A 144,179-nucleotide genomic window follows, 5' to 3' on the forward strand; every position below is an offset into this window, starting at 1 on the left:
TTCCATTATCCTTGCCGGGCCTGGTGTACATGTGACTCCAGGTCCACTGCAGTGTGGTTGACTCACTATTAGTTCATTACTTCAAAGGCAATTAGCGATGGACAACGTATGCGGATGTTACCAATGATGCTGACATTCCATGATAGAAAAATAATAAAAGAAATTCTCAGGAATCATTAACCATTGCTGATGCAACTAACCCTGAGATCCAGAAATTGAGGATTACATGCATAGATATCGACGCCAAAATCTGTCTGAAGTATTTGCGGCAGATTTGTGGACACTGACAGTTGAAAAGCACCATAGAAGGATTATGGTGCAGAAACAGACCATTCAGCTCATTCAGCTCATCGTGTCTAAGCCTCCCAAATAAAAGGGAAAAAACAGGCCGTTCATTTTAATCAAATTTTGCAGCACGTTGCCTGGGGATTTGCATGTTTCAGCACTTGAGATACAGACCCAGGAACTTTCTAAATGAGTGAAGCGTTTGAGCCCCAACCACCAACGTAGTGGGCGAATTCCAGACGTCCACCTCCCTCTGGGTCAATAGGATTTTCCTCATATCCCATCTAATCCTTCTACCAATCACCTTAAATCTATGCTCGCTGGTAATTGACCCCTCAGCTGGGGAGAAACAAACCTCTCCTGCCTACCCTATCTAATAATTTTGTACACTTTTGTACAATAAAGGAAAGGTTGAATTTAACCTATTTTTGAAAAGGTTAAAGTAAACCATTGTGTAGCGACACATCGCTACGAAAACCACAGGAACGAATAAGGTAAGGTTTTCTGAAATTAGTCCTCATCAAAAATTCTCAATTTAGGTCGAGAGCCCATGCAGTCTGCAGGCAACGGAATTTCCTGAGGCTGCAATGCATTCCAGATCCATAAAACTCCTGTGGATCTGATTAGAAGATAGGAGCACGAGGAGGCGTTTTGGCCCTTCGAGCAGCGATTCTCCCCTGGCCGATGGGCCGAGTTCCCAGGCCTTTACGGCCGTTTTCACGAACACCAACACACCTGCTCTCACCGTTCGTGAAAACGGCCACAAAGTTCCGTTCTGGGGAACCTTGGCACCAATTGGGACGGCCGCACCACGGCTGGTATTTTAGATCATTTAACTTTCATGTCCCAAATTCATGAATTAGAATTTCTTTTATGCATGGCATGTGGGCGTCACTTGCTGGGCCAGCATATTTTGTCCAACCTTGAGGGATTTGTGGATCAATTACATTGCTGTGTGTCAGGAGACACCTGTAGGCCAGACGAGGCAGATTTCCTTCCCTTAAATGACATTAGCGAACCAAAAGGGCTTATAACGACAATCGACAATGGTTTCATGGTCATCAATAGAATTCTTAATTCTTCTTCAATTCAAATTTCATCATCTGCCATAGGATTCGAATCCGAGTCCCTTCAGCAAAACCCTGGTTCTCTCGATTACTAATCCAGTGACAATATTAATGGGCTGCATTCTCCGGTCTCCTAGCTGCGTGTTTCTCGATGGTGCACCGTTCCCTGGTGTGTGATTGTCTTTTCGTGCCCCTTGGCGGATTTCCCATTGAATCCACCTCACGCCGACAGGAAACCTGCGGGCGGGGCTGCGCTGCCAGCGGGAAAAGAGAACCCAAATGTGAGTCCCAAAAAATGTGGGGCGCGATTCTCCGCAAATGCGGAGAGTCGTGAAGGCTGCCGTGAAACCAGCCGTGTTTTTTATAGAACAGTACAGCACAGAACAGGCCCTTCGGCCCTCGATGTTGTGCCGAGCAATGATCACCCTATTTAAACCCACGTAACCCGTATACCCGTAACCCAACAATTAACCTTACACTACGGGCAATTTAGCATGGCCAATCCACCTAACCCGCACATCTTTGGACTGTGGGAGGAAACCGGAGCACCCGGAGGAAACCCACGCACACACAGGGAGGACATGCAGACTCCACACAGACAGTGACCCAGCCGGGAATCGAACCTGGGACCCTGGAGCTGTGAAGCATTGATGCTAACCACCATGCTACCGTGAGGCCCTCCGCGCCCCCTCCCAGGACCCGATTCTGCTCCCCGGTCGGGGCTAGCAGCGGGGCCCCGTTAACCTCGACATCGCAGGCTTAGCGAACTTCACTAAACCCGTGCGCCAAAGTTAACGGCGGCTGATGCGCACGATGATGTCAGCCACGCATGCGCAGATTGGACGGCTCCAACCCGCGCATGCGCGGGCCATTATGTCCCTCAGCCGCCCCGTGGACTGATCCAGCGGGGCGACGGAGGAACAAAGAGTGCGTGGGGTTCGGACCGTCCCAATTGGTGCCAAGGTTCCCCAGAACGGAACTTTGTGGCCGTTTTCACGAACTGTGAGAGCAGGTGTGTTGATGTTCGCTGCTCGCAGTAAAAAAACGGCGAGCAGCGATTCGTGTCGGGGGCGGCCGTGGGGGGGGGGGGGGGGGGGGGAGAATAGCGGGAGGTCGGGAAAAATGTCGGGAAGGCCCTCCCGCTATTCTTCGACCCCTCGTGGGGGGGGGGGGGGGGGCGGAGAATCGCGCCCTAAATCCTAAATAGAGTTAATCATGTGAATACATATGGAGAAAAATCTGCGTTTGGATTGAAATGACCTGTGTCACAGCAACTGCAATTTTCAAAACAACTATCAATTTCAATATCATTAAAATAATATTCTGCTGTTCAGTTTTCCATTCGCAGTGGTATGCCTGAGTAAAGATCTGCTATTCCCAATGGGCATCCGGGTCAAAACTGATAATTAAATAATTTCCTCAAGTGGCTGCGATGTCAATTATTGGCTGATCCAAAACGCTCGGGGGTTTTGGAAAGCATAAAATGTTCTCATCTCAATGCGACACATGATCGTCCGAAGCAAAGCAAGAGATGTCCTTTACCTCCAGAAAATGGGACTGCATTCTTGCGCAGATAGAAGCAATTTACTATCCTATCCTCGCGTTGGTCGGGGTTCCTGGTAAGTTATCGCGCGGCATGGTGGCACAATGTTTAGTATAGCTGCCTCAGCGCAAGAAACTCGGATTCAAACTACCAACACCAGTTCGCGGTTTTTAAAGGACTCTCTCACTGCGATGTTTGGGCAGGATTCTAACGGACATTCAGTCCTGTGCTTCACGCGAGGTGGAGAATGCCCTTTTTTCGAATTGCACAGCCCAAGCGAAGATTCGCTTCCCTTTCTGTTAATACGTAGCACAGTCATGAATAGAATGCAACCATTTTGCAAATTGTTAACTTGCAGTTCTCGTCAAAATACGTAAAATAACAAATAATTGTGCTATTCCTGACTTTTTTGATTAAAGTATACGAGGAGTGCAAATGGAGCGTGTCTTTACTAAACGAATCTGAAGGTATTCCCCTGATTTGTTGAGATTATTGCGTGAGCATTTCTGAATCACTGGCTGTGGAAGAGCGGGGGTTTTGCAAGGAGTGTAATTTGAGCGACGACTCTCCTACCACGATTTGCATGAAGCAAAGATTTCCGTCATCTTTCGCAAATGCTGGAAACCCATTAAAATGTGTAATTACACTGAAAGCTAGTGGGCCGAGGTGTTCTTTCGGAGGGCCAGTGCAGACTTGATGGGCCGAATGTCCTCCCTTTGCTTACTAGCATTTTTATGAATGTTCCTATCAATTACATTCGCTGTTGATTTCCATCCAATTGAATTTAAAGGATAATCCGGGGAGCAGGATTATGCTGATCCTGTAGCGCCACATCTCCCCTTATTATATTTCCATTGGAGTCACTGGAAATATAAATGGGAGAGGTTTAAAATCGGCTGTCTGCTCAATATTATCCGGTCCGATTATCACAAGAGCTCACATTCTCCCCGCTGATGATCTCAGTTTACTTCATGGGTGCGCCGTTAATTGTAAGAAAAGTGAGAAAAGCATGTCCGGCCCGGTTTACCGGGAAACAGTCACTCCAGTCAACATCAAATATTTGATTTTGACTTAACATATTTTTGTTATAAAATAAAGTAGACGCGCTATGAAAGCGATTGCTCAATCACAATGGACCGGTTTCGTGCCAAAACCGGAACTCAAATTCGTCCCATTGCAAGAACTAAACGGAAAATGAGCTGACCGACTGCCCAGATGATGTGGAGTGAATGTGCACATAACAGACTCTCAGTTGGAGCATTCCACTGATGAGTGTCAGATACGTTTCTCAATTTGTTTTCACCCTCATAGGTAATTTATTGGCGATCGTGATTCTCTCTCGTGGAAAATGCGGACTTTCTCAATGTATAACTCGTTACATGGTGGCCATGGCAACGGCAGATCTACTGGTGATTTTAACCGACGTAATATTGTATGAGATTAATAACATTTATTTTTCATATACATTCTTGGACTACACACTTGTTTGTAGTCTCAATATAGCCCTTACCTTTGCTGCCATTGATAGTTCTGTCTGGTTAACTGTCGCTTTCACCTTTGATCGATTCATCGCCATTTGTTGCCAGAAATTGAGAATTAAGTTTTGCAGTGCGAGAACGGCGGCCATCGTTATAGCTACGATATTTGGAGTGTGTTTTGTAGAAAACATTCCAATCTACTTTGGAAGTGAACCCCTGGAAATTATTAACAATACAGCCTGGTTCTGCCATGTCACATCAGGCTCGGCGAATTTACCTGTATGGGTAACATATTTCTTCTTTGACATCACCTTGACTCCATTTGCACCATTTTTTATCATTGCCCTGCTCAATGCAATGACCATCATTCACACTGTGCGGGCCAATAAACTGAGGAGGAAACTGCATGGAATCAACAATCGTGGCAAACACAATGATGCAGAGATGGAGAACCGAAGGAAATCGATTATCTTGCTGCTGGCCATTTCTGGCTGTTTTATACTATTGTGGATGGTAACATTTGCACATTACATATGCACATACTTTGCCGACATTCCCTTCTGGCTCACAGATTGTAATGACCCTTTCGCCAAAATAGAGCACACTGGATATATGCTTCAGCGTCTGAGTTCATGTACAAACACATTTATCTATGCTGTGGCTCAGGCTAAATTCAGAGGAGAATTGAAGAATATGTTTAAATATCACTCCTCTCTAATTGTTAAGTGAATCGTTGAAGAAAAAGCCCTTCAATGCTATTTCGCCTCAGTAAAGAAATTGGCCACCATACGTTACAATATGTTCTCTGAATCCATTTATAATTTTATACCATTTACCTCTCCATTTCTCTCTTTGACTCGGCTCTTTTTGTCTTACATTTTAATAACTTAGAAAAAAAATTATGTATGAGTATATCAACTGTATGAATCAGGTAATGCACATGCGAAATTTTGTTTGGAACTAGAATCCTAGTTTGGTCGATAGCAAAACGACGGCCCGTTTTACAATTTGCGTGGTGCTTTTTTAAAATTGTGTCATATTGATGTAAATTTGCATTCAGAGTGAGTGTGAAACTAGGGATAAGGGAAGGATAACACTTTCGAAAACGATCTTCCAATGCCTTTTTCATTCATTCTGATCCACCACATTTTTCAGTGTAAATCCCAAATAACTCGGTCACAGGCAATCCCCATATAAGCAGGCATTTTGACAATTGCACATCCAACAATTTTACTTTTCCACAACTTATGAATATTTCCCATCAAATCAGAGTTAGATGCTGAATAATGCAGCATCCAGTTGCTGAAGACATCAGTGGTCAGATTTAATACAGGATGGAAGTATTTCCTATGAGCAACACATCTTAATTGTAGTTTTCTGGTTATGGATTAAGGAGAATTTTTACCAGAAATTGAGAAAACGAACCATCTATCTGAATACAGAGTGAGGACGTTAAGTGGGCCTGAACACAAAGTTAACTCCTGGGTCATTATTTCGCCGCATGAATTATACGTTTATTCAGTATGATTTCGATCTTTGTGCGGTCATTTCGGTGGAAATTTTAAAACATTCGAAGCAGAATGTATTTGTATTTATGAGCAATCCCGCCTTAGAAGCACACATAACCACATATTGGGAGGGGGCGGACACTCCCTTATAATTGTTTGTAAACTTAGGTTATTCTGCACTTGTCATAATAGTTTCAGTTCCAATCCCTTTATTTTAGTCAAATTGACTGTGTAATAAAAACGGATGAAAAACTGTTGAATGGACCCATCTTTTATTTTTTTTCGCAATTTTCCCTCAACAAATCTAAGGTAAAACTGAGTCAGCAGCCGTCGGAAACTAAATGTACAAATTAAACGCCAGCACACAATAAAACTGGTGATTAATTTCATAGTGTGTGTTTTATTATGTCTTGAACCACACGTGAATTTTTAAATTTTAAATAACGTTTAGAGGCAAAAACAATTGGTTTAATTCGGTATTTTCCCAATTCTTTCTATTGCATGTCCTTGTTTGCTCCAATTGCAATTAAATATTCCTGCTTATAGAACACAATTTCAAATTAACTCTGTACTGCAATGTCTTCCAATATAGAAATCAATTCCAGTTCGAAAGTAAAGAAAATACCCAATTTCAACGAGCCGAATTTGCGATTGATTTTTTTTCTTCTGATGCCACAACTGTCCAGATCATTACCATACACCCAATCTCACCCCACTACTTTCACACACCGAAAATCAGATGTTGATCTGGCCGTAAATTACATTACCTCTCAAAAATCTCAGTGGGCAGAAAGATGCAATTTTCAGTCCACTGCTCCAAGGAACTCATAATCTTCAGATGTTGACCCCTCCAATGTACTACAGCCTCGCAGATTATTGCTGCTTTTCCATCATCTGTTAGAAGACAACTGGAAAGAAGTGTAATGAAACAATCATTGTTACTGAGTCTGGAGTGCCTTAAATGATAAGGCATGGCGAGTGCTTTAGGGAATACATTGCACAGATTAGGGTCTCAACCCTGAAGAAACAGCTGCCAATTTGCCAAAGAAATTGGTGTAACGGTCGTGGAGAGTGAGCTGCACAAGAGGCTCGATTCGGAGGAAGTCCGCATTTGATTAAAACAGTAATACATCTTCAATTAATCAAAGCGTTTCTGAGAATGCATGTAATTTATGCAGGCGATGTTAAGGAGTCAACACAGGCGATCTTCGTGATGGAAATATGTAGTTGGAAGTTCAACTCAGGATCAGATAGGATGCCATCTTTATTAAAAATATGGTTCAGTCATTGACCAAGGCCAGTATGTTGTAATTCAGAGAAAGCGAGTCGAGTTTGAGCCAAGCACAGGGTTAAGTATTCTCAGCGTTTACATACAGGAAATTCAGGCACGATCAGGACTTAATGTTAGTTAAGGAGTCTGAAATAACAGAGTGTCAGTGTTGAAAAGATTGGGAAGTGGGACAAAGGTGTCTGTCCTCAGCCGAAATATAAACCCCACATCATATTTTCTGATTATTCAATTGGGGGCCAACCTGTTGATGAGAAAAAAGAAGGGAACAGGAATGATTCTGTCTGGAACTCGGAAGGTAACAGTGTCGGGGAGGTATGAACTAATTGCAGGAGATTCGCTGTCCACAACTCGATTCTTCCGCGGCACTCTCGCTCAGCTGGACAAAGGAGGAGAAGGATTGTGGGAGAATGGGTAGTCAAGCATGCTTAGTCTGTAGGTAGTAAAGTGAGGAGAAATAAAAGAATCAACGGGAAAAGCCCTTACACGATATATTCTACCATCTACATTAGTGTTTCACAACGTTACGCCAATTGATTCATCGATTGATTGACAAATTGATTCTTTGTTTCTGTGTTTCCTGGATTGAATGATTAATTGAGGCAGTTTTTGACTTTATTCGATCGGTAAAACGAGAGACAAATAGCCGTCCACTAATTCTATCTTTCTTTCGATGTTAATTTCCTTTCGATTCATCAGCAAGGGGAAGCTGGGAGAATGATAGATTGAAGCCATTCCGATAGCGTCCGTTTCACAACTCTCCTAATTATAGTACCACTGAATTCACGGGAAAGACAATTCGGGAGCGACGTAACATGGGCAGCCTGCTCAATATTATCCGTTACGTTATCACACAAGGGCAAGATCTATCCGCTGAACGCCGTCAGCTAAATCCATGTGTGCTCCCGTTAAGGGAATGGAAAATTAACTAGTTTTACACACAAGGCCGATTCACCTGCCATCATCACTCCATTCGCCATCAAATATTGAATGTGCAGGTGATTTGTTTTATGTGAAATAAAATGAACGCCTTATGAAATCATCCTCTGAATCACCAGGAGCCGCTTCCATTCTATGACCTGTAACTAATTTCGCCCCATTCCAAGAAGCAAAGGCAAATTGAGTTGAGCGGCTGCACAAATGACTTGGGGGTAATTTGCACATAGCTTATGCTCAACGGGAGTTTTCCAGTGAGCTGAGTTTTAAAAATGTTTTTCACTTTCATTGTCCCACCTCATAGGTGATCTGTTGGCGATTATGGTTCTCTCGCTGAAAGCGTGGACTTTCTAAATGCATCACTCGTTAGATAGTGGCTATGGCGACGGCGATCGACTGTTGATAATATTCGATGTTACATTGTTTGAGATTAATGACATGCATTTCTCATATGCTTTCTTCCATAACGCTCATTTTTGCCGTTTCAATATAGTCCTGAATTTTGCAGTCGTCGATTATTCTTTCTGGTTATATGACGCTTTCACCTTTGATTGATTCATCGCCATTTCTTGCCCGAAATTGAGAGTTAAGTATTGGACTGCGAGAACGGCGGCCATCGTTATAACGATTGTCTTTGGAGTGTGTTTTGGAGAAAACATTCCAATTTACTTTGTCAGTGAATCCGTAGAAATGATTAACAATGGGAATAGTACTATTTTTAAAAATCAAGCTCCGCTGGTGTACCAACATGGGTTGCGTATTTCTTCTGATATGACCTTAACACCACTGGTACCATTTTCGATGATTGTCGTGCTCAATGCTCTAATCACAACGTCTTTACCTTCGACAACAAGTTCTTCATCCAGACACACGGAACAGCCATGCGGACTGAATTCGCACCTCAATATGCCAACATCTTCATGCACAAGTTTGAACAAGACCTCTCAGGGCACAGCACCTTCAACCGATGTTATACACCAGATACATCAATTACATTGCTTTCCTTTGGACCCACGGCGAAGAATCACTGAAACAACTACAGGATGATATCAAAAAGTTCCATCCCACCATCAGACCCACCATGGACTACTCTCCAAAATCGGTTGCATTCTTGGACACACTCATCTCCATCAAAGACGGTCACCTCAGCACTTCACTTTACCACAAGCCCATGGATAACCTCACGATGCTCCACTTCTCCAGCTTCCACCCTAAACACATTAAAGAAGCCATCCCCTATGGACAAGCCCTCCGTATACACAGGATCTGCTCAGACAAGGAGGAGTGTAACAGACATCTACAGACACTGAAAGATGGCCTCATATGAACGGGATAAGGCACTCAACTCATCGATCGACAGTTCCAATGCTCCACAGCAAAATACCACACCAAGCTCCTCAGAAGATAAGCACGGGACACAACCAACAGAGTACCCTTCGTCATCCAGTACTTCCCCAGAGCGTAGAACAACGACATCTTCTTCAAAGCCTTCAAGATGTCATTGATGAAGACGAATACCTTGCCAATGCCATCCCCACACCCCCACTACTAGCCTTCAAACAACTGTGCAACCTCAAACAAACCATTTTTTTGCAGCTAACTACCCAGCCTTCAGAACAACGATCATGACACCACACAACCCTGCCATGGCAATCTCGGCAAGACATGCCAAATCATCGACATGGGTATTACACGTGAGAACACCACCCACCAGGTACACGGTACATACTCGTGCAACTCGACCAATGTTGTCTACCTCAAATGCTGCAGGAAAGGATGTCCCTAAGTGTGGTACATTGGCGAGACTATACAGACACTGCGATAATGGATAAATGGACATTGCGCGAAAATCGCCACGCAGGAATGTTCTTTTCCAGTCGGGGATCACTTCATCAGTCACGGGCATTCAGCCTCTGATCTTCGGGTAAGCATTCTTCAAGGCAGCCTTCAGGACGCGTGACAATGCAAAATCATCAAGCAGAAACCTATTGCCAAGTTCTGCACACATGAGTACAGCCTAAACCGGGACATTGAATTCATGTCACATTATATTGACCCCCCACCATCTGGCCTGAGCTTGCAAAATCCTACCAACTGTCCTGGCTTGAGGCAATTCACACCTCTTTAACCTGGGATTAACCCTCTCTGTATCTGTAAAGACTTAATTAACTGCAAATGCACGCATTCAAAGTATCATCTTTGTCTACCTATAGGTTTCTGGAATCTACCTCATCACTCACCTGAAGAAGGAGCAATGATCTGAAAGCTAGTGATTTGAAACAAACCTGTTAGATTTTAACCTGGTGTTGTAAGGCTTCTTACTGTGATAGGCGCATTGTACGAGCCAATCGAGTGAGGAGGTTATTCTATGGAATCAGAAATCATGAGAATAACAATGACGCAGAGATGGAGAATTGATTAAAATCCATCAACTTGCTGCTGGCTGGCTGTGGCTGTTTCATACTGTTCTGGCAAGAAACATTTGTGCATGTCATATGTTAACACTTTACTGGAGACCGTGACGCTCACTGATTACAATGATCCATTGGTAGTCATGGAGCACATTGGATATATGCTTCAGCGTTTGATTCAATTATCTATGCTGTGGCTCAGATGAGATTCAGAGAAGGATTAAAGAATGTCGCTAAATATTCATTGATTTTGATTAAGAAGTGAGATTCTTCAGAAAATATAATAAGGTCTGAATGTAATTCATACTCAGTGCAAATATTACCCGCCATGTATCATAACGTAATCTCATAATCATAGAATCATAGAAGTTACAGTGCAGTAGGTGGCCATTTGTCCAATCAAGTCTGTATCGGCCCTTGGAAAGAGCACCATACCCATGACCACACTTCCACCCTATCTCCAGAATCCCACCTAACCTTGTATTTTCGACACTAAGAGCAATTTAGCACAGCCAATCCACCTAACCTGCACATTTATGGACTGTGGGAGGAAACCGGTGCACAGGAGAAAATCCACGCACACACGGAAAGAACATACAGACTTCGCACAGAAAGAGGCCCAAGCCGTGAATCAAACTGGTACACTGGAGCTTTGAAGCAACAGCGCTAATTACTGTGCTGCTGTACTGCCCTTGATGGTCCTTTGATAATTACATGCTTTCCCTTCCTTTGTTTCCTTCGTTTCCTTCCTTTCCTTCCTTTACTCCCTCCCTCCCCCTCCTCCTCCCTGGGTTGGTGTTCCTACGCCACTGGATTGCAGCTGTTTAAGTATGCAGCTCACCACAACTGTTTCAAATGACATTTGGGATGGATGATAAATGTTGGTCCAGCCAACGACGACAAATCATGCAAATTAATGAATAAACAAATAAAAACAGTTCCAAGTTCTGGATGTGAACTTACTGGTGGCGGTGCACCATGCTCCTGCTTCCTTTTTCCGTTCAGATGGTTCACACTTTTGGAAGGTGGTCTGCAAGGACGCTTGGGAATTCCAGCAGCTCATCCAATTGGTGGTGCATGCTGCTGCCACAGGGCATCGATGCTGGGAATACTGAATGTATAAGCTAGTGGATAGGGCACCAATGAAGTAGGCTTTCTCCTGGATGGTGTTGATCTTCTGAAGTGTTGTAATGCTGAACTCGTCCAGGCAAGTGGGGAGTATTCCATCACACTCCTGAGTTGTGCCTTATTGATTATGGACAGGCTTTGGGGAGGAAAGACGTGAGTTTCCTTTGGTTGCTCCAGTTTCCTGCCACAAGTCCCGGAAGATGTGCTTGTTAGGTGAATTGGACATTCTGAATTCTCCATCTGTGCACCCGAATAGGTGCCACATTGTGCTGACTAGACGATTTTCATAGTAACTTCATTGCAGTGTTTATGTAAGCCTACTTGTGACAACAATAAAGACTTATTAGTCGCTGCAGAATTCCGAGCTGTTCTTTTTTATTATCGTGCTTTCACAGGGTGTGTGCATCACATTTATTCCCCATCCCTAATTAACCTTGAGAAAGTGGTGGTAAGCAAAGAAGATCCGCATGGGTACTTCCTGAGAAGGTATAAATCCATGGGATCAAGGGCAATATTAGAAGGTGGATACAAAATTGGTTAAGAGGCAGAGGGTGATAGTCAAAGGTTGTCTTTGTGACTGGAAGCCTGTTTTTAGTGGTGTAATGCAGGTATAGATGCTGGGCTTCTTGATGTTGATATGGACAGCATGGTAGTACAGTGGTTAGCACTGTTGCTTCACGGCTACAGGGTTCCAGGTTCGATTCCCAGCTTGGGTTACTGTCCGTGCAGAGTCTGCACATTTTCCCCGTGACTGCGGGCTTCATCTGGGTGCTCTGGTTTCCTCCCAGAATCCAAAGATATGCGGGTTAGGTGGAATGACCATGATAAATTACCCTAAGTGTCAAAAAGAAAGATTAGATGAGGTTGCAGGGATAGGGTGGATGTGTGGCCTTAAGTAGGTGCAGACTTGATGGGGCAAATGGCCTCCTTCTGCACTGTAATTTCTATGATTCTAGTGTACATTAATGCTCTAGACATGAAAGCAAGAAGTATGATCTGTAAATCCGCAGACAAAACTAAAATTGGTGCTGTGGGAAGTAGCGAGGAGGAAAGCCCTAGATTACAGGACAATATAGACAGGCTGGTCAGATGTGCAGAACGGCAGCAAATGGGGGACTAGCAAGGCAAGGGAATACAAAATGAGTGGAAGGACGCTAGGTCGTACAGAGGGCCAGAGGGATATTGGAGTGCATGTCCATAGATTCCTGCAGGCAAAAGAATAGGTAGATCAGGTGGTTAAGAAGTGATATGAGATACTTGCCGGTATTAGCCAAAGTATAGAATATAAAAACAGAGAGAATATGATGGAAGTGCATAAGACTCTCATTCGGGCACAGCTGGAGTACTGTGTGTAATTCTGTTAGCCACATTATAGGAAGGATATAATCACACTGGAAAGGGTGCAGAGGAGATTCACCAGGATGTTGCCCGGGTTGGAGCCTTTCCGATATGGAGTAAGGCTGCTTAGGCAGAGGTTGTTTCCCCTTAAAGCAGGGAAGGCTGAGGTGGGACCTGATGAAGGTGTGAAAAATTATAAGGAGCATCGATAGGAATGAATATTCCCCCTCTGTAGAGGGGTCAGTAAGCAGCGGGCATAGATTTAAGGTAAGGGGCAGGAAATTCAGAGGGAATGTTCGGAAAAGCTTTTTCACCCAGAGGTTTATGGGAATCTGGAACTCACTTCCTGAAAGGGCGGTGGAGGTGGAAACCTTCACAACATTTGAGAAACATTTCAATGTGCACTTGAAACTCCATAGCACACAAGGCTACGGTCCAAGTGCTGGAAAATGGGATTTGAATAGAAAGTTGTTTCTTGGCTGGAGAAGATACGGTGGGGCAAGGGCCTCTTTTTGTGCTGTGAAGCTCCATGAAGTTGCATTCTGGTCATCATCTAGCACATGTGTGGGTGCGAGATTAATTGTAATGAGTGCGTTTTTGGAGGTAGGTGCGTTACAGAGATGGGGAAGTGAGCGTGGGATGGACAGGGCTGGGCTGGTGGGGAGAATTCGGGGTTCAGATATTCAAGTTTGAAGGCAATGCCAGTAATGTTGCAACCATTACATCAATGAAACTTTAACAAAAAATAATCCGTTGGGGGAGCAATGTAGCACAGTAGTTAGCACTTTTGCTTCACAGCTCCAGGGCCCAGGTTCAATTCCCAACTTGTGTCACTGCCTGTGTGGAGGCTACACATTCTCCCTTTGTCTGCATGCGTTTCCTCCGGGTACTCCGGTTTCCTCCCACAAGTCCCGAAAGGTGCGCTATTTGTGAATTGGACATTCTGAATTCTCCCTCAGTGCACCCAAACAGGCGACTAGTGGATTTTCACACTAACGTCATTGCAGTGTTAGTGTAAGTATACTTGTGACAATAAAGATTCTAAAATAAATAATGAATGGCTGATCCACTACCAGCCCATTTTAAGCAGCCACAAAAGTTGGAAGCATGTACCTCTTACACACATGCTTTCAAGCAGTCCCCATTCATGACAAAGATAAATAGAACAGATCTTGTGGGAAACCCAACATCAGGTATTCTAACTGGGAGTCGACTTCCGGTGGGGGAAGAGAGTGATCGCATGTAGAAGAGCTCTTGAGGGGGGAAGACAGTTGCGTCCGGTTCCCCCATGAACAACATGCGCCCGGGTGCGCGAGCGTGGCCGGCTGGGCCCCCACATGGCGAGAGGGGGCGGAGGAAGAGGAGCAACCCGGACTCCGAGGCGGAGCGGGGCCGGAGACCTGACACTCAGGAGCGGAGCGAGCAGCAGAAACACGAGGGGAGAGCCCCCCGGGGAGAAGGAGAGGAGGCCGCAAGGGACCGGAGGGAAACTTTCCCCAACCCACCAGAAATGGACAGATCGCACCGGTCGCTGCGCCCGAAACCCAGTGCGGGGGAAAACCTGAGGGCAGTTATAGCCAAACTGCACCGGTGCAAAGACAGGGAAACAATCCTGCACTGGGCCAGGCAAAACAGAACCTGCAAATGGGAAGGACACCTCATTAGAGTGTACGAGGACATTGGGGCAGACCTCGCCAGGAGACGGGCCAAATTCAACAGTGAAAGCAGCCCTTCACAGGAACAACGTACGCTTTGGTATGCTGTACTGTTGTATCTTCGGATTGTGAAGTTTTATTCAATTTACCGGTTGTTCTTGAGACATTGCTGAAACTCAGTAGAAATTCAAGTTAAAAACTTGTCAGGTGCAAATAAGAATTGTTTTTTTTGAAGTTCATTGGTTACAACTTGAATTTCATTTAAAAGGTAGTTTGTAGACAATTTGATTTTCTTCAAAGAATCACAGGAATTATCTTCTGAGACAATAGCCTGAACACAACTTTAAAAGTCAAAGGCTGAAGTCAAAGTATGAAAATGAAATAGGAATACAGAACTCTTTTCTAATTCTCTTCCTTTACTTTCTCTCTCTCTGTCTCTTTCTGTCTTTCTTCTCTTTGTCTCTTTCCTGTCTCTTTCTCTCTGTCTCTTTCTTCCTTTCTTTCTCTGTCTCTTTCTGTCGTTCTTCTCTTTGTCTCTTTCCTGTCTCTTTCTCTCTATCTCTTTCTTCCTTTCTCTGTCTCTTTCTGTCTTTCTTCTCTTTGTCTCTTTCCTGTCTCTTTCTCTCTGTCTCTTTCTTCCTTTCTTTCTCTGTCTCTTTCTGTCTAAAATGGTGGCCAAATCATCCATGGATATACTATTTCATATCTGTTTTAAGCGATCCGATCACACTTCAATATAATCCTAATTGGTTTAAGCTATATTCAAAACACATTTGATTTGATAACAAGCCGTCCATCCTCACGATGCAACGCCACTTCCAATTGTTGCTTATCTGCAACAATTGAGACGTTATGTCATCTCATCATACTATAATTCCGAAAATATAATTGAAACTGTCTTAACACAGTCTAAAATGTTTCGGCTTGCATACGTTATGGAATGTGGTTCAGGCTGTTATCACAAGTGGCCTGAAATCAGAACAATGGAGCCTTTATAGCTTCCACCTTATTGCCATGGGATACAGCCCATGCCCTTGGAAAAATGTGATGTTTTTATCAGTGGTTCTGTGTTTTCCAAACTCATGTCTGAGTTTGGAAATTGTATGTTTCTTTCATTTTAAAACTGGGATTTAATATTTATGCTTTAAACAGCTTTTTTACCTATATTAAGTGTATTTAAAATACCTGACTTCTACATGTACCCAGTGAAACTCTGGGTCACATGCCAAGAAAGAGAGTACTTCTTTCCAGCCCCCGCCGACGCAAACAAATTTATCGAGGAATGTGTTGTTGGAAAACCTGAGCAAACACAGGGCCCTGGCAAGGGGCAACAACACGCCAGCAGGGGGACAGGGGAGGGGAGCGGCAATGCCAGGCACCCCCGCCCATACCCCCAACATGGCGAGCGCACCCTGAACAAAAAGCAAACCACTACCCAACGAACCGCCAGGCCCCAGCACGGCAAGAGAGAAGTGAAGAAGGGTGAGCAAACAGGGGGGAGTGCAGGGGAGAGAGGGGGAAGAACGAGGAGAAAAACACAAAGGCTGGGCAGGGGAGAAGCAAGTCAGTAACTCCTTAGAGGGAGGTCACTGCACTGGCAAGAAAGCTAGCACCGGGGACATGCAAAAAATGCAGGGCCACAGTGCGCCCCCAACAGGGGGGAACAGCGCCAGGCGGGGGGGGGGGGGGGGGAACCACTCAACAGAGGCGGGAGATCAAACGGGGATAGGAGCAGGGGAAAGAAGGACAAAGGAGAAATATACGGGAGAGGGGGAGAAAAGGGGAGGGAAGGGAGAGACGGGGGCCGCACAGGTGGGGGCGGAACACAGTGACGGACGGAAAAACAAGGCTAGAAAAGGAGCAACAATAGGGCTCGGAACAAGGAATCGGTGCAAGCATCCACCCTGTACGGCCTCTGGATGAAGGGAGAACCCAGTGTGAAGGTGGCTACCTGTGTGGCGGCCGCACAGCGGGCGACCATGGCGGGGGTCCCATGAACGGAGGGAAACCCCAGAGGGCAGTGGCCCGACCGCATGGAGAGAGCAGTGAAAGCAACCATCCTGGAGGCCTCCTAACAAGGGGGAACCCCGGAGGGCAGGGCGCATCCACCAGGTGAATATAGTCAATCCCACAGGAGCGAGGGGACAGAAGCCCCCCGCCAGGATTGTCACCTGGAACGTAAGGGGACTCAACGACCCAGTGAAAAGGTCCAGAGTCCTCAATCACCTAAGAAACATGAAGGTAGACATAATCTTCCTTCAAGAGACGCACCTGAGACAGCATGACCGACTGCAGGTAAAAAAGGGCTGTTGCAGGACGAGGGCCGGGGGGCTGGCAATACTGATCAGTAAATGGACAATGTTTAGGGCGACAAAGATGGTTACAGACCCAAGGGGACAGGACGTCATGGTTAGCGGGACCTTGGATGGGGCACCAGTAATACTAGTTCATGTGTATGCGCCCAACTGGGACGACCCAAGCTTCATCAAGAAGACCATGGCAGAAGCCACTGACATAGCAACACACCTGCTAATCATGGGAGGGGGCGGGGGGGGACAGACACTTCAACTTTGCACAGGACCCAACAACTGACAGATCAAACCCCAAGATGGGGGAAACCTCAAACATGGCAGGGGAACTCGATCACTTTATGGAACAGATGGGAGCAGTTGAATCCTGGAGGTTTACCCACACAGGGGAGAATGAGTTTTCCTTCCAGTCCCCAGCACACAACGTATACACCAGAATTAATTTTTTTGTGGTGGGGAAAATGGTGCTTCCGGAGATAGACAAAGTGGAATACTCAGCAATTATAATATCAGACCACGCTCCACACTATATGGACGTGAGGCTGGAAACGGGCAGGGCCCAACGACCCACATGGAGGTTGAACGTTGCACTACTGGCTGACAAGGCCTTTGTTGAGGAAAAAATACCAGCACTTCAAGTTTTCGCCAAAGGTCCTTTATTTTAACACGAAGTTTGTGGGGGGATTTAGAGTGACCAAAATCCTTCTAATTGTTCCCACTGTACAAAGGCAAGGCAGTACTTTATATTGTTCAATAAGCAATATTTAGAAAAAATAGGCATTCCATTGATAAGCCCAGAGACAGAAAAGCGAGCAATCTTAAACAACAGGCCTTGAATTCGTAGTCTACGATTTCTCTGATTTCTCAGCGCATACATTACTATGGGTATTGCATCTGGCCATGGCAGGCCATTACACACTTTTGTTACTGCGTTTTTAATTATTCCATTCACTCGTTCCACCATCCCTGAGGATTGTGGCTGATATGGTATATGCAATTTCCAGTCAAATCCCATGGCTTTTGCGAGGGCTTTGGTCAATTTGCTAGTGAAATGAGTTCCCCTGTCTACGCATTGGTATTCCAATCCCAGGATATTTGTCCTTCAACACTTCAGTTGTCTGATTTTCCACTGGCTTATCAACCACAGTAGGCATCACTCCCACCTGCGATCCAGGTGTATCCTTACCCAGGATAAACTGTATTCCTGGACAAGATAGTTTCTCTATTACTCCTACTAATACTTCACCACTCTTTGCTGGACTTTCCAACCTTACCTTATATAATGGAACGCTACTCCTCTCACCCTGAATTCCACATATTACCACCTTTTCTGGCAACATTCTTCCCAGACTACATAACTCCTCATCTCTCACCATCAAAGATTGACTAGCTCCCATAGCTCTTAAAATTGTGACTTCATTACCTGCTCCTCCTGATACACATGAGTAAACTTTACCCATACAAGTAAATTCTTTAAAAAGATCTGGTACCTTCTTATCAATCACCTCTTGATCAGGCTGTACAATCTTTTGCACCTCCTTCATTTCCCTTGGGCTTTCCTTTACCACTCTCACAAACCCCACTGTCTTATCCTGTTTTACCACACTGCTTTTCTTCAACCACCAACACTGATTTTACATGGCCTAGTTTATTACAGTGAAAACATTTGAAACTTTTCATTTCTTTTCCACCCTCCTGGATTTCTTTTTAAATCTGAGGTACACTCTCCTTATCATCTCCCATCAGATCACTTTTGCCTTTACCACTTGAGTATTTCTCATGTCCCCAGTCTCTACCCCTCACAGGCTGAAACTGATGGCGGAAACCAAGCTTTGATTTATGAGCTAATTCATAATCATCTGCCATTTCTGCTGTTAATCTCACAGTTTTAACCCTCTGTTCTTCCACATGAGTTCTCACTACATCAGGAATTGAATTTTTAAACTCCTCCAAAAGTATAAATTCTCTGAGAGCTTCATACGTTTGGTCTATTTCCAAAGACCTTATCCACCTATCAGAATTGTCTTGATAGCAACCTGGTTTTAGCCAAGAGCGATGCTCCTGTGGGGAGGCTTGCTCCCGTGCCTCTTTTAACTTTGGTTCTGTTATAGTGGATGGAAGTTCAACTGCAGTCACTTGCAGTTGTGGCTACTGTTTGAGAGCCACTTCCTTTGCTATTTTATCAGCAAATCTATTGCCGCATGAGACTTCATTGTCTGCGGTAGTATGTGCTTCACACTTTTAAAATGGCTATCTTGCTGGAGAGCTGAACTGCATCTAGTAAATTTAAAACCAATTTAGCATGTTTAATAGGTTGGCCTGATGAAGTTATGAATCCCCTGTTTTTCCATAATTGGTCAAAATCATGTACTACCCCAAAAGCAGATCAGGAATCAGTATAAATATTGACTGTTTTAATTTAACTGGAATTAGCTTTAGTAAGGGCAAACTATTCGGCCGCTTGAGCAGACGTTCCCGAAGGCAGAGCAAAAGCTTCCAATATCTCGAATGGAGTTACTATTGCATAGCCGGCCAGGAGGGTCATCTAATTTGGTTGGTTTGCTGACCCATTGGTGAGAAAGATGATGTCTGGATTTTCTCGTGGGTGACTCAATAAATCAGGTCGAGGGGTTGTGGTGGCTTCAACCAATTGTAAACAGTCATGATCATACATATGTTCTGTTTCCAAGGGCGCGGGTAAGAATGTAGCAGGGTTGACAGCTGGCGCTCGCTTGTAGGTAAAGTCAGTTTTAGAGAGGATTACTCCGTACTCAGTATGTCGAGCCGCAGTAAAATGCTACGTTGCGGATTAATTAAGCAGCAGCAAAACTGATAGCCTCCTTTTTCTACTATGGCTGCTGTGGCTGCTACTGCTCTGAAGCAATTTGGCATACCCTTTACCACAGCACATAGGGCCACCGAATAATAGTTAAGGGGTCTTTTCCCTCCTCAATCCTCTTGCACCAGGACCCCTGTTGCAAATCTCCCTGCTTCATTCACATAAAGAGTAAAGGGCTTGCTGAAAGTCCCACGGCAGAGGCGCTAATCATGGCTGGTTTAAATTATGAAATGCTTGCTCCCTCTCTGGTAATAACTGAAGGGGCATCCTGTAGGGTAGCCTTGTGCAATACTGCGTCCATCTCTCCATCGTCCGTTATCCACTGCCTGCAATAGCCCACCATGCCGAGGAAGGTGAGGATTTCCTTTTTTGTACGCGGAGTTGGAACCCTTGCTACAGCCTGTATTCTTTCAGACCCAAGCCTCCACTGTCCTTGCTGAAGCTGAAATCCCAAATACTGAACTGTCTCCTGGCAGAATTGCAGCTTCTCCATGGAGGCCCTATGCCCTCTTTTTGCCAGATGTGATAAGAACAAAAGGGTAGTCTGTTGACAAACTAGCCCTCCCTCTGAGGCTATCAATAAATTGTCATCATATTGAGGGAATGTTGAGCCTGCAGACAACTGGCACTCGTCCAAGTCTCTTTTAATACTGTTAATTCCGACATGTAAAGTCAAATAGATGTTGACTTTCTGGGTTCAATGGAATGGAGAAAAAGGCTGAGAAAGTATCCGTTGTTGGTGGTATAGAAGACAAAATGATATTTGTGTCCGGCACCAATGGAACAATAGTGATAACAGTTTTATTGATGGTTCTAAGATCTTGCACAAACCACCACTCGTTGGGTCTTCCTACTTTTGGAATTGGGAGTATATGGGTGTTACATGGGCTTTGTGTTCTCTTCAGCACCCCTTGCTGTAATAGTGCATTGATCACTCCCCTTATCCCTTTTTCTGCTTCCGGTGCCAACCTGTATAGCTTTAAGCAGGGTGGGCAACGTTTTTCTGTAACTGCTCCAACGTGATTTTTATGTTGGGCCCACAGATGTTGCAGTACCTGGGCCAGGACTGAAGGGAGTAAATGATGGCTCTCTCGGGGAGGTTGTTGTCTTTCAAATGTAGCGGGACATTGCTCCTCTTTCCAGGTCACTTTACCCTCCTTTTTGCCATAAAATTCCATCAGGCAATTTCGTCCGTCCATTTCAATATAAATCCCATGTATTACTTTTTTTCTTTGGCCTCTTTGATCACTTCTCCTATTTGCTTTGCCTTAGCGGGATATCTTACGGCCAATGTTAAATGGGGTTCTGAAATTAAACCCATCCTAAAAAGGTCCCTCTGACTATGAACATTCCTAATCCCACAACACTGAAAAATAAAAAGGAGTGATATGCAATGAGGTTTGCTTTCCTAAGTGACTGTGTTTGTAAATTGTATGCGTGCTCATCCTCACGAGCATACCAAGCCGTGCAAAGAGTCACGAGAATCTCTCGGCTGGATTTATCAGGTGTTTTAATAGCTGTGCCCAAGGGTCATTAATCTTTTGTAAGACTTCCTGCAGTTGTTTAACGATGGTGCTGTAAGGGTTAATGCCCAGCTGCCAGCAATATAACACAGACACAGAGCGATCTGGCTCTTGGTCAGAAGCTATTATATTCAACAACTGATGAGCTCATATCTGAGGCAGTTCTATAAACATGCCCTCCTTAGTGCAATGAATTATTGGCCCCAATTTGCAGAGGGTCTGTCTGCCAAGCAGAGGGAGGGGCGTAGTTTTTGAAATAATCATAGTATCGACCGGGGGATATCGTCAATTTCCAGGTTAGTCGGGCGTGATACTGGCTCAGTCATGGGAATACCGGCTATTCCCACAGTGACAACAGAGGACTCACCGGGGGTTATTTCCACGGAGGGGGGCACAGACGACATAATAGCTCCGGTATCGACCAGAAGGTCCACATAATGATTTCCTATTTTAACCGTTGTCATAGGTTTGTCTCTTACTGAGTTGGACAATCTGATCATAGCCGCTTGTATCACCTTTTCTCCGTGGCACCCCTATTGGCTTTGACTAGGGTTCGGATCAGTGTATGTAAAGGGAGGTGGGGGAGGGGCATGTCTCCGAGTGGGGCGCCTCCTTCCTGGGGGTTAAAGTTACAATCACGAGCCCAATGACCCTTTGCCCCACATCTTCTACATTGATCCTGGGATCTATCCCTCCCTTGCCACTGTCCTCTGCCTCTACCCCTGCCTCTCTGCCCTCTGCTGGCCTGCTGACCCCAACCGTGCCCACTCTTTCCCTGGTAGAATTGCCCTGCAATTCTAGGCTTTTGATCTTTGTGGGCTATAAACAGTCCTTCCCGGTCCATGTTTATAAGACCATAAGACCATAAGACATAGGAGTGGAAGTAAGGCCATTCGGCCCATCGAGTCCACTCCGCCATTCAATCATGGCTGATGGGCATTTCAACTCCACCTCCCAGCATTCTCCCCATAGCCCTTAATTCCTCGCGACATCAAGAATTTATCTATCTCTGCCTTGAAGCCATTTAGCGTCCCGGCCTCCACTGCACTCTGCGGCAATGAATTCCACAGGCCCACCACTCTCTGGCTGAAGAAATGTCTCCGCATTTCTGTTTTGAATTTACCCCCTCTAATTCTAAGGCTGTGCCCACGGGTCCTCGACTCCTCGCCTAACGGAAACAGTTTCTTTGCGTCCATCCTTTCTAAGCCATGTATTATCTTGTAAGTTTCTATTAGATCTCCCCTTAACCTTCTGAACTCCAATGAATACAATCCCAGGAACGCCAGCCGTTCCTCATATGCTAGACCCGCCATTCCAGGGATCATCCGTGTGAATCTCCGCTGGACACGCTCCAGTGCCAGTATGTCCTTCCTGAGATGTGGGGCCCAAAACTGGACACAGTACTCCAAATGGGGCCTAACCAGAGCCTTATAAAGGCTCAGTAGCACATCGCTGCTTTTATATTCAAACCCTCTTGAGATAAATGACAACATAGCATTCGCTTTCTTAATCACGGATTCAACCTGCATGTTTACCTTTAGGGAATCCTCGACTAGCACTCCCAGATCCCTTTGTACTTTGGCATTATGAATTTTCTCACCGTTTAGAAAGTAGTCTATGCTTGGATTCTTTTTTCCAAAGTGCAAGACCTCACATTTTCTCACGTTGAAATGCATCAGCCATTTCCTGCACCACTCTCCCAAACTGTCTAGATCCTTCTGCAGCCTCCCCACTTCCTCAGCACTACCTGCCTGACCACCTAACTTCGTATCATCAGCAAACTTCGCTAGAATGCCCCCAGTCCCTTCATCCAGATCATTAATATATATGGTGAACAGCTGCGGCCCCAACACTGAACCCTGTGGGACACCGCTGGTCACCGGCTGCCATTCCGAAAAAGAACCTTTTATCCCAACTCTCTGCCTTCTGTCAGACAGCCAATCCTCAACCCATGCCAGTAGCTCACCTCGAACACCATGGGCCCTCACCTTACTCAGCAGCCTCCTGTGTGGCACCTTATCAAAGGCCTTTTGGAAATCCAGATAGACCACATCCACTGGGTTTCCCTGGTCTAACCTACTTGTCACCTCCTCAAAGAATTCTAACAGGTTCGTCAGGCACGACCTCCCCTTACTAAATCCATGTTGACTTGTTCTAATCCGACCCTGCTCTTCCAAGAAATTAGAAATCTCATCCTTAACGGTTATCAAGGAGGTAACCACTGCCATCCATGGCTGTGTTTGCCAGGTGAGATTCATCAATTTGTAACTTTTTGCATGCTCTGGTAGCATGCAATTCAACAATGTCTGCACCACTAAAGGTCCATTGTCTTCCAATACAACACCGGCACTTTCTTCCCAACAGTTCTTAAATCTGGCCACAAATTCGGGCAGTCTCTCACCCTTTTCTGCAAACACCGTGTTACCTCGCCTATGTCACTATGCTTCTTGGCCCCTTGCATGATAGCCTCTTTCCCTCTATTTGCTAATCAATGTTCGAGGGACTAATTTCCTTCATTTAAATGATTATCATTATTGGGAACACAGCCCCCATTTATGCCGGGTGGGACCTAATCCCAAAGCTTCAAAGCTGACAAAGATGCACCATAAGAGTATTTTAGAAGCAGCAAAACATCCCCTGGGAGGGGGCTATAAATACTACACATTTAAGTCAATTTCCAATGATTGAATTTATAGGCATTAGCTATTCTTTGAGACATATATTTCTTCTTTGTCAATTCAGAAAAGATCAACTGTCTGCTGAAATGGTTAATGTTTCCTGCAGAATCTAAGGGGCGGAGAACTTGTCATGATGCTATTTACGTCTTTTCACGTAATCTAAACACTTATTCATATTCAATTACTGTTATTCGTAAAGGCACTTTCTTTCTTTTAATCTCATCAAAAATCACTTAAGTTCTAATCTCTGACTCTGAGACACAAAGACAGACGATTAAAAAATAGAACCCACTTCATGCTTTGACTAAAATTGATTGGTTAAACAAAACGCACAGATTTTCACAGCTCACAAATATCACAGTTGACCGTTAGCCTTATCTCACGGCTACAGAAAATCTGAATTCCCTTTCTCTCCAGGAACTCAGCTATTACGTTTTTACCTTAATCTTCTATTTACTTTTACTCACGTTTTTTTTTAAAGGGTCAGCTTCATTAGATTCCTATGCGGGACATATAGGTTGTCCTACCTCATTTTGTTGCTTTACGATTGTTTCTCATCATTTTCTTACTCATTTTGACTCCCATATCTGTCCTCTTAAAGGAGTTCACCTTCTTTCTCGCTCCGGATATCTTTACTGAGGCTTCGGGGCGACCTGTGAGGGGGCGTCGAGTTTATTGCTCATTATTCCTTCTGCAAAATACTTTAGAACATATACATAGCAATAACAACAACCACGGAAATCATTTACAAATACTACAGGGAGCGCACATCGGTGTTTATCCTTTCACGAACCTCGAAGTCTTGTTTTTTTTTTTAATTTTAGTCTCTAAGGCACCTTTTTCTTCCCATGCATTATCATTAATTTATTAACTAAGATATCGCTCCTTGCATGAGTCACTGGCCAGTAATTAAGGCTGCCGAGCCCCAGACCCCTCTTTCAGCTGGAGTCGCACTATGGCTCTCTCCCTTTCAGCTGAGAGAGTCCTGTTTAGAGATTCGTTTTGGGGTTCACCTCCCGTTAAATTAGGGAAACTGCAACGACTACGCCAATTGTTGAGGAAAAAATACCAGCACTTCGAGTTTTCGCCAAAGGTCCTTTATTTTAACACAAAGTTTATGGGGGGATTTAGAGTCACCAAAGTCCTTCTCATTGTAAGAAGTCTTACAACACCAGGTTAAAGTCCAACAGGTTTGTTTCAAACACGAGCTTTCGGAGCGCAGCTCCTTCCTCAGGTGAATCTTCTAATTGTTCCCCACTGTACAAAGGCAAGGCAGTACTTTATATTGTTCAATAAGCAATATTTAGAAAAACAAGGCATTCCATTGATAAGCTCAGAGACAGAAAAGTGAGCAGCCTTAAACAACAGGCCTTGAATTTGTAGTCTACGAGCAATAACAATTGTCTGCTTTCAGCAACAACGTGCAGCTGTGCACTTGTTTACATGGACTGACCTTCTGCTGTTACATGCAGAACTTCTTGACTGAAATAAGGCTAATATATATCCATCATGCTTTGCCAAGTGCCTACTGCCATGAAATATAGTCAAGCAGACGGTTAGAAAGAATACAGGGTATTAAGGCAACTAATCCGCCAAGTAAAGTCCCTTCTACAGCCTTCAACAAAAAGATATTGCGGGCCACAGCAGAATACAAGGAGAACAATCAGAACGGGGAGGTCTCAACCTAAAAGGGGAAATCATCACTTTCAAAGCACAAAGAGATAGGGAGGAAAGGGTGGCCAGGCAGCAGCTGGTCAACTCCAAACTGGAGGTTGACCGTAAATACTCCGAAGCCCCGACCGTAGAGCTCCTGGCGGAGAGGAAAGAGTTACAAAGGAACTTTGATCTGCTCTCCACCAAGAAAACAGTGCTTCAACTCCGCCAAGCATGTAGGACCCTATACGAACACGGAGACAAAGCCAGCCGCCTGCTGGCGCACCAGCTGAGAAAGCAGGCAGCCACCAGAGAAATTGCACAAATGAGGGATACTCGAGGCGCATTACAAACAGAGCCAGAAAAGATCAACAAGGCGTTCAGGGCCTTTTACCAAGGGCTGTACACCTCAGAGCGCCCAATGAGGGACACCGGGATGAAACAGTTCCTTGATGGACTGGACAAACTGGTCATGGAGAGGGCAGAAAACGGGGCCTGGAAGCACCACTAGCACTGGGAGAAATCATGGACAGCATTAGCTCCATGCAGGCGGGGAAGGCACCTGGACCAGACGGATCCCCAGCGGACTTCTACAAAACATTTGCGACAGCACTGGCCCCGCAGCTGCGGGAGATGTTCACAGACTCGCTAGCTAGGGGCACACTGCCATCCACGCTAGCACAGGCCTCAATCTCGCTGATACCTAAGAAAGATAAAGACCCAACACAATGTGGGTCATACAGATCCATCTCACTGCTCAACGCAGATGCCAAAATACTTGCCAAGATTCCAGCCAAAAGGCTAGAAGACTGCGTGCCAGAGGTGGTCGCAGAAGGCTAGACGGGCTTTATCAAAGGTAGACAGCTTAACTCCAACGTCAGGTGCCTGCTGGACGTGATAATGACCCCCTCCGGGGAGAGAACACCGGATGTGATCGTCTCCCTAGACGCAGAAAAGGCCTTCGACAGAGTCGAATGGAAATACCTCATAGAGGAAATGGAGCGGTTCGGGCTTGGAACAGGGTTCACCTGTGTAAAATTCCTATACAACGCTACCATGGCGAGTGTACGGACAAACAACACCAACTCCCGATACTTCCAGCTGCAGAGGGGCACAAGACAAGGATGCCCACTCTCCCCGCTGCTGTCAGCTCTGGCGTTCGAGCCACTAGCAATTGCGCTCAGAGCGGCAAAAAGCTGGAGGGAGATCCAAAGGGACGGCAGAGAGCACAGAATCTCACTCTATGCAGATGAACGGCTCCTCTACATCTCGGACCCACAAAGCAGCATGGACGGAATCACCGTGCACCTGAAAGAGTTTGGCACCTTCTCGGGCTACAAACTCAACATGAGCAAAAGCGAGATCTTCCTGGTACACCCACAAGTAGGTGGGCCAGCACTAACGGGACTGCCATTTAAACAAGCCCGACACAAATTCCGCTACCTGGGGATCCAAATAGCCCATGACTGAAAAGGGATCCACAAATGGAACCTCACCAGTCTTATAGAAGTAAAAAAGGACCTGCAAAGATGGAGCACACTCCCACTCTCCCTTGCGGGAACAGTCCAGAGACTCAAAATGAACGTACTGCCCAGGTTCCTCTTCCTATTCAGATCCATCCCAATCTCCTTCCACAAGGCCTTTTTCAAAGCATTAGACAAAATAATCATGGCGTTCGTATGGGGGGAGGGGGAAAGAATGCTAAGACCCCAAAGTAGGTCTTACAAAAAACAAAATCAAGAAGAGGACTAGCCCTCCCAAACCTACAACTCTACCACTGGGCGGCGACAGCCGAGCGAATAAGCGGATGGATCAAGGAGCCAGGAGCTGAGTAGGTGCGCGCGGAAGAGGCCTCCTATAAGGGGACCTCCCTCCGGGCCTTCGCCACAGCGGCACTCCCATCCCCACCCAGAAAGCACTCCAGCAGCCCGGTGGTGATAGCCACCCTCCAGTCCTGGAACCAACTACGGCAGCAATGTGGCCTGACCAAAATGTCGGACGAAGCTCCCATCTGTAACAACCATAGGTTCACACCAGCACTGAGTGACGCCACCTTCAAAAGGTGGAGACAGTACGAGGGGACACTGACAGTCAGGGACCTATACACCGACGGCAGGGTCACAACATTGGATGAACTGATGGAGAAATTCCAGATAGCCAGGGGAACGAGCTAAGGTACCTGCAACTCAAAAGCTTCCTACGAAAGGAGACAAGGACTTACACACAACCGCCATGACAGACATTACTGGCAGAGTTACTGGATGCAAGCATAATAGAGAGGAAACTGTAGCGACATGTACGACCGACTGGTAGAAGGGGCCAACACCGTACTGGACGCAACAAGAATGAAATGGGAGGACCTGGGGATTGAGATAGGGTGGGGACTCTGGAGCGAAGCACTGCATAGGGTCACCTCCACCTGCGCAAGGCTCAGCCTGGTTCAACTAAAAGTGGTACATAGAGCCCACTTAACAAGAACTCTTATGAGTAGGTTCTTCCCGGAGGTGGAAGATAGATGTGAACGGTGCCAAGGAGGCCCGGCCAACCACATCCACATGTTTTGGTCTTGCCCAGACTTGCAGGGTACTGGACAGCCTTCTTTGAGGCAATGTTCAAAGTGGTGGGGGTGAGAGTGGAGCCATGCCTGAAAGTGGCGGTCTTCGGGGTATCAGACCAGCCAGATCTATTTCTGGGGAGGAGGGCAGACACCCTTGCCTTTGCCTCCCTGATTGCCCTCCGTAAAATCCTGTTCGGCTGGCAGTCAGCAGCACCACCCAAAGCTGCAGACTGGCTGTCCGACCTGTCGGAATCCCTCCAAACGGAGAAAATCAAATTCACCATCCGAGGGTTAGACGACGGCTTCCACAGAACGTGGGAGCCATTCACCCAATTGTTCCGGCACTTGTTTGTGGCCAACAAACAAGCAGAAGAATATCCAGGTAGCCAGGAACCAGGGGAAAGCAGCCAAAGCATGAGAGGGTGAGATAGAACGGGAGAGGGGAGGAACAATGTAATCTAAGAGGAAGGAAAGGCGAGCCACAGGAGGGCAGGGAGGGGGGGAGGAGGGAAGGGACAGGGAATAATAGAGGAAAACCAGGGAGGTAGGTGGGGGGGGGGGGGGGGGGGTGGGGGTGGCGGGGGGCGGGGGGGGGTTGGAGTCAGGGAAACGTTAACCAATTGGACATCCACAGGAACAGAGAAAAAGGAGAATACAGGCGAAAGACTGGAGGGCCAGCTGAAGCGGCAGTGTGCACGAGAAGACAACGGCTGTGAAATCCGTCCGGGAGAAGCGAGGGGCAACAGCAGCACCAGACCCATTCAAGGATTGCCCTCCGGAATTGTCCACCAGCACAAACAGATGCCTACTTATATATTTATATATTATGTCCTTTGTACTTAACGGCAAATATACTCTGTTCAAAAATCCAATAAAAAACATTTATATCAATAAAAAAGGTATTCTAACTGCGGCCTATCCTCAGGGCTCTCTGCCCAGGCTTGCCAGCTTACAGGCCTCGAGGAGATGACCAGCTTCCTAGAATCGTGGAATCATAGAATTTATGGTGCAGAAGGAGGTCATTCGGCCCATCGAGTCCACACCAGTCCTTGGAAAGAGCACCCTACTTAAGCCCATACCTCCACTCTATCCCCATAACGCAATATCCCCACCTGTCCTTTTGGACACAAAGGGGCAATTTAGCATGGCCAATCCACCTAACATGCTCATCTTTGCACTGTGGGATGAACCACGCAGAAACAGGAACTAAGTGCAAACTCCACACAGACAGTCACCCGAGGCCAGAATTGAACCTGTTTCCCTGGAACTGCGATGCAGCAGTACTGACGACTGTGCCACCATGCCGCCCATTCGGACTCTCTGGGACCCTGTTCCGCACACAGCCTCCAGACTGGATGGTAAATCAGCTTGCTGGAGCGCAGCCCTCCAGTTTAGGTTCTCAGTGGTCCGAACCCTAACCTTAATCCCGCAGGATCTAGGCCAAAGTTGTACTTGGGAAACAGTTCATGAATTTCATCTCAAAATCCTATTCCATTGATATTGCGGTGTTATTTCTTTTTTTTAAATTATTTTTACTCAAGCAGGACATTAACAACATGCAAGCAATTATTCAATAACAATATAAATAAAATATAATTCTCCAAATTTGAGATTGTTACTCTTATTTCCATGAAACCTTTTCCCATTTCCCTTCCCCCTCTTCCAACCTTCCCAACCCCAACCTCCACCCCACCCCCACCTCCCACCCCCGGCCCACCAGCCCTTCCCAGTTGGCAACAAACAGATCTGTAAACAGACTCAAGATCAGCTTCCATCTCATTCAGAATCTCCCATCTGAACCGCAAAGAGTAAATTTAATTTTCTCGTTTAAGGAATTCCGCAACATCCCTCAACCATGTTGATACTTTTGGCAGATCTTCTGACATCCATTCAAGTACAATTCACCTCTTATTGCTGTGTTATTTCAACATGGGCCAACTATTCTCAGTGCTTAACGTCATCCTGGTTGCTGGGGTTGGTTTAGCTCACTCGGCTAAATCGCTGGCTTTTCAAGCAGGCCAGCAGCACGGTTTGATTCCCGTACCAGCCTCCCCGAACAGGCGCCGGAATGTGGCGACGAGGGGCTTTTCACAGTAACTTCATTGAAGCCTACTCATGACAATAAGCAATTTTCATTTCATTTCATTTCATCCACCAACAGTGCAGGGCTATCTCTTTGTGATTGCACTCCAGGGTCTGTAATTACAGCCTGCTGCTCTTCATTCACTTGGGCGGGGCAGCCTATGGATTGAATAGGGCCTTGCCAAGTTTGTTACTTTATTTCACAGACAGAATCATAGTTTCCTACCATGTGTAGTGCTGGTCATGACTTGGCACCCTCTTAAACGTCTACTTACATCTGATGGATAAGGTTAAAGTTTTTCAGTGGGATAAGCAATGACATCAAGTAAAAGCAATATACTGCGGATGCTGGAACACGAACACAAAAACAAAAAATCTGGATAAATTCAGCAGGCCTGGCAGCATCTGTACAGTGAGCAACACAGTTAATGTTTCAAGTCCAACTGACCCCTCTGCAGAACTGAACAGGGATAGGGGTGTGATGAATTCTACAGTTGAAGAGCCAAAGGAATTAAAACATTAACTCTGGTTTCTCTTCTTACAGATGGTGCCAGGCCTGCTGAGGTTTGCCAGGATCCTCTGTTCTTTAAGCTATTATTGCATTTGTAATTGCCACTATTGGTGCTGAAGGTTAAAAAAAAGGCATGCAATGGCAAAACATGGACTGCTTCACTGGTTTAGTCCCTTGTCCATTACATCTGAACCCCGTAGTTAAATCAACTTATTCGAATTGTGTCAAAATGTCCTAACGTGTGTGTTAAATGTACGCATTCTGGAAGAAATTAGTAAATTGAGCTCCTCATGCGGGAAGGAATACAGCACAAACCTGATGCCAATTCTTCGACTGTTCCAATGATAACTAGATTTAGAAAAATGAACATATCGGTATACCTGTTTGAAACTTTGTGTGTGGGCGTGTTAGTGAACATGTGTATATTTGTGTTTAAGTGTGTGTATGCACATCTATGTTTGTGTGTTTATTTGTGTGTGTACGTTTACATGTATGTATTTGTGTTTGTGTGTGTCTGTGCACAACACCGTGACCTAGCAGTGTTGTGGGCTGACGATGGGTTCGTGAAATGAGACGTTCATAGACAGCGTCGCCTTCATCGCGTTGTTGATGAAGAAGACAGCATGAAAGCTGCAACATGCGCCTCTGTTAACATGTTCAATATTTGCGGTCAAGGGATGATCACGAATGGAAATGTCATTAAAAACCAGACAAGGTATTCCAGAAAGTACAATTAGGTGCATTATTGTGGAGAAAACTGCGACGTCACAACCAAGGAACAGGAGCAGGCTACTCTACCCCTCACGCCTGCTTCGCCATTTAATAAGATCATAGCTGATCGGATGGTAACCTCGTTTACATTCCGCCTATCACCCCCCCCCCCCCCCCTTGCTCCCAAGAAGCTATCCCACTATGCCTTAAAAATATTCCAAGACTCTGCTTCCACCATCATTTCAGGAAGAGAATTCCAAAGACTTACGACCCTATGAGAGAGGGGGTAAAATTGCGTCATCTCCATTTTAAATGGGCGACCCATTGTTTTTAAATGCTGACCGCTAGTTATGGATTCGCCCACAAGAGGAAACATCCCATCACCATCCACTCTGTCAAGATCTGTCAGGATCTGAGATGTCCCAATCAAGTCGTCGTTTATTCTTCTATGAAACCCAGTTCAGGATGATGCTCTTCACGAGTGTGTTATGTGGCCGTTTTGTTGAAGGAAATCAGGAAATGTGATGTCTCACTCTCAGTTAATTAAAAAGCAAATTACTGCGGATGCTGGATTCTAAAACTAAAAGAGAACATGCTGGAAAATCCCAGCAGGTCTGGCAGCATCTGTAGGGAGGGGAAGGGCTAGCGTTTCGAGTCCAGATGACCCTTTGAGCTTTGACAAAGGATTATCTGGATTTTCTCTCCCTACAGATGCTGCCAGACCTGCTGAGATTTTTCAGTATTTTCTCTTTGGCTCCAGTTAATTTAGGTATGCTTTAACAAGCTTTGAAAGTGACAATGTGGCATTACAGCTGTTTTTATTGTGAGGTTTGCATCTCTCATGGGATGAAAATTATTCCCTACGTAAATTACAATGAAACTTAATTATCACACGAGACTTTCCTTGGATATATAAGAGAGTTTGATCTGGGAACACCACGACAGTGTGTCCAACCACCTTCCTCACTACTCCCAAAAAATGGGAGGTCCAATACTTATACAGGTGCAAGAAATTTACTATCCTGCCCTTGCACTGCTTGGCGTTCCTGGTAAGTTATATTCTCAGTAATTATTACATCTGCTAGTGCTGTACTGTACTATTTTTTCTGCCTATGTAATTATGATATGGCATCAAAGTATGTGTTAAATTTAATGGAACAGAATATGTGCAAAAAGTGCTATCAATTCCTGCTGATCACTACATTACATTAAACAAAGTAGTTTTCGGTAAACTTCCTAAACTTTCTGCCTCGCCGAATTAATTCTGCTGTAAATTTCTGCATGTTGGAGGCGGGGGGGGTGGGGGGAGGGGAGGGAGAGAAGTGTTCCCCCACTGCACCTTCAAAATTAATTTGCTGCCATTTAATCCTGGATATCTAATTTGCGAGAAAATGTTGAGGAGAGATAACGCAGATCCGAATTGTATGTCTGTTCTTCAGAAGCAGCGGTATTTATTGCCAATGCACCGTTTAAAAGGTTGCAACCCATTGAAGGGGGGCAGTTTTGGAGGGCTGTGGCTCAGCGGCCGAACAGCCTTTCGCGACTCAGGTGGATCTGTTGCTGGTTGGAGTTAGGGTCAGAAGAGATTTAATGGAATTCCTCTTCTCACGGGCGTGTTTGTGGTGTGGGGGTTGTTAGTTCACTATCGAGTCAATTTAATGCAAAATGAGTGATAGCACCCATGGCACATCTGGACTGATTTTTCCCCCTATTAATTTGCATTTGATCTAAAAGAGATTGTAGCCTATTTGACGTTTGCCCAGAATACAAACTGAGTGGTGCGGTCCATTACACTCGCCTAATTTTCTTCCTACTGTTTCATATATTGTCGACATAAAATTGTAATCAGACCCACCAAACTGACTCCTATTTTATTATCTCATAACAAAAGAACACCAGGTTCGCATTGGTAACAGAGGTAACATCAGATGAAAAATTACGACCTGAAACGGCAACACTCTTTCTCTCTCTACCCGTTTCGCCAGTCATGTTACTTATTTCCAGAATTCTCTGTTCTTTTTTATTTCGGAAGGTCCAAACCTGTGCAATGTCAGTGCACCCTCTGCACCCACGCCGAATCGGACGTACATTTTGACAAGCCCGTCACCTTCCTGAGTAGATTTGGCTGCAACATTACAGGTGTCGTAAAGGGATTAAAGTGATTAGGCAGGTTGTCTCTGAACACTGTTGTTGCAGGAATTGCGATGTGCTCTGAAGAAACGCAAATCGGATACATAAAGCGGCCAAGGGGGTTGGGAGACCGGGGTGCGTCTTAACTCTCGGGTGCATGGCGGTACCCTACAACCCAGTTCGAAATCATTGAACATGTCGTTAGGCCAAGACATTTAGCTCTTGTTGGACATATACTGGCGTTAATCACCAGAACCTTCCACCAACTCGCTATTTAACTGTATTTGCTTAAACGACAGCATTACATATGAAGTTGTCATTATTGTTGTTACACAATTATATGTCAAAGTGAAAAGACATAAGCCTTTGTCTATGAATTAGCAGTGAAGGTTGGTGAAAGGACTGTAAAGTATGTTGCCTATTTGGATTATGAGGAAATGTTTGACACATAAGAGGCTGATTTACAAAATTGAGGCCTATGGAATAGGAGGGTGGGTTTTCACATTTTTTCATATCCCTGCACCTTGCAATGCAGAAGGAGGCCATTCGGCCCTTGGAGTCTGCGCCGACCCTCTGAAAGAGCACTCCATCCAAGCCCACTTTCCCGCCCTATCCTAATATCCGCGGAACCTGAACTGCAGATCTCATGACATTAATGGGCAATTTAGCTGGCCAATCCACCTAACCTGCGCATCTTTGGATTGTGGGAGGAAACTGGAGCTTCCAGAGGACACCTACGCTGACACGGGACAAAGTGCAAACTCCACACAGTCACCCGAGGCCGGAATCGGAACCAGGTCCCTGGCGCTGTGAGGCAGCAGTGTTAACTATTGTGTCACCTTCCAAATATATAATACATATACATGACTTAGATCGTGGAAGATGAAGACAAATTTCAAAATTTACGGTTGATACCAAACTTATGGGAAGTGCAAACAATGAGAAAGATACGCATCGCCTGACATGTTGCATTGATAGAACTGCAGAATGGACAGCGAGTGCCAGATGTAATTAAATACCGAGAAGTGTGAATGCATTTTGGTGCGAATGCAATGCATTTTGGCAAAGGCGATACAACGAGACAATATAGACATATGGCACAATTCTTAAGAGTGTCCATGAAGCACGGTAGCACAGTGGGTGGCACAGTTTTTGTTTATAAATTTAGATTACCCAATTATTTTTTCCAATTAAGGGGCAATTTAGCGTGGCCAATCCACCTACTTTGCACATTTTTGGGTTGTGGGGGCGAAACCCACGCAGACACGGGGAGAATGTGCAAACTCCACACGAACAGTGACCCAGAGCCGGGATCGAACCTGGGACCTCAGCGCCGTGAGGCGGTTGTGCTAACCACTAGGTCACCGTGCTGCCCTGTGGGTGGCACAGTTGCTTCACAGCTCCAGAGTGCGAGTTCGATTCCTGGCGTGGGTCAATGTCTGTGCGGAATTTGCATGTTCTCCCGGTGTCTTTGTGGGTTTCCTCCGGGTGCTCCGGTTTCCTCCCACAGTCCAAAGATGTGCGGGTTAGGTGGATTGGCCATGCTAAATTGCCCGTAGTGTCCTAATAGAAGTAAGGTTAAAGGGGGGGGGTTGTTGGGTTACGGGTATAGGGTGGATACGTGGGTTTGAGTAGGGTGATCATGGCTCGGCACAACATTGAGGGCCGAAGGGTCTGTTCTGTGCTGTACTGTTCTATGTTCTATGATCTTATCCCTCTCCTCTTCATAATATTGTCTCCATAATCCAATCAACTCTTTGGCCCGCATACTTTGTTTTTTTTCCAGATTTCACCCTGAACTTGTTTAATAATCTCCAGATCTTTAGTGCCCCCTAGTGGCCATTCATCACCCAACGTCTTCCTTAAAGTTGCTGATATTTTTCTCAAATCTCTCCCATTATCTGGATAAATATCACATAATATTTGCAATGAGCTGTTTAGATCACTCGTGTTATCCAGGCAATTCCCCATAATCTCGAACTAGTCCTCAAGACTGCGTTGTTCACCACTACTGTCCAAGGATACAATTTTAGCTTAATCAATTATAGTTTCCAAAACACACGTGGAACTGAACCATCCTTCCGACATCTCATCAATTCCGCAATCAACCCTTAACTGAACTATCAATACTATGATATCACATCAGTCTTTTTCAACCCTCAGTCGCACCTACATCGACTGAATTTTTAAATTTTCTAATCCCCAGACTGACCTTTGATTTAATCGAGGCGATCTTTCCGTACCAACCGCGAGTGACCAGACCAATCAGACCATGAGAAAAGGAGAAAATCAATGTGGTCATTTTCCAGCTGCTCACATTGTGGGCCCATTTCCACTTTCCTTGTCCAACATCAGTCTAATTCTGATTTTGCAGTTGGCCGGTGACCATCTGGAGAAATCCCGGATTTCGGCACCAAATGACAATATTGAGTTCTTTACCCGTCAGTCTGGCCTCAATAAAACTCGAGATGGATTTGTAGGTATAGCATTATTTATTTTTAACCAACTTGCAAGGCTGACTCGCCCCACAGAGGTTCAGAACACACAGGCGGTCTTCTGAAGCCACAGAACAGAGTGAAATCGGAGACAAAGAAATCTCTGCAAATATCATTGAAATGGCATCAGGTTTCACATACAAGATTCCCATAGGTCATCCTATACACCTCCTGACCTGGCCTTATATCCTGATTGGCTCACTTCACATTCCTCAACCCTGTGCCTCTTATTACCCAGCATCCTTTTCCCCATCCTCCACGAGGCTCTCTCCCCCCCTTCCTGGCCATGCTTTCTGAATCCCTTTGTCCTTTGTTTGTGAACTCACTACTATCAGACTGGCTCACATCTACATTATTCCAACTAATAATCCTATTTCATATCACATTCGTTTGTTCAATAACTCACAATGACTGTGTTGAAATCTTCCCCGAGGATCTAATTATGCGAATTATGGTCTGGATCTTAATTAACAGCCACCTCATAAATTTCACATCATCCCAGTTTGGAGCATATATGTTCACAAGTACCACCCGCATCCCCTCAAGCGTCCCACTCAGTATTATGTACCTCCCCCCCCCCCCCCCAATATCTACCACAATTCTCCCTAAATGCCACCTGTTTGTTATTCAGGATCACAACCCCCTGGTCTTAGAGTCCAGCCCTGAGAGGAATACTTGGCCAACCCACCCCTTCCTCAATCCGGTCTGATCTGTAACCTTTAGGTGTGTCTCTTGTAAAATTGCTACATCTGCCTTCAATCTCCTCAGATTCGTGAACACTTGAGCCCTCTTAACCGCCCTGTTTATCCCTCTAACATTCCAAGTAATCAGCTTCGTCGGGTGGTAACCTGCCCCCTCCCTGCCAACTAGCCATTACCCTGCTTAGACCAAACTCTAGCTTGCATCCCCCGCCACCTTGAGCCCGCCCTCGAACATCCGCCGTCCTTGACCTCCCACTTGTCCCCTCGTAACAGTTCCTCCACTGTCAGCAGAGCATCCTCCCTCCCCCCTTGTAACATCACCAAAATCCCAACCCCCCATATCAAACTTATCAGCTGTTTACCCCCCACTGAGCTTCCGTGAGTTAGCTTCCCTCGCTGACCTAGTAGCTCCTGCCCAATGCACCAGACATCCTATCTCCCCATTGCTCTCCCTTCCCCCCCCCCCCCCCCCCCCCCCCCCCCCCCCCCAAGGCAGAAAAGTCCATCCCAACCGGAAACCGGCAGACCAAAAAAACCTAGCGCCCAGCTGAGGCGGGCACAAGCAAATCAAATGAAATAGAACAAGGCCCCAAAGTAATATCTAAAACAGAGGGGCGGGGCTAATGGACAGAGGAAGGGTAGAAGAACTATTCCTATCTAAATAGATGACAATCACATTTTGTAAAATAAGTATTCAAATAAAATATCTGAAGTTAACAAATTGCGGGCATGGGGGCTAAGGAATTGGGGTTATGGGGTGTTAGTTCAAATGTTGTACTGTTATAAATTGTACCGATCCACATAGCTTTATTTATTGTGTAATGTATAAAATGAAAAACTTCAGTAAAAACATTTCCGAAGAAAGGAAAAGAAAAGATCCTGAATAGGTATAATATATTGGCATGAACAAAAGACGGGGATCAGAGGATTGGCATCAATGCATCATTTTCTGGTTGACAAGGTAAAATGTGTGGCGTGCCACAGGAATCAGTACTTCGGCCTCAACGTTTCATAATTTGAATAAATTATTTGGATGAAGGGCCGAGGGTATGGTGGCTAAGTCTGCTGATGACACAAAAATAGTTAGGAGAGTGAGTTTTAAAGAGGACATAGCAGACCACAAAGGCATTTAGGGAGGTTAACAAAGACGAGGCAATTAGAGTGCTATGTGAGAAAACATGTAACTGCCCATTTTGACAGGAAGAATGAAAAAGAAGCAAATTACTTAAATGTTAGGCGATTCTTTGAGATGCAGAGGAATGTGAATGACTTGGTCCATGAATCACAAACGCTTAGCATGCAAGTATTGCAAATAATTCAGAAAGCTAACAGAATGAAGTGGTAAATTGCAAGGGAAATTGATTATAAACCAAAGCAGTCATACAGGAAATTTGTGAGACTGCATCTGGAGAACTATGTGCAGAATTGGTCCCCTTGTTTAAGGAAGGATGTAAATGCATTGGAAGCAGTTCAGGGAAGACTTTCTGGACAAATATCTGGAACGGTCATTTTGCCTTCTGAGGAAAGTTGGACAGGCTCGGCTTTTATCTGTTAAAACTAATCTTAAAATACTACGGGATTAACTGGTTTCCTATCCAGGGAGCCAACATGGACTTGATGGGGATCGTGTATATAAATGCTCCCAGGCTCTACGAGTGTTATTTTTGAAATATTCATAAATACAGATTTCTGTGGGGGTATATTGTGACAAAGTGTAAACAAAATATTAATTAAATTAAGGTGCTACAATAAAATGTGTCCATTGATTTGTGTCTAAAGTTAACTGAAGAAAACAATAGTAAATGAGAGATCAAAAGTTCAGTTTCATCGTATCTTATTAGTTTTTTTAAGACAACTCAGGCGATACACAATGTTTCATGAATGGCTAAATAGTTAAATGTCCTCAGAATTTACATATTCACATAGGCAGAGAGTAAGCGATTAATATTTTGGCAGTTTTCGAGAGCAAATGATTTTTCAAGCCTGTATTCATGATTTATTTCACTACTTTTGCATTTTCAGCCAACCTGTTGACCATTGTGATCCTCTCCCGGGGAAAATGTGGCCTCTCCAAATGCATTACCATTTACCTAGTGTCCATGGCAGCAGCAGATCTACTGGTCCTGATATTTGACGTGATCGTGTATGAGATGAATGAAATCTATTTTCCAGATTCCTTCCTGGACTTCACTCCTGTCTGCAGTTTGAATTTCTTCTTAGTTTTTGCTTCCATTGAATGTTCCGTCTGGTTAACTGTTGCTTTCACGTTTGATCGATTTGTTGCCATATGTTGCCAAAAAATATCGACACAATATTGCACTGCCAAAACTGCGGGAGTCGTTGTAGCGACAATATGGGGGTTCAGTATTCTGGAAAACATCCCGATTTACTTTACCTTTAAACCTCGCATAATAATCAACAATATATTATGGTTCTGCGATATAAAATTTAGCCTATATACTGAACCTATATGGGTTACATTCTTATGGGTGGACATAGCTTTAATGCCATTTATTCCCTTTGTCTTGATTCTAATATTCAATGGCCTGACCATCAGGCATATTGTACTGACGAGCAGGATCAGGAAAGGTCTCCGGAACAGTGACAGTGATCCAGAAATGGAAAACCGAAGGAAGTCCATCGTTTTACTGTTGGCCATATCTGGCAGCTTTATAATGTTATGGCTGGTAACTTTTATTCATTATATATTAGTACAGATTATGGAAATCCAATACCTGCATGGAGACTATAACAATCCTTTCACCATAATGGAGCAAACAGGATATATGCTGCAGCATCTGAGTTCCTGTTCAAACACCATCATTTACGCAGTGTCCCAGACTAAATTCAGAGAGGAGTTAAAGAACCTGTTTAATTATCCAGTGACTCTAATTATTAAGTTAGGGAAATTATGTTAAGCGGTGAGTATAACAATAATTGCTCAATTAAAGAGAGACTCACTTCCATTGTAATTTTGAAAAATAGATAAAAACATGAAGTGGAAGGTGGGGTGGGGTGTGTCATTAGCGACTGATCTGCCAGCCCTGGTCGAGTAGAACATCCGTGTCTGGAACAGGCAAAGTCAATGCAAGCTGAAGTTTACAACTATGCCCCACTTCGATGTTTCACCTTCTCACTAAGATGTTCCCTTCAAACCTTTGCAGCTTCCGGCATTTTAACTTTTACACTTGGCTTCTTGGAGTTGCCAGAAGTTATGCTACACATTTTGTACAAATTACGACTGCGATCGTAGGGTTAGCAGCATCTTTCCCTCTCAGTTACCAGGGTGAATTAGTCTCCAGGTATTGCGGATGAAGCTGACGAACTCTGAGGATGTGGGAAGGATCATGCTCCATTGTAAATTCAGTGATTGAAGAGAATTTTGATATCCACTGTTTTAACACGCAAGAGCTGACTGTGCACATCAGGCCCATGTTCAAGCTTCTGCGAATTAGGAAATCAATATTCACGACTCATATCTTAATTGCCAGAAATGCATTGGTTCCGCAATGTCGTTGTACAATATGTAATATGTTGTGTCATCTGACATACAATTTATGCAACTGTATATCAGAATTAGCAAGTGTCTTTGAAATTAAACAATGGAACAATCTGTTAATAAACCCATTGAAGCATAAAGCATGCGTAATGTATTCGATTTGCTCAAAAAACGATTGATTTTCTATTTTCGATGCGTCTTTGGTTCCAGTTCAAGTCTGGCGTTTAACCCTCTTGCAGGTATGTCTTAAACGATATTGTAATCTAGGGGGTGAAAAATAAGTGTTAGATAACCCAGTGGAAGTAGCGCAGAGCAGTGTGGTGAATGAAGTCACTTGGTCATTTCCATTTCTTGATCTTTCCACTACAAGTAGCTCCTTGGTCAACTGCACCAGTTCAACTACAAATAGCCGATTCCCACTTTATCTGTCAATTCGGCTGCAGTAAATTGGATAATTTAATTTCTAATTTGCATTCAGTGACCATGTGCCGATCGCCATCTCTGATGGAATGACTGGCAATCTTTAACTCACAGCTTCTGCTGAAACGTGATGAATTAGCCTGTCCTGACCTTCACGAATACTTCCCTACAACCTGTCACCTTCTGCCAGTTCGCGCCCGCATTCTAACAAGGGCTTCTAGTCATTGCAAACATTGCAGTGGCATTGATTTTTTTTTTAAATATGAGCGAGAAGAGGATCCAGCCTTACTCCTACTGAGCCATGACATAGAGGGAATGTCTGGGTGCGGTGGTTGACTGCTAGATTGGTTGGCAGGGAGCTGATATTTGATGTGGAGCTTGGGGCTTGAGGGGAACAACTGACTGAGATGCAGTTCCTGATAACCAGTCAGTGATTACTGTGGCCTGATGAGACATGTGGAAAGTCATATCTCCAAGTGTCTGAGGAATTCAATCGGTGATGCACCATTGATAGAACCAGAAGTGCACCACATCCACACCCCTTGCTTTTTTCGCCTTCCCAATCTGATTACATTTGAAATGTAAAGTGCAAGGGGCGTGAGCGGGAGACACAGTAGCACAGTGGTTAGCACAGTTGCTCCACAGCTCCAGGGTCCCACGTTCGATTCCCGGCTTGGGTCACTGTCTGCACATTCTTCTCGTGCCTGTGTGGGTTTCCCCAGGGTGCTCCGGTTTCCTCCCACAGTCCAAAGATGTGCAGATTAGATGAATTGGCCATGCTAAATTGTCCTTAGTGTCCCAAAAAAGAGGTTAGGTTGGATTACGGCTATGGGCTTAAGTGAGGAGCTATTTCCAAGGGCCGTGCAGATTCGGTGGGCCGATTGGCCTCCTTCTGCACTGTACATTCTATGATTCTGCAGAGAGGGAGTTTTGAAAGCCGTCATCAGTTGACAATACTATCCCTTCAACTGGGATAGAAAAGAGCCTCCGTGGAGGAGGTCCTGCATCAGAGCCAAAATAAATCTTACTCTCCAAGTACATTGTCATTTAACAAAAAACCTATTAAAGGTAGCACGGGTGATCTGCACATTTAAAATGCACTTGTAAATACTTCATATTGCACTGGCTTCACCATTCATGTGTTATTTAATGAGAGGAATTTAATGCGCTACTTAATGAGAGGAACCTCGTCAAAGACCTAAATGTGTGTCTCATGGATAGCATGCGTTCATGATGGGTACAGGGAAGTTGACGACATTGCCTCGATTCTGAAAGAAACCATGTTGTATATAGAAGATAGAAAAATACAGCACAGAACAGGTCCTTCGGCACATGATGTTGTGCCGAAATTTTATCCTAGATTAAGAACAAATTAATCTACACTCTATCATTCTACCATAATCCTTGTACCTATCCAATAGCTGCTTGAAGGTCCCTAATGTTTCCGACTCAACTACTTCCACAGGCAGTGCATTCCATGCTCTCTGGGAAAAGAACCTACCTCTGACATTCCCCCTATATCTTCCACCATTCACCTTAAATTTATGCCCCCTTGTAATGGTTTGTTCCACCCGGTGAAAAAGTCTCTGACTGTCTACTCTATCTGTTCCTCTAATCATCTTATAAACCTCTATCAAGTCGCCCCTCATCCTTCTCCGTTCTAAAGAGAAAGGGCCTAGCACCCTCAACCTTTCCTTGTAAGACCTACTCTCCATTCCAGGCAACATCCTGGTAAATTTCCTTTGCACCTTTTCCAAAGCTTCCACATCCTTCCTAAAATGAGGTGACCAGAACTGCACAGAGTACTCCAAAAGTGGCCTTACCAAGGTTTTGTACAGCTGCATCATCACCTCACGGCTCTTAAATTCAATCCCTCTGCTAATGAACGCTAGCATACCATAGGCCTTCTTCACAGCTCTATCCACTTGAGTGGCAACTTTCAAAGATCTATGAACATGGACCCCAAGATCTCTCTGCTCCTCCATATTGCAAAGAACCCTACCATTAATCCTGTATTACGCATTCATATTTGTCCTTCCAAAATGGACAATCTCACACTTTTCAGGGTTAAACTCCACCTGCCACTTCTCAGCCCAGCTCTGCATCCTATCTATGTCTCTTTCCAGCTGACAACAGCCCTCCTCACTATCCACAACTCCACTAATCTTCGTATCATCTGCAAATTTACTGACCCACCCTTCAACTCCCTCATCCAAGTCGTTAATGAAAATCACAAACAGCAGAGGACCCAGAACTGATCCCTCCGGTACGCCACTGGTAACTAGGCTCCAGGCTGAATATTTGCCATCCACCACCACGCTCTGACTTTTATCGGTTAGCCAGTTTGTTATCCAACTGGCCAAATTTCCCACAATCTCATGCCTCCTTACTTTCTGCATAATGTACCATGACAAACCTTATCAAATGCCTTACTAAAATCCATGTACACTACATCCACTGCTTTACCTTCAAGCACATGCTTGGTCACCTCCTCAAAGAATTCAATAAGACTTGTGAGGCAAGATCCACCCTTCACAAATCCATGCTGACTATCCTTAATCAAGCAGTGTCTTTCCAGGTGCTCAGAAATCCTATCCCTCAGAACCCTTTCCATTACTTTGCCGACCACCGAAGTAAGACTAACTGGCCTGTAATTCCCAGGGTTCTCCCTATTCCCTTTTTTGAACAGGGGCATGACATTCGCCACTCTCCAATCCCCTGGTACCACCCTTGTTGACAGTGAGGGCGAAAAGATCATTGCCAACGGCTCAGCAATTTCATCTCTTGCTTCCCATAGAATCCTTGGATATATCCCATCAGGCCCACGGGGCCTTGTCTATCCTCATTTTTCAAAATGACCAACACATCTTCCTTCCTAACAAGCATCTCCTCGAGCTTACCAGACTGTTTCACACTGTCCTCTCCAACAATATGGGCCCTCTCATTCATAAATACTGCAGAAAAGTACTCGTTCAAGACCTCTCCTATCTATTCTGACTCAATACACAATCTCCCGCTACTGTCCATGATCGGACCTACCCTCGCTCTAGTCATTCTCATATTTCTCATGTATGTGTAAAAGGCCTTGGAGTTTTCCTTGATTGTACCCACCAAAGATTTTTCAAAAGAACATAAGAACTAGGAGCAGGAGTAGGCCATCTGGCCCCTCGAGACTGCTCCGCCATTCAATGGGATCATGGCTGATCATTTGTGGACTCAGTTCCACTTTCCGGCCCGAACACCATAACCCTTAATCCCTTTATTCTTCAAAAAACTATCTATCTTTACCTTAAAAACATTTAATGAAGGAGCCTCAACTGCTTCACTGGGCAAAGAATTTCATAGATTCACAACCTTTTGGGTGAAGAAGTTCCTCTTAAACTCAGTCCTAAATCTACTTCCCCTTATTTTGAGGCTATGCCCCTAGTTCTGCTTTCACCCACCAGTGGAAACAACCTGCCCGCATCTATCTTATCTATTCCCTTCAAAATTTTATATGTTTCTGTAAGATCCCTCCTCGTCCTAAATTCCAACGAGTACAGTCCCAGTCTACTCAACCTCTCCTCGTAATCCAACCCCTTCAGCTCTGGGATTAACCTCGTGAATCTCCTCTGCACACCCTCCAGTGCCAGTATGTCCTTTCTCAGGTAAGGAGACCAAAACTGAACACAATACTCCAGATGTGGTCTCACTAACTCCTTATACAATTGCAGCATAACCTCACTAGTCTTAAACTCCATCCCTCTGGCAATGAAGGACAAAATTCTATTTGCCTTCTTAATCACCTGTTGCACCTGTAAACCAACTTTTTGCGACTCGTGCACTAGCACATCCAGGTCTCTCTGCGCAGCAGCATGTCTTAATATTTTGCCATTTAAATAATAATCCCTTTTGCTGTTATTCCTACCAAAATGGATAACCTGACATTTGTCAACATTGTATTCTATCTGCCAGACCCTAGCCCATTCATTTAACCTATCCAAATCCCTCTGCAGACTTCTGGTATCCTCTGCACTTTTTGCTTTACCACTCATCTTAGTGTCATCTGCAAACTTGGACACATTGCCCTTGGTCCCCAACTCCAAATCAGGGGCGGGATTCTCCGACCCCACGCAGGGTCGGAGAATCGGCGGGCAGCGGCGTTATTTCCGCTCCCGCAGGGTTTTTAAATCTCCCACCGGCCAAAAACCGGCGCTGTGCAAATCCCGCCGGCAGCCTCTGAAAACAGTTGGCGCCGGCGGGATTTAATTTTTTTTTTTTTAGTGTCCACAAATCTCCGGCCCGGATGGGCTGAAGTCCCGCCGACGTAGCCACGGGTCACGTCGGCGAAAATCACAGTTGCTTTAAAACGTCGTCAACCATTAATGATGGTTGATGCCGTTCAGTGTCGGGGGGGGTGGGTTGCGGCATCGGGGGGGGTGGGTTGCGGCATCGGGGGTGGGTGGGTTGCGGCATCGGGGGGGGTGGGTTGCGGCATCGGGGGGGTGGGTTGCGGCATCGGGGGGGGTTGCGGCATTGGGGGGGGCTGGGTTGCGGCATCGGGGGGGGTGGGTTGCGGCATCGGGGGGGGTTGCGGCATGGGGGGGTGGGTTGCGGCATGGGGGGGGTGTTGCGGCATCGGGGGGGTGGGTTGCGGCATGGGGGGGTGGGTTGCGACATCGGGGGGGTGGGTTGCGGCATGGGGGGGTGGGTTGCGGCATCGGGGGGGTGGGTTGCGGCTTCGGGGGGGTGGGTTGCGGCATGGGGGGGTGGGTTGCGGCATCGGGGGGGGTTTGGGGGCAGCGGCGTGCAGAGAGGGGGGGCGACGGATGCCCGGGGCCAACGCACCGTCGCCCCCCCCCTCTGTACGCCGCTACCCCCTACCCCAACCACCCCCCCTCACCACCCCTACCCCCCTCCCCACCACCCCTACCCCCCTCCAACGCCGCCCCCCCATCTCTCGCAACGCCGCAACCCCCCACCCGCAACGCCGCAACCCCCCACCCGCAATGACGCAACCCCCCACCCTCAACGCCGCAACCCCCCCTCATCGCAGGGTCCCCCCCCTCAACGACGGTACCCACACACCCCCCCCCCCTCTCTCCTCCTCCCCCCCTTCCTTCCTCCCCCCCCCTTCCTCCTCCCCCCTTCCTTCCTCCTCCCCCCTTCCTTCCTCCGTTATTGGGGGGGGTGCGGCGTTAGTGGGGGGGGTGCGGCGTTAGTGGGGGGGGTGCGGCGTTGGAGTGGGGTAGGGGTGGTGAAGGGGGTAGGGGTGGTGAGGGGAGGGGGTTGGGGTAGGGGCAGCGGCGTGCAGAGGGGGGGCGACGGTGCGTTGGCCCCGGGCATCCATCGCCCCCCCTCTCTGCACGCCGCTGCCCCCAACCCCCCCTTCACCACCCCTACCCCCCTCCAACGCCGCACCCCCCGACCCCCCACTAACGCCGCACCCCCCCCCCCACTAATGAGGAAGAAGGGGGGGAGGAGGAAGGAAGGGGGGAGGAGGAAGGAGGGGGGTGTGGGTATCGGCCTTCAGAGGGAGGGGGACGGGGTGTGGGTACCGGCGTTGAGGGGGGGGGGAGACCCGGCGTTGAGAGGGGGGGGGGGTTGTGGCGTTGCGAGAGATGGGGGGGGTGGCGTTGGAGGGGGGTAGGGGTGGAGGGGGGTAGGGGTGGAGGGGGGTAGGGGTGGTGAGGGGGAGGGAGGTAGGGGTGGTGAGGGGGGGGTGGTTGGGGTAGGGGGTAGCGGCGTACAGAGGGGGGGGGCGACCGTGCGTTGGCCCCGGGCATCCGTCGCCCCCCCTCTCTGCACGCCGCTGCCCCCAAACCCCCCCCCCCGATGCCGCAACCCCCCCCCCGATGCCACAACCCCCTCCCCGATGCCGCAACCCCCCCCCCCCGATGCCGCAACCCCCCCCCCGATGCCGGGTCTGTCTCTCTCCTCCCCCCCCCCCCAAATGCCGGGTCTGTCTCTCTCCTCCTCCCCCCCCCAAATGCCGGGTTTGTCTCTCTCCTCCCCCCCCCCCCAAATGCCGGGTCTGTCTCTCTCCTCCTCCCCCCCCAAATGCCGGGTCTGTCTCTCTCCTCCCCCCCCCCCCCAAATGCCGGGTCTGTCTCTCTCCTCCCCCCCCCAAATGCCGGGTCTGTCTCTCTCCTCCTCCCACCCCCCCAAATGCCGGGTCTGTCTCTCTCCTCCTCCCTCCCCCAAATGCCGGGTCTGTCTCTCTCCTCCTCCCTCCCCCCCAAATGCCGGGTCTGTCTCTCTCCTCCCCCCCCCCAAATGCCGGGTCTGTCTCTCTCCTCCCCCCCCAAATGCCGGGTCTGTCTCTCTCCTCCTCCCCCCCCCCCCCCCAAAATGCCGGTCTGTCTCTCTCCTCCCCCCCCCCCCACCCCCATGCCGGGTCGCTCTTCTCCCCCCCCCCCCCCATGCCGGGTCGCTCTTCTCCCCCCCCAATGCTGGGTCGCTCTTCTCCCCCACCCCCATGCCGGGTCGCTCTTCTGCTCCCCCCCCCCCATGCCGGGTCGCTCTTCTCCCCCCCCCCCATGCCGGGTCGCTCTTCTCCCCCCCCACCCAATGCCGGGTCGCTCTTCTCCTCCCCCCCCCCCCATGCCGGTTCACTCTTCACCCCCCCCCCCCCATGCCGGGTCGCTCTTCTCCTCCCCCCCCCATGCCGGGTCGCTCTTCTCCTCTCCCCCCCCATGCCGGGTCGCTCTTCTCCTCCCCCCCCCCCCCACATGCCGGGTCGCTCTTCTCCTCCCCCCCCCCATGCCGGGTCGCTCTTCTCCTGTCCCCCCCCCCCCCATGCCGGGTCGCTCTTCTCCTCCCCCCCCCCAATCATGCCGGGTCGCTCTTCTCCCCCCACCCCACTGGGTCTCTCTCTCTGCCCACCACACAAACGCCGGGACTCGCCACTTCCGCAGCTGGAGAAACTGACGCCTATCGTGTCAGTCCGCTGCTGGCCCTTCCGGGAACGGAGATTGCCAGCTTAAAAGAAGGCCCAGACGCCGGAGTCATGCACACCGCTTTTTCCCGCCGGAAATGGGCGTCACGTCGGTCCGCGGAGATTTTCGCCCCTGGTGTGTAAATTGTGAACAATTGTGGGCCCAACACTGATCCCTGAGGGACACAACTAGCTACTGATTGCCAACCAGAGAAACATCCATTAATCCCCACTCTTTGCTTTCTATTAATTAACCAATCCTCTATCCATGCTACTACTTTACCCTTAATGCCATGAATCTTTATCTTATGCAGCAACCTTTTGTGTGACACCTTGTCAAAGGCTTTCTGGAAATCCAGATATACCACATCCATTGGCTCCCCGTTATCTACCGCACTGGTAATGTCCTCAAAAAATTCCACTAAATTAGTTAGGCATGACCTGCCCCTTATGAACCCATGATGCGTCTGCCCAATGGGACAATTTCCATCCAGATGCCTCGCTATTTGTTCCTTTATGGTAGATTCCAGCATCTTCCCTACTACCGAAGTTAAGCTCACTGGCCTATAATTACCCGCTTTCTGCCTACCTCCTTTTTAAAACAGTGGTATCACGTTTGCTAATTTCCAATCCACCGGGACCACCCCAGAGTCTAGTGAATTTTCGTAAATTATCACTAGCGCATTTGCAATTTCCCTAGCCATCTCTTTTAGCACTCTGGGATGCATTCCATCAGGGCCAGGAGACTTGTCTATCTTTAGCCCCATTAGCTTGCCCATCACTACCTCCTTAGTGATAAAAATCATCTCAAGGTCCTCACCTGTCATAGCCTCATTTCTATCAGTCACTGGTATGTTATTTGTGTCTTCCACTGTGAAGACTGACCCAAAAAACCTGCTCAGTTCCTCAGCTATTTCCTCATCTCCCATTATTAAGTCTCCCTTCTCATCCTCTAAAGGACCAATATTTACCTTAGCCACTCTTTTTTGTTTATATATTTGTAGAAACTTTTACTATCTGTTTTTATATTCTGAGCAAGTTTACTCTCATAATCTATTTTACTCTTCTATATAACTTTTTTAGTAGCTTTCTGCTGCCCCCTAAAGATTTCCCAGTCCTCTAGTCTCCCACTAATCATTGCCACTTTGTATTCTTTTTCCTTCAATTTGATACACTCCCTTATTTGTTTTTTTATCCATGGTTAATTTTCTCTCTTTCTACTGTCCTTCCTTGTTGTTGGTATAAACCTTTGCTCAGCACTGTGAAAAATCGCTTGCAAGGTTCTCCACTGTTCCTCAACTGTTTCACCATAAAGTATTTGCTCCCAGTCTACCTTAGCTAGTTCTTCTCTCATCCCTTTGTAATCTCCTTTGTTTAAGCACAAAACACTAGTGTTTGATTTTACCTTCTCACCCTCCATCTCTATTTTAAATTCCACCATATTGTGATCGCTCCTTCCGAGAGGGTCCCTAACTATGAGATTATTAATTAATCCTGTCTCATTACACAGGACCAGATCTAGGACCGCTTGTTCCCTCGTAGGTTCCATTACATACTGTTCTAGGAAACTATTGCGGATACATTCTATAAACTCCTCCTCAAGGCTGCCTTGACCAACCTGGTTAAACCAATCAACATGTAGATTAAAATCCCCCATGATAACTGCTGTACCACTTCTACATGCATCAGTTATTTATTTGTTTATTGCCTGCCCCACCATAATGTTACTATTTGGTTGCCTATAGACTGCTCATATCAGTGACTTTTTTGCCATGCTATTCATGATTTCCACCCAAATGGATTAAATCTCATCCTCCATCGCGCCGATGTCATCCCTTACTATTGCCCGGATGTCATCCTTAAATAACAGAGCTACACCACCTCCCTTACCATCCACTCTGTCCTTCCGAATAGTTTGATACCCTCAGATATTTAACTCCCAGTCCTGACCATCCTTTAACCATGTTTCAGTAATGGCCACTAAGTCATAGTCATTCACGATGATTTGCACCATCAACTCATTTACCTTATTCCGAATTCTACGAGCATTCAGGTAAAGTACACTTATGTTGGCTTTTATACCTTTGTTTTGAATCTTAACACCTCGATCAGTAACCTTTCCTAAGTTATATTTCCTCTTCACGTTTCTCCTAATTTTCCTTGCATTTGAACCCATATCTTCATGTAACAACCTCCCGTGTCGCTTACAATTTATGTTTTTAGTTCCAGTTTTATTCCTTTTCGTATTACTGGGCCTAATTCACTGAGCGCCCCTCAGTCACTGTACCTTGCACTGTCGCTTTTTTGATTTTTGACTATGTCTTCTCTGCCTTAAACTTTCCCCCTTACTGCCTTTTGTTTCTGTCCCTGTTTTACTACCTTCCGACTTCCTGCATTGGTTCCCATCCCCCTGCCACATTAGTTTAAACCCTCCCCAACAGCTCTAGCAAACACCCCCCCCCCCCCCCCCCCCAGGACATTGGTTCCAGTCCTTCCCACGTGCAGACCGTCCGGTTTGTACTGGGCACATCTCCCCCAGAACCGGTTCCAATGCCCCAGGATTTGAAGCCCTCTCTCTTGCACCATCTCTCGAGCCACGCATTCATCCTATCTATTCTGGCATTCCTACTCTGACTAACTTGTGGCACTGGTAGTAATCCTGAGATTACTACCTTCTTTGAGGTCCTACTTTTTAGTTCAACTCCTAACCCTAAATTTAGCTTGTAGGACCTCGTCCCATTTTTTAACCTATATCATTGGTGCCTATGTGCACCACAACATCTGCCTGTTCACCTCCCACCCCCAGAATGTCCTGCAGCCACTCCGAGACATCCTTGACCCTTGCACCTGGGAGGCAACATACCATCCTGGAGTCTCGATTGCATCCGCAGAACCGCCTTTCTATTCCCCTTATGATTGAGTCCCCTATCACAATAGCCCGGCCATTCTTCTTCCTGCCCTGCTGCGCAGCAGAGCCAGCCATGGTTACACGAACCTGGCTGCTGCTGCCTTCCCCTGGTGAGTCATCTCCCTCAACAGTATCCAAAGCGGTGTATCTGTTTTGCAGGGAGATGACGGCAAGGGACACCTGCAATGCCTTCCTACTCTTGCTCTGTCTTTTGGTCACCAATTTTCTATCTACCTCAGTAACCTTCACCTGCGGTGTGACCAACTCGCTAAACGTTCTATCCACGACATCCCCAGCATCGCGGATGCTCCAAAGTGAGTCCATTTGCAGCTCCAGAGCCATCAGGCAGTCTAACAGGAGCTGCAACTGGACACACTTCTTGCACGTGAAGGAGCCAGGGACAGCGGACATGTCCCTGAGCTCCCACATCCCACACGAGGAGCATGACATGGGTCTGGGATCTTCTGCCATGTCTTAAACCTTAGGTTAACTTATACAACTACAATTCCAAAAAAAAACAAAAGAAAAAATAAATAAATAAATCAGACAATGAAAAGAAAAACTACTTACCAGTCACTGACCAGGGTTAAAAAGCACCTCCTCCCTCCAAGCTTCGAATTCCCACCTAGCTTCAAATTCCCAAACTCACTCTTTGCTGTGTCTCACTCTGGCTGTGTTTTCTCTTCATGCCCTCTCCTAGCTCTCCTAATCCCTTTCTTCAGTTCCCTCCTGGCTATCTTGTATTCCTCCAGCGCCCTGTCTGAACCTTGTTTCCTCAGCCTTACATGTCTCCCTCTTAACAGGACATTCAACCTTTCTTGTCAACCATGGTTCCCTCACTCGACCATCTCTTCCCTGCCTGACAGGGACATACATATCAAAGACACGTAGTATCTGTTCCTTGAACACGTTCCACATTTCAATTGTGTCCTTCCCTGACAGCCCATGTTCCCAACTTATGCACTTCAATTCTTGTCTGACAGCATCGTATTTACCCTTCCCCCAATTGTAAACCTCGCCCAGTTGCACACACCTATCCCTCTCCATTACTAAAGTGAAAGTCACAGAATTGTGGTCACTATCTCCAAAACGCCCCCCCACTAACAAATCTATCACTTGCCCTGGTTCATTACCAAGTACCAAATCCAATATGGCCTCCCCTCTGGTCGGACAATCTACATACTGTGTTAGAAAAGCTTCCTGGACACACTGCACAAACATCACCCCATCCAAACTATTTGATCTAAAGAATTTCCACTCAATATTTGGGAAGTTGAAGTCACCCATGACTACTACCCTGTGACTTCTGCACCTTTCCAAAATCTGTTTCCCAATCTGTTCCTCCACATCGCTGCTGCTATTGGGGGGCCTATAGAAAACTCCCAACAAGGTGACTGCTCCTTTCCTCTTTCTGACTTCAACCCATACTATCTCAGTAGGCAGATCCTTCTCTAACTGCCTTTCTGCAGCTGTTATACTATCTCTAATTAACAATGCACCACCCCACCTGCCTAATCTTATTGAAACATCTACAACCAGGAACCTCCAACAACCATTTCTGCCCCTCTTCTATCCAAGTTTCCGTGATGGCCACCACATCGTAGTCCCAAGTACCGATCCATGCCTTAAGTTCACCCACCTTATTCCTGATGCTTCTTGTGTTTAAGTATATACACTTCAACCCATTTCCGTGCTTGCAAGCACTCTCCTTTGGCAGTGTTACCTTCCCCACTGCCTCACTACACGCTTTGACGTCCTGAACATCGGCTACTTTAGTTGCTGGACTACAAATCCGGTTCCCATTCCCCTGCCAAATTAGTTTAAACACTCCGAAGACTACTAGAAAACCTCTCTCCCAGGATATTAGTGCCCCTCTGGTTCGGATGCAACCCATCCTGCATGTACAGGTCCTACCTTCCCCAGAATGTACTCCAATAATCCAAATACCTGGAGTCCTCCCTCTACACCATTCCTGCAGCCACATGTTCAACTGCACTCTCTCCCTATTCCTAGCCTCGCTACCTCGTGGCACCGGCAACAAACCAGAGATGTCAACTCTGTCCTGGCTTTTAACTTCCAGCCTAACTCCCGAAACTAGTTTATTACATCCACACCCCTTTTCCTAACTATGTTGTTGGTACCAATGTGCACCACGAGTTCTGGCTATTCACCCTCCCCCTTAAGGATCCTGAATACACAATCTGAGACATCCCTGGCCCTGGCATCCGGGAGGCAACATACCTTCCGAGAGTCTCACTCGCGGCCACAGAATCTCCTATCAATTCTCCTAACCATTGAGTTTCCTATCACTATTACTTTTCTATTCTCCCCCCCCCCCCCTTCCCCTCTAAGCCCCAGAGCCAGACTCAGTGCCAGGGACTTGGCCATGAGGGCCTTCCCCCGGTAGATCAGCCCTCCCAACAGCATCCAAAATGGTTTACTTGTTTTGAAGAGGAACGAGGGATCCCTGCACTGTCTGCCCATTTGTTTTCTTTCCGCTGACTGCAACCCAGCTACTCTTGTCCTGTACCTAGGGTGTGGCTACCTCCCTGTAACTCTTCTCTATTACCCCCTCTGCCTCCCGGATGATCTGAAGTTGCTCCAGTTCCAGTTCCCTAATACGGTCTCTGAGGAGCTGGAGTTGGGTGCACTTCCCACAGGTATAGTCAGCGGGGACACCGGTGGTATCCCTCACCACCCACATCCTAAAGGAGGAGCATGCAACTGCCCTAGCCTGCATCCCCTCTTACCTTACAGAATATAGCTGCACTATGGACCAACTGGAACTCCGCCTTCTGACTTTGCTCCCAGTCAGCTGCAGTCTCTGTAAACTCCGGGCTCCCTTCTCGCTCTTTTGAGACAAAATGAGAGGACGACCTTACGCCGTCCTCACCTAACTCTCTCAGTCACCACTCTCACTATAGCACTCAAATGCACCCAAATTCAGCACTCCCTCAGTTACCAAACTCTCACTATAGCACTCAAATACACCCAAATTCAGGACTCAGTGCAAACAAAGTCAACACTGTAACTACCTCAGATTTATACTGTGACTCGAGCCTCTGAAAACTGGCCTAATCCAATTAACTAATTGACAAGCTCCAGCTGCAAGTAGCTACAAGTAGAACCTTTGTTTAAAGCTGATTGAAAATTAACCTTCTTCTCAACCAAACAGCAACTTTAAAGTTAATTAACGAAATAAAAGACTAGAATTTTGATAAAAATTAAAAATAAACCCTTAATATCCCTCAGTCACCAAACTTTCACTATAGTACTCAAATGTACCCAAATTCAGCACTCATTGTGTTTTTGTTCATTAACTATTGAGTGTTCATGTTTGTGTCCAGTGAAGTATTCGTGACTCATGGGACATGACTAAACTCACAGGTTCAGCTGACCCACCCTTCTATACAGTGTGAGGACTTTGCCTGAGATCTCTCTCATTGGGGATCACGGAGATGTAGGTGGATTCACTAGCCTGTGATGACTCTGCCAGCCACCACCCTGATATAGACCCACATTTGTGAACATCCTGACACCCTATCCTTAGTCCCCGCAATGCTTCACTTCATTGTCCCCACAACAATCCGAGTATCAAGTCCTTCCCTCTTCCCTTGTCCATGCCATCAACCCCATCATCTTGCATCCCTTGGAACAGTTTTCCACTCCGCCATTCACCCGAGCCCCTATCAACCAGCACCCTAACTCATCCTTTCCAATTACATATCTCCATGAACGCTGCAGTTTTACTGATCCTCTCCATGAAAGCTGCAGGTTTACTGCTCCTCTCCATGAAAGCTGGTTTTACTGCTCCTCTCCATTAAAGATGCAGTTTTACTGCTCCCCTCCACACAGTTCAACGAGGAAATCTGCTGACCTCAGACACAATGGCATACATTTGAAGATCACTTGTGTCACCTTTGTTTTATGTCAATAGAAATGGAGTTGGACAGATAAGTTTTGTTTTACTCATGTCAAGGGGCATGCCACATGAAGAGAGGCTGAGCCAGATTCCAAAGGATTCTCATTGGTTCCATATAGGCAGGATGTTTTTTTTTTAAAGCTTCACGCTCATGAATAGTCATGGAATGCAAATCTATTATTAGAGCAAACCCGCCACACGGTGGCATAAGGCCCAACATGTCCGTTTTGACTAAACACCGGCAGCTCACCCCATGGTCAGGAAATTGTAAATCTGCATCCCGCCAAATTCAGTCACCCTATTCCAGCTCTTACAGGATCCATAACATTCGCCTGATGTGTGTCTCCTTCGAATGGATGGATGAAGGTTTCAAGTCCCTGGTAACTAACTATCAGGTTGCCCGGGGAAAATAAGAAAGTGGTCAGAAAAAGCCCGTTCCATGGAATTCACTAATTCTGCTGCTGGTCGAATGGAAGTTTCAGCTCAGTCAGAGACATCTTAGCACCTCACACAGGTTTTCAACTGGCAATGTCCCTTTCGTAGCCCCCATTGTGCGATATTAAAGAAAGTTACTCAAAACGAGCAGCATCACGCAGCAGGGAAATGAAGATTTGATTGGACACGAGTGCATGGCCACAAGGTCGTTCAATAATTTCAAGCTTAATTGAAGCATAATCATTGCGGCTGAGAAATTACTGATTCTAAAATGCTTCGATATTCGAGGCCATCAGGTTAGCCACACCTGTTGACATGGTCCTGGTCCAAGCTCAACATATTGTTAGTATTGGGGCAGAATTGGGCCTGCAACGGCAGAGTTCACGAGACAAATGAAACACCAGCCCAGATTGAGACAGAATTCTGGTAGTATATGGATTTCGAGGCAGAGTTTTCAACACCCCAGTTTGATGTTAGCATCCTTCTAACATAAGACTATAACTATGTAGAGTTGTAAAATCACAGAATGGTTAGAGCGCTGCAGCAGGCGATCAGCTTGTCATGCCATGCTGGCTCTTGTGAGAACAGCTGGGCTATTCATGCTATCCGGCTCTGAATAGTTTTTCTCTGAAGGTGTTTACCTAAATTCGTTTTTGAAAACCACGATTAAATCTGTCTCCACTACATTCTCCACTCCTGCATTCCAAGTCCTAGCCACTTGTGCTGCTGTGTTGCTATTTGATTATTTTTTTAAAAATTGGTGTTTTCTGGTCTTCAACTCTTACACACTGGGGACAGTTTTTCCCGGCCAAACAATCCCAATTCAAACCTTTATTTGAAACATCCACAGTTTTGCCAAGCTAACAATCTTGGAACCGTTCTTGTAAATCGCGATGGAGCTGTGACACCCTTCCTAAGGTGCGGAGACTAGAACTGGATATTCCAGTTGCAGGCAACTGTGTTGCAGGCAACTGTGTTTTTATTAATGTTCGTCATAATTGTTCCAAATATTTTTTCACGTGTTGCACTTGAATTGAGAAGCCATTTAAGATTCAATCACATTGCTGTGGGTCAGGTGTCACGTGCGGGCCAGATTAGATAAAGATGACAGATTTCTAGTGAACCAGATGGGTTTTTATGACAGCCGATTGTTTATGGTCACCATTCACTTGTACTAGACTTTTACTGGATTCATATCGCACCATCGGCCCTGGTGGGATTCAAACCCAGAGTTGAATGACTACCTCACTATGCCACCACCTTGCAGACTTCTTGATTTATACTTTCCTGCCTCGATTTGGAAAGCACAGCATTTTTAAGCTTTTACTTTCTATCTGCCCTGTCAGCTTCAACACCTTTGGCACGTGTTCCAAGGTTCCTGCACCTGCTTCAACATTTAACAAAATAGTTTACATTGCATTTCCAAATCTTTCGACCAACTTCCCGCTTCTCTTCATTAGAATTTCTCCGCCTCTAGTTCACCTATTCCACCAACTTCGCCACGTCCGTTCAAAGTCCATCAGAATGACCATTGCAGTGCGCAATATTTCTGAGTTTTGTGTCAACGGCAAATTCTGAAATAAGAACACACCAGTGACCCCCAGAGAAAGTGGCATGAGCCATTCATCCAGTCTGAACAGACAGGCCAGCTTCTTCCCTCTCCGGTAACTGCCGGTCAGCTAACTCTGCCATCCTGACCTGGTCTGACCTCCATGGGACTCCAGATCCTTATTCATGTGGTTGACTGTTAAATAGCCCAGGACATCACAGTTTAATGGGAATTTGGGATGGGCAATGTGCCGGCTGACATCCTATGAATGTTTCTTTTTAAAACACGACACCACTCACTCTTGCCAACTTTCTGTCCATTGACAGTTGCCCGATTTACTGTTGTGTAACTAATGTCCACATATTTGCCATATCAGGCCTGGCTGCAGACTTGCTGCCAAGTGCACAAAATAAAAAGTTAATGAAATGTGTTAGAGGGCCGGTGGAAAATCGTCCATTTTCCACTGTGACTAAATAGTGAAATTCCCTCATGCGTCCCCCAATCGGCACTATTTACAGATTTCCCGCTCTCGTTTGATTAATGAACTAGATCGACTGAGTCATTAGCTGGCATGTTGCGTTGACAACCAAGATCAATTTCACATCCTGAATCCGTTAATAAAGAATTTAATCGCAAAATCACTGTACAAAGACCACAAAGATTTCAAAATACCCACTTAAACACGGGGCATTCTTCAGCCCCATCAATTCGTACAGCCATGTTTTCTTCAGGTGAGCAAATATTCCTAATCGCATTGACCCCATTCTCATATTCCTTCAACTACTTTTTCCTTCATCATCTGTCCAATCTAATCTTAAATCACAGGATCACAGAACTGTTATGACACAGAAAGAGGTCATTTGGCCCATTGTGTCTGTACCGGCTCTCCGAATGAGCATTATGACTTAGTGTCATTGCCCTGCCTTTTCTCCGTACCTCTGCACATTGTTTCTATTCAAATAATCATCTAATGCCCTATTGAATGCCTTGATTGAACCATTCGCTGTGAAAAAGCTTTTTCTCACATCACATTTTCTGCTTTTGCAAATCAGTTTAAATCTGTGCCCAGTCGTTCTTTATAATTTTAGGAGCGGAAACAGTTTTCCTCTATCTACTCTGTCCAGCCCCCTCATATTTTGAACATCTCTATTAAATCTCCTCTTTGCCTTCTTCTCTCGAAGGAAAATCTTCGCAAAGTCTCCAATCTAAGCTCATAACTGATTTTTTTCATTCCTGGAGCACTTCTTTAAATGTTGGCAGAGGCCCTGGCTGAAGTTCTTTCACTCCTCGTCTCTGTCTAAATAATTTTACCTGTTGTGACTTAAGACAGTGCACACCATTTGGTAGACATTATCTGAGTGAATCCTGTCTGTCACTTTCCTGAAGCTCAATGTGCCCCTGCCATGGGAAGTTCAACACTGCAAACAGTGTTCTTACTGAGCTCATATTAAGCTGACACGCAGGTTCATCATTGCTTCTTGACTTTCATATTCTACATTTCTTTGGATGAAACCCAGGATCCCACCAGGAAACAGTTCCATGATGAAATTGCAGTTCTTACTCAATTTAAGCCATGAGCTAATTGACTGCTATAACTAATATTCACAAATAAAATATAACCATGGGTCCAGGTGAGAAAATATGTTGTGCAGGGTTGCTGTGCAATATTTATTTTTAAATGCCCTCGTCTTACCTCTTTGCCTTCTCCATTTTAGATATATTAGAATAATGATTGCCAATGACACCACTACACCCGCGACAATCAGCCCCACGTGTTCGTCTTTCTTCGTCTTTCCTTCTGCAACATATTGCAAAGAGGGTTTCATTTTAGATTTACAGGTTAGGTGGATTGGCAATGCTAAAATTTGTGTCTTAGTATCCAAAGATATGCAGGTTAATTGGGGTTACAGGAATAGGGTGCAGGAGAGGACCTAGATAGGGTGCTCTTTCAGAGGGTCGGTGCAAATTCGATGGGCCGAATGGCCTCCTTTTGCTCTGTAGATATTCTATGGACATACAGATACGCATTCCTTTATGACACCTAATGCCATACGTTGATACATGGTTTAATGTGAATGGTATTCCATCACTATATGGTGCATTGGGTATTATTGTACCTTATTGTATTTGATGGAAGATCAAATTCAAGAGCGGACTATATGGTCAATGGAAGCGTCCTGGGAAAAATTGATGTACAGAGAGATCTGGGAGTTCAGGTCCATTGTACCCTGAAGGTGGCAACGCAGGTTGATAGGGTGGTCAAGAAGGCATACAGCATGCTTGCCTTCATGGGACGGGGTATTGAGTACAAGAGTCGGCAGGTCATGTTACAGTTGTATCGGACTTTGGTTAGGCCACATTTGGAATACTGTGTGCAGTTCTGGTCGCCACTTTATCAGAAGGATGTGGATGCTTTGGAGAGGGTGCAGAGGAGGTTCACCAGGATGTTGCCTGGTATGGAAGGTGCTAGCTATGAAGAAAGGTTGAGTAGATTAGGATTGTTTTCGTTGGAAAGACGGAGGTTGAGGGGGGACCTGATTGAGGTATACAAAATTATGAGAGGTATGGACAGGGTGGATAGCAACAAGCTTTTTCCAAGAGTGGGGGTGTCAGTTACAAGGGGTCACGATTTCAAGGTGAGAGGGGGAAAGTTTAAGGGAGATGTGCGTGGAAAGTTTTTACACAGAGGGTGGTGGGTGCCTGGAACGCTTTACCAGCGGAGGTGGTAGAGGCGGGCACGATAGCATCATTTAAGAGGCATCTAGACAGGTATATGAACGGGCGGCAACAGAGGGAAGTAGACCTTGGAAAATAGGAGACATGTTTAGATAAAGGATCTGGATCGGCGCAGGCTGGGAGGGCCGAAGGGCCTGTTCCTGTGCTGTAATTTTCTTTGTTCTTTGTTCTTTATTATTGTATTCAGGAAGTAGGATGGAGGGAAGGGAAAACGGGGACATGTGTGGAGAAAAAGGGCCAGCAAAAGAGGAAACAAGTCAGAGAGAGGCAGCAAGATGAGTGGAACATTATAGGAAGGATGCGATTGCACTAGAGAGGGTGCAGAGGAGATTTGCCAGGACGCTGCCTGGGCTGGACGATTTGGGCTATGAGGAAAGATTGGAAAGGCTGGGACTGTTTACCTTCTATCGGCTAAAGTTTAGAGTGAAACTGATAGAGCTGTATGAGATGATGAGGGACATAGATGTGATGGGCAGTAAAGACACTTAGTCCGGGCAGCACGGTGGCACAGTGGTTAGCATTGCTGCCTACGGCGCTGAGGACCCGGGTTCGAATCCCGGCCCTGGGTCACTGTCTGTGTGGAGTTTGCACATTCTCCCCGTGCCTGCGTGGGTTTCACCCCCACAACCCAAAAAGATGTGCAGGTTAGGTGGATTGGCCACGCTAAATTGCCCCTTAATTGGAAAAAAATAATTGGGTACGCTAAATTTATAAAAAAAAAAAGACACTTAGTCCAATAATAGAGGGGCCAGTAACCAGGGGTTTAGATTTAAGGTAAGCGGTAGAAGGCTGACTTCAGGTGGCAGCCACGGAGTGAGTTGTCTCACAATTGATGGCTCCTTTTCGAGGTGGAATTGTTTGGTCCCTTTCACCCGATATAGGGATGTTTGCTGGTGAAAAGTGCATGAACAGTGAGATATAGGATTTCTCCTCCAGTAGGAGAATCATGGCTTTTCGAACGAGAAGTGTATCAAACAAGAGGCAGCAGTCTGGCCAAGAGGACGTTCGAAGTGCGATAGAGGGAAAGATGGCAGAGAGTTATCTTTGCCTGTCCAGTGGTCTACCGAGCAATTGGTGGATTTTTTGATGACAAGTTCCAACAGCAGAGGCAACAGGCTTTGGAGAACCTGGCTAAGGTGACAGAGCCAATCAGGGTGCCTATTGAGAGAGTGGAGCAAAGTTTGGAGGTGCAGAGTTCGGCATTCCAGAAGGTGGAGGAGTTGGTGGTGGATCACGAGGTCCCGTTGGCCTCCCCCAGTGGTACGCGTGGCAGCGGACCCGAAGCGGTTGAGGGAGAAGGAGAAGGACTTGGAGAATCGCTCCAGGAGGCAGAATTTCCAGATTGTGTGGCTGCCTGAAGGGATTGAGGGAATGCAGGCCAGAACATAACATAAGAACTAGGAGCAGGAGTAGGCCATCTGGCCCCTCGAGCCTGCTCCGCCATTCAATGAGATCATGGCTGATCTTTTGTGGACTCAGCTCCACTTTCCGGCCCGAACACCATAACCCTTAATCCCTTTATTCTTCAAAAAACTATCTATCTTTACCTTAAAAACATGTAATGAAGGAGCCTCAACTGCTTCACTGGGCAAGGAATTCCATAGATTCACAACCCTTTGGGTGAAGAAGTTCCTCCTAAACTCAGTTCTAAATCTACTTCCCCTTATTTTGAGGCTATGCCCCTAGTTCTGCTGTCACCCGCCAGTGGAAACAACCTGCCCGCATCTATCCTATCTATTCCCTTCATAATTTTAAATGTTTCTATAAGATCCCCCCTCATCCTTCTAAATTCCAACGAGTACAGTCCCAGTCTACTCAACCTCTCCTCATAATCCAACCCCTTCAGCTCTGGGATTAACCTAGTGAATCTCCTCTGCACACCCTCCAGCGCCAGTACGTCCTTTCTCAAGTAAGGAGACCAAAACTGAACACAATACTCCAGGTGTGGCCGCACTAACACCTTATACAATTGCAACATAACCTCCCTAGTCTTAAACTCCATCCCTCTAGCAATGAAGGACAAAATTCCATTTGCCTTCTTAATCACCTGTTGCACTTGTAAACCAACCTTCTGTGACTCATGCACTAGCACACCCAAGTCTCTCTGAACAGCGGCATGCTTTAATATTTTATCGTTTAAATAATAATCCCGTTTGCTGTTATTCCTACCAAAATGGATAACCTCACATTTGTCAACATTGTATTCCATCTGCCAGACCCGAGCCCATTCACTTAACCTATCCAAATCCCTCTGCAGACTTCCAGTATCCTCTGCACTTTTCGCTTTACCACTCATCTTAGTGTCATCTGCAAACTTGGACACATTGCCCTTGGTCCCCAACTCCAAATCATCAATGTAAATTGTGAACAATTGTGGGCCCAACACGGATCCCTGAGGGACACCACTAGCTACTGATTGCCAACCAGAGAAACACCCATTTATCCCAACTCTTTGCTTTCTATTAATTAACCACTCCTCTATCCATGCTACTACTTTACCCTTAATGCCATGCATCTTTATCTTATGCAGCAACCTTTTGTGTGGCACCTTGTCAAAGGCTTTCTGGAAATCCAGATATACCACATCCATCGGCTCCCCGTTATCTACTGCACTGGTAATGTCCTCAAAAAATTCCACTAAATTAGTTAGGCACGACCTGCCTTTTACGAACCCATGCTGCGTCTGCCCAATGGGACAATTTCTATCCAGATGCCTCGCAATTTCTTCCTTGATGATAGATTCCAGCATCTTCCCTATTACCGAAGTTAAACTCACTGGCCTATAATTTCCTGCTTTCTGCCTACCTCCTTTTTTAAACAGTGGCGTCACGTTTGCTAATTTCCAATCCACCGGGACCACCCCAGAGTCTAGTGAATTTCGGTAAATTATCACTAGTGCATCTGCAATTTCCCTAGCCATCTCTTTTAGCACTCTGGGATGCATTCCATCAGGGCCAGGAGACTTGTCTACCTTTAGCCCCATTAGCTTGCCCATCACTCCCTCCTTAGTGATAACGTCTCAAGGTCCTCACCTGTCATAGCCTCATTTCTATCAGTCACTGGCATGTTATTTGTGTCTTCCACTGTGAAGACCGACCCAAAAAACCTGTTCAGTTCCTCAGCCATTTCCTCATTTCCCATTATTAAAACTCCCTTCTCATCCTCTAAAGGACCAATATTTACCTTAGCCACTCTTTTTTGTCTTATATATTTGTAAAAACTTTTACTGTCTGTTTTTATATTCTGAGCAAGTTTACTCTCATACTCTATCTTACTCTTCTTTATAGCTTTTTTAGTAGCTTTCTGTTGCCCCCTAAAGATTTCCCAGTCCTCTAATCTCCCAGCAATCTTTGCCACTTTATATGCTTTTTCCTTCAATTTGATACTCTCCCTTATTTCCTTAGATATCCACGGTCGATTTTCCCTCTTTCTTCCGTCCTTCCTTTTTGTTGGTATAAAAAGTATGTGACAAATATGTTTGAGAAGTTGGTGGGTGAGGGTGTCTTTGACCATCCTCCTGAGGCAGTTCAAGGACGAGGCCAAAAGCAGGGGAGCAACCGTGGGTGATGGTGGTCTTGTCTGGACAAAGTGGAGATTCTGCGGTAGGTCAAGGAGATTAGAGGCTGTAACTGTGAAGGAAACATGGTGCGTATCTACCAGGACTTGGCTGCGGAGTTCGCCAAGTGGCAGGCTAGGTTCAACAGGGTCAAGGTGGCTTTCAACAAGAAAGGAATGAATTTCGGGGTATTGTATCCTCCTCATCTTTGGGTCACGCACCAGAATCAGGAATTTTATTTGATGCACCAGAGGAGGCGAGTAAAATTATCAGACACCATGGACTGGGAGACTTGAGGACATTGAACTTTGGATCTGCCAGTATGGGGAATGCAGGTGTGTGTGCCACATGGGTTGATGTATATACAGTGTTTGGGTGTGGATTGGGTAACTGGGTTCAACTGTTTTTGGAGAATTGCAGGTGAGGGGTAGTGGGGGAAAGGGTTAGGCGGTTGCCTCCTGTGGGGGTCACCATACTAGCAGGTAGTCTAGTTAATGGGAGTGAAGTGGGGGAATGATCTGTGGAGGGAGTGGGAAGGGTGATGGTGATGGTTAGTTGTCTTTCTCTTTGCTTATGGGGGTATTGATCAGGTGGAACATTCAGGGTTTGAATGGGCCAGATACAGAGGTCTCGCATTTTTGCACATTGAAGTAGTTTGAGGGTGGACTTAGTGTTTCTTCACGTGACGCATTTGAAGGAGGGGGACCAGACGAGATTGAGGAAGGGCTGGGTGGGGCAGGTATTTCATTTGGGGTTGGATATGAAGATGACAGAATGGCTGTGTTGATCAATAAGAGGGTGGCTTTTGAGGTGGGGGGCTACGGGTATATTTGTGGTGGTGAGTGGAGGTTGGAAGGGATACCCATGGGGCTGGTGAATGTGTATGCCCTAAATTGGGATGATGCGGAGCTTGAGGTGGGTTTTGGTAAAAATTCCAGACCTGGACAACTCCGGCTGATTATGAGGGCGGGGTTAATGCGGTGCTAGACCATAGGTTGGACTGGTCATCGACCAAGAAAAGGAGGTGCTTGGGTTTATGGAATGAATGGGAAGGACAGACACATGGCGGTTTGAGAGGCCGAAGGAGAAGGAATTTTTGTACTTCTCATATGTCCACCAGGTGTACTCCTGGGTGACTTCTCTGTCCTGGAGAAGGCGCTGTTGGTGGGGGATTGGATTGGAGTATCTGGCGTTTGTGGTGTCTGACCCTGTGCCGCACTGTGTAGATTTACGAGTCCCCAAAGACCACAGAAGGGGTCAGAAGTGGGGTTATTGGCGTATAAGGAGGTTTGCGAAAAGATAAGGGTGGCTAGCCAGAACCATGGAGCAGCACAATATGAGGGATGTTGTGGGAGAGGCTGAAGGCAGTGGTAAGGAGAGAGTTTATCTCAATCCGGGCTCTCAAGGAGAGGAAAGAGTAGGCTGAGCAATTGAGGCTGGTGGCAGCCATTCTGAGGGTTGACCAGAGGTATGTAGCAGTACCTGAGGAGACACTGTTGAAGAAGAGACAGAAGCTGCAGATGGAGATGGGCTCATGTCCACAGGAAAGAAAGTGGTAACTGTGCAAGGCCAGGGGCAGTATATGAAAATGGGGAGAAAGCCGGCAAGGTGCTTGTGCATCAGCTGAGGAGGCAGGCTGTGGCAGAGGAAATTGGGAGGATGTGAGATGGCGGGGATACTGTGTTAATGGATCTGGAGGAGGTAAATGGGGTGCTCAAGGCTTTTTACTGGGAATTGTATAGTTCAGAGCCTCTGGTGGAGCATGAGGGTATGAGACGGTTTTGGATGGACTGGAGTTCCCAAGGATGGTGGAAGTGAAGGTGCAGAGACTGGGGGCCCCGATCGGGCGTAGGAAGGTAAGGCATTGCATAGAGTTGATGCAGTTGTGGAAGGCCCCAGGTCCAGATGGATTCCTAGCCAAGTTCTGCAAGAAATTTGGGTTGGAACTGAGGCCCGTGCTAGTTGAAATATATACTGAGTTGATGGTGAGGGGAGAGCTCCACCATGCCCGTGTCCCCACACATGTTGTTGCAGCCTTCAATACTGTATCACTCATTTTAAAGAAAGACAATGACCCAGAATAGTATGATTCGTATCACCCAATTTCACTTTTGAATGTGGATGCAAAGCTATTGGCGACATGGAGAGACAATATAGTGTACCGGGGGTGATACGTGAGGACAAGAAAGATTTTGTGAAGGGACGACAGTTGTCAATGATTTTCCTGAGGTTACTGAATGTAATAATGATGCCCTTGGAGGGATGCAAAGTGTAATTGATGGTGGTGATGGAGAGGAGATAGTTTTCATTGAGTGGGCATACTTATTCGAGGTGCTGGGGCAGTTTGCGTTTTGACAGGGATTCGTGGACTGGGTCCGTTGTTGTATTGGGCATCTAAGGCGAGTGTTCGGACTAACAGGTTCAGCTTGGAGTATTTCTTGGTTACACTGGGGGACAAAGACAGGGGTGTCTGCTCTTCCTGCTGCTCTTTGCCCCAGCAATTGGGCCATTGGGAATGGCACTTAGTGTCTCAAGGGGGTGGAGGGGTTTTGAGCGGGGGGAGGGGGGGGGGCAGAGCACCTAGTTTCTTTGTACGGGGATGATTTCCTGTTGTGTAGTTCGGACCCGGTCGGGAGCTTTGACAGGACCAAGGAGATTTTGGAGGAGTTTGGTCTCCTTTCAGGGTATAAGCTCAACATGGGGAAATATTAGATATTCCCAATTAAGGAGCTTGCTGCTTCGGCTGGTAGAGGTGTGGAAAATTTATCCTGGAATAAAAGTGGTGTGTAGTTTGGCCCAGCTACATAGGTTGAATTTTGCGCGGTTGGCAGACTTTTAGATGAGGGATATGCTGCCACTGTCATTGGCTGGTCGGATCCAGACAGTAAAGATGAGATGTTGCTGATGCATTTGTTTGTGTTTCAGAACCTCCTGATCTTTGTGCCCAAGTCATTTTTTAGGAAATTTAATGGGACGATTTTGAGGTTCGCGTGGATGGGTAAGGATCGGTCAGCGGGAGGGTGTTCTTGGAGAGGGATATTTGGGGAGAGGGGGTTAGCATTGCCCAATTTGTAAGACTATTAGTGGGATGCAAACATTGCAATGGTTAGGAAATAGGCAGTGCAGTCGGTGGCACCCCTTCCGTTATCACCAGCCAGGTACTCCATGAGCCCATTGGTGTCAGTGTCGAGGGCGAGGAACCAGTGCAGGTAGTTTTTCAAATGGAAGCATTCGTAACATTTACAAATCATACAAAATCATTTAGATATTCACTTGCACTGCCACAATTTCCAGGGTTGTCGGCCAATCGCTGGAAAATGGGATTAGTGTAGTTGATCTTTGTTGACTGGAGTGGACAGGATGGGCCAAATGGCCTCTTTCTGTGCTGTAACGTCCATGAACCTGTCTATGAATCCGTAGGAGGGAGCAGGGGAAGATGGCTAGAAGGGAGGGAGATAGGAAAGGGAAGATTGAATTGATCAGGAAATATTTCTCTACTCAGTGCTGGGACATGGTCAGCTTAAGTCATCCACAGCTCTGTTCAGTCTGCACAGTATAGTGTCACAGTGGTAGCACTGTTGCCTCACAGCGTTAAGGAGCCGGGTTCAATTCCAGCCCTGGGTGACTGTGTGGAGTTTGCACATTCTCCCTGTACCTGCGTGGGTTTCCTCCATGTGCTCCAGTTTCCTCCCACAGGCCAAGGATGTGAAGATTAGGTGGATTGGCCATGCTAAATTAACCCTTAGTGTCCAAAGATGTGCAGTTTAGGTGAATTGACCATGCTATTTGGCCCTTAGTGTACAAGGTGGGCACCTAATGTTACATCACAGAACAAAGCGACTATTAGTATTATGTTGAATGTCAGTACAATACAGAACAGCAACTCTGACCCGCCTCCTGCATCTATCAGTGTTAAGTGCATTGGCCATACTAAATTGCTCTTTAGTGTCCAATGGTGTGCAGGTTAGGTAAATTGGCCACGCTAAAATTGTTCCATAAGAGTCCAGAGATGTGCAAACCTGCTTGGTGGCTCTGGTTACTTTGGGGACACGGAGGGGTTGGGGTAGGTGCAGGGAGCTAGTCAGTTTTGTGTTGTTCAACGTTGTACTAAAATAGCCATGATGTGGAGATGCCGGCGTTGGACTGGGGTGAGCACAGTAAGAAGTCTTACAACACCAGGTTAAAGTCCAACAGGTTTGTTTCAAACACGAACTCACCTGAAGAAGGAGCCGTGCTCCGAAAGCTCGTGTTTGAAACAAACCTGTTGGACTTTAACCTGGTGTTGTAAGACTTCTTACTGTACTAAAATAGAACATAATGCTAAAAGTCATTTTCTGCTGTGATGCAACATTAGGTGGCCACCTTATCGCAATCTGTCACAATAATGTTATGTTCACTATTTGGTGCAGCAATTATGAAATCGTGACTGCGCTCCCCATTTTTAAGATAGGGTGACAGACATGCGGAAATAAAGATAAAAGTGTGGGGGAAGCAGCTCAATGAGCAGCTCTCATGGGCAGCTCTTTAATGAGCCGGTGAATGGCAGTACTTGATGAAAGGGTTGGGGGCCTGGGAGTGCAGGCATTTTAGCAACTTTCACAAGGAACATTCATCGCGACAGCCTAAAGGCGACCGGAGAACAAGGTTTCCGAGAATCAGAAGATATTCCAGACTGTAAATGGGATGCCAGTGCATTTAGAAAGGTGGCGAGGTGGACAAAGTGCTCCATGTGTTAGTCATGGGCCTCGCTGTTGAGGGTACAGTATTATGTTGTCCAGGAACTTTTCAAAATTGCCTTGCCCAAGAAAGAGTAAGATCAACTCGCAGACATGCCTGACAGTTTGTTTTATTCCATAACCTTATCCAACTGTTCGTGAATTATCAGGGGTGTTGACTGTTCATGGTTTATGGGAAAAGTTGTTTCATATGGGAAAAGTTGCTTATTTGATGATAAAACTTGTATACCCAAGACATAAAGTAATATATCCAACAACAACAACAACAAAGAAACAAGTGAGTCTGGCATATGCTGGACTACAACATTAGGAAATTGCTCTTACCCCAAGGGACAGTCTTCCCATTCGGCAAGCTGCTGTGCTCAATGTGGCAAGAATACTGCTTCCCGTCATACGGGTCAAATTGGAGGACTGTCGTCAGTTGATAGGTCCCATTTTCATTGGGCAGCAAGCCAGTCGATCTGGTCTCAGGAACGTGTTCCCCATTCTTCAGCCAGGTCACATCGATGGACTGTGGGTAAAATCCACGCACGGTGCACTGGAGACACCAACCTGACCCATCCCTGGCACTGACTGAGACCTCGGGAATAACTGGATGGCATAATGACAGTTAGTTTCACGGTCAACGCAAATCATGGTTATAAAGCCATGAGGGAAGCATAGCTTTTTGCCGCAAGTTTATCCCAGGCAGCAACGAATCAGCCCAGTTAAAGGGATTCGAGCACGAAAAGGCCTCCAACAGAATCAGGGCCAATGTATGGAACCATTGCATTCTTTACGACAAGCTTGAAAATAACCTCTACATTGTCCTCAACTTACCTTTCCTGGTGAGGGATGTGTTTCCAATAGCATAGTACGTCCACCATAGATTCACACAGTCATTTTCTAGCAGGCTCTTGAAATAACGGTTCATCTTTGTTTCTCTATTCCACTTCTCTTTCATTTCCTGAGCAATTTGTTGATGTGCAGTCCAAACCAATGTGTTTTTATCAAAGCTCAGAACATAAATCCCATCGTAAGCTAACTTCAGAATCCCGCCGCTAGGTTTGGTACCATTCAGCTCACAGCCAAACAGTCCTTGTACGAAATGGGTACCTGAAATATCAATTTAGTCCATGAAAGTTTTGACATTTACCTCATCTATTCACAGCAAATTTGAGAATTTCTCTTTGCTTCAACCTCCCATTGAATCCATTCATTGCTGTCGGTAGAATTTAAGCAAAGTGCAGAAAACACATCTCAATAAATGGGGAGGTTGAATTTACAGAACAGATCTTACGATCACTGGACCAGACCCCAATAGTGGTTAGGACACTGAACATAAATCCCAAAGTGTAATTTTAATTTAGTTAAGATAAAACGGTAAGTCACCAGAGTCCCAGATGACCATAGGCTGCTTGCATCTTTTACAGGGAGAACTGACTGATGGTGATTTAACCTGAGGTTCACTACCTCAGGAGAGGGGCAAGCTTCATGAATATCCTTAGGCGGTATGGGAATCGAACCGGCGCTCCTGGCCCTGCTTTACATCATGAAACAGCTGTCCAGCCAGCTGAACTAAACTAATCAAAACAGTAGCAAAATAATCCCTCACTGCTGTCTATGTTTCCACTCAAACAACAAAAAAACCATCCTAGCTCTCAATCCACTTTCAAATACAATTAACATTCAGGAATACCCGCTGTAGAGATATCTGGAGATGCGGGCAGGTTGTTTCCACTGGCAGGTGAAAGCAGAACTAGGGGACATAGCCTCAAAATAAGGGGAAGTAGATTTAGGACTGAGTTTAGGAGGAACTTCTTCACCCAAAGGGTTGTGAATCTATGGAATTCCTTGCCCAGTGAAGCAGTTGAGGCTCCTTCATTACATGTTTTTAAGGTAAAGATAGATAGTTTTTTGAAGAATAAAGGGATTAAGGGTTATGGTGTTCGGGCCGGAAAGTGGAGCTGAGTCCACAAAAGATCAGCCATGATCTCATTGAATGGCGGAGCAGGCTCGAGGGGCCAGATGGCCTACTCCTGCTCCTAGTTCTTATGTTCTTATGTTCTACTTCGAGAAACAGATGAAATGAAAAATGAAATGAATGAATGAAGATTTTAAAAATGTAACCATGGAATACCTACTGTGCAGATGGGGACATCTCAGCCCATTGAGTCTGCACCGATCCAATGAAAAAGCACCCTACCTCAGCCCATGTCCCTAACCTATTCCAATAACCGTACCTATTTTTTTAAGGTAATAAGGGAGAATATAGCATGGCCAATCCACCTAAACTGCTCATCTTTGAACTGTGGGGGGAAACTGGAGCACCCGCAGGAAACATACGCAGACAACGGGAGGATGTAAGACTCCCCACAGGCAGTCATCCAAGACTCAAATCGAACCTGGGTCCCGGGCACTGTGAGGCAGAAGTGCTAACCACTGTGCCATTGTGACACTGCTTTAAAGAAAAGACCTGAATCATGTCAGAACCACACTCAAGAGTTAGAAAGGTGGTGCTACAGAGGGGAAGTCAGGCAGGGGGTTTGGGACTTCCGAACCTGATGGGGTTGATTCCCAATGGGTCAGAATGGAGGAGAGTTTGTGCAGGAGGTCGGGATTGAAGGTGCTAGCAACAGCGCCACTCCTGATGGCCCTGGGGAAACACTCAGGGAGTCCGGTAACAATAGCTTACTTGAGAATTTGGAGGCAGTTTCGCCAACACTTCGGGTTGGGGGCAGGGTCAAGGGAAATGCCGATTCAGGGGAACCACAGATTTGAGCCAGGGAAGTGGGACAGAAAGGACTAAAAGATTTGTTTCTTGGGTTTGCAGGATTGAAGGAGCTGGAAGCAACTTATGGGCTGGAGCAGAGGGACATGTTTAGATACATGCATGTTCGAAATTTTGTCAGGGAGGAGTTACAGATCTTCCCGAAGGAGCCGGCCTCCACATTGCTGGAGGAGGTACTGACGACAGGGGGACTGGAGAAGGTGGTAGTGTCAGTGATTTACGGGGCTATTTTAAAGAGGAGAAAGCACCACTGGAAGGGATCAAAACAAAGTGGGAGGAAGAGTTGGGAGAGGGTATGGAGGAGGGGTTCTGGTGTGAGGTGCTCTGAAGAGTGAACGCCTCCACCTCGTGCATGAGGTTGGGGCTGATACAGCTAAAGATGGTATGTGAGCACAACTCACAAGGGCAAAGATGAGCCGATTCTTTGAGGGGGTAGAAGATGTGTGTGAATGTTACGGAGGGCCGCAAATCACGTTCATATGTTTTGGTCCTGTCCAAAGCTAGAGGATTACTGGAAGGTGGTTTTTAGGGTAATCGCTAAAGTGGTGCACGTGAAACTGGACTCGGGCCCTCGGGAGGCCATATTTGGGGTGTCGGACCAGCCGGGGTTGGAAACGGGTGAGGAGACTGATGTATCCTTTGCCTCATTGATCTCCCAAAGGCGGATGCTGTTGGGATGGAGAGCAACCTCTCCACCCTGTACCGTGGCGGGGGGACCTTTTGGAATGCTTGACTCTTGAGAAGGTTAAGTTTGAACTGAGGGGAAGGATGGAGGGGTTCTACAATTCATGGGCATTATTCATTATACAATTTCAAGAATTGGATAACAGCGAACATTAGTTGGAGGGGGATTGGGAGGGTTGGGGTGAGGGGGACTGTGAGTGTTAATGGTTCCCTTTTGTCATTGTTAGCATGCGGCACTTGTTTGGGGGTTGGTGGGAGGATGGGATTGTTGTTATTGATATGGGGATTATATTCGCTACCGCTTATTTTTTATTGCTGGTGGGTGCAAAGTTGGGAGAAAATGTGAAAAAGTAGAATAAAAATATTTTTAAAAGAAAAATGCCAGAACCACACAGTAATTCTGGCTGTATTTTTATCAGAAGCTACTTCACGGCTTGTTTTACCTCACCTTCCAATCACACAATTCTGAACTGTTTATAAAGAAACTGGTCATCCGTCTGCAGACATATCTTTAACCGAACTGATGCGAGCAGATGTTTGACCTCTGCTGACCTCTCAATCTAAAACTCAACTGAAACAGTTTTTCTACAAAGTGCCTGATCTTAGCTCCTCTCAGTAATTACATCATCTTACAAAGCTGAAATCTAGTTACCTCCACAGGGATCCCCTTAATCCAAACAAAATTCCGTTAGCCCACACTGCTTATGATGCTGTCATTGCACCTCTGGCTCCCAAAACCTTTCACACCAGGATTCTTTAAAAACAATTCTGCAGCAGCCATACACACACTAACCCAGGCCTTTAACCCATACTGCACCATGACTGCAGCAGCCATACACACACTAACCCAGGCCTTTAACCCTTACTGCACCATGACTGCAGCAGCCATACACACACTAACCCAGGCCTTTAACCCTTACTGCACCATGACTGCAGCAACCATACACACACTAACCCAGGCCTTTAACCCTTACTGCACCATGACTGCAGCAGCCATACACACACTAACCCAGGCCTTTAACCCTTACTGCACCATGACTGCAGCAGTCATACACACACTAACCCAGGCCTTTAACCCTTACTGCACCATGACTGCAGCAACCATACACACACCAACCCAGGTCTTTTACCCTTACTACACCATGGCTGCAGCAGCCATACACACACTAACCCAGGCCTTTAACCCTTACTGCACCAAGTACCTAGCATACAATATACCCAAAATTCCTACATTTATCACAAGTTAAACTCAAAATCATTGTTGGCTCCAATCATTGTTTCTCTGCTTATGCTCATTTCATTAGATAATCTTACTTAGGGCAGCACGGCAGCATACTGGTTAGCACAATTGTTTCACAGCTCCAGGATCCCAGGTTCAATTCCCGGCTTGGGTCGCTGTCTGTGCGGAGTCTGCACATTCTCCCTGATGTGCGTGGGTTTCCTCCGGGGGCTCCGATTTCCTCCCACAGTCCAAAGATGTGCAGGTTAGGTGGATTGGCCATGCTAAATTGCCCCTTAGTTTCCAAAATTGCCCTTAGTGTTGGGTGGGGTTATGGGGATAGGGTGGGGTGCTCTTGTCAACAGCCGGTGCAGACTCGATGGGCTGAATGGCCTCCTTCTGCACTGTAAATTCTATTACTTCTCATGTATGCATTGAATTCCATTTTAAAATAAACAGTAATAAACGGTCCAAAGGTGTGCAGGTTAGGTGGATTGGCCATGCTAAATTGCTCCTTCATGCCCATAATGTTAGGCGGGGTTACTGGGTAACAGGGATAGAGTGGAGACGCGGACTTAAGTACTGCGCTCATTCCAAGGGCCGGTGCAGACTCGATGGGCCGAATGGCCTCCTCTGCACTGTAAATTCTATGATTCTATAACATCGCGGATTATAATGGGAGAAATCCCAATTTCGACCTTTCATTTTCCTGTCGCTCTGTGCCCCTCATTAACAATTCATGGAAAACATTAATTGCTAACACTCCTTCCCAACTTCAAAAGCCTCTCACGACCTCCATGACCCTTGTCTGTAACTGTAAAAATGTACTATTTTCGAGTCTATTTAATAAATATAAAAGCTCATTCTCGTGCATCGCCTTCCGATGGCTATTGAAACTGTAATGGGAACTCGAAACTATAAGTAACGAACACCATCCCAGCCAATGTCTCTCTTAAGGCACCGCCATATGCAATACCCGTATGTTCGTATGCCCAATTAATGACTGGTGTGTAAAGCAGCGCTCTGTTCAATGGGTGTCTGTATTTCGCTTGCCATCAGTTCTGAAAATTTCTCCTGGAATCAAGCTCCAATTCAGTTGGGTTAAAAAACGACGGGTAGGCGGAAACCCATCAGTTATACCCCCAGGGCCATTATGCCTGAAAGTGAATTTAAATGAAGGTGAGGTACAATGGAAAGAAATGTGAAGTGATTCATTTTCGCAGGAAGAATATGAGGAGACAGTATAAAATAAAGGTAATGACTCTAAAAGGGGACTGGAGAGTCTGGGTGTAGATGTGAAACAGTTCTTTAAAGGTGGCAGGAAAGTTGGAGAACGCAAGCAGTGTCCTAGGCTTTATTAGTGGCGGGGGATAGAATAAAAGAGGTTATGGTGAATATGAATATGAAAATGGAACCAGTTCGGCCTCAGCGAGAGCGTCCAGTTCTGGCACCACACTGTGGGCAGCATTTGATGACATTGGAGAAGGTACAGAAAACATTTACAAGAATAACTTGATGGATGAGGAGCTTCAATTATGAAGGCTGGATGAGTTACAACAGTTCACCCAATGAAAAGGGTCGAGTGTAAACTTGATAGAGATATTCCAATTCATGAAGGGCCTGGATGGAGTAGAATAGGGAGACGCCGTTCCCACTGGGACGAATACCAAAAGGAGCGGGCACAGATTTAAAGTAATTAGGAAAAGGAGCAAAAGTGATAGGAGAAAAACCTTTCTTCTCAGGCAGCAACTGGCTAGGAGTTGGAATGCTCTGCCCAAGAGTGTGGTGGAGGCAGGTTCAATAGAATTGTTCAAAAAGGGAATGAGACTGTCTTTTGAAAAGGAAGCAAGTGCAGGGGAGAAGGCGGGGGATTGGTAATGGATGAGTTGCTCAATCGGAGCGCCAGTGCGGGCAAGATGGCCCAGAGTCTCCTTTCTTACAACAACCATTCTGTGAGAAGCAAATGAGGGTGTCTTAACAGCATGGACATTCAGGCAGGGAGTACAATGGGCGGCCCACTCTCCCCAAAAGTTTTTTTAAAAAACATACACTTGTCGCTCACTCCATTGACTTCAAACTATTTGACTCACTTGCTGTTTGGTTTTCCTTCTGCAGCCATCTATCCAGCTGTCCCTTGATGAGTCCATGGAAACCAGCTGAAGTGATGGTGCACTCGCCCCAGTAGTGCTGGTCAAACGCTTCCGCCATCCATGTTTGCCTTGGAACAGTTATGTTCATATTTTTGTCATAATAGTCTGTCTCGCAGCCATCCAAAACTCCCATGACACTGTACTCTGGGAGATCCGCAACCCCATGGTTCAGGATGTACTGATAGAGGAGCGAATGAGACACTAGGACAAATATATATTTTTTAAAAGGACACAATTATCATTGACAGATCAAACACTAGAAACATCAGCTTGAGGGTCAACTTGGGAAAGAGCTTCAAATGAGTCAAATCTGAATAATTTACACCAAAAAAATGTCTGCACTCGCGTGAAGAGTCAATGTATTAACGGCCCGGATATAGAAAAGTCTACCCACTTTCAATAATATTTACATTTCTGAGATAACAACGATAAATACGATGGTTCGAATAAGTTATGACAGTCCAATTTGTTTACCTCAGATATGGGGAGCTTCTATTGACTTCGAGCGGCAATGCGCCCAGTTTTATCATACTAAGCCATAGAGCAGGAGTTCCAAACTGGGGTACATGAAGGATCTCCAAAGGGGTGGGCGAGGCTGGAGGCCGCCATGTGGACGCCAACGCCGGTTCGAAAGCTCAAAGTTTCAAAATCGGCCGTTCACCTGAGGAAAGAGCTGTGTTCCGAAAGCTGGTGATTCGAAACAACTCTGTTGGACTTTAACCTGGTGTTGTAAGACTTCTTACTGTACTTTAAAAATCAGGGCACTGGATGCCGATAGGCAAGTATTAATCTTCTCCTTCATTCGCCCACAATTGCAATGATTTATTTTTCTGTTCTTTCCTCTGCGCTGTGTTTATTTCCAGCTCAGTCCCCCCAATCACTACACTTACTGGCCCGCTGTTCTGGTTCCCTGTTCACAATGTGGTCTACTCTATATCGGAGAGACCAAATGCAGACTGTGGGTGATCAATCTACATAATTTGCTCAGTCTGCAGAGATAACCTGACCTTCTGGCCCCTTGCCATTTCAGATCATCATCTTGCTCTCATGCTCACATTTCTGTCCTTGACCTGCTCCGTTTCAGCTAAACCGAACACAAACTGTGGGCACAGCACCGCACCTTCCAGTGAAGCATTTTACAGCCTCCCAGATTCAATAGCGAATTTAACAACTTCAGACTGTGAACTCTATCTCCCATTTTTAAATGTGTTGTGGCCCTGCCTTCTGGAGCTGTAGTGCCCAGAATTGATTGCATTACTACAAACCTAATGTACCCAATAGAACTGTGGCATGATAATGACTTGCAAAAGCAAAACACTGAAGACGTTGGAAATCTGAAATTAAAAGAAATTGCTGGAAATAATCAACAGGGAGGCAGCAACAAATCTGAAGAAAGGTTATGGACCTGATAAATTAAACCTGTTCATTTCTCAAGCATTTTAACAATCTCTTTGTTTTCCATGTTTATCATGTTCTTTGTTTATCATGACACAAAGGTCCAGTAACCTCTTTTAATTATTATTTATGTATCATTTATTAGTAATTTATGTACTTCTCATGCTACTTTCTAATTCTCTCTATTGTGCTCAGATACAGCTACTTGCCATTTCACACTGTTCTATGTCCCAGGTGGATAACCACATACTTCCTCGCATTCATAAAATCATAGAATTCTTACAGTGCAGAAGGAGGTCATTTGGCCCATCGAGCCTGCATCAAAAGAGCACCCCCCCAGGCCCAATCCCCCACTCTAGCCTCATAAAGCTGTAATCCCACCCAACCTTTGGGCACTAAGGAGCATTGTTTTTAAACATTGGTCTACCTGCCATAGATCTGCACTTTCGCTTAGTTTATCAATGTCTTTTAATAACTTTATGTTCCTATTTACTAAACAGACCACCCCCAAAATGGAGTAATTGGAAAATGCATTGATGTATAATTCTAGTCATTTAGTTTAAGCTATTAAAGAGTTTAGCTTCCACTCATCATGTCCTTGGCGATTTGTAAGATTTCTCTATTGGCTGATTCCCACCTCCTCACTAATTTGCTGCACAATCCTCCAATTGTTTGCAATCTGCAAGGTTTCGTTTTCTGTTAATGGCCTCCTACATGGAACTATCCTAGCACCTTCTGGAAGTCAGTGTAAGTAACATTCATAGAAAATCCCTTCTTGGCCATGTCAGTAACTTCCTCACATTAATTTTTATGACATTAGTGAGAGTTCTCTGGAGGCTGTTCTCGAAATATCACCAAGAAAGCAATTCACTGCATAAGGATGCGTGTTAATCACAAGAACTACCATCAAACCATACAATCTTCATAAGAAGGTGGCCGTCCACATCATCATTAGATCCAGCAGAGGGCAGCAGAGCAGAGCTACTGATCAGCTGTACTGGGGAAATTTGCATACGTGCAGTGCGGTCAGCCTAAGTTGAAGGTGAATCTGCGAAGGAGACCCGAGGAATTTGAGTGAAGGCAATCATCCAGCAGAGGGCAGCAGAGCAGAGCTACTGATCAGCTGTTCTGGGGAAATTTGCATACGTGCAGTGCGGTCAGCCTAAGTTGAAGGTGGTTTGTGGAGAGGCTGTTGGCAAGTGACAGTTAAACCCGAAACACTTCGTGAGTGTTTCCCACCCCACGGTGGTTGGGAAGCGGGAGCAGGGGCCTGTCGTGAAGGTGAGTGAGTGAGTGCCTTTAAATTTGCTTACCTTTCAGCGGGAGTAGGGTTTGAGGTAATATCAGGTAAGCTCTTCCTTTCTTTTTCTTTTTCTTGTTTTTTTTTTTTAATCTAGAGGTGATGTCAGGGAAGGCAGTACAATGCTCCTCCTGCAGAATGTTTGAGGTGAGGGACGCCGTCAGTGTCCCTGCTGATTTCATCTGTGGGAAGTGCACCCAACTCCAGCTCCTCAAAAACCGTGTTAGGGACCTGGAGCTTGAGCTGGATGAACTTCGGATCATTCGGGAGGCAGAAGGGGTCATAGATAGGAGCTTCAGGGAAGTAGTTACACCAAAGACTGGAGATAGATGGGTAACTGTAAGAGGGACTGGGAAGAAGCAGTCAGTGCAGGGACCCCCTGCGGTCGTTCCCCTGAGTAACAAGTATACCGTTTTGGATACTTGTGGGGGGGGGACTTACCAGGGGTAAGCCATGGGGTACGGGCCTCTGGCACGGAGTCTGTCCCTGTTGCTCAGAAGGGAAGGGGGGAAAGGAGTAGAACATTAGTAATTGGGGACTCAATAGTCAGGGGCACAGATAGGAGATTTTGTGGGAGCGAGAGAGACTCACGTTTGGTATGTTGCCTCCCAGGTGCAAGGGTACGTGATGTCTCGGATCGTGTTTTCCGGGTCCTTAAGGGGGAGGGGGAGCAGCCCCAAGTCGTAGTCCACATTGGCACTAACGACACAGGTAGGAAAGGGTACAAGGATGTCAGGCAGGCCTTTAGGGAGCTAGGATGGAAGCTCAGAGCGAGAACAAACAGAGTTGTTATCTCTGGGTTGTTGCCCGTGCCACGTGATAGTGAGATGAGGAATAGGGAGAGAGCAATTAAACATGTGGCTACAGGGATGGTGCAGGCGGGAGGGATTCAGATTTCTGGATAACTGGGGCTCTTTCTGGGGAAGGTGGGACCTCTATAGACAGGATGGTCTACATCTGAACCTGAGGGGCACCAATATCCTGGGGGGGAGATTTGTTAGTGCTCTTTGGGGGGGTTCAAACTAATTCAGCAGGGGCATGGGAACCTGGATTGTAGTTTTGGGGTACGGGAGATTGAGAGTATAGAGGTCAGGAGCACAGATTTGACTTCGAAGGAGGGTGCCAGTGTTCAGGTAGGTGGTTTGAAGTGTGTCTACTTCAATGCCAGGAGTATACGAAATAAGGTAGGGGAACTGGCAGCATGGGTTGGTACCTGGGACTTCGATGTTGTGGCCATTTCAGAGACATGGATAGAGCAGGGACAGGAATGGTTGTTGCAGGTTCCGGGATTTAGGTGTTTTAGTAAGCTCAGAGAAGGGGGCAAAAGAGGGGCAAGTGTGGCGCTGCTAGTCAAGGACAGTATTACGGTGGCGGAAAGGATGCTAGATGGGGACTCTTCTTCTGAGGTAGTATGGGCGGAGGTTAGAAACAGGAAAGGAGAGGTCACCCTGTTGGGAGTTTTCTATAGGCCACCTAATAGTTCTAGGGATGTAGAGGAAAGGATGGCGAAGATGATTCTGGAAAAGAGCGAAAGTAACAGGGTAGTTGTTATGGGAGACTTTAACTTTCCAAATATTGACTGGAAAAGATATAGTTCGAGTACATTAGATGGGTCGTTCTTTGTACAATGTGTGCAGGAGGGTTTCCTGACACAATATGTTGACAGTCCAACAAGAGGCGAGGCCACATTGGATTTGGTTTTGGGTAATGAACCAGGCCAGGTGTTAGATCTGGAGGTAGGTGAGCACTTTGGAAACAGTGACCACAATTCGGTGACCTTTACGTTAGTGATGGAAAGGGATAAGTATACCCCGCAGGGCAAGAGTTATAGCTGGGGTAAGGGCAATTATGATGCCATTAGACATGACTTAGGATGTGTTGGTTGGAGAAGTAGGCTGCAAGGGTTGGGCACACTGGATATGTGGAGCTTGTTCAAGGAACAGCTATTGCATGTTCTTGATAAGTACGTACCAGTCAGGCAGGGAGGAAGGGGTCGAGCGAGGGAACCATGGTTTACCAAAGAAGTGGAATCTCTTGTTAAGAGGAAGAAGGAGGCCTATGTGAAGATGAGGCGTGAAGTTTCAGTTGGGGCGCTTGATAGTTACAAGGAAGCGAGGAAGGATCTAAAGAGAGAGCTGAGACGAGCAAGGAGGGGGCATGAGAAGTCTTTGGCAGGTAGGATCAAGGAAAACCCAAAAGCTTTCTATAGGTATGTCAGGAATAAAAGAATGACTAGGGTAAGAGTAGGGCCAGTCAAGGACAGTGGTGGGAAGTTGTGTGTAGAGGCTGAGGAGATAAGCGAGATACTAAATGAATACTTTTCGTCAGTATTCACTCAAGAAAAAGATAATATTGTGGAGGAGAATGCTGAGACCCAGGCTATTAGAATAGATGGCATTGAGGTGCGTAGGGAAGAAGTGTTGGCAATTCTGGACAAGGTGAAAATAGATAAGTCCCCGGGGCCGGATGGGATTTATCCTAGGATTCTCTGGGAAGCCAGGGAAGAGATTGCTGAGCCTTTGGCTTTGATTTTTAGGTCATCATTGGCTACAGGAATAGTGCCAGAGGACTGGAGGATAGCAAATGTGGTCCCTTTGTTCAAGAAGGGGAGTAGAGATAACCCCGGTAACTATAGGCCGGTGAGCCTAACGTCTGTGGTGGGTAAAGTCTTGGAGAGGATTATAAAAGATACGATTTATAATCATCTAGATAGGAATAATATGATTAGGGACAGTCAGCATGGTTTTGTGAAGGGTAGGTCATGCCTCACAAACCTTATCGAGTTCTTTGAGAAGGTGACTGAACAGGTAGACGAGGGTAGAGCAGTTGATGTGGTGTATATGGATTTCAGTAAAGCGTTTGATAAGGTTCCCCACGGTCAGCTATTGCAGAAAATACGGAGGCTGGGGATTGAGGGTGATTTAGAGATGTGGATCAGAAATTGGCTAGTTGAAAGAAGACAGAGAGTGGTAGTTGATGGGAAATGTTCAGAATGGAGTTCAGTTACGAGTGGCGTACCACAAGGATCTGTTCTGGGGCCGTTGCTGTTTGTCATTTTTATAAATGACCTAGAGGAGGGCGCAGAAGGATGGGTGAGTAAATTTGCAGACGGCACTAAAGTCGGTGGAGTTGTAGACAGTGCGGAAGGATGTTGCAGGTTACAGAGGGACATAGATAAGCTGCAGAGCTGGGCTGAGAGGTGGCAAATGGAGTTTAATGTGGAGAAGTGTGAGGTGATTCACTTTGGAAAGAATAACAGGAATGCGGAATATTTGGCTAATGGTAAAATTCTTGGTAGTGTGGATGAGCAGAGGGATCTCGGTGTCCATGTACATAGATCCCTGAAAGTTGCCACCCAGGTTGATAGGGTTGTGAAGAAAGCCTATGGTGTGTTGGCCTTTATTGGTAGAGGGATTGAGTTCCGGAGCCATGAGGTCATGTTGCAGTTGTACAAAACTCTAGTACGACCGCATTTGGAGTATTGCGTACAGTTCTGGTCGCCTCATTATAGGAAGGACGTGGAAGCTTTGGAACGGGTGCAGAGGAGATTTACCAGGATGTTGCCTGGTATGGAGGGAAAATCTTATGAGGAAAGGCTGATGGACTTGAGGTTGTTTTCGTTAGAGAGAAGAAGGTTAAGAGGTGACTTAATAGAGGCATACAAAATGATCAGAGGGTTAGATAGGGTGGACAGCGAGAGCCTTCTCCCGCGGATGGAGGTGGCTAGCACGAGGGGACATAGCCTTAAATTGAGGGGTAATAGATATAGGACAGAGGTCAGAGGTGGGTTTTTTACGCAAAGAGTGGTGAGGCCGTGGAATGCCCTACCTGCAACAGTAGTGAACACACCAACATTGAGGGCATTTAAAAATTTATTGGATAAGCATATGGATGATAAGGGCATAGTGTAGGTTAGATGGCCTTTAGATTTTTTCCATGTCGGTGCAACATCGAGGGCCGAAGGGCCTGTACTGCGCTGTATCGTTCTATGTTCTATGTTCTATGTTCTATCTCGACGTTGATTCATTTGCCACCTTGTATTCTTGAACCAGCGCCTGACCATCCATATAGTCTGTGGTGAATGTATAATGCGTATAATTCACACTGTGTATCACTGTGTCCCTGTGGGCCGTTGCATGTGAAGTTAAAACTCACCACTATTCTTAGAATTCCCCCTATACCAAAAGAAAAGGTTGATATTCTAAATGGTGAACAGGGATTCTCACTCCCTGACTCCAATGCTGGCTTCTGTGGGTGCTATTCAGGTCAAACTATCTTTTCAAGTTATCCCCCGGTATAACCCATACCCATAGGGGCTGGTTTAGCTCACAAGGCTAATCGCTGGCTTTTAAAGCAGACCAAGCAGGCCAGCAGCACGGTTCGATTCCCTTACCAGCCTCCCCGGACAGGCGCCGGAATGTGGCGACTAGGGACTTTTCACAGTAACTTCATTGAAGCCTACTCGTGACAATAAGCGATTTTCATTTCATTTTCATACCTTCACCGAAGAATTTTACCTACTTACCCCTTAATAGCATTGATGTCCTGGGTCCTGCGTTATTAAGGAAGTGAAGTAAGCTAATAACCACTTTTTCAGGTTAAGTTATTTTTATTATTATATTTTTTCTTTTAAAAGCTGCAAACACTTTCTTTACAGAAAGGAAAAAAGATCTTGCTTCTGGCTGCTGGTTGCTTCAGGCCCACCTTGGCAATCGATCTTCTTAAAATCTGATCTTCTTGAGTTGTATTCGCTGGTGAACTCGGTTGCTGTGTCCTGTTCTTCCCATGCACCGAGCTGTGAGAGCTGGCTCTGCTAGCTATCTCTAAGCTGACTCTGACTCCTGTTTAAATTCTAGTCTTCCTTAGATGTATAACTGTTTAAACTCGGCTGCTTGCCTTGTCTTTCCCATGACCGAGCTCTCTCTCTCTCTCTGAGTTCTCCTCCCCTCCTCTCCTGTTGCTGGTTGCTGTTGCTCTGTCCTCTGCTCCCTGGGTTTATATTCTCTTTCTGAGAGTTATTAAGTTTTAACGACTTTATTGTAAATGGGCTTGTTTCACTTTGATAGTTTAAAAGTATCTTTGATGTAAGCATCTTACTACAACTAATTATTCATTTTGGGCATATCGTCTCCTCTCAGATCTGATTTAAAAAATGCTTTGGTTTCAATAGTTAACTTTTATTTCTGTGATTTCGAATCGTTTAATTTTCCAATTGTCCCCAGCTCATAACTTTGCCTTTGATTTTGACTTAAATTATGTTTCTCGTAGACAGGTCGTCTCCAATTTTCTTTTAATTGTCTTGATGTTCGTAGAATTTTACACTTTAAAATTGACACCAAATTCGACTGGGCATCTTCCATCCTTTCCAGCTGTTTACTAAGAGAGTTTATTTCAATTAAGGTGTGAAACTTTGCTTTTAGCTGTATGCTAAAATTTAACTTGGTTATGACTTGAAAGACTTGCCTGTTTTAAACATTCGTCACTTAATGCAATTGAAACTCTCATCCATGCTTTTTCAGATGCTTCCTGAGATAGTTACATTCCATGAAGGTGTGAGCCATTGTTTTAGCTTACCACATGAAACCTGTGTGTCTGTGAAACCTGCTTGTGAGCAAGAATCTGCATTTTATAACCCTGCTCTTTGCAGCTGCTGTTATAACCTTTTGTGGGATCTTTCCCTGTACCCTCTCAAACCAGATATTGCCAGACTTCCATGTTTCAAATGACACATTTTTCTGTATTTTCAAGAACAATGGCTCTGCCCACAGGGGGAGATGAGGAGCTCGTACAGGGCTCCACCCTCGGCTCCGCCCATGGCTCCTCCCACTACCGGAAGTATAAAGTGCTGCGGTCTTGTGAGCCTGCCCTCAGTTCTTCTAGTCACAGGCAGGCTCAGTTGTAAGTCGATTAAAGCCACAGTTTACTTCCAATCATGTCTTGAGTGAATTGATGGTCGCATCATAATCCAACAGGTATTACGTACAAATTATGAGCAGGAATATGGCCGATCTGATTATAACTTCAATTAGATCCTGCCGAACCTTCCTCCCTGCTCCCCCACGTAACCTTTTGCTCTGTTGCTAATCAAGAATCTATCTCGCTCTGTCTTAAAAATATTCCAAGACTGTTCCCGCCACTTTTCAGGAACAGAGTTCCAGAGCCTCACTACTCTCGGAGAGAATTTTCTTTTGCCTCAGTCTTACATGAGCATCGCCTTATTTTTAAACAATGAACCCTAGTTCTAGATTCTCTGACAAGAGGAAACATCCTCTCCACATCCACCCTGCCAATACCCCTCAAGATCTGAATGGTTTCCATCGTCATCTTTCTCTTCTGAATTCTCATGAATACAAACCTATCCTCTCCAACCTTTTCTCATTTGACATCCCGCCTATCCCTGTTGTTAGTCTAGCAAATATTCTCTGAACAGTTTCGAATGCCCTTATATCTTTCCATGAACAAGGTGCCTAATATTGCAGACAATACTCCTTTTATGGTCTCATCAATGCCTTGTACGACTGAAACACAACCTCCCTACCTTTGGAATCAAATCTCATCACAATAAGTGATAACATATATTAGCGTTTCTAATTATTTGCTGTATCTGTATACCGCCCTTTAATGATTCATGCACAACTATACCCAGAGTCATCTGCACCTCAGAACACTGCGACTTCACCATTCAGATCATATGCTTCATTTACGAAAAATGAATATATCTCTTTCGTTATGAAACAATTATTGCAGAGGGACATATTATTTCCTGAACATGGTATTGAAGCAGCTGAATGTGGTGCATATGCTCCCAATAGACTGTGTCCCCTGAGGTGGAAGGGTGAAATCGCCATGACCACCACTGGATTAGGGATGACAATTTTGCCAACTTTTAGCCTGAAACGTACTTGCTCTGTGATGTTTTGAGGAATAGGTGTTAATCGGGCCGAACATAGTTTATCGATAGATTGGGGCTCATGCAGTGACAGCAAAGAGACTGTCTTCCCATCAATCTGAACTGGACATCAATGGAACACTGAGGGATGACTGTGTCTTGCAAACACGGATTGGAATTTCATAGCTGCAAGGTATGTCCATCTTGTGCGTTAAAAAAAAATCATAAAATGGCCACGGAAACAAAACCTGTAAAACGACATACTAAATGCCACTTGTAAACAGAACTTTGACCAGTCACGAATCTAGTGAATTGTTTAATGATATAGCTCCGTATGCCAATATATTGCTTTGTTAATCAGCATCCACGTGACGATGTTGATTAGCCTGCTTTGCTTGTTGATCTTGCACCCAGTCAACTTTGCACCAGTATGTTTCCTTGAAAGAAACGGATTTTTACATGCATTTTCTTACTCACTCAACTATGTCCCAAAATTAAATGAAATTGATTTTCATAAATTGAGAATTTTAATCCAGGCCAGTTCAATTTCACTGGAGGAATAGCTTGTTCACACAATGCAATGCGAGAATGTGGAATGATATCTCCCTGTCTCGATGTGTCTTTCATTTATGACAACCCCGGACCAGACCCCCACAGTGGCTAGGATACTGGACAGAAACCCCAATATTTTATTTTAGTTTTGTAAGACTGTGAGGAAGGAATACCTCGCTCCTGGAGTGATTTCACAAAAAATAGGATCAGGGTATAGTAAAACAAACTTTATTACAAACAGAGTTTTAAAATGTCTTTAATATCACACAAGAAAATTGCTTACAATACCTCTTAAACAATGCTAATCAATATAGTGACACAATAACCTTCAACTGCTATCTTTATTTCCACTTAAATAACAAAACCACCTCAGATCTCAGTCCACATTTAAAACACAGTCAGCACTCGGGAATGACTGCTGCACAGACAGGTATTTTGAGAAGGTTTGAACCCTGTCAGAGAAATGCAGGATCCCTGGATGTCTTTATTCAGAAAGTTCCAACCACAACTAACTCTGTAACACCTTAACAACTGACTGATTAAACCCTTGGATCCTCCCATTAACTAGATCATCTCATTAAACTGAACACCGCATTTTTAATTAACTACTCCACAGGAAACCCACTTAAGATAAAAAAAAAATATAAGCCCAATTTTTTACAATGCATTATTTTTACCTCTGGCTCCCAAAAGGCCTAGCTATCTTGCGAAACAGGATTTTTAAAAAACACTCCTGCAACAGTCACACATGCACAAAGAAAATCTTTTAATTCTTACTGCACCAAATAAATATAATACAATATTTCTGAAATTCCTACATTTATCACACATTTCCTTGAAGTTCAGTCACGCAGAATTCAGTGAGGCACTTAAAAATTACAGGGAGCAGGACAGATGTGAGCATGCCAAGGAGGCCCAGCCAACTACGCCCCTCGTGTTGTAGTCTTGCCCCAGACTTGCTGGACAGCCTTCTTTGAGGCAATGTCCCAAGTGGTGGGGGTGAGGGCGGAGCCGTGCCCGAAGTGGCGGTCTTGGGGGTATCAGACCAGCCAGATCTCTTCATGGGGAGGAGGGTGGACACCCTTGCCTTTGCCTCCTTGATCATCTGCCGTGGAATCCTGCTTTGCTGGCGGCAGCAGCAACACCCAAAGCTGCAGACTGGCTGTCCGCCCTATTAGAATTCCTCCAAATGGAGAGAAGCAAATTTGCCATCTGGGAGTCAGATGATGGCTTCCTCAGGACATGGGAGCCATTCCCCCAACTGTTCCTGGATCTGTTTGTGGCCAATGAACGAACAAACAAGTAGCCAAGAGCTAGGGGAAAGTAGCCAAGACATGAGAAAAGAGAGGGAAGGGAGGACACCGGGGGGTGGGGGTAGCCGAACACAGCTGAAAAGAAAGGGGAGCTGCAGAGAGGGAGAGGAGGGGAGGGGTGGAAAGGGGAAGGAGAATAATGGAGGGGAGCGAGAGGGGAGGAAAGACGGGGGAAACAGAAACTGGAAGGAGAGCATGGGAAACGATAATGACCACAACAAACACAGCAAGGCAAAGAGAGTAAGTACAAGAGGAAGGAACGACAGACGTCTGAGCAGAGGCAAACACACAATAACAGCGAAAACTGACCAGGAGAAGCAAGTAACATCAGGGGAGCTGTCCGGGTGCCCCGCTAACCCAGTTGTCCTTTGCTTGTTCTGTACATATATATTTTTTAAAACAGTAAAGAAGGGGGGGGGGGGGGGGGGGGAAGAAAGCGCCCCCCCCCCCCCAATTGGCATGTACAATTACATTTTCTATGTGTTGCTTCTCTGTATATACACTTCCCTTGTTTTACTTTCCCACCCCTTGATTTTTTAGCTTTTGTTATTTCTTTTTGGTTTCTCTGTGTGTACACATGTGAATATACCATGTATAAAACCCAATAAAAACATTCTTTGAAAAAAAGTAGAGAGAACCATTTAATCAAACCTTGTCAGCACGATCCTTGTATTCCTGCATTAAGCATGTACTTGTTTATCTTACCATTTTGTTAAAAATTGATGCTAGAGCCCAGTTGCTCCTCGTGTAATCATATTCCACATTATTCCTCAGTAATACCTTTAACCCCAATTTTATATAATCGGCAAACGTCGAACTTGCCCAAAACTGGGTAGCACGGTGGTGCAGTGGTTAGCGCTGTTGCCTCACCGTCACTGTCCATGTGGAGTCTGCACATTCTCCCCATATTTGCATGGGTCTCACGCTCACAAACCAAAGATGTGCAGGGTAGGTGGGTTGGCCACGCTAAACTGCCCCTTAATTAGACTAAAAAGATTGGGTACTTTAAACTTAAGAAAACAGAATTGCACAAAATGTTTGTTTAGATAGTAAATTGGTAGTGGCCCCAGCACTGATTGCAGTAAAGTACTGCTTCCCAACTTCTAGCAATCAGAATAACCACATTTGAACCCTACTCATTTTCTGTGTTGCAGGCAACGTGCTGTCCATTCTACCACTTATCCCCGACTTCATGTGCTTTGACCTTTCTCTATCCTTGTGTTATTGTCACTTCACCTCTCTTCCTGCATCTTGCATTCACCTTCTGTTCCTTGCACTCTCTCTGTATCTGTATTAATATTTTTAAATTCATGTTTTCAGGATGTGGGCTTCGCCGGTTAGAATTTATTGCCCATCCCCAATCACCCTCGGGAATGTGGTGGTGAGCTGCCTTCTTGAATTGCTGCAGTCCACGTGGTCTAGATACACCCACTATGCGATTAGGGAGGGAGTTCTACAATTGTGACCCAGCGACAGTGAAGGAATTGTGTCAGAGTGGTGAGAGACTTGGAGGGGAACTTCCAAGTGGTGGTGTTCCCATATATCTGCTGGCCTTGTCCTTCTAGATGGGAGCGGCTGTGTGTTTGCAACTTGCTGCCTAAGGAGGCTTGGTGAGTTCCTGCAGAGCATTTTGTCGATGGTTCACAATGCGACTACTGTGCACTGGTGGCGGTGTGAGTAAATGTTTGTGGAAGGGGTGTTTGTAGAAGGGGGGGGGGCAATCGAGTGAGCTGCTTTGGCTGGATGATAGCTTGATCATTTTGCTTTCCCACGGATCTTTTTCTTTCTGCCTATGTGCCTCTTTCTCTGCTGTCTCACTCCTTTAGTCTTGATTGAAAATTACCCTGGTACATTTCACATTTGCAGGATGGGAAATGAGAGTAAAGATGCTGTGAAGACAGAGAGCGGAGGAGAAGGATCGTGGAGGCAGAGTGAGCGGAAGAGAGGGGTGGAGATGAAGGGTAGCGTAAACACAAGAAGACATTGAAATAGAGACGAGAATTAAAAGGTGGAGGAGATGCAAGAGGCACAGCCAAAGGAGAGAGAATAGTGTGAAGAGTGAAGGAGATGAGGAGGAATGGAGTGAATGTGGTGGTTAAGGGGTGAAATGGGAAGAGAGTGGAGGGATGGGGTTGCAAAAAACTGTTCATGAGCAAAGGAAAATGTGAAATTGTTGGGAGGATCAGTGGTAGGAAAGGAATGTGTGTTTGCGTGTGAGGGTGCATGTGGATGTATGTGAGAGTGTGTGCATGAGAGAATGTGTGCATGAAATGAATGAAAATGAAAATCGCTTATTGTCACGAGTAGGCTTCAATGAAGTTACTGTGAAAAGCCCCTAGTCGCCACATTCCGGCGCCTGTCCGGGGAGGCTGGTACGGGAATCGAACCGTGCTGCTGGCCTGCTTGGTCTGCTTTAAAAGCCAGCGATTTAGCCGAGTGAGCTAAACCAGCCCCTCCAGCATGCATGTGTGTGAGCATGTGTGTGTGTGTGCGCAGGTGTTATGACACTCTGGCTAGTGTGCGGTAAATTCCAGCCCCACAAGCCCCAGAGTCCCAATGTCAGTGAATTAACCAGTAATTTGTATATTTTCCTGCGATCTTTGACCCTTGACTGCTCCAATGATTTACAGGCATAAGATTTGTAAGCAAAACATTAAATCTGTATGTTTATAAAAAGGGAAGAGATAAGCAGGCAATGGTAATAATTGAATAACGGTCTGCTAACTAACTATTCCCCTACCTCCGTCCCACCCTCCACCCAGACACACACAAGGCAGACACATGGTGGTGGTAGGGAAGGATGAAAATAACTGGGATTAAACCAGGAATGAGAAATGAGAATCTCCGCTTTTGAGGTTGTGGTCTTTGTAGGCGATGATCTTCTCAGGACATGAAGTGCTGAAACTACCAGTTGGGTTCGAACATATAGCTGGAACCATCAATTAGAACTCTCAATCTATCAGGCTTCATCTGGGAGTCAGCCTCACTTCAACTGACCTGGACATTCGCAGAGAAGATTCCCCTCAGGTCGATGCAGTTTTAATTTGCGTCCTCCAGATGGACTACCACCCCCACCGAGTCAACATTGGGATTATCTACCCGAGAGTTTACAGCAGGTTCCCTGGCCACTCTACCTTTCAACTGCTTGTCCAGCCTTTGTGCAGGATTTCCAGCTGTGTTATGAAGAGGGACAGACAAGGGCTTGGTCTTCAGGACACTTTTAGGGTTCTCAGGAGAGATGTATCAGTCTGGGCTTTTCGCAACCTTTCAAACAGATAATTAAACTTTCCCAGGCTTGGAAACTTCTTGCAGCATTTCAATTAGGAGTTACTTTCATAGGCTGGCTGGAAATATTTAAATTGCCAGGCAGAGCGCTGATAGGGGGAAAGAGTGTTTTAAACCTTCTTATTGCTGCTGTCCAAGGTTGTACAGAATTGAAAGTTAAACTTTGCAAAATGTAGCTTCCAGAACCTATTAAAGGGCTCTACCAACCAAAATCAAGAATTTAATAAATCCCAAATTCGGAACAGCTGATTGGCTGGTAGCGAAGTCCATAAAAATTACATCACAGGACCCTGCCACATTGCACTGAGGGGATGTCCTGGGACAGTCTAAATTGAAACTTAGACCAGGGTGTTTCAGATTAAAACCAAAATCTGCAATATTGAATCAGCCAGCAAGGCAGGAATTAAAAAGGGAAACCAGGATCTCACAAAGATTTAAAAGAGGTTTGTTACACATGTGTGAGAGTGTGTGTGTGTCTATATGTGAGTGTATGTGAGTGTGCATGAGTGTTTGTATGTGTGTCAATGTGTATGTGTGGACATGCATGAATGTGTTTGTGTGAGCGTGTGTTTGAGATAGTGTGTGTGTGTATGCATGAAGTTTAGGTCTATACTCTCGCGAGTTTAGAAGAATGAGGGGAGATCAAATTGAGGTACATTAGATTATTAAAGGTAATGAAATGAAAATCGCTTATTGTCGCAAGTAGGCTTCAAATGAAGTTGCTGTGAAAAGGCCCTAGTCGCCACATTCCGGCGCCTGTTCGGGGAGGCTGGTATGGGAAAGTAGATTTGGGCAGATGTTTCCTCTTGTAGGGCATTCTAGAACAAGAGGTCATAGGCTCATGATAAGGGGGAGAACATTTAGAACAGACGAGGAGAAACTACTTCCCCAAAGGGTCGTGAATCTGTGGAATTTGCTATTGCAGTGTGTAGTGAATGCTGGGACAGTGAGTTAATTTAAGGAGGAGTTAGACACATTTTTAATAGTGATGGGTCGAAGGATTAGGGAGAATGAGCAGGATGGTGGAGTTGAGGTATGGTGAGATCAGCCGTGATCGTACTGAATGGTGGTGCAGGCTCAAGGGGCTAAATTCCTCCTGCTCTTCGTTCTTACTTTCTTATGCTCGACAAAACAATTATTTTGTCCAACTCTTGGTATGTAGCCCTGTAGGTAACAGTACCAGAAGCACAAATCTGGTGCTCTTGATCAACAAGGTGATTTCTTGATTAAAAAGGAGTTCATGGGTTATGGGGAGAAGGCAGAATAATGGGAATGATGTACATATCAGCCATGATCGAATGGTGGAACAGACTACATTCTGCTTCTATATCTTATGGTCTTGTGGCATGAGTGAATGTGAGAGTGTGTCTCTGTGTAAATGTGAGTGTATGTGAGAGTGTGCGTGTGTCTGTATGTTTGGAGTGTTTGTGTATGTGTGTAAGGGAGAATGTGGCATATATGTGTGTGTTTGATCACGTTCACTCTCTCTCTCTTTCTCTATTATTGTGTAGATGGATCTCTGTCATTGTCTAGTTCGATGTCCATCTCTGGCTCTGTAACTCCTTTTACCTCTGACACCATGGGCGGCATTCTCCCCTACCCGGCGTGACGGAGGGTCCCGGAGTAGGGGAGTGGCGCCAACCACTCAGGGGTCGTGCCTCCCCAAAGGTGGGGAATTCTCCCCACCTTTGGGGGCCAGCCCTGCGCCGGAGTGGTTAGCACCAGAAGACTGGCGCAAAAAACCGGCGCCCCCGGTGCGGGACTGGCCGAAAGGCTTTCGCCGGTCCGCGCATGCGCCGGCAGTGACGTCAGCAGCAGCTGGCCGCTGACGTCACTGCCGGCGCATGCGCGATGCGGGGTTCTCTTCCGCTTCCGCCATGGCGGAGGCCGTGGCGGCGCGGAAGGGGAAAGAGTGCAGCCAGGGCACTGGCCCGCAGTCTGAGCGGGGGGCCCCGATCGCGGGCCAGGCCACCGTGGGGGCACCCCCTGGGGTTCGATCGCCCCCCGCCCCCCCAGGACCCCGGGGGCCTGCTCGCGCCGCTGAGCCCGCCGTTCCAGAGGTGGTTTAAACCTCGGCGGCGGGAGAGGCCTCCCAGCGGCGGGACTTCGGCCCATCCGGGCCGGAGAATCGCCGCAGGGGCCTCCACGATCGGCGGGGCGAGATTCCTGCCCCCGCCACTTCCCGGGTGGCGGAGAATCTCTGCCACGGCGGGGGCGGGATTGTAGGCGCCCCCAGGCGAATCTCCGACCCTGCATGGGGTTGGAGAATTTTGCCCCATATCTTCCTGTGCCCCTATTACTCTTCTTTCTCTCTCTCTCTCTCTCTCTTCCCCCCCCCCCCCCATCTCTCTTCCTCTCTCTCTCTCTCTCCCCCACCCCCCTCCCCCCATCTCTCTAGCTCTCCCTTTGCATCTGATTCCTTGCCTCTGCGATACGGAAACAGTCCATACTGTCCAACGGAAACATACACCAAGGCCTGCACAATCTTTAGGATTGGGCTAATAACTGTTGAGTAACATTCACCCTACAGGGCAGCATGGTAGCATTGTGGATAGCACAATCGCTTAACAGCTCCAGGGTCCCAGGTCCGATTCCAGCTTGGGTCACTGTCTGTGCGGAGTCTGCACATCCTCCCCTTGTCTGCGTGGGTTTTTTCCGGGTGCTCCGGTTTCCTCCCACAGTCCAAAGATGTGCAGGTTAGGTGGATTGGCCATGATAAATTGCCCTTAGTGTCCAAAATTGCCCTTAGTGTTTGGTGGGGTTACTGGGTTGAGGATAGGGTGGAGGTGTTAACCTTGGGTAGGGTGCTCTTTCCATGAGCCGGTGCAGACACGATGGGCCGAATGGCCTCCTTCTGCACTGTAAATTCTATGACATCTATGATACATACAAAAGCCAGACAATGGCCCTGTCCAGCAAAAAAGGAATTTACAACCCCACCCTTCACATTCAACGCAATTTTCATTGCTAAATCGCTCACCATCAATAATTAGGTGCTACCAATGATCAGAAACTGGACTAGACTAGCTATACAAGCACTATGGCTAGTACCCTATGGTGAGTAACTCCAGACCACCATCACCAAGGCACACGTCAGGGGTGTGATGGAATATTCTCCATGCCTGGATGAGTGCAGCTCCAACAAGAAGCTCGACACCATCCAGGACAAAGTTTGATTGTACCCTTAATACTCACACTCTCCAGCAGCGATGCAGTGTACACCATATTAAAGATGCACTCCAGCAACTGTCTAACCCCGTGATCCCTCCCATTTATAAAGCAGAAATATTGGAACATCTCTGTCTGAAAGTTTCCCTCCAAACCACGCACCATCCTGATTTGGAAAAATACCACCATTCCTTCACTGTCGCTGGGATAAAATCCTGGAACTCCCTCCATAACAGCAGAGTGGGTGTACCTACAGTTCAGGGAGTGCAGCAGTTCAAGAAGGTTGCTCCCCACCAACTTCTCAAGAGCGGTTAGGGATGGGCAATAAATGCTGGCCGAGTCAGGGACACCCACATCCCGTCAGACAACAAAGAAAATCACCCCATTTCTCTCTCTTGCGATTAGCCCTTTATTACATAGAATTTACAGTGCAGAAGGAGGCCATTCAGCCCATCGAGTCTGCACTGGCTCCTGGAAAGAGCACCCTACCCAAGACCAACACCTCCACCCTATCCCCATAACCCAGTAATCCCACCCAACACTAAGGGCAATTTTGGACACTAAGGGCAATTTATCATGGCCAATCCACCTAACCTGCCATCTTTGGACTGTGGGAGGAAACCGGAGCACCCGGAGGAAACCCATGCAGACACGGGGAGGATGTGCAGACTCCGCACAGACAGTGACCCAAGCCGGAATCGAACCTGGGACCCTGGAGCTGTGAAGTGATTGTGCTATCCACAATGCTACCATGCTGCCCATGCTTTATCGTCCTTTCCATCCTGGCTTTCCTTCTCTGTGTATGTCTTCCTCTCCTATTTCCTTAATCATCACGACTTTCATCGTGCATCTCTCAGTCTCCCTCTCCTGATTTTCAGAGTGCTCCTGCCTCTGTCTCTGACTTCCATCGTTGTATCGGCCTCTCTCTTTCCACTCACTGAATCAATCTACTGCTTATTTCTTTGGTTGGATTTATCTCCGTCCCTCTTCGCCCTACTTCCTGCCGCTCACTGTCTTTGATCATTCCCCATGCCTGTGTAGCTGCCCTCTGCTCTCCCACTCTGGGCTTCTCTCCGATCTTCCTCATTTGCAGTTTTGGATGTGGTTCAATTAGGGAAATTCCTGGCATTCTTCACTGAGGAAGCGAACAATGCAGTTGATCAGGAGAATTAAGCGTGCATTCTAGTGGTGAATCAGCAGCCAGGCTCTGTGAAGGGGGGGAGGGGGGGTTGTGAGTGCCAGCTCAGTCGACCCGATGATTAGAGTTAAGTCCCATGTTGCGACAGTGACAGCCGAGAAACTTGAAGTAAAACAGTGTTGTATGGAAACTGAACCCTGCTGCAAACTGCACTGCCTTCCTGAAAACTGTGTGTGAACCGCTATTGCAAAGTTGCAGTTGCTCCACCATCATTGAAGGACTTTGCTACGACAATTGGATCCCCCCGAAACTGTGGTCAAATTTACTGGGATTTCTCTGCGACTATCTAACAAGGGCACAACTTCCTTTTTTTTTAAACACTCATTGAATGGAGTATATGTCAGAAAAATGCCCCTGATTAAACTTCAAGTTTCATGGAAATAACAGAGTTTGTTGAGCTATTTGCTGATGTCGATGCTGCCGCCCAGTTTGTTGTCCACTTGAGCACGGTACGGTCATTCTAGAGTGGCTGGACTCACATACCATCTAATCCGAATCGGAGCAGTAGGTTTCTGAGCCACTTTGTTTTTTATGCAAACCAGAACTTTACACTTTCACTTCAGAATGGAGGTTATTTTTATTCGAATTCTCAGATTGCCACACACACTACCAGTGCCTGGACTCTTAGTCCAGAAGTTGGTGGGTGGGTCACTAGTTCAGTAATATGCACAAACACAGCGCCTCCAACAATGTACAGGAAAAGAAAGCCGTGCGTCTGTGGACTCTTGTTCGGAACATAGCAACACGAGACCATTCCATTTAATAGCATCATGGCTGAACAGATACTTCAATGACTTTTACCACCACTACCTCTCTACCTCACTGCTAATCAGAAATGTATCAATCTGTGCTCAATCCACCTGCAGCAGAAGTACATCTCAACATTCTCTGATGTGGGCCATCATTGCTCTGGGTCTGGAGTCACATCTAGGCCAGACCAAGCATGGACGGATGTTTTCCTTCCCTAAAGTATATTAGTGAGCCAGATGGGCTTTTATGACAATTGACGATGGTTTCATGGTCATCGTTAGACTTTTAATCAGATTTTTCATTTAATTCATATTTCACCATCTGCCCTGGAGGGATTCAAACCCACGCTCCCCACAGAGCATTACTCTGGGTCCCTGGACTAGTAGACCAGCGACATTAACATTGCTACCTCCCCCATGCAATCTCATACACCATGCATGGGATTAGCCTGTGAGAGTGATCAATATCTTGGAGCTACTCCAGAAACCTTACTGGATATTAACCTCCTGCAATGTATCAGGGTTATCTGTTCATTGTACAACCTTAAGAAGGGTGCTTGCTGTTTGATATGAAGGCAAACCAATGCATTTTTTACACAAGTTAAAAGGAAAAAAGTGCGGCAGAAAGCAACAGAGCAGAAATTTAAACAGCAAATGCTGGGAAATGCTGGCCTTGGAAAGGGTCCAGAGGAGGTGCACAAGAATGATACCTGGAATGAATAAATTGTCATATGAGGAATGGTTGAGGATTCTGGGTCTGTAATAGATGGAGTTTAAAAGGATGTGAGGGGATCTCATCAAAACTTACAGAATACTGAGAGGGCTAGATAGAGTAAACGCTGAGAGGATATTTCCACTAACAGAAGAAACTAGAACCTGAGGGCACAGCCTCAGACAGAAGGGACGATTTTTTAAAACAGAGATGAGGAGGAATTTCTTCAGCCAGAGGGTGGTGAATCTGTGGCGCTCATTGCCACAGAAGGCTGTGGAGGCCAAGTCACTGAGTGACTTTAAGACAGAGATAGATAGGTTCTTGATTAATAAGGGAATAGAGGGTTATGGGACAAAGGCAAGAGAATGGAGACGTGAAATATATCGGCAATGATTGAACAGTGGAGCACACCCAATGGGCCGAATGGCCTATTCTGCTCCCATGTCTTATGGACATGGAAGGGTCAGAAGGTCTGGCAACATCTGTAGAGGGAGAAACTTTCAGGTGGGTGAATTCAAATCAATAATGAGAATGGAGGAAGTTCCAACTAGAGGTAGGGGGCGGGATTCTCAGCCTGGGGCCAGGCCGGAGAATCGCCTCAACCGGCGTGAATCGTGCCACGCCGCAGAGCAGAGAATCGGCACCCTTGGCGTAGCTGCGGTCAGTGTGGCGCCGGCCTGGGGCCGCTCTACAGGCACCCCCGGCGATTCTCCTCCCGGGATGGGCCGAGCGGCCGTACCAAAAAAGCAGAGTCCCACCGGCGCGTTTCTAACGTGGTCTTACCCAGCGGGACATCAGCATGGAAGGGTCCGGGGGTTGGAGGGGGGGGGAAAAAGGGGTCCGACCCCGGGTGGGCCTCCGCTGTGGCCGGGCCCGCGATCGGGGCCCACTGATTGGCTGGCTGGCCTCTCGGGCTGGGGGCCTCCTTTGTTCCGCAACAGCCCATCCTAGCCCTACGCCATGCTGCGTCAGAGCCGGCGCGGTGAAGGGAGCCACTGCACATGCACGCGTTGGCGCCGGTGCCACTGCGCATGCGCAGATACCGCGGTGCCCAGTTGATGCCGGGATCAGCAGCTGGAGCGGCGTGGGTTGCTCCAGTGCCGTACTGGCCCCCTGTAGGGATCAGAATTTCTGATCCTGAGGCCATGTTGACGCAGTCGGGAAATGCGACGGCATTTAGGATGGCATCACCACTTAGCCTCAGGATCAGAAATCCTGCCCCAGATCTCAACTGCAAGAATTGCGATGTGAAACTGTGGATAACAAAAAGGGAGTCTTTTTTTTCTCATTTTCTCAATATCAGCGAACTTCTCTGTCTGTACTTTCTGCATTGTCAATATTTAATGTAGATTTCCAGCATTGCCAGCATGTCCGTTACTACCTGAAGTAAAATCTTTCTAGCAATCACCTCAAATGCAATGCCCCCTGCAATTGACCCAGCTAGGGGGAAGCAAGTTTTTCCTTTCCACTCTGTCTAGGCCCCTCATCATTTAGTGTACCTCAATGAGATCAACCTTTAGGAGGCTCTGTTCCAAGGAAAAGAACACACTAGCTGACCCAATCTCTCCTCATAGCTGCAACTTTAAAGCCCTGGCAACGTTCTAGGAAATAACCTCTACACCCTCTCCAGACCAATTATGTATTTCCTGTAATGTAATGACCAGAACAGTATGTGATTTGATTTATTGTCACATGTATTAGTGTACAGTGAAAAGTATTGTTTCTTGCATGCTGTACAAACAGTGCATACCGTACATAGGGAAGGAAGGAGAGACTGCAGAATATAATGTTACAGTTAGAGCAAGGTGTAAAGAAAAGAGCAACTTAATACGAGGTAGGTCCATTCAAAAGTCTGATGGCTGTTCTTGAGTCGGTTGGTACAGGACCTCAAACTTTGGTATCTTTTTCCTGACGGAAGAAGGTGGAAGAGAGTATGTCCGGGGTGCATGGGGTCCTTAATTATGCTGGCTGCCTTCCTGAGGCAGTGGGAATTATAGAGTCAAAGGATGGGAGGCTGGTTTGCGTGATGGACTGGGCTACATTCACGACCTTTTGTAGTTTCCTGCAGCCTTGGGCAGAGCAGGCTCCATACCAAGCTGCGATACAACCAGAAAGAATGTTTTCTGTAGTGCATCTGTAGAAGTTGGTGAGGGTCGTAGCTGACATGCCAAATTTCCTTAGTCTTCTGAGAAAGTAGAGCCGTTGGTGGGTTTTCTTAACTATAGTGTCAGCATGGGGGGGACCAGGACAGGCGGATGGTGATTTGTACACCTAAAAACTTGAAGCTCCCGACCGTTTCTACTTCATTCCCATTGATGTGGACAGGGGCATGTTCTCCACTACGCTTCCTGAAGTCGATGACAATCTCCTTTGTTTTGTTGACATTGAGGGAGAGATTATTGTCATCGCACCAGTTCACCAGATTCTCCATCTCATTTCTATACTCTTTCTCGTCATTGTTTGAAATCCAAACCACTACGGTGGTGTCATCAGCAAATTTGAAAATCGAGTTGGAGGGGAATTTGGCCACACATTCATAGGTGTATAAGGACTATAGTAGGGGGCTGAGGAAACAGCCTTGTGGGGCACCAGTGTTGAGGATGATCGGGGAGGTGGTGTTGTTGCCTATCTTTACTGATTGTGGCCTGTGGGTTAGAAAGTTCAGGATCCAGTCGCAGAGGGAGGAGCCGAGGCCAAGGCCACGGAATTTGGAGATGAGTTTCGTAGGAGTGATGGTGTTGAAGGCTGAGCTGCAGTTGATAAATAGGAGGCTGACATGGTGTCTTTGTTATCTAGGTGTTTCAGGGTAGAGTGCAGGGCCATGGAGATGGTGTCTGCTGTGGACCTGTTGCAGCGGTAGGCGAACTGTAGTGGATCAAGGCAATCTGGGAGGCTGGAGTTGATTCGTGCCATGACTGACCTTACACGAAACTCCAGCAGTTGTCTAGCGAGTGTCCTATACAGTCTCACCATTACATCTCTACTTGTGTGTTCAATACCTCATCTAACAAAGGAAAGCTTCCATGTGCTTTCCTGCCCATGTTGTCGACCTGCCCTGCCACCTTCAAGGACTTGTGGACATGCATTTCCTCAGCATCTTCCCATTTACTCAGTATTCCTCTGCTTTGTTTGCCCCCCTAAATACATAACAAAGCGCTTTTTCTGGATCAAATTACATTAGTCACTGCTCTGCTCACTCAACCAAAACCCATTGATATCATACTGGAAACGACAGCTATCTTTTTCACTATCAGCTTACAGTTTGTGTGTCATCTGCAAATTTTCCAATCTAGCCACCCATGTGTACTTGATGTTAAATGTGTGCCTCAGGTTTAGTGACCAACACAGTCGGGGAAATGCCCATTCTGATGACACTGAAAGTTAAGCAAACATCTAATTGGAGTTTCTGCCAGTCGACCTGCTGCATGTATGCTTGCTGGCAGCCACCCAGAGAATGCAGAAAACCTCCCCCCCCCCCCCCCCCCCCCCCCCCCCCCGATAAATGGGGCCTCTCTCTATGCATTCTGCTGGCTACCACAGATCTCGAGAAATCCCTGTAATTCAGTACTGCTTCCCTCAAAGCTGGTTGCCACAGCGATAGTTAGTCAGGCCCACAGTTTCTTATCTGCCTTTGTGCCTCGCTACCATTGTGACACAGGATCAACGATGAATGATTAGACCACAGTTTTACGGTATGTCTCTGCACCTCTACTGAAGATGATAATTTTGACAGAATCATTCCCATACAATTCCGAAAGTACAGAAGGAGCATTTGGCCATCAAATCTGTACCAAGCGTCGGAAAGAGCACCCTTTCCAGGCCACTCCCCCGCTCTAGCCCCATAACCCCCCCCCAAACTGCACATCTTTCGACACCAAGGAGCAATTGATCACAGCCAGTCCACCTAACCCACACACCTTTGGTACAAAGAGTAATTGATAATGACCAGTCCACCCAACCTGCACACCTTTGGAGTGTGGGAGGAAACCAGAGCATCCGGAGGAAACCCATGCAGACACGGGGAGAAAGGGCAAACTCCAAAAAGACAGGCAGCCAAGGCTGGCATTGCTGGGCCCCTTTGTTGTAAGGCTGCTGTGCTAACCACTGTTGAACAATGGAAACTTGTAGTTGAGGCTAGATACAGATCACACCCACATACTTTTTTTAAATATTTGTATTGAGATTTTTGTGGGTCTTTTTACAGAGTTTTCAAAAGGACCATACATTTACATCGGAATAGCCCTCTACCCCCTCCCCCAACCAATGTCGAATAACACCCCCACCCTGTCCTGACTATTTGTCCTCGCGAAATGCACAACAAATCGCTTTCTCTGGATTAAATTATATTAGCCACTTCCCTGCCCACTCAATCAAAACCCACTGATATCACACTTCCTTTCCTCTGCAGGACCTTTTTGGAGATACTTGGATTCTCCTCTCCCCACCCCCCCTCCCTCCCTCCCCGCCACCTCCAGTCACCATGATCATTTTGTTAACTGTGTTGAAGGCGGCCTTCGGCATGTAGATTGATATTGATCAAAGAGGAACCTGGGCAGAACGTTCATCTTGATCATCGGCACCCTCCCTGCTACGGAGTGGGTCCCACCTCTGCAGGAATTTTTTTTACTTCCTCCACTAGATTGATCAGGTTCCATTTGCAGATCTGTATCCAGCGTGTGCAATTTGGGTCCCCAGATAGCATCATCTGCATAGAGTGAAAATCGGATCTCTCTGGATTCCCTTTCAATTTGTTGCTGTTCTGAGGGCGATCAAAGTGGCTCAATTGTCTGGGTGAATAGGAGCGGGGATAGCAGGTATCCCTGCCTTGTGCTTCTGTGCAGCGGGAAGTATTCAGTGATGGTGGTGTTGGTCCGCACGCTCGCCATGTGGGCATTGTACAGGAGTTACACCCACGAGGTGAACCCTGCTCCCAGCGCAAATGGCTCTAGTAACTCAATGAGGTACTTCCACTCAACTCTGTCACAGGCCTTTTCTGCATCCAGAGAAATAATCAACTCTAGTGTTCTCTCCCCGGGTGGGGGCATTATCGCATTCAGCAGGTGCCTGTTGTTCGCTGTTAACTGTGTACCCTTGAGAAAGCCCGAATGATGTTCTTCAACCACTTCTAGTGCGCAGTTCTCCAGTCGCCTGAATTTTTATGAGTACTTTTGCATCTACATTGAGCAGTGAGACAGGTCCGTAGGATCTACATTCGGTTGACTCGTTGTCTTACTTGTGTATCAGCAATATAGTGGCTTGTAAAGTGGCGTGTGCTAGCATTGGAGGCAAGGTGCCTCTTGCTAGCGAATGTGCAAACATCTCCCGCAGCTGTGGGGCCATTTCTGCCACATATGTTTTGTAGAAGTCTGCCGGCAATCCATTTGGTCCCTGTGGCTTTGCCTCCTGCATGGAGCTGATGTTCTCCATGACATCTCCCAGTTCTAGCAGTGCTTACAGCCCCATCCTCCTATATTCCTCCACCACTAGCATGTCTACTCCATTGAGGAATCCACGTCAGGGGGTTCAGAGACGTTCAGCCCTTGGTAAAAGGCGTTGAATGCTTCATTGACCTTTTTGGTTCGGCTACTAGTCTGCCGCATTAATCTAACCTGCGCTATTTCCCTTCTATCTGCCTGCTTTCTCAGCTGGTGAGCCAGCAGGCGGCTGGCTTTTCCTCTGTGCTCATAGAAGGTCCTCGTGTCTGCCAGAGTTGGTGGACAGCAGGTTAAATTCCATTTGTAGCTTTTTCCTCTCCACCTCAGAATACCACCTACCTCTCTCCAATATGGTGTCAATCAGTTGTTACCTAGCCGCCCTCTCTTCCCTGTCCCGGCACACTTTGTAAGTGATAATCTCACCCCTGATCACAGACTTCAGCGCATCCCTAAACGTGGAGGATGAGACCTCTCTGCTCTGGTTGTTAGCTGTGTACATCTATGGCCTGTGATATTTTCTGGCAAAAGACCTTGTCGACCAGGAGAGCCGTGTCCAACCTCCATGGGGGGGGGGGGGGGGGGGGGGTCATTGGGCATGGCTCATCTCCAACCTCACTTCCATGCAGTGTGGAACGTGGTCGGAGATGGTGATCATGGAATATTCCATTCTTACTATTCCTGGAAGCACGATTTCCCCACCGCAAAGAAGTTAAAAAGGGTATAGACCCTCTCTACCTGTCAGAAGAATGAGAACTTCTTCTCCCTGGGTGCATGAATCTCCATAGATCCACTGCCCCCATCTGCACCATAAATGTCCCTAGTTCTCTTGCCACATTTACCGTCTTCACCTTTTTGGGGTTTCACCAGTCTGTTGGCGGGTCCTGTATACAGTTAAAGTCCACCCCATTCCATGATTAGTCTATGGATCTTTTTATGTTGGGGATTTCCGCCATGGTCATCTTTATAAATTCTGTGTTGTCCCAGTTGGGCACATACACATTCACCAGGACCGTGCTAATCACGACGCACCGTTCACCCTGCTCTGTAACCATCCTCATCTTGGTAAATGCCGTACTCTTTACAAAGCAGTATGGCTACCCCACTAGCTCTCGTCCCAATGCATGAATGGTACGTCTGTCCCACCAGCCCTTTCTGAAGGGCAGTCAATCCTTCTCCCTCAGGTGTGTCTCTTGGAGGAAGACTTTTCAGGTGGGCAAAGAATCTGGATATTTGTACTGGGCCATTAAGTCCTCTGACATTCCAGGTGACTATTATGATGGAGGAGGGGGTATGTTTCCCCTCTCCCCCCCCCCCCCCCCCTTGCGGGATCAAGCATACTTTCCCTGAGGATGCACCCCTCCATTCCGGTATTTCCATTTTTTAGGGGGCCACCCAAAATGGCCATGGTCACCGTACTCACCATGAGGCTACACCTCTGCGCTCCAGGGTTTCCCTTTGTCCATGGGCCACCCAACATGGCTACCACCTATATGTATGCCATGTGGGTGAACCCCTGAACTCCAGGCTTTCCCTTTTTTAATGGGCCATCCAAAACAGCCACGGCCACCGTACTCACCATGAGCCCAGTCCCTTGGCTTTGGGAGTTTTCTTTGTCCAGGAGCCATCCAACAAGGCCATGTGTATGTCATGTGGTTGAACCCCTGCACTCCAGATTTTCCCTTTGTTTGGGGATCCTCCAAAGTGGCTGTTTGTGGAGCCATTTTGTTACCTCTGTGGCCTTTGTAGCCAGCCTAGAACCCTTCCCCTTTGTCACTTTGATCTCCCCACAGTCCTGCTTCTCTCCCATTCTGCTAGCCCCACTTCCCTAATGTTGTCCCCCCTCTATTCTCCTACCCATCTGCCCCCCTAATTTTCCCCCTATTGGTGATGTACCTCTCTGCCTCCACCATGTCAGGCCCTCCTCCCTGATGGGAGATGCACCACTCCCCCTGCCTCATTCATACCCCCTGACACTAGCTTTCCTGCTAGTGTGGTGACCCCCGTCCTGGGATTGACCCAACTCCCTCTTCCACCCACTGCCTTAATTTCCGCTCTGTCTCCTCCTCACCCTCTCCTGTGCTTTGCTGTCGTCGCCCCTTCCTTTCCGTGTACTGGTTCCCGGTTTCAGAGTGAGGCGGTACAGACCACGCAAATTGTCCTTTATCGTTCTTCGTCTTTCAGGCGTCTGCCTCTGCTGCTGTTGGCCATTCTTTTGGATGAACTCATCTGCGTACGCAGGGGTGGTAAAATAATGTTCCCTGCCTTGGTACGTGACCCAAAATCTGGTTTGGTACAACATCCCGAACTTCACTTCGCTCATGTTCTGGGCCAACTTTATTAAATTCTGCCCCCTGCTTTTCCCGCTGGGAAGGTGCGCTCTCCACAAGGGCTCCAAGAATCATTGTACCCGGCGATGTCCTCGGATTTAAAATCACAGGCAACCCGCACCCCGAAATGCAAAAAAACACGACGTCAACCATGAGACTATCTGGTTGTTAGTGCATTGTTATTACTGGGTCTATTCCTACTGCCTGCCTTATAGCACAACAGCGAGTGCATTTCAATAACACGCCATTGGCTGTTAAAGGGCACACACTCCGTGGGTCAACGCACACCAAGGGGTTACACCGAAGTTAAACCTCTTTGAGCGCGGATGCACCACAAGTGTTGGAGATGACATTTAAATACACATTATAAACATCACCTGAAATGGCAAGAGTGGTGCGGTACCCACTGGATTCAGAGAAAGCATGGCAAATCCTGCAATGTCAAATTTGAACCGTTCTGTAACGTACTATTTCATATTTTCAGTATAATGTATATTGCGGGTCCGAAGCTTTGGGACGTCCGAGAAAGGCCCTATGTAAATGCAAGTTTTACAATGGAGCAAGGGTAAACTTTGCACCATCACACGCGATCGGAATCTGGGGAAAATACAATAAAAAGGCAGGGTTAATCACTTCACTTGCACAGAAAGTATTCCGTTCCTCAAACTGAAAACATCAGCCAGCTGCAGTCTATAATCCGGTAAAACGAGTCTTGTGCGTGTCGACGTTAAATAAAGCGGCCGGAACAAGAGGACTTACCAGCCAGGGCTGTTTGCACCCGATTGAAACACAGCAAAAGTGCCAGAAACACGCCTGGGTCTCCACATGCCATCCCTTCCAGCGACCGATTAAACTCGAGTAAACTTGGACTCCTTCAAAGAAGCTGAGCTGAGCTGAGCTTCCCTCACAAGCGGTCAATGAGAGTCCCTGTCGTCCAATTGCAATCAAAAGCTGCTGAGCCGTCACTGGTTTCGCTTCCGAAGCTGGTTCACAGTCCAATGTCTGCCCTGCAATCCAGCAGTGGACATCCTGGGGCGGGTGGCCTTCGGCGTTAAAGCTTTTTCAAAGAAGTGTTTTTTTAAAAATCAACTGGTTGAAGCATCAAATGCAGTCTACAACTGGCGTTCAGATCACGGCAATTGTCATCCGAAAGGGCAATTTTAGCCTACCCCAAATTCAACCCAACGATTTAAAAATGAAGAGTTCTAAATAGCAGAGTTCTGAACAGTGTGCTGGTATAGAGTGGCCTGGAAGTGTCGGTGCATCCACTTTCAATGTGCCGTGGCATTTTGCGCAATTTCTGCAAAATATGCGGAATCTTGGGCTTCATTACTAAAGGAATTGAGTACACAAGCAGGGAGGTTATACTGAATCTTTATGAAGCTTAGGTTAGGCTACAGCTAGGCAGCAGCTTCCAAACTCAGCGCCAAACAGATTGGACACGGGCAGCAGATCGGTGGGAATACCACCACCTGGAAGTTCCCTTCCAAGTTTCAGTATCCTGACTTGGAATTATATCGCTGTTCCTTCACTGTAGCTGCGTCAGAATCCTGGAGCTCCCACCCTAACAGCACATGGGGTGTGCCTGCACCACATGGACTGCAGCGGTTCAAGGTGGCAGCTCACGCCACCTAATCAAAGACAATGAATGCTGCTTACCTTGTCAGTGATGCCCGTATCTTGTAAGTGTATTTAAAACCTAGTGTCCAGTTCTGGTCACCACATCAAGAAGGATGTGATGGACCTTTGAGAGGGTGAAGAGGAGATTCACTGGGCTCCTTCCAGTTTTAGTGAAAAGGTTAGAGTGGAAAAACTGTTGTTCTGCTTGGAGCAAAGGGGATTGAGGGAAGATTTAATATTCATGCACAATATTATGACAGGTTTAGATAAGGTACACAACGAAAAGCCATTCCCACCAGCTGGTGTTACAAAGTCTTGGGGACACAGATATAAGGGCCTATGTAATGTACTCCAAGATCTGGAGCGTTTCTCCCTTCACCGAGCCTATAATGGCATGCGATGCCATTGGGTGCCATTTACAACATCATCATGCCAATTTCCGATAAGAGAGTCACGGAATTGTTACGGAGCAGAAGGAGGCCATTCGGCCCATCATGTCTGTACCAGCTCCCAAATGAGCATCATACCTTATTCGTTTTCCCCTCTACCCTGTACATTGTTTCAATTCAAATCATCATCTCATGCCCTGTTGAATGCTTTTTTTTCATAGAATTTACAGTGCAGAAGGAGGCAATTCGGCCTATCGAGTCTGCACCAGCTCCTGGAAAGAGCACCCTACCCAAGGCCAACACCTCCACCCTATCCCCATAACCCAGTAACCCCACCCAACACTAAGGGCAATTTATCATGTCCAATCCACCTAACTTGCACATCTTTGGACTGTGGGAGGAAACCGGAGCACCCGGAGGAAACCCACGCACACACGGGGAGGATGTGCAGACTCCGCACAGACAGTGACCCAAGCCGGAATCGAACCTGGGACCCTGGAGCTGTGAAGCCATTGTGCTATCCACAATGCTACCATGCTGCCCTTTGATTGACCTGCCACATTTCCAGATCCGAACCATTGACTGTGTGAGAAAGTTTTTTCTCACATCACATTTCCTTCTTTTACAAATCACTTTAAGTACATGCCATTAAGTTCTTGATCCTTTTACTAACGGGAACAATTTCTGCCTGTCTACTCTGTCCAGTCCCCTCATGATTTTGAACATTTCTATCAAATCTCCTCTTAGCCTTCTACTCTCCAAGGAAGACAGACCTGACCTCTCCAATCTATCCTCATAACCAAAGTTTCTCATCCCTGTAACTATTCCTGTGAACCTTGTCTGCACTCTCTCCAGTGTGTTTACATCCTTCCTGTAGTGTGGCACCCAGAACTATGAATAATATTCCAGCTGAGGTCTAACTAGTGTCTTGCATAAGTTTAGCATAACCCCCTTTGCCTTTGCCTTTGCCAATAAAGCTTTATTAATTCTCTCTCCACCTGTTTGGCCACCTTAACTGATCACTGCACATATACACCCAGCATTAACCTCTGTACATGGCCTTCTCCAATCTCGTAAAGGCATTCAACTCTGTCAACTATGAGGGATAGTGGAACATCCTCCTCAAATACTGCGAAATTCGACACCATTCTCTGTCTGCTCCATGATGACATGCAAACCATGATCCTCACCAATGGAACCATCACAGACCCAATACATGTTCAAACAGGGGCCAAGCAGGGCTATGTTATTGCACCAAAGCTATTCGCCATATTCCTTGCAGCAAAACTCTACCCTGTCACCTTAAAGCTCTCTGCTACAGTGGAGCTAACCTACTGGACAAGCAGGAAACTGTTCAACCTCCCACACTTCCAGGTCAGAACCAAGACCATCCCAACATCTGTCATTGAGCTGCAGTATGCAGATGACATCTATGTGTGTGCACATTCATAGGTAGAAACGCTGAGGTATGAGCAAAGGGTGGAAATTGGGAAGGGACGAGAGAAAGGCCCCTTGAATGAATGATTGAGGAACCAGTTTTGTGAATACACAAAACATGAAATCAAACAGAAATAGAATAAAACTGACAAACATTCAATAAGAAAAGATGTCTGGTGGCAATGACATTGTAAACAGTGCTTTCTAAAGCTTCATCCGGCTTTTGTATTTAATATACTGTAGTAACCCTGACACTTTACTCCCAGAGCCTAACCAGTAATCCCAACCACTAATCCAATTCACACCAGTAATCCAAGTAAACAAACAGGCTTCAAGCAATGGGAATGGGAGTTCCAGATTAGGTTAGTCCAACATGTGGTCCATAGGTTGATTGCAGCCCTCGAAGCCCCTGTATGTGGCTCCCGAGGCCATTTTCCAAAATGTTGGTCTAACAGGTAAGAAGCCTTACAACACCAGGTTAAAGTCCTGATTCACCCGAGGAAGGAGCAGTGCTCTGAAAGCTAGTGTTTGAAACAAACCTGGTGTTGTAAGACTTCTTACCGTGCTCACCTCAGTCCAACGCCGGCATCTCCACATCAGGTCTAACAGGTAGGTTTGAATGGAATAATCCGCATGGAGTGTTTAGTGTTTCTCTCCCACATTTACTACTGCTCAAAAGCCAGTCAACAGCAAACACAGGAAAGAAACAGCCTGTGATTGGAGCAGCAGCAAATACCAGAGGCCCTGAGTTCAGGGCCTGGGGAGCTGCGGACCAGGGGGCCAAGAAACATGACTGGGGGACTGAAGGCTGGGGAGCAAAGGAGTAGAGCCCAGGGAGCCGAGGGCTGGGTTCAGGGCCCAGGGAGGAGGTGTACAAAGGCATGTGGCCCAGGGAGCAGTGATTCTGGGGTGCCCAGGTGCCATGGAGCAGGACTCCGATGTCCGAAGTTGAAAAGGAGGCAGCAGGAGCAGGGACACCTGTCATCTGACTGAGCAAGTCTGCAGACTGTGTGAAAGAGAGAGAAAGAGAGAGAGAGTGAGTAGGGATATCGAGGTTTTTTTATTTATTCAAGGGATGTGGACTTTGTTGGCTGAGCCAGCATTAATCGCCCATCCATAGTTGCCCTTGAGAAGGTGGTGGTGAACTGACTTAAGAACCGTTGCAGTCCATGTGGTGTAGGTACACCCACTGTGCTGTTGGTTCGGAGGTCCAGGAGTTGACCCAGTGATAGTGAAGGAACAGCGATATATTTCCCAATCAGGACGGTGAGTAGCTTGGAGGCCAACATCCAGGTGGTGTTCCTATGTGAATGCTGCCTTTTCTTTGAAGATGGAAGTGGTTGTGGATTTGGAAGATGCTTCTAAGGAACCTCAGTCTGTTCTTGCAGTACATCTTGTAGATGGTACACATGGCTGCTACTGAGCGTCAATGTTGGAGGGACTGAATGTTTGTGGATGGGGCATCAATCAAATGGGCTGCTTTGCCCTGGATGGTATTAAGCTTCTTGAGTGTTGTTGGAGCTGCACTTATCCAGGAAAGTGGAGGGTATTCCATTACGTTCCTGACTTGTGACTTCTAGATTGTGGACAGGCTTTGGGGAGTCAAGAGATGAGTTACCCGCCGCAGGAGTTCTAGCTGCTGACCTTCTCTTCAATGCATATTGTTTATATGATTAGGCCAGTTTAATTTCTGGTCAATGGTAACCACCCCTGGATGTTAATCATGGAAAATCCAATGCTGGTAATGTTATTAAATGTCAAGGGGAGATGGTTAGATTATCTTTTGTTCAATATGGTCATTACCTGGCATTTGTGTGGTGCAAATATTACTTGCCACTTGTCAGCCCAAACATGCATATTGTCCAGGTCTTGTTGATTTAGGCATGGACTGCTTCAGTGCCTAAAGTGTCATGACCAGTGCAGACATTGTGCAATCAATGGCTGTTTAGGGGCTGTTTAGCTCACTGGGCTAAATCGCAGGCTTTGAAAGCAGACCAAGGCAAGCCAGCACGGTTCGATTCCCGTAACAGTCTCCCCGAACAGGCGCCGGAATGTGGCGACTAGGGGCTTTTCACAGTAACTTCATTGAAGCCTACTCGTGACAATAAGCGATTTTCATTTTCATTTTTTCATTTTCATCTTCAGCAAACATCGTCATTCTGACCTGACGACGGAACGATGGTTATTGATGAAGCAGCTAAAGGTGGTTGGACCGAGAACAATACACTGAAGAACTTCTCCAGTGATGCCCTGGTGCTGAGATAACTGATCTCCGCCAAGCACAACCATCTTCCTTTGTGCCAGGTTCACTCCAACCATCAACGGATTTTACCACTGATTTCCATTGACTTCAGTTTTGTTGGGGCTCCTTGATACTCGGTCAAATGCTGCCTTGATTTCATGAGCAGTCACTCTCTCTATGTCTCTGGAGTTCAGCTTTTATACATTTTTGATCCTAGGCTGTAGACTGATGGGGCAGTAATTGGTTGGGTTGCATTGGTCATGCTTTTTGTATACAGGACACACCTGGGCAATTCTTCACATTGTCGGGTAGATGCCAGTGTTGTAGCTGTACTGGATCAGCTTGGCTAGGGGTGCAGCAAGTTCTGAAGCACAAGTCTTTAGTCCTATTGCTAGAATATTGTCAGGGCCTATAGCCTTTGCAGTATCCAGTGCCTTCAGCCGTTTCTTGATATCCTGTGGAGTGAATCATATTGGCTGAAAATTGGCATCTGTGATGTTGGGGACCTCAGGAGGAGGCCGAGATGGTTCATCCACTCGGCACTTCTGGCTGAAGATTATTGCGAATGATTCAACCTTATCTTTTGCACAGGTGTGCTGGGCTCCTCCATCATTGAGGATGGAGATATTCATGGAATTCCTGGCAGGTAGATAGAAAGAGGGTCAGAAGGACGGATGAATCAATAGACAGAAAAACAAACAGACAGAGAGTGAGAGACAGATAGATTCCTATGTACTGACATTGCTGTCTTTTCCAAAATTGCATATTATATGCCTCATTATTATCCTGGTTCCCTAGCATCACATTTAGAGAGTACCTCAATGGTATACTGGCAAATCACTCCCAGAGCTTCCCAGGTATGTGTTTACCCGGCAATTGTCCAGAAGTCCTAACTTCCTCTAAGTAATTGCGCTAGGTTGTGAATCATCCATCAGAAGTGAGTAAAATTGCTGACTTCGGATGGTTCTGTCAGTTTTACCCTGGTAGTTACTCTGAAAGAGTTAGAAAAAAAAGTACTTCTAACTCCAGAGAAGCTATCTGAACAACCAGACCCAGCCTCACATACAACAAACCGCACCACCCACCCACCAGTGGATTGACCACATCACCCCTACCTTGGTCCGACCCCAGCCGTTCTGAACCCACCTCCCATCCCAGACTGAGCCCCCCCCCCCTCCATCCCTCCCCGCCCGACTTCTGGTCCGGACCCTCTATTCCCTCCAATCCAACTCATCCCCTCCTGTACCGACACCCCCCACCCACCTCTGGTCCGACCCCACATTCTTGTCAGAACACCCCCCCCCCCCCCCCTCCTCCCTGATCCAGCAAACTCCCCCACCTCCCGGACTGACCCTCACCATCTCGGACTGACCCTACTATCACCCCTTGGTCTGACCACCCCCCTCCGGTCCAATGTGCCCATCCGGTTAACCCCCCCCCCCCAACTCCAGTCCAGTCCAACCAGTCCCCATGGGTTTGACACTCCCCCAGCCTGATTGAATTTACACCCCCATCCATTCTGACCTGACAACCCCCCCCCCCCCCCACCCCCCAAATCCCCCTCAATCCTCCCATCTGGCCTGACGCAACTTCTTCCTCCCCCACTACCTCCCCATCCAGCCGTGTCCGACATCCCCTCTGGCCAAAGCCTTCTCAGACTTGACGGAAACACTTATCTTTAAAGTTAACTCCCCCTTTAAATTGACCTTTAACCACCTCCTTTATAAAGATAGTGCTGTAAAAAGGGTGCGTTCCTTTCTTCCCTGCACTTCAGTTACTCCATGCCAATAGGCCGATGCAGCTGGGGGCACACTTCACTGCTCCTTTCCCAGGCCTGAGTGAGGAAAGTTTGGCAAGACTGTGGCTTTGGAATATCAACGTAGGTAAGTCTGTCGAGAATGCAATCTGCTGGAGATTGTCACTTGAGGAAGTTACAGGCCATTTATGCAACAGCTGTACATCCACGACTTTATTCCAAAATTGAAAACCAGTAAACAATAACGATGGACTTAATTTAATCTAGCTTACAGTCGGGCAGCATGGTAGCATAGTGGTTAGCACAGTTACTTCACAGCTCCAGGGTCCCAGGTTCGATTCCTGGCTGGGTCACTGTCTGTGCGGAGTCTGCATGTTCTCCCCGTGTATGCAGGGGTTTAGTCCGGGTGCTCCGGTTCCCTCCCACAATCCAAAAGTGTGCGGGTCAGGTGGATTGGCCATGCTAAATTGGCCTTAGCATCCAAAAAAAGGTTAAGTGGGGGTTACTGGGTTACGGGGATAGGGGAGATACATGGGCTTGAGTAGGGTGCTCTTGTAAGGGCCGGAGCAGACTTGATGAGCTGAATGGCCTCCTTCTGCACTATAAATTCTATGATTCTATTACTCTATCACAATGTTGCTTGATTGTAAATTATGCATAAAATCACCCAGCAGCAATTGCAGTAGCACACATATTACAGCATGCAAGCCATATTACATCTTATAATGTGTATTTCAAATCATAAGATCTCTACAGTGCAGAAAAAGATGATTTGGTCCTTCAAGTCTGCACTGACCCTCAGAAAGAACATCCTACCTCGACCCAATACCCTTCCTTAACCCCTAACCCCACCGAACCTGGATCAGCCAGGGTCCTAGCACGCATGCAATGGCCTTGCATGTGATTAGTGAAACCAATAAGTTGTGAATATGAACAACGATCGTTCAAAATTATTAATTTAAAACCTTGCTTTGGATTTTTCCTTTCAAACCAAGTAGAAAGTGCCCCTTTGATCCCTGCTAAGTGGTTCCTTCCACCCAAGGATGATCAATTAGAATTAGTCCCTGTCTACGCATCCGAGGTACCAACTACCAGACCTGAGCCTTCCGTCATAGAAGCTCCTCATGTGCTGATGTGGATTGAATGAAATGAAATGAAAATCGCTTATTGTCACGAGCAGGCTTCAATGAAGTTACTGTGAAAAGCCCCTAGTCGCCACATTCCGGTGCCTGTCCGAGGAGGCTGATACGGGAATCGAACCGTGCTGCTGGCCTGCTTGGTCTGCTTTAAAAGCCAGCGATTTAACCCAGTGAGCTAAATCAGCCCCTGGTTTACAGTGGACTATCCCTGCTGATTCTGACGGCCTGAGCTCACATCTGGGAAGAGGCTCTGTTGGCGATATGTGAAAGGTCAGGGCACCTGCAGAGTTTCAACCCTACCTCACAAGCTCCCTCCTCGAAAGAATGGTGGGGTCAAAAAACAAGAGGGGAAATTCAAGAGAAAGTATAAACACTTAACCAGTCTGACAAAACCTCTCTCAGTAATTGTTTGACTGCTTTTAAATATGTTGGGCATCTGGCTTGTCTCCCTTCCCTTACCCTTCCCTGTGGGTGGCATGGTGGCACAACGGTTAGCACTGCTGCCTCACAGCGCCAGGGGCCCGGATTCGATTCCAGCCTTGGGTGACTGCGTGGAGTTTGCATGTTCTCCCCGTGTCTGTGTGGGTTTCTTCCACACACTCTGGTTTCCTCCCACAGTCTAAAGATGTGCAGGTTAGGTGAATTGTCCATGCTAAATTGCCCCTCAGTTTCCAAAGGTTAGTTCGGGCTATGGGGATAAGGCGGTGGAGTGGGTTGAGGTAGGGCTGGTGCAGACCCGATGGGCTGAATGCCCTCCTTTTTCCCTGTAAGGATTCTTTGGATATATGCACATATTCCTGTGGTAAAATCAACATTTTGTCTATGCATGGGTCTGTAGGTTAAGGCATCAGCATTTTCTGACACGTTTTCAAGTGTGAGACATAGGTTTTGTGGCTCAGCAGTGACACTGGGCTGTGAGTATGACATACTCCTGGAGGTTGTTCCCCTTTGCAATCTCACTTCCTCTGAAACTATTCATAGTGCATTTATAGAAGAGTGAAAGGTTTCACGTAACCTTCCAGTTCCTTTGGTTTACAACAATTGTTTAACAATCATTTGAAACTGAAAGGTGTGTTTTTACTGTTCTGTGAATGTACATTCTTGCAGTAATAAATTGGCACCAAGTGAATAAAATTATTCTTCCCATGTAAAGACTGGCATGGCTCAAGCAAGTTTCTTTGTCGGTTTTGTCTGAACCAGTTACACAGAAGTATGTGCAGCGTGGAACCATCAACACAAGAGCATATCACTTGGCTGACTGGCCTATCTGTGGCTCTTCCCCCACCGGGTTCCTGTTCCAAATCTATTTATTCTTCCTACCCTGCCCCTTATCCCTCCATTCCCTTCTCCCTCTGATATGCAATCAGCTCATTCCAAAATGTGGCCAAGTTATTAGCTTCAAATATTCCGCATGGCAGTGACTTCCACATTCTCGTTACTTGATGCAAAGGGACCACAGTGCTCCAAGAAATGTACCACCGTTAATCTATATAAGTGTGACATAATATCACTGTTATTCTATTAATCTATGGATTAAATACCATAATTTGCCACACCATTTATGGTCTCCCATTTTCAAGTTCATTTAGTTTCTTAACTGCCAAAGAATAAGTTACACTATTATTTCTCCTCCAGAAGCTGTAAATTTGTCTAGGTTTGTCCTGTACAGGGTGGCAGCGTGGCACAGTGGTTAGCACCGCTGCATCACTGCGCCATGGACCCAACTTCGGTCCTGGTCCCGAGTCACTGCCCGTGTGGAGTTTGCACATTCTCCCCCTGTCTGTCGGTATCACCTCCACAACCCAAAGATGTACAGGATAGGTGAATTGGCCACACTAAATTGCCCCTGATTGGAAAACTTAAAAATTTAAATTTAAAAAAAATGTTTTAAAAGATTTGCTCTGTCCATGATAGTCAGGGTGACAGGACCAATGATCGCTCCATCGGCAAAACAATGGAAAGCATCATTGACAGTCCAATCGAGCAGCTCACCGATCCTCAGATTGGGTTCCATTCTATGGAACTATTCACAGTGCATTTATAGAAGTGAAAGGTTTCACGTAACCTTCCAGTTCCATTGGTTCACAACAACTGTTTAACAATCATTTTAAACTATAAGGTGTGTCTGGTAAATGTCAAGTGACCTTTGCATCACAAAAGTTCTCGATAATGACGCCCTCCATTAATTGCAGCATTGGACAGAAGAGTTGAGGTTTGAGTGACTTCCCTTGATGGCAAGGCGGTTTTTGATCAAATGCAGTCCAATGGAACCCTATTAAAACAGCAGTCAATGGGAATCAGGGGGAAAAGTCTCCGCTGGTCTGAGTCATTCCTGGCACAAAGAAGGTGGGTTGTGATTGCTGGAGGCCAATCATCTCAGCTCCAGGATATCACTGCAGGAATTCCTCAGGATAGTGTCTTAGGCCCAACCATCTTCAGTTCCTACTCCAATGACCTTCCTTCCATCATAAGGTCAGAAGTGAAGCTGTCTGCTGAAGATTACACATCGTTCAGTACAATCTGAAGCTCCTCGGTTACAGAAACAGCCCGTGTCCAGCAAGGCCTGGACAACATTCAGGTTTGGTCTGGTAAATGTCAAGTGAACTTTGCATCACAAGTTCTAGATAATGACGCCCTCCATTAAGAGAGAATCAGGTGGCCTCTCAGTGACACTTAATAGTGTTCCGGATCGGTATATCCTTCAGTTGTAATATCATAGCTGTTATACCTTTTTGTACTTCATCCTCCTGTTTTTTTGGATTATGTAGCTCAGAGCTTTCACCCTGCTCCAAGCATGGTGTAGTAGACATTCTGCACAAGTTTCACCTACCTCCCTGCTTGTAAAATCCATCCCTCTAGAAATTAATGTGTTAATGGGATATAGGGAACATTTAGGGAGGTGGATTTGAGACCAGGACTAGATCAGTCATGATCTGATTTAATGGCAGAGCAGGCTCAAAGGGCTGCATTGCCTACTTCTGCTCCTAACTCTTCTTATGTTCCTAAGACCTCCATCATTTTAGCAGTTGCCAATTTTCTGACCCTAACCATTTCATAGATCATAGATCATAGAATTTACAGTGCAGAGCAAGGCCATTCAGCCCATCGAGTCTGCACTGGTCCTTGGAAAGAGCACCCTACCTAAGCCCACACATCCACCCTATTCCCGTAACCCAGTAACCCCAACTAACATTTGTGGACACTAAGGGCAATCCACCTAACCTGCACATCTGACTGTGGGAGGAAACCGAAAGCCTACTTGTGACAATAAAGATTATTATTATTAAATTAGCTCAAGAGGTAGGAACATAGCGTGGAACAAAGGGAACATAAAACAGGAGTAGTCCATTGAGCCCATCGAGCCTGCTCCGCAATTCAATACGATCATGGCTGATCGGATACTTCAATGTCTTTTCCACCCACTATCCCCATAACCCTTTACCTTATTGTTAATCAGAAATCCATCAATCTCTGTTTTAAACGCACTCAATGACTGAGCTCCCATAAGCTCCCTGACGTAGAGCATTTCAAAGCTTCAGAACCCTGTGTGAAGACATTTCTCCTTATCTCGATAACTAACATTCCCCTTACTTTGAAATTGTGTCCCTTGGTTTTAGACTCCCCGACCAGAGAGTATACGTTGGGCTGGATTCTCCAGTCCCCCAGCTGTGTATTTCACGGGAGTGCAGCGTTAGCTGGCGGCAGGATTCTATCTTCCTACTGCTTGTCAATGGGATTTCCCATTGAAACCACCCCATGCCACCAGGAAACCTGTGGGCAGGGATGTGCTGCCTGACGGAAATGTGACTTGCAATGACCGGAGAATTCCAGTCTTTGGAATCATACAGTGCAGAAGGAGGTCATTTAGCCCATTGCGTCAGCAGCGACCCTCCGAAAGAGTACTCTAACCTCGGCCCAGCCCCCATAACCCCGTTGGACATTAAGGGACAATTCAGCATAGCCAATCCGCCTTACATACATTGTTGGAGGAAACCAGAGCACTCGGAGGAAACCCACGAAGACTCAGGGAGAACGTTCAAACTCCACACAGTCACCCAAGGCCGGAATTGAACCCGGGTCCCTGGCGCTGTAAGACAGCAGTGTTAACCACAGTGCCACCGGTCCACCCCTTACCTGTATCTACCCTGTCTAATCCTCTGCTTGCGCTTTCCTGGTAACCTGGGTTGTAATTAGTTTCATGCAGATCTCAAGGTTTAAAGGTTCAGCAGTGCATTTTAAAAATGAAAGTTGTACCCAGCAACATTTAAACTTTAGTTTGCATCGGCATTAATACTGCCCTGATTCATGGCCTCTGGCTGTTTGTTTCCCCGCGGCGTTAGACTGTGCTCCAAGTACAGTGGTGCACCAGTGCCTGGTTTGACAACAGAGAGTAAAGGTGGTTTCAGAGGCAGGTCATACTAGGGTCACTGTGTATTGTGCCACAGCAGTTCCCTTGTGTAGCGGATGCTGGCAAAACCTCTGAAACTTTCAAACCACGCTACTTATTTTTCTGTCAGCTTCATGACAGGATGTATGGCCTTTCCAAAACACCGCACCAAGCAAGTGTTTATGTGACATAATTTATTTTAGATCGTACCTGCTGCATCTTTTTATTGTGATGTGTCATGGAGTAAACCTCTAAGTGGCTGCGAATGCAATACGTTGACTAACAGTTGGATTAGTCCCCAACCTCCCAAATTGTCACCAAACAGCAATTCAGCCTATTGGAGCCTGTGCAGTGTGTGCAGACAGGTGATTGGTGGAGACCTGAAGTAGTGATAATCCAGAAAACGAATGGTCCAATTTTAGCTTTTTTTAAATTCATTCATGATATGTGGCCAACATTGGTTGGGACAGAATTTATTGTCCATTCCTTATTGCCTTTGAACTGAGGCCACTTCGGAGAGCAGTCAAGAGTCAAACATTGCTATGGATCTGGCTCTCTGCTTATGGGATGGCTGTTAACTTTAACTACAAACGGGGTGACAAGGTACCACACTGATTAGCACTGTTGCTTCACAGCGCCAGGGACCCGGGTTTGATTCCCTCTTGAACACTGTGTGGAGTCTGCACGTTCCCCCCGTGTTTTCATAGAATTTACAGTGCAGAAGGAGGCCATTCGGCCCATCAAGTCTGCACCGGCTCTTGGAAAGAGCACCCTACCCAAGGTCAACACCTCCACCCGATCCCATAACCCAGTAACCCCACCCAACACTAAGGGCAATTTTGGACATCAAGGGCAATTTAGCGTGGCCAATCCACCTAATCTGCACATCTTTAGACTGTGGGAGGAAACCGGAGCACCGGAGGAAACCCACGCACACACTGGGAGGATGTACAGACTCCGCACAGACAGTGGCCCAAGTCGGAATCAAACCTGGGACCCTGGAGCTGTGAAGCAATTGTGCTATCCACAATGCTACCGTGTCTGTGTGGGTTTCCTCCGGGTGCTCCGGTTTCCTCCCACAAGCCCCGAAAGACGTGCTGTTAGGTGAATTGGACATTCTGAATTCTCCCTCAGTGTACCCGAACACTGTAGTGTGGTGACTAGGGAATTTTCACGGTAACTTCATTGCAGTGTTCATGCAAGCCTACGTATGTCACTAATAAAGATTATTTTAAAAAACAGTTTTTTTTTAATTAACTTTTAATTCCAGATATTTACTGAATTCAAATTTCAACACCTGCCCTGGTGGGCTATGAACCTGGATCCCCAGCATGTTACCACAGGAACTAGTAATCCAGTGAAAACATCACCAGCCCTCGATGGGCCCAGATGCTGCTCAGGTGTCCCAGGTGGCGTGGTTCTGCCCGCTGCCCACCAGATGCGGCACGGACATGAAGGGGGGAGTCTGAGGTGCTGCGGTGTTCCGGCACTTTCCCTACGGGAGTCACCAGCACAAGCTCCATCATTTCCTTCTCCCTCAGGGTGCCCGATGGCCACTAGGCTACTCCTTGGGACGGGGGTGTGAGCGGAGTTAACCCTTGAGGTTCCCTCACCATCTGGCGCTGCCAGTCCTGGATGCCCACTCTGGTCTCAACCAGCGTCTGCATGCTCCCCGCTATGGAGCACAGAGAGTGGACCATTTTTGTCTGGGACTGTGCCACATCACCCTTTGACTGTGCCACCACCTTCCGGGTATGTGTCACATCAGCCAGTAACTGCACCATCTCCCTCTAGGAATCAGCCACCTTCCTCCGCGCCACTTCGGCCAGCAGCTGGGCAATGCCGCCGATATTCCCAGCCATGGCCTGCAGTGACTGGGCCACGCTCAGGAGCAATGCTGCGATTTCCAGGTGGCTCTGGCACATGGCTGCCTGTGAGATGGCACCTCTGACCTGGGCCTTGGCCAGCATCTGCACAGAATGCCCCAGGCCTTGGACATGCTGATGCACAGCCAGAAATGTCGGCCCCAATGCCTCCAGTGCAGACGCCACCCGTGTGGTGTTGACCTGGATTGTACGCAAGGTCAGCACCGCCTCCTGCTGCTGCATGCATTTGGACCCTTCCAACTGCACCTGCAGGTGCTGGATGCTCAACAACACACCCTCATGTTGCCCCTGACTCTGCAACCACATCTTCATGACCAATAGGATTTCCAGAAGCCCAAACCCCTCTGGACGGCAGCTAGTCACTGAGGTCGCCTGGCCGTCCAATCATCCACCCCTTAGGTGTTCTTACCACCAGCTGCTGTACCGGATCAGCAGTGTGGTGCACACCAGAATGTTCCAGAAGCCTCTTCACTAACATGCCCAACCGAGGTGATTGTCTCTGGGATGGTGGAGGTGTTGGAGACAGCTGTGACAGGAAATCTGTGTCATCCACAGACTCGAGGTCTGGGGTGTCTTGCGTCTCAGGTGGAGGGCTGGTGTCTGAGGTGGAGGGCTGGTGTCTGAGGTGGAGGGCTGGTGTCTGAGGTGGAGGGCTGGTGTCTGAGTTGGAGGGCTGGTGTCTGAGGTGGAGGGCTGGTGTCTCAGGTGGAGGGCTGGTGTGTGAGGTGGAGGGCTGGTGTGTGAGGTGGACTGGTGTGTGAGGTGGAGGGCTGGCATCTGAGGTGGAGGGAAGGTGTCTGAGGTGGAGGGCTGGTGTCTGAGTTGGAGGGCTGGTGTCTGAGGTGGAGGGCTGGTGTCTCAGGTGGAGAGCTGGTGTCTGAGGTGGAGGGCTGGTGTCTCAGGTGGAGGGCTGGCGTCTCAGGTGGAGGGCTGGCGTCTCAGGTGGAGGGCTGGCGTCTGATGTGGAAGGCTGGTGTCTCAGGTGGAGGGCTGCTGTCTGAGGTGGAGGACTAGTGTCTCAGTTGGAGGGCTGGTGTCGGAGTTGGAGGGCTGGTGTCTGAGTGGGAGGGCTGGTGTCTGAGTTGGAGGGCTGGTGTCTGAGTGGGAGGGCTGGTGTCTGAGGTGGAGGGCTGGTGTCTCAGCTGGAGGGCTGCTGTTTGAGGTGGAGGGCTGGTGTCTCAGGTGGAGGGCTGGTGTCTCAGGTGGAGGGCTGGTGTCTCAGGTGGAGGGCTGGTGTGTGAGGTGGAGGGCTGGTGTCTCAGGTGGAGGGCTGGTGTGTGAGGTGGAGGGCTGGTGTGTGAGGTGGAGGGCTGGTGTCTCAGGTAGAGGGCTGGTGTCTCAGGTGGAGGGCTGGTGTCTCAGGTGGAGGGCTGGTGTCTCAGGTGGAGGGCTGGTGTGTGAGGTGGAGGGCTGGTGTCTGAGCTGTGGAGCTGGCGTCTGAGGTGGAGGGCTGGTGTCTCAGGTGGAGGGCTGGTGTCTGAGGTGGAGGGCTGGTGTCTGAGTTGGAGGGCTGGTGTGTGAGGTGGAGGGCTGGTGTGTGAGGTGGAGGGCTGGTGTCTGAGGTGGAGGGCTGGTGTCTCAGGGGGTGCTATGTCTTTTCGTCCGACGTCATTTCGTCCACCGACACTTCGTCCACGTCTTTTGGTCCAACGTCTTTTTGTCCGCCCGTCTTTTGGTCCAACGTCACTTCGTCCAATTATCCAATTACAAATAGTTTAATTTAGTTTTTCAATGTTACTGCTCAAGGATCCTCTCCACCTATTTCGCCTCTTGAGGTTGAGTTCTGCATTTGTGCTGCTTGATCTCCAGACATTATTAATTGGATATTGGATATTGGATATTGGACATTATTGCAGGATATTCACCCATGTATGCTCCAGCGTGATGAGAGCCATTGTATCTGATGGAATATTTGATCATTTCAGACCTGTAATGTCAGAACCCACTGCCAACCAGAGGTTTTAATCACTCGACGAAAATCGAGTTTAAACCTGCTTCTTTCAGAACTGCACTCATTGTCTAAATCCAATTAGACTCCCACTTATATCTGTGTCTGTCGGAATTGTAGAATATCAAATCATCTTGTCCTCTCCCCATTATTCTCTCTCGGGTACAGTTCTGGAAATCTAACTTTTAGGGAATTTCGGGAATTTACAATTTACATCAATTTTATGTAATTTCGGGAATTTTAAGTAATTAGTAAACTTTTAGATTTTTAAACTGCATTTTTAGATTTTTTAACTTTTTAACTGCATTTTTCAACTTGCATTTTACTTGCATTTTATCAATTACTTGCATTTTAGCAATTAAATTCACTTGCTGTATTGTACTTGCATTTTATCAATTAAATGGTTTTATACGGAGTTAATTTGTAATTGGATAATTGGACGAAGTGACGTTGGACCAAAAGACGGGCGGACAAAAAGACGTTGGACCAAAAGACGTGGACGAAGTGTCGTTGGACGAAGTGACGTCGGACGAAAAGACGCGACACGGTCTCAGGGAGGGCTGGTGTCTGAGGTGGAGGGCTGGTGTCTCAGCTGGAGGGCTGGCATCTGAGCTGTGGGGCTGGCGTCTGAGGTGGAGGGCTGGTGTCTGAGGTGGAGTGCTGGTGCCTGAGCTGTGGGGCTGGCGTCTGAGGTGGAGGGCTGGTGTCTCAGGTGGAGGGCTGGTGTCTCAGGTGGAGGGCTGGTGTGTGAGGTGGAGGGCTGGTGTCTCAGGTGGAGGGCTGGTGTCTGAGTTGGAGGGCTGGTGTCTGAGTTGGAGGGCTGGTGTCTGAGTTGGAGGGCTGGTGTCTGAGTTGGAGGGCTGGTGTCTCAGGTGGAGGGCTGGTGTCTCAGGTGGAGGGCTGGTGTCTCAGCTGGAGGGCTGGTGTCTCAGCTGGAGGGCTGGCATCTGAGCTGTGGGGCTGGCGTCTGAGGTGGAGGGCTGGTGTCTGAGGTGGAGGGCTGGTGTCTGAGCTGTGGGGCTGGCGTCTGAGGTGGAGGGCTGGTGTCTCAGGTGGAGGGCTGGTGTCTCAGGTGGAGGGCTGGTGTGTGAGGTGGAGGGCTGGTGTCTCAGGTGAAGGGCTGGTGTCTGAGTTGGAGGGCTGGTGTCTGAGTTGGAGGGCTGGTGTCTGAGTTGGAGGGCTGGTGTCTGAGTTGGAGGGCTGGTGTCTCAGGTGGAGGGCTGGTGTCTCAGGTGGAGGGCTGGTGTCTCAGCTGGAGGGCTGCTGTCTCAGCTGGAGGGCTGCTGTTTGAGGTGGAGGGCTGCTGTCTCAGCTGGAGGGCTGCTGTTTGAGGTGGAGGGCTGGTGTGTGAGGTGGAGGGCTGGCGTCTCAGCTGGAGGGCTGGTGTCTCAGGTGGAGGGCTGGTGTGTGAGGTGGAGGGCTGGTGTCTGAGGTGGAGGACTGGTGTCTGAGGTGGAGGGCTGGTGTCTGTGGAGGGCTGGTGTCTGAGTGGGAGGGCTGGTGTCTGTTGGAGGGAAGGTGTCTGAGGTGGAGGGCTGGTGTCTGAGTTGGAGGGCTGGTGTCTCAGGTGGAGGGCTGGTGTCTGAGGTGGAGCGCTGGTGTCTCAGGTGGAGGGCTGGTGTCTCAGCTGGAGGGCTGGTGTCTCAGGTGGAGGGCTGGTGTCTGAGGTGGAGGGCTGGTGTCTGAGGTGGAGAGCTGGTGTCTGAGGTGGAGGGCTGGTGTCTGAGGTGGAGGGCTGGTGTCTCAGCTGGAGGGCTGGTGTCTCAGGTGGAGGGCTGGTGTCTTAGGTGGAGGGCTGATGTCTCAGGGAGGGCTGGTGTCTGAGGTGGAGGGCTGGTGTCTGAGGTGGAGGGCTGGTGTCTGAGGTGGAGGGCTGGTGTCTGAGCTGTGGGGCTGGCGTCTGAGGTGGAGGGCTGGTGTCTGAGGTGGAGGGCTGGTGTCTGAGCTGTGGGGCTGGCGTCTGAGGTGGAGGGGTGGTGTCTCAGGTGGAGGGCTGGTGTCTGAGCTGTGGGGCTGGTGTCTCAGGTGGAGGGCTGGTGTCTCAGGTGGAGGGCTGGTGTCTCAGCTGGAGGGCTGGTGTGTGAGGTGGAGGGCTGGTGTCTCAGGTGGAGGGCTGGTGTCTGAGTTGGAGGGCTGGTGTCTGAGTTGGAGGGCTGGTGTCTGAGTTGGAGGGCTGGTGTCTGAGTTGGAGGGCTGGTGTCTCAGGTGGAGGGCTGGTGTCTCAGGTGGAGGGCTGGTGTCTCAGCTGGAGGGCTGCTGTCTCAGCTGGAGGGCTGCTGTTTGAGGTGGAGGGCTGCTGTCTCAGCTGGAGGGCTGCTGTTTGAGGTGGAGGGCTGGTGTGTGAGGTGGAGGGCTGGCGTCTCAGCTGGAGGGCTGGTGTCTCAGGTGGAGGGCTGGTGTGTGAGGTGGAGGGCTGGTGTCTGAGGTGGAGGACTGGTGTCTGAGGTGGAGGGCTGGTGTCTGTGGAGGGCTGGTGTCTGAGTGGGAGGGCTGGTGTCTGTTGGAGGGAAGGTGTCTGAGGTGGAGGGCTGGTGTCTGAGTTGGAGGGCTGGTGTCTCAGGTGGAGGGCTGGTGTCTGAGGTGGAGGGCTGGTGTCTTAGGTGGAGGGCTGATGTCTCAGGGAGGGCTGGTGTCTCAGGTGGAGGGCTGGTGTCTCAGGTGGAGGGCTGGTGTCTTAGGTGGAGGGCTGATGTCTCAGGGAGGGCTGGTGTCTCAGGTGGAGGGCTGATGTCTCAGGGAGGGCTGGTGTCTCAGGTGGAAGGCTGATGTCTCAGGGAGGGCTGGTGTCTCAGGTGGAGGGCAGGCATCCAAGCTGCTCTCAGTCGCGCTGCTTGGCTAATGAGGGGGCTCCGGCTGTGACAGTGGGAGCAGGGACATCGGATGGGCCCGCCCTATCTCCAGTAGGTCCTGCACGACACAAGACAAGACGCATGGTTGGACTGCGGGCTGGTTGGGGGGGGGAGCACGGGTGGTCAGAGTGAGGATGGGTTGAGGATGGGGTGGTGTAGAGGTGAGGGTTGAGTGGGGGTGGGGGTGAGGGTGGCGGGAGGGTGGTGTTAGGGAGGAGTTGACACACCTGTCACGGGAACCGCATCTCACCCCCGGCAACCTCCCTTTCCTCTGTGCCAACAATACGTCCAGGGCCCTCTGTTCTATCATGGTGAGGGACCGCAGATGCGGCGGTCCCCCTCCAATCTTCTCCTGTCCTGATGATTGTGAACAGCCTTCTCCTCGAGTGGGGGCAAACAGAAAACAAGTGTTAGGCAGTCCGACGCATGCAGCCAGGGTGTGGGCAGCTGGTAGCCTCAGTGGCTAAGGCACCCGGACATGGAAGCTTGTATGTGTGCCAGCAACTAGTGCAGAGTGGGGGTTCGACCGCCCTCAGGTTGGGGCGGGGGTAGGGTTACGAGTGTGTGGGCCGAAGGTTGGTGCCGGGGCACAGTGTTGCCAACTCATCCTGACTGCCCTGAGGAGATCATGCAGTTTATAGTGGCACCGCTGTCCGGTCCAGATGGTGTTATCGGTGGCACTGACCACCTCTGCCGCCTGTGCCCAGGTCTGGCAAATGGCAGTACTGACGACCTCCTTCCCCGGCCAAAGTACAATGTCATACGCCTATCCCCACAACATCCGGGTGCGGCACCAGTTTTGCTGTCGTGGAAGTCCACGAATTCTGCTCCGCTGTCAACTTAGGCCGCTCAAGTGATACGAGGCCAATGAATAGCGGGAGAGTCCAAAAACAAGAATCGTGCCAGGCACCAAACAGTTTGCGATGCAACCGGCCCACTCCTCTTGGCGAAATCGGGATCTCGCCATAGCGTGGCGAGAAATCAATTAGCACCACTTAATTCCACACAATCTTTTTCTTTTTTATTTGCACTTGGAGTACCCAATCATTTTTCTAATTAAGGGCAACTTAGCGTGGCCAATCCACCCAGCATGCACATCTTTGGGTTGTGGGTCAAAACCCATGCAAAACAGGGAGAATGTGGAACTCTATACAGACCCAGAGCTGGGATCGAACCTGGAACCTCGGCGCCATGAGACAACAATGCTAACCACTGTGCCACCGTGCTGCCGTAATTCTAAACAATTAACGAGAGCCACCCCATATCCAATGGCCTTCTGTCATTCAGCGGCCTCTCCAGCCAGTGGTCACGCTGGCGCCGATTAGTACTCCTTTTGAAAAACATGAACCTGGCGGAAGAACTTCTGTGGGTCGAGGGGGTGAGTAACCATCTTTGCCTTGCGGCTGAAGGCTATTGCTAATGGGGAATTGGCAATCATGGTTAAGTGAGCACTTCACACATCCCAAGTGGATCCCTGTGGGTGGGCCATGTAGCATGTCAGAGACATTACCTAGCATCCCAATCACACCTTTATGCCTGGACACTCTGCCTGAACACTGCAAATAGCAACACCACATGCAACAGCCAACATCCGAATACGCAGGGGGTGGGACACAGCCCGGGGGATATGTTCACTGCTGGAAGGTGGGTGGATACCATGGGGAAGGGGAGTTGCCTAGAGAGATGGGCCAAGGGATCGGAGATCAGCCCACATTGCGAAAGAAAGTGACAGAGGCTTCATAATGTGTTATAGTGTAATACGTCCCCACCCTCCCAATGGTGCCCACCCCCCCCCCCCCCCCCCCCCCTGCCTCCCCTCTTCCGGTGCCTTCAGTGATCCTCAATGTGCTTGGCCTTCCTAGCTCTACCTCTACATCTAGGTGTCTCCCCAGGATGCACATCAGAGGTGGAGGCAGCCAGTTGCTTGCCTCATCCTGTGACCTTTAATGACTCTGGCGGTGTCCTCTGGGGGCTCTGGGGCCGGAGGTCCCCGGCTCGCTTGTCGGCAGTTCATGCACAGCCGTGCCGCCCTGTCTTGTGTGCTGACTTTGAGACACAGCCTCATCAGAGGGGTGGAACTCAGAGGAGTTGGTGGCCACTGTCGCCACTCCATGGAATAGGTCCGGGTTGACATTCAGTGCCCACTTCTCCCACTTGGTGCCCATAGGGCCCTGGGGTTCATCTTGGGTCGGAGGGGCAGCTGGTTCGAGCCTCGGCTGCCCCTGCATTATCTGGCTCTGCCAGCCTTGGCGGTTCCCCATGGTCCTCACCATTGTGTCAACGCCCTCAGCGATGCTCGTCAGTGAGTGGGCCATACTCTGCAGCACCTCGGCCATTCCCATCTGAGACTGGGACACGGCGAAGAATCACTTAAACAACTACATAATTACATCAATAAGTTCCATCCCATCATCAGACTCACCATGGACTACTTTCCAAAATCGGTTGCAATCCTGGACACACTCATCTCCATAAAGGATGGGCACCTCAGCATTTTGCTTTACCGCAAGCCCACGGATAACCGCACGATGCTCCACTTCTCCAGCATCCACCCTAAACACATTAAAGAAGCCATCCCCTATGGGCAAGCACACCATATATACAGGATATGCTCAGGTGAGGAGGAGCGTAACAGGCATCTACAGCTGCTGAAAGATGCCCTCATACGAACGGGATATGGCGCTCGGCTCATCGATCAACAGTTCCAACGCGCCACAGCAAAATGCCGCACCGACCTCCTCAGAAGACAAACACGGGACACAACCAACAGAGTACTCTTCGCCGTCCAGTACTTCCCTGGAGCGGAGAAACTACGACATCTTCTTCACAGCCTCCAACACGTCATCGATGAAGATGAACATCTTGTCAAGGTCATCGCCACACCCCCTACTTGCCTTCAAACAACCATGCAACGTCAAACAAACCATTGTTCGCAGCAAACTACCCAGCCTTCAGAACAGCGAGCATGACACCACACAACCCTGCCATGGCAATCTCTGCAAGACGTGCCAGATCATCGACATGGATACCACCATTACACACGAGAACACCACCCACCAGGTACACGATACATATTCGTGCGACTCGGCCAAAGTTGTCTACCTCATACGCTGCAGGAAAGTATGTCACGAAGCGTGGTACATAGGCAAGACAATGCAGCACTGCGACAACGGATGAACGGACATCGCACGACAATCGCCGGGTAGGAATGTTCCCTTCCGGTTGGGGAACACTTCAGCAGTCAAGGGCATTCAGCCTCTGATGTTTGGGTAAGTGTTCCCCAAGGCAACCTTCAGGATGTGCAGAATCGCCGAGCAGAAACTTATAGCCAAGTTCTTCACACATGAGTACGGCCTCAAACGGGACCTTGGATTCATGTCATATTACATTCACCCCACAATCTGGCCTGGGCTTGCTAAATCCTACCAACTGTCCTGGCTTGAGACAATTTACACCTCTTTAACCTGGGGTTACCGCTCTCTCTGGCTCTGTAAAGACTTAATTACCTGCAAATGCTCGCATTCAAAGCATCGTCTTGCATCTTTGACTTTGCTAAATATATGTTTCTGGAACCTACCTCTTCATTCACCTGAGGAAGGAGCAGTGCTCTGAAAGTTAGTGATTTGAAACAAAACTGTTTGACTTTAACCTGGTTTTGTAAGACTTCTTACGGTGGATACCATAAGACAGTGATACAAATAAATGAAAAAAGGAATAATGTGACTGAGTGATTTTCCATGTTGTTCTTCAGCACATTACTTTAAACCTGTATTACTGCGAAAATCTAGTTCATGTTTACATGTTTTAAAATGTAACGTTTTGATGTAGGTATTAAAGTTTGAAAAGCATAGAATGGGGTCATCTGATTGAGAAATTGATAAACAATCCTGAAGTCAATTCAATTCAAGCAAACTTGCAGTTTCTGACTGTTAAAAGTTAACTGGCGCTCATCTTCCAAGGTCAGAGTTGATAGCAAATCAAGGTGGAACCTCGGACAGACTGTTTCTTTTAATTAATGTGCCTATTTTTGCTGACAGAAGCAGGCAATTTAGTTTGGGAACAAACCAAGACAGTTGCAGATTTGGTCTTATGTCGGCTACAACTGACTGAGTGGGGAGAGCCAAAGGAAATGTACGTTAATCAGCCCCACATTTAAACAGAGAGAGGATGAACCTATTGTTCACCACGAGGAATAGGTGTTGTCTCAAAATCTGTTCCTTGTTCATGACGAAAACGCATCTGGAAGATTTTCTCTAGCTTGCAGCTGGTAGGAGAAATCTACAGTGGTCCTCATAGGGTCTTGTGGCAGAATCAGACTGCAGTCTATCAGCTTGGAATAGGTAGGGACAAAGCATCTGCCACTGAAATCCACTGTGGGACCAGCAGCTGTACAGAATCTGCTGGAGCAAAGATGGCCAATAAGAACCAGGAGATCTACCTGATTTAAGATCCTTAAGCAGGCTGGCGGTGAAGCCCATGGTTAAATTAAACAGTCCACAGTCATTAGATCATGGCCAAAAATCAAACGCAAGGTTGTCTATCTCATACACTGCAGGAAAGTATGTCCCGAAGCGTGATACATTGAAATTTGTCTCTTGAAGAATAGCAACAATACTAAGGAGAATTAACATAAGTTCTGGAGGGCTGTGGCATATGTTTTGCTTTTACCCAAGGAAAGGTGAATGTACCTTCAAGAATTCATAAGATAAAGAACCTCTGGGGGAAGCAAAATATAGAACTGAGTTTATAGTTTCAGTCTTTGTACGCTGTGGTATTATGATGATCGAGCATTCTTTGTTCAATACTTCTCATATGCAATAAAGCTTATTTTGCATTTCAAAACATGAAGTTTTGTGGCATACTTCTGTTGATTGATTACTGGGTTTTTGGATTTCTTGCTACATGTCAGCAGTCACCCATAGGAGTGTAACAGAATGCTCTGCTTACTAATGTTCTGAGATCATAATAAGACCATAAGACGTAGGAGCAGAAATAGGCCATTCGGCCCACCACATCTTCGCCACAATTCAATGGGATCATGACTAATCTGATCTGATAATCCTCAACACTTTCCCATCTTATCCCCATGATCCTTGATTCCCTTACTGATTAAAAATCTGTCTATCTCAGCCTTGAACATACTGAACAACCCAGCGTCTACAGCTCTCTGCGGTAAAGAATTCCACAAATTCACTATCCTCTGAGGGGAGAAATTCTCCTCATCTCTGTCTTAAATGGGTGACCCCTGACTCTGACATTATGCCCCCTGGGCCTAAACTCTTCCACAAGAAGAATCAATCTCTCAGCATCTACCGTGTCAAGCCCCCTGAGAATCCAATGTGTCTCAGTAAGGTTGCTTCTCATTCTTCTAATCTCCATGGAGTACAGGCCCAGCCTCTCCTCATAACAGAAACAGTTTCTCCTTATTAACTCCATCAAAACCCCTCAAAACTTTAATTATTCATATCCCATTGGGCTTCACAATTAGATATCCAAAGAGATGGAATGATGTCCAAGGGATGGTTCTTGGAGAAAAGATGATAAAGAACATTGATAGGAAAATAGGATGGATTCTGGGCAGCCACACTTCAGGAGAGAGACATTGGCTTTGGAGGGGCAGCAGCTCGCATTCACCATGAGCAGAATTTTACTTTCCCGGAAGGCAGATTTGTAGGCACAGGTAGATCGTAAGAGTTCGCAGAAGGCCTCACCACTAGGCTTCTGCACGCCCCAGCCTCTCTGCAATTTCATACTTGAACTGGTGAGGCCTGGGTTGCCCCCCTCCCCTTGCCTCAAGTGAGATACTTAAGCAGCCAATTATTGACAGCTTAAGTGTCATATCCTGCCCAGCTTCAATTTTAAGGCTGATGAGAGGAGTTCATTCGTGGTGCGAAACCCCAAAACAAACAATGTTCATACCATGGCATGATTGTTGAAGCCTGGCTTGAGCCGATTAACACTTATTGGAGCGTTAAGTGGCTGTGGGCCAGGCACAAATGTTGTTGATGTGTTCGCCACCAACTCTTTGAATGGCTGGAAGGGAGACCCCACCATACTAAAAATCCTGGCCCATAATTTAAAGGGTCAAATCATACGGTCAGGTTGCATTAAATTACTTTATAGTCCCTTGAGTTTAGAAGCTTGATAATTTTCTTTAAGCATATCTTCATCCACGCACATTGTTTTCTCTTTGGGAAAGAAGTGGAAGGACTCCCCAACCTGATTATCATCCCTTTGAACCACGTTATGACCGCTCCTTCCGTGGTCAACAAATCCTGATGTTGAACTTGAACACGGAGCCTCTGGTCCAGAGGTAGGGGCACTCTCACTGTGTTACAAGGCCTCCTCTGGCTTGAGGAATGACCTCTCAGAACTGTTAAAGATGATAATAAAATTCATTAGGTTAGATACTGAGAAGCAGAAGAAGCAGTCAAAACCTCAAATTTAGAACTGGACCATTCAGAAGTGAAACCAAGGAGCACTTGTGAAAGGAGATCTGGAACTTTCCTCCCAGAAGGATGTAGATACTGATGATTCTTTCATTTTTATTTAAAGCTGAGTTCAACAGCTTTTTCTTGGGTAAGGGCTTAATGACATACTTGGTGAAAAAAAAAGGTAAAAAAGCCTGAGGTATAGATGAAGCATGATCTAATCCAATTGGGGAACAGGCACAAGGAGCCAAACAACCTACTCCTGTTTCTACATCACATTTTCGCTGATTCTGTTAATTATTCTGTAGTTGTTCCCAGACTGTGCATGCTCTGACTTTTCTCCTGTTTTGTCACTGTCTCTTTCTCTGTCCATTTCCTTTTCTTACTCTCTATTGCTGCCTTTCAGCTGCTGTCCGTCTCATTCTTTGCCCTGTCTCTGTCCTTGTCCTTTCTGTGTGTCACAGTCTCTTGTTCTCCGTTCCTTTCTTCTTCAAACTATCTCTCTCCTCGGTCTCTAAATGTTGCTCTCTATTACTGTGTCTCTGTTCCTGTGTCTCTCATTCTCTATCTCTTTCTCCTCATTCCGTTCTGTCACTGCTTTACTCTCCCTCTCTCTTTTTTTGACTGCCACTGCCCCTGTATCCACCTGTGCAGCAGTTAAAGCAGCTGAATAAATCAATTCTTATATAGCTGAAGCCAGGCCATTGAGTAGAGCCCTTTACGTAATGCAGGTGGCCATGGTCGTTTGACCATGTGACTATGTGCCAGATCTTTGCCTATATTTGCTGCTGGATCTCTAAACCCCAATTAGAACCATAGAATCCATACAGAGCAGAAGGAGGCCATTCGGCCCATCAATTCTGCACTGACCCTCTAAAAGAGCACCATATGTAGGCCCACTTCTCCAGCCATATCCCTGTACCCCCACCTAACCTGCACATCCCTGGACACTCAGGGGAAATTTTTATCATGGCCAATCCTCCTAACCTCAAATCTTTGGGCTGTGTGAGGAAACTGGAGCATCCGGAGGAAACCCACACAGACACGGGGAGAAAGTTCAAACTCCACACAGTCACCCAAGGCTGGAATTGAACCTGTCTTGTTATGCTCTTGGCGTAGCATAAGCTGTTTCCTTGATGTTCACTCTGACAAAGGAAGGTTCAGATGTGAAGATAACTTCATCACGTTTATTAAACTATTTACAATTCTTCTACTCGGATTCGCCACTACTGTAAATCCTTCTATACCTACTCAGACTGACGAACCAGTCTGCTACAATCCACGTGGTGGATATAACGTGCTGAATCAACCTTGTGTCTGTACTCACTGAGTGCCTCCAGTGGAAAGAGGAAGATCATGTGTGCTGTGTGTGGTGCTAACAATTATACTCAAAGCCGAGAGACGAGTACAATAGAGGCTTTATTGCTGTACGATGTTGTCCCTCCATCTGCAACAGTAGACTAAGGGTCTGAGCAGCTCTCATACATTTATACATAAGCTCCCTGTGGGCGGAGCTAGCCGGCAGGGGCTGACCGGAGGAACCTGTATTACAGGTACAGGCATACATCCCCCTACTGCAGTACACATAACTACAGTGGTTATCTCACCACATTCACCCCCTGTAAAAAATGAGTCCGGCGGGGGTGACATGTAACTCTAATACAAAGGATGCTATTTACAAGAGGGTCCAACAAGGAAAATCAAGAGTCCATCCGGTTAGCAGGTTACAGGTTGAGCCGAATCGGTGGTCGAACTTTCCGCTGTGATCGGCGTAGCTGTGGTGGTGATGTCGGCACAGGCGGGTGATGGCAACGATGGTGCAGGTGTTGGCGGTGTTGGTGCTGGCTGCTGGCGGGATGACTCCGAGAGCAAGCCAAAATCTTCCGTGTCCTCCAGGGTGGGCAGGGGGATGAGGGATGGACCTGATGGGGACGAATAGGGTGGCGCTGGGGTTGGCGCAGGAAGGGGTGTGGGCATGGGATCGGCACCTGAGGGAGCCAGGTCCCGGAGCGAGACTGTGTCCTGGCGGCCGTCGGGGAACTCCACGTAGGCATACTGAGGGTTGGCGTGGAGAAGGCGTACTTTGTCCACCAGGGGTTCTGCCTTGTGGTGCTGGACGTGCCTACGGAGAAGGACTGGGCCTGGAGTCGTGAGCCAAGTCGGGAGCGACAGCCCGGATGTGGACTTCCTAGGGAAGGCAAAAACACGTTCATGGGGTGTACTGTTAGTTGCGGTGCACAGTAGCGACCGAATGGAATGGAGCGCGTCAGGGAGGACCTGCTGCCAGCGAGCAGCTGGGAGGTTCCTGGACCGTAGGGCCAGCTGGACGGCCCTCCATACCGTCCCGTTCTCCCTCTCTACCTGCCCGTTTCCCCGGGGGTTGTATCTGGTCGTCCTGCTGGAGGCGATACCTCTGCTGAGCAGGAAATTACGCGGCTCATCGCTCATGAATGAGGATCCCCTGTCACTGTGGATATAGTCGGGGAAACCGAACAGGGCGAAAATGGAATCCAGGGCCTTGATGACGGTGGCAGACGTCATATCTGGGCATGGGATGGCAAAGGGGAACCTAGAAAATTAATCGACCGCACTAAGGATGTAGGTGTTGCGGTCGGCGGAGGGAAGGGGCCCTTTGAAGTCCACGCTGAGGCGTTCAAAGGGGCGGGATGCTTTCACCAGGCGCGCGCGATCTGGCCGGTAGAAGTGCGGCTTGCAATCCGCACAGATCTGGCAGTCTCTGGTGACTGTCCGTACTTCCTCGACGGAGTAGGGCAGATTGCGGGCTTTGATCAGATGGTACAAGCGAGTGACCCCTGGATGGCAAAGGCTGTCGTGCAAGGCACAGAGCTGGTTCACTTGTGCACTGGCACATGTACCTCGGGAGAGGGCGTCTGGGGGCTCGTTGAGCTTGCCGGGGCGATACAAGATCTCGTAGTTAAAGGTGGAGAGCTCGATTCTCCACCGCAAGATTTTGTCATTCTTGATCTTGCCCCGCTGCGTGTTGTTGACCATGAAGGCAACTGACCGTTGGTCAGTGAGGAGAGTGAATCTCCTGCCGGCCAGGTAATGCCTCCAGTGCCGCACCGCTTCAACGATTGCCTGGGCTTCCTTTTCAACAGAGGAGTGTCGAATTTCGGAGGCGTGGAGGGTGCGTGAAAAGAATGCCACGGGTCTGCCGGCCTGATTCAGCGTGGCGGCAAGGGCGACATCTGAAGCGTCGCTCTCTACTTGGAAAGGCAGAGTCTCGTCTACGGCGTGCATCCCCGCCCTGGCTATGTCAGATCGAATGCAGGCGAAGGCCTGTTGTGCCTCGGCCGAGAGGGGAAAATATGTGGACTGGATAAGTGGCCGGGCCTTGTCTGCGTATTGCGGGACCCACTGGGCGTAATAAGAGAAAAACCCAAGGCAGCGTTTGAGGGCCTTGGGGCAGTGGGGGATTGGGAGCTCCATGAGGGGGCGCATGCGGTCGGGATCGGGCCCATGTAGTCCGTTTTGGACGACATAGCCAAGGATGGCTAAGCGGTCTGTGCGGAACACGCATTTCTCCTTGTTGTACGTGAGATTAAGGAGAGATGCGGTGTGGAGGAATTTATAAAGGTTGGCATCATGGTCCTGCTGGTCATGGCCACAGATGGTGACATTGTCGAGGTACGGGAAGGTGGCCTGCAATCCGTACCGGTCAACGATTCGGTCCATTTCTCGCTGAAAGACCGAGACCCCATTCGTGACGCCGAAGGGAACCCTCAGAAATTGGTACAGACGACCGTCTGCCTCGAAGGCAGTGTAGGGACGGTCCGATTTACGGATGGGGAGCTGGTGGTAGGCGGATTTCAGGTCAATAGTAGAGAAGACCCGGTACTGTGCAATCTGATTGACCATCTCAGAAATGCGGGGGAGGGGGTACGCGTCGAGCTGCGTGTACCGGTTGATGGTCTGGCTGTAGTCCACGACCATCCTGTGCTTCTCCCCGGTCTTAACCACTACCACCTGGGCTCTCCAAGGGCTGTTGCTGGCCTCGATGATACCCTCCCGAAGCAGCTGCTGGACTTCGGACCTGATGAAGGCCTTGTCCTGGGTGCTATACCGTCTGCTCCTGGTGGCGACGGGCTTGCAATCCACAGTCAGATTGGCAAAGAGGGAGGGGGGCTCGACCTTGAGGGTCGCGAGGCCGCAAACGGTGAGGGGAGGTAGGGGTCCACCGAATTTGAGGGTGAGGCTCTGGAGATTGCACTGGAAATCCAGGCCTAGTAAGAGTGAAGTGCAGAGGTCGGGGAGAATGTACAGACGGAAACGGTCGAATTCCACGCCCTGTACAGTGAGTTTAACCAGGCAGAAACCCCGGATCGGGACAGAGTGGGAACCGGAGGCAAGGGAGATCTGCCGGTCGGCGGGATGGACCGCAAGGGAATAGCGCCTTACCGTGTCCGGGTGGATGAAGCTCTCGGTGCTCCCGGAGTCGATGAGGCAGGAGGTCACATGGCCGTTGACCAGCACCGATGTGGAAGAGGGTGCCAGGTTGTTCCGACGGGACTGGTCGAGCGTAACGGAGGCGAGCAGTGGTTGGTCGGCGGTTGAGTCAGATGAGTCCGACAAGGAGCGGTAGCGACCCGTGTCCCGTGATGGCGGCCCCTGGAGACGAGATGGCGGCATCCGCAGTACCTATGGGTAAAATGGCGGCGTCCATGGAGCGCACGTTATGGGGTCGGAACAAAATGGCGGCCCCCATGGAACGCACATGGCTGTGGTGGATGAAGATGGCGGCGCCCATGGGGCGCACGTGGCGGGGGCGGCAAAAGATGGCGGCGCCCACTGATCGCACGTGGGGTCGGGGGAAGCGGACGGCGGGGCCCATTGAGGGAGCGGCTGAGGCGTGGGGACCGGCGGCGCGATAGCGGCGACCGTCCGGGACTGACACACCGCTGAAAAGTGGCCTTTCTTGCCACAAGCTTTGCAGGTCGCTGTGCGGGCCGGGCAGCGTTGGCGAGCGTGCTTCTGTTGGCCGCAGAAGTAACAGTGGGGACCCCCAGGGGGTGCGGTGCGGCGGGCAGCGCAGGCATAGTGCGCGGGGGCGGCTGCTGGGGGGGGCCGTTTGCGGGGTCCACGAGGGATAGGACGGATGGGCCTGGGGAGCCGTTTGCGGGGTCCACGAGGGGTAGGACGGGTGGGCCGAGTGGCTAGCGGAGTAAGTTTGCGCACTACGGGAGGCGGCCGTCATGGAGAGCGCCAGGGCCTTTGCGGCCGCGAGGTAGGGGGCGACCCCTTCCAGCAGTCGTTGCCGGATGGGGTCCGATGCAATGCCTGTAATGAAGGCATCGCGCATGAGTAAATCAGACTGTTCCGTGGCTGTGAGGGCCCGGCAGTCACAGTCACGTACCAGAGGTACAAGGGCCCTCCAGAAGTCCTCAATCGACTCACCCGGCTGCTGGACGCGAGTAGAAAGTTGATGCCTCGCAAACAGGGTGTTCGCTGATGGTGCATAGTTCTCCTTGAGCAGTTCCATAGCTGCGGTGTAGTCGGACGCATCTCGAATGAGCGGAAAGACGCTGGAGCTAAGTCTGGAGTACAGGAGTTGCTTTTTCTGAGCCTCCGTCGGGGGAGGGTCTGCTGAAGAGATGTAGGCCTCGAAGACTGCCAGCCAGTGATCAAAGTCTTTTCTGGCATGAGGCGAATGCGGATCCAGCTGCAGACGGTCAGGCTTGACTCTGATGTCCATGGTGACTGGGAAATTGTACAGCAATAAATTGTGGCGCTAACAATTATACTCAAAGCCGAGAGACGAGTACAATAGAGGCTTTATTGCTGTACGATGTTGTCCCTCCATCTGCAACTGTAGACTAAGGGTCTGAGCAGCTCTCATACATTTATACATAACCTCCCTGTGGGCGGAGCTAGCCGGCAGGGGCTGACCGGAGGAACCTGTATTACAGGTACAGGCATACATCCCCCTACTGTAGTACACATCACTACAGTGGTTATCTCACCACACCGTGTCCTTTATATATGGGTTGGTTTAATTCCCCCCTGTAGTAGTGTAACCTCTATGTGTATCGTGAATGCCCATTGGTCATGTCCTATCTTACTGACCTATTGTTTGAGTGTGTGTGTGTCACGACGCTGGTGCTCCCTCTAGTGTCCATCTAGTCTACATGTACTTACATTAACCCCTTGTGTATCTACTGTGATGCATATCACCACAGAACCCGGGCCCCTGGAGCTGTGAGGGAGCAGTGCTAACCACTGTGCCACTGTGACGCCCAATTGCTTTGAACAGGAATCTACTGCAATTGTTACTTTGTGGTTCATGCCAGAGAAGATTTGTAAATCAATTGAGGAAAAGTGCATGTACTTACCTTGTCCACAGTGGCATAATGCCACAATGGTTAGCACTGCTTCCTCACAGCACCAACAAACCGGATTCCATTCCAGCCTTGGGTGACTGTGGGGTTTGCATGTTCTCCCCATGTCTGGGTAGGTTTCCTCCGGGTACTCCAGTTTCCTCCCACAGCAAGTGTGAGGTTACCTATTTTGGATCAAAAAAGGATAGAGCAGAGTACTACCTAAATGGAAAGTGATTAGGTACAGTGGCTGTCCAAAGAGACTTGGGGTGTATAAATTCTTAAAATACCATGAACAAGTGCAGAAAATAATCAAAAAGGCTAATGGAATGCTAGCCTTTATATCTAGAGGATTAGAGTATAAATGTACAGAGGTTATGCTGCAGCTGTACAAAACCCTGGTCAGATCCCACTTGGAGTACTGTGAGCAGTTCTGAGCACAACACCTTAGGAAGTATATTGTGGCCATGGAGGGAGTGCAACACAGGTTTGCAAACATTCTACCTGGACTACAGGGTTTAAGTTACGAGGAGAGATTACATAAATTAGGTCTATTTTCACGAGAATTGAGAAGGTTAAAGGGTGATCTGATCGAAGTATTCAAGATATTAACAGAAAAAGACGGTAGATAAAGATAAACTAATTTCACAGGTTGGTGATTCCAAAACTAGAGGGCATAGTCTAAACATTAGGGCCAGACTATTCAGGAGAGATGTTCGGAAGAACTTCTTCACGCAAAGGTGATAGAGATTTGGAACTCTCTCCAACAAACAGCAGTACAAGCTGGAACAGTTGTTAATTTTAAATCTGAGAGGGATAGATTTTTCTGGAGCAAAGATATTAAGGGATATGTGGTTAGGCAACAGATCAGCCATGATCACATTAAATGGTGTCATAGGCTTGAAGGGCAGAATGGCCTTCTGTTCCTATGTTCCAAATATGTGCACGTTAGGCCATGCTAAATTTCCCCTTCGCGCCCAAAGATGTGCAGGTTAGTGAGGCTAAGGGGATAGGGCGGGGTGTGGGTCTGGGTGGGATGTTCTTTCAGAGGGTTGGTGCAGACTCGATGGGCCAAACGGCCTCCTTCTGCACCGGAGGATTTCTAAGAAATGTGCCACATAAGCATCTGCGTGGCACGGCAGGTTTAAAATATTCAGGGTATTTCTCTACAAGCAGGTCTGTATGCCACAGGCATTTAGGAATGACTGTACCTGCGAGGGACAATAATTTTGAAGCGTTTGTTTTTCAGTGAGAGCATATATTGTTCAAAGTCCTTGAAAATTTGAAAATATATGTTTTTTTGTCAATGCCTCCAATTGTCCTTTGAACATAAAAGAGTCAACAACATGGGACGGAATTCTCCAACCGTCCAGGGGATCGGAGAATCGCCCGGGGCCGGCGTCAATCCCGCCCAAGTCGTGTCCCGAATTCTCCGCCCCCCGAGATTCGGCGGGGGTGGGAATCGCGCTGTGCCGGTCTGGGGGTCCCCTGTGGCGATTTTCCGGCCCGCGATGGGCCGAAGTCCTGCCGCTGACAGGCCTCTCCCGCCGGCGTGGTTTAAATCACCTACCTGACCGGCGGGATTGGCGGCACGGGCGGGCTCCGGGGTCCTGGGGGGGGGGGCCACGGGGCGATCTGACCCCGGGGGGTGCCCCCACAGTCTCCTGGCCCACGATCGGGGCCCACCGATCGGCGGGCGGGCCTGTGCCGTGGGGGCACTCTTTTCCTTCCGCCTTTGCCATGGTCTTCACCATGGCAGGGGCAGCAAAGAGCCCCTCCCCTGCGCATGCGCCTGTATGACGTCAGCAGCTGCTGACGTTCCGGTGCATGCGCGGACTTACGCTGGCCGGCAAAGTCCTTTTGGCCCAGGCTGGCATGGTGCCAAAGGCCGTTCACGCCAGCCGGCAGAGTGGGAACCACTCCAGCGTGGGCCTAGTCCCTCAATGTGAGGGCTTGGCCCCTAAAGGTGCAGAGAATTCCGCACCTTTGGGGCGGCCCGATGCCGGAGTGGTTCACACCACTCCGACACGCCGGGACCCCCCGCCCTGCCGGGTAGGGGAGAATCCCGGCCATGGTTTGTGCCTGGATTTCCCTATAGTATAGATTCTGGCAGCAGTAGGTTTTCTTCTTGAAGCAGGTCATGCCTCGCTGACTTGATCGAGTTTTTGAGGAGGTGACAAAGATGATTGCTGAGGGGAGGTCGGTGGATGATGTTAACATGGACTTCAGTAAAGCCTTTGACAAGGTGACTCATGGCAGACTGGTACAAAAGGTGAAGTCACACGGGATCAGAGATGAGATCGTAAGGTAGATACAGAACTGGCTCGGTCACAGAAGTCAAAGGATATCGTAGAAGGTTGTTTTTCTGAATGGAAGGATGTGACTAGTGGTGTTCCACAGGGATCGGTGCTGGGGCCTCTGCTGTTTGTAGTATACATAAACGATTTGGAGGAAAATATAGCCGGTCTGATTTGTAAGTTTGCGGATGACACCAAGGTTGGTGGAGTGGCATAGTGTTGAGGATTGTCAGAAGATACAATAGGACATAGATAGGTTGGAGACTTGGGCAGAGAAATGACAAATGGAATTTAATCCAGACAAATGTGAGGTAATGCATTTTGGTAGACATAGTGGGGAAATATACAGTAAATGGCAAACCTCTAAGGAATATAGAAAGTGAGAGAGATCTGGGCATGCAGGAATACAGATCTTTGAAGGTGCCTTCATTGGACGGGGCATCGAATATAAAAGTTGGCGAGTTATGCTACAGTTGTATAACGTTGGTAAGGCCGCACTGGGAATATTGAGCACAATTCTGGTCGCCACAATACCAGAAGGATGTGGACGCTTTAGAGAGGCTACAGAGGAGGTTTGCCAGGATGTTGCCTGGTCTGGAGGGTGTTGCTATGTGGAGAGGCTGAATAGACTCGGACTGTTTTCATTAGAAAGCCAAAGGTTGAGGAGTGACCTGGTCGAGGTCTGCAAGTTTATGAGGGGCATGGATAGAGTGGATGGGCAGGCACTCTTTCCCAGGGTGGAGGGGTCAGTCACCAGAGGGCATAGGTTTAAGGTCCATGGGGCAAAGTTTTGAGGAGATGTGTGAGGCAGGAGTTTTACACAGAGGGTGGTGAGTGCCTGGAACGCGCTGCCAGGAGAGGTTGTGGAAGCAGATACATCTTTTTTTTAAAATAAATTTAGAGTACCCAATTATTTTTTCCAATTAAGGGGAAATTTAGCGTGGCCAATCCACCTTCTCTGCACATTTTTGGGTTGTGGGGGCGAAACCCACGCAGACACGGGGAGAATGTGCAAACTCCACACGGACAGTGACCCCGAGCCGGGATCGAACCTGGGACCTCAGCGCCGTGAGGCGGTTGTGCTAACCACTAGGCCACCATGCTGCCCTGGAAGCAGATACATCTTGACAAACACATGGATAGGATGGTATAGAGGGATACAGCACAAGGAAATACTGAGGGTTTTGGCAAAGGTTGGTGTCATGAATGAATTTTTAAAATGACAGTGTTGGTTATGCGTACAGGCATTTGTAGCTTGGTGGGCTGAAGGGCTTGTTCCTGTGCTGTATTGTTCTTTGTTCTTTGTTCAGGTGAGTTATCACCTACCTTTTCTGGCATTGACCACAAACAGGCATATTTGTCTAATCACTGTACCCATAACCAACACTGTCATTTATTTTATTCATTCAAGTGATTTGTTCATTGATTGCCTCTCTCTAAGTGCCCTTCAACTGAATCGCTTCTCAGGCCATTTCTGAGGGCAATTAGGAGTTAACCACAAAGAAACATAGAAAATAGGAGCAGGGGGTGGCAAGGTGGTGCAGTGGTTAGTACTGCTGCCTCACGGCACCGAGGCCTCAGGTTCGATGCCAGCCCTGGGTCACTGTCCATGTGGACTACCTCCCAATGACTGTGTCTGCGCATTACCGATCATCAATGTGACATGTGTGGTTTCCCTGCCAGTGCATCCTTCCATGAAGTTTCACTTTGATGGTCACAAGCAACTGGCCGAATATATTTTCACCTTGAGAACATTCATCAATAGGAGCAGGAGTTGGGCGGTATGGTGGCACAGTAGTAAGCACTGCTGTCTCACGCCGACACACACACACACATTACACACACAAATTTCCCACTGTGTCACCTATCAACTGTCTCAGGGTGGCTGATGGATCTCTGTGTCTATTCGGAACCCTGGATATTTGTTATCCCTTCTTAGTTCCCAAATAACAGAGATCGAGTCTGTGCTTGTTGGCAAAGCTGAGTTGAACTTTATTAGTGAGATGTAGTGTCCACTGGTAACTTTATTTGTCAATACAAAATTAGGTCAGATTGATTGTCTTTAGCGAATACAGTGGTTGAGTTTAAAATACAATTACAAATTGTGGTAATTCTTCAAATCATAATACATAGTATAAAATGACTGAGGGATTTAAACAAAAGAAAGACGGCGATTTAGCAAGCAAAGAAAATAAGTTTCAGAAAGAGATAGATTGATTCCAGAATGGATTTTTCCATCCCGACAAGTGATTCTTAAGAAGATTATTATCTTAAGGTTTCGCCTTCTTTACAGCTGTGATTGGCTTTAACTAATTCATAATACACTCAATTCGGCCAAACTGTCTGCCCATTAATTTAAGGCAGATATGTATTTAAATATATTGGTACAAACTTTCCAACACCACTGCTTGAGAAAAACACATTCTATGGGGCAGCAGGGTAGCATGGTGGTTAGCATAAATGCTTCACAGCTCCAGGGTCCCAGGTTCGATTCCCGGCTGGGTCACTGTCTGTGTGGAGTCTGCACGTCCTCCCCCTGTGTGCGTGGGTTTCCTCCGGGTGCTCCGGTTTCCTCCCACAGTCCAAAGATGTGCGGGTTAGGTGGATTGGCCATGCTAAATTGCCCGTAGTTGTCCTAATAAAAGAAAGGTTAAGGGGGGGGTTGTTGGGTTTCGGGTATAGGGTGGATACGTGGGTTTGAGTAGGGTGATCATGGCTCGGCACAACATTGAGGGCCGAAGGGCCTGTTCTGTGCTGTACTGTTCTATGTTCTATGTTCGCTAGGACTTATCACCCTAGACTGGTTGTTACCATAGAAAGGGAACTGCTCATACTGGAGATTTTACCAAACAATAGGGTCTTTTAGCTAGTTGAGTCACTGACCTTGCAGGCCTCAAGCAACTTGTGAAATGTGAAAATACAGAGTCTTATCTGATTAATTCCCAACTATAATTGCACTGAATTAATGCTTAATATGATTTCAGTTAATTATTCATAACGAGTTCTCAATTAAACCTTTTACCTGTATCATCTATAGCTAACTAGAAAAGCCAATTTCTATCAATGGCACAGTGGTTAGCACTGCAGCTTCACAGCACCAGGGACATCAGTTCGATTCTGGCCTTGGGTGACTGTCTGTGTGGAATTTTTACGTTCTCCCCGTGTCTGTGTGAGTTTCCTCCCACAGTCCAAAATGTGCAGGTTAGGTGGATTGACTATGACAATACATGGGGTTATGGGGAATAGATGAAAATGAAAAATTGAAAATCGCTTATTGTCACGAGTAGGCTTCAGTGAAGTTACTGTGAAAAGCCCCTAGTCGCCACATTCCGGCGCCTGTCCGGGGAGGCTGGTACGGGAATCGAACCGTGCTGCTGGCCTGCTTGGTCTGCTTTAAAAGCCAGCGATTTAGCCGAGTGAGCTAAACCAGCCCCTGGGGGAGTGGGCCTGGGGGAGTGGGCCTGATAAAGAGTGCTCTTTTGGAGGGTCGGTGCATGCTCAATGGCCCATATGGCCTCCTTCTGCACTGTCGGGATTCTAGAAGTATCACAAGCAGTCTTAAAAACACAGTTCCGTGTAAGCATTATCATGTCACAACTCGTAAAATCTCAGTCAGTCACAGTCTCTGAGCTGCTTCTGATCTCTGACCAAGCAAACGCAAACATGGATTTTACAGGATTTCTGCAGTTCTGGAGCTGTCTTTGTTGCAGTTTTTCCCACGAAGTTTTCCCCACTTCTGAGGACGGACAAAATGCATGATTCTGATGATTCCCCACATTGTGATCATGGTGGTCTGACTGTCAGAAAAACTATCCTGAAGCAAAGATTACAATTCCATGTGTATATGCTGCAAGCTTCACTCTCCCTTTAAAAACACAATCTGTGACCTTCAATTTTGCCAGTGATAGAAGGTGGATCACTGTGTCTGACCCAATTAGAATTCATCCACCATCAATCGGGTTCCTATCATCTCAAATGTCACAGAATCATTAAGCATATGGCAATTTAACACACACTTAACTGCAAGTACTTAAAGCAGAGCCTTACGCGGTTAGTCTGGATTTAAATATGATACAATTCCAGTACACTGGCTGCACATGCTCTAAACTCAATAATTTCCTTATATATTTCTTCATTACTTCCTCGACCTATAAATTGAAATTATTTTGCATTAGCCAATACAGTGCTATGCAAATTTATTTTAATGCGTCTCCTCCAGTATCCCTTATCAAATAAAGCTGTAATGAATGATTTTTCTGTAGTTCCCTGGAAGTCCGCTATTTCATTATTTTATTGATTGTTTCATGCCTGTTACAATTTTACCAAGCAAAAGCTATAATTACAAATTTGTGCCAATCCGTACCAACTTCCTGCTTCGATAAAAGATGACGTACCTTCTGCAATACTAACTTGTTAACAGACGATCAAAACTCACTAACATACATGCATGAGTCTGTCTTTCGACTTAATGTCTGAACTGTTTTATTGCTTTCAAGATCAGTCTTAGTCGAACAATTCTACCGTCACCGCCATCAAAATTGATTTAAATATCCTCACTTAATAGGCAAAAGCTGAAGTTACTATTGCTTGAATGCTATGAGGTGTAAATCGGAGTAAATTGGACAGAACAGGACAGTCAAATCATCCCTTTCCACATACCAATCCCCACAGATACAGCTCCATTGGTTTAAGCATGCTTTCAATCTGGGTTATTCTGTCTGAGCCGAATGCACTAGCTACATGTTAGGAGTTCTGATTTTCTGTTGGACTTTGTAAGAATATAATATCCACGGCAGTGGGATCAATATTGTTTCTCTTCCTAGGCTTGTCAGCTCTATAATATAATTTCTCAGATTGCTAAATGATGCAACTTAAGAGGCTCGGAATTCTTATCTCTGTCACTTGGATCAAGAGCAAAGTATGGAAAGAGTTTCTCGGTGAACGTATCAGTGTAAGTAGTGGCATGAGACATGTTATCGGCATTGTAAAATGACAATTGTCCTTGCTCATAGTCCAAGTAAACTCCGATGGTCGTGGGTTTCACACTCAAGTTGAGAAGCTCGTCACCCTCATATTCATCTCCATCTGTCAACGACAGAATCCAGTATCCATTTTCAGGGAGAAGATCAAATTCTCTCTTTCGATTGGCTGACTCCGTGGCCACACCAACAATCCAGTCAGAGATGTGTCCCACCTCCACCTCCCAGTAATGTGTACCCGATGTGAATCCCTCTGATCCCAAGACGCAAAGGCACTCATTGAACTTCTTTGACTTTTTAAAAGGCGATACCTCCTTGTCCCTGGGTTTCATGCTGGTAAGGCCGTCAGACAAGACAAGTTTACGATGTGCTGTATTTGGGTCAAAGGTCAGTGGTGCTGGAACTTGGAATAAATAAAAGTACCAAGGTTAAATGCTGCACAATAACAAATATAAATAATGGCTAGTTATTTTAAGTCTGCATATAGGCCATTCTCATATAATGGAAAAATACGCCTTTCCAATTCAAACATATTTCTGTAATTCTCATTTCCTCTCGAAATTCAAATTGGGTTTAAAATGGGCAGTACCCTATTTGTTTTAGGCCCCAGCCAACTTTATTGGATTGAGAACTGGTTAACAGTTAGGAAACATCGAGTCAGAATACATGGGTATTTTTCAAAGTGGCAGGCAGTGACCAGTGGGGCATCAAATGGATTAATGCTAAACTCCAGCTTTTCACAATATATGTTAATGGTTTGGATGAAGGAACCACAAGTAATATTTCCAAGTTTGCTGATGACATGAAACTTGCTGGGAAGGTGAGTGGTGAGAATGATGCTAAGAGTCTTCAAGGTATATGAGACGAGTTGAGTGGGTGGGCAAATACATGGCAGAAGCAGCACAATGCAGATAAATGTGAAATTGTCCATCGGTAGAAAAAGCAGAATGGCCGAGTATTTTTTAAATAGTGATAGATTGTAAAATGTTGATGTACAAAGGAACCTCGGTGTCCTAGTACACCAGTCACTGATTGAAAGCATGCAGATATAGCAAGCACTTCGGAAGACAGATAGTATGCTGCCCTTAATTGCAATAGGACTTGAGTCCAGGAACAAGGATATCTTATTGCAGTTGTACAGGACCTTGGTGAGATCTCATACCTAGAGTATTGTGTGTAGTTTTGGTCTCCTTACCTAAGAAAGAATGTACTTGCCAAAGAGCGAGGGCAGTGAAGATTCATGAGAATGATTCCAGAGTTGGCAGGATGATTGTATTGGGAGACATTGAGTCGACTATACCTGTATTCACTAGAATTTAGACCATATTGAAGATGGAGTTGGCTCAGAGGGCCGAAAGGCCTACTCCTACCCTCATTTTCTATATTCCTATGTTTATAAAAAGATAGAATGTTGGACTACTTTTATAGCAGGTCGCTGATGCCTGATGGCCTGTTTCATATCAGCCCCGGGACAGATTTATTTTGGAATTAAGAGGACAAATTCCAATTTTGTAATTTGCATGGAATTAGCTATGATGCAGAAACTCACATTTCCACAGCTGACTGTGTGAGTTTGAGCCCCTGATGATGAGAGAATTATGAGAATTGTGAAAATTAGAATTCTGAACACCCAGTGGTTGAGGTTTGTCCAGATTGTATTACTCAATGGGTGATACTCCAGAACAACTGCGATAAACCTGGCCTAATATTAAATTCCATTTGTCAATGCAGTCAGTATCTATCTCAGCAATGTAATCACAGAAAGGGTAAGTAGCAAGTTCCTTCATCCTAATTCAAACACATCACGCCAGTCTACATTTAGTTACGGGGGTACC

The 144,179-nt window shown here is 47.2% G+C and overlaps 2 protein-coding genes across 2 annotated transcripts in view; both read right to left on the reverse strand.

Annotated features, from left to right (window-relative positions):
* Positions 1-38,643: 38,643 nt before the first annotated feature.
* Positions 38,644-103,589, reverse strand: LOC119975950 (class I histocompatibility antigen, F10 alpha chain-like). The gene is made up of 6 exons (XM_038815928.1): positions 103,409-103,589; positions 74,267-74,527; positions 68,323-68,598; positions 67,828-68,094; positions 58,169-58,273; positions 38,644-40,588 (listed from the first exon to the last, which is right to left on the reverse strand). Exons 1-6 carry the CDS (start codon positions 103,479-103,481, stop codon positions 40,572-40,574), a joined length of 999 nt encoding a protein of 332 aa, XP_038671856.1. The 5' UTR covers positions 103,482-103,589; the 3' UTR covers positions 38,644-40,571.
* Positions 103,590-140,819: 37,230 nt separating this feature from the next.
* The window catches only part of LOC119975561 (zinc-binding protein A33-like), a 3,767-nt gene continuing 407 nt past the window's right edge, over positions 140,820-144,179 (reverse strand). Inside the window, exon 3 of the mRNA XM_038815348.1 lies at positions 140,820-142,747. Within this exon, the coding sequence (XP_038671276.1) occupies positions 142,215-142,747 (533 nt within the window). The 3' untranslated portion in view covers positions 140,820-142,214. The remainder of the gene's footprint in view (positions 142,748-144,179) is intronic.

The sequence above is a fragment of the Scyliorhinus canicula genome, chromosome 13 (assembly GCF_902713615.1).
Source record: "Scyliorhinus canicula chromosome 13, sScyCan1.1, whole genome shotgun sequence".
NCBI classification, from domain to species: domain Eukaryota; kingdom Metazoa; phylum Chordata; class Chondrichthyes; order Carcharhiniformes; family Scyliorhinidae; genus Scyliorhinus; species Scyliorhinus canicula.

Coding starts and splice junctions, on each gene's coding strand:
- LOC119975950 (XM_038815928.1), bottom strand. CDS start 103,481: ATGGCATGTGGAGACCCAGGCGTGTTTCTGGCACTTTTGCTGTGTTTC. Junction 68,599..74,266: donor GAAGGAAAACCAAACAGCAA/GTGAGTCAAATA, acceptor TTGATATTTCAG/GTACCCATTTCGTACAAGGA. Junction 68,095..68,322: donor CACATCCCTCACCAGGAAAG/GTAAGTTGAGGA, acceptor TATGCCATCCAG/TTATTCCCGAGGTCTCAGTC.